The sequence below is a fragment of the Mya arenaria genome, chromosome 6, assembly GCF_026914265.1.
Source record: "Mya arenaria isolate MELC-2E11 chromosome 6, ASM2691426v1".
Taxonomy (NCBI): domain Eukaryota; kingdom Metazoa; phylum Mollusca; class Bivalvia; order Myida; family Myidae; genus Mya; species Mya arenaria.
In genome coordinates this window covers 79,747,528-79,891,706 of record NC_069127.1, presented here as the reverse complement: position 1 = coordinate 79,891,706, position 144,179 = coordinate 79,747,528, and the positions used below count along the sequence as shown (strand labels likewise).

General features: G+C 35.7%; 3 protein-coding genes across 6 annotated transcripts; 2 read left to right on the top strand and 1 right to left on the bottom strand.

The window, feature by feature from the left end:
- Positions 1 to 64,308: 64,308 nt before the first annotated feature.
- Positions 64,309 to 65,652, bottom strand: LOC128238083 (uncharacterized). The gene has a single exon (XM_052953659.1). It carries the CDS (start codon positions 65,650 to 65,652, stop codon positions 64,309 to 64,311), a length of 1,344 nt encoding a protein of 447 aa, XP_052809619.1.
- Positions 65,653 to 80,013: 14,361 nt separating this feature from the next.
- Positions 80,014 to 101,032, top strand: LOC128237442 (peptidyl-prolyl cis-trans isomerase-like 4). 2 transcript variants are annotated; one of them, XM_052952987.1, is made up of 13 exons: positions 80,014 to 80,122; positions 81,908 to 81,975; positions 82,274 to 82,338; positions 85,473 to 85,590; positions 86,209 to 86,351; positions 87,874 to 87,970; positions 90,038 to 90,154; positions 92,945 to 93,069; positions 93,203 to 93,269; positions 93,987 to 94,098; positions 97,947 to 98,040; positions 99,404 to 99,512; positions 100,697 to 101,032. In XM_052952987.1, exons 1-13 carry the CDS (start codon positions 80,053 to 80,055, stop codon positions 100,901 to 100,903), a joined length of 1,392 nt encoding a protein of 463 aa, XP_052808947.1. In that variant the 5' UTR covers positions 80,014 to 80,052; the 3' UTR covers positions 100,904 to 101,032. The 2 variants fall into 2 exon arrangements, with proteins under 2 accessions (XP_052808947.1, XP_052808948.1); XM_052952988.1 differs by lacking the exon at positions 80,014 to 80,122 and adding an exon at positions 80,211 to 80,273.
- Positions 101,033 to 101,280: 248 nt separating this feature from the next.
- On the top strand, positions 101,281 to 139,459 carry LOC128237443 (transmembrane protein 45B-like). Of its 3 annotated transcripts, none has more exons than XM_052952990.1 (2): positions 101,281 to 102,006; positions 133,965 to 139,459. In XM_052952990.1, exon 2 carries the CDS (start codon positions 134,012 to 134,014, stop codon positions 134,894 to 134,896), a length of 885 nt encoding a protein of 294 aa, XP_052808950.1. In that variant the 5' UTR covers positions 101,281 to 102,006; positions 133,965 to 134,011; the 3' UTR covers positions 134,897 to 139,459. The 3 variants fall into 3 exon arrangements, with proteins under 3 accessions (XP_052808950.1, XP_052808949.1, XP_052808951.1); XM_052952989.1 differs by lacking the exon at positions 101,281 to 102,006 and adding an exon at positions 111,004 to 111,136; XM_052952991.1 differs by lacking the exon at positions 101,281 to 102,006 and adding an exon at positions 124,568 to 124,690.
- Positions 139,460 to 144,179: the final 4,720 nt, after the last annotated feature.

The following is a 144,179-nucleotide window of genomic DNA, read 5'->3' as shown; positions in this document are numbered from 1 at the left end:
AGTACTTAGTCTGATCTGGCCACTTATCGATCTCCATCGAATTAAATAATGCCAGTTAAGATTGATTTCCAGTTTGGTAAAGATAAAATCAGAAATAATTCTAATAAAACCAGACAAACAATTTTAAAACCGCGGAAAACTCCACAGCGCACTCGATCCCTGTTGTTCGAATTATGGTGTTGATATTTAGATTTTTGAGTGCCGTGCTGTGGCCATGATAAGTTGTGCTGTATTTAATATTGTTTAAATTCTCAGCCTAACCGAGATGGAGTAAGGTGTTAAACAATTAATATGTTGACATTAAATTATAATGAGGCTAAATGGCGTGAATAATACACATTACGATATTGTTTTCAATGTGGTACATTTTGAGGTTATATGCATTTGAAATTACTGATACTAGAAACCTCGTATATACATAAATTGACCTTCTGAAAGACGTTGTTTAGAACTGTAAGATAAAATACTTCTTTGCATCTTAATCACTCGCGGTATATTTTCCTGGAACATCCATTAAGTATTTGAGAAACCTCATTATAATGATTATGTTCCCCGTGCTGTACTCATCAGTTGAAATGTTAAACACAAAATTTGATGATGAAAAGTTATGATTGTTAGTCAGTGAAATGTTTACTTTGACATCACACAAATTGACAATCCGGGGAAAACACGCACCAGGTGTAGCATGATTTGCATTGTCATTGTATTATTGAGACTTGAGATATTCCAGGAAAGTAGGAGTGTGCTAGGTTCTGATCTGTTTGCAAATGATGGTTCCCTAAATGGAGAGTTTGTAGTTGATTCTCACAGTATTGCAATCATTGAAGGCCCGACACAAATTCTTAAACAATCTTGCTTTAAGCCAAGCTCATTATATTTTGTTTTTTAATCATTATAATAGTCAAATATTCTCCTTTTAAAGAGTTTTGAGACTGTCAAAGGAAATTATTTAAAACAAAAATGATAATTACAACAAACCGCGTTCTGTTTGGAAAATCAGGTGTACACAAGTAACTTGGCTAAACGAACCTGCTACGCTTAAGTTAGTGTGGGAAATTGATGTCAACCTATCAACAGATTAGTTTTAATGGGTTGAATTTAAGGAAACACTATACAGAAAAACATATTTGATACATTTTTTATTGTTCGTATTTTTTCTCGTCTCGTATTTTGAATTACACCTTAATGGAGCTACTATTATGATATGATATATTACAGGAGGGTTTAATCAAAGTTTTAAATGTTTGAATAGCAACTATTTGATGTGTTTCTTAAATAACATAATGTATATATAAAACAGTACTCGGTGCAAACTTTAAAAATAGTCAAACCTATCCGTATGCAATTTTCAAATGAAGTTTTATCAATAGCATTTTTGCATCAATGGTAGATGGAGGGCGTACCTTAACTGTGTTGTTGTTTATGTGCTATAATATACCTTATTCACATTGCCATATCACGTCAATTCAATTGCAGTGTACTATATCTGCATGTTTGCTGTTTTGTGTAGATGCATTACTCATGTTGCAGCATAAAGTGACATTAAAGATTCAGGGATGTGCATTTGACATGACTTGACTTATTCGACTTGACTTGACATTATATTATTACTTTTATATTTGTATACCATACACATTATTATCATTATTTACATTTAACTTGGTGTTTAAACTTTTGATTATAAGACATGATATCAATCAATTGAAATTTTAACGTCATGATTCGTATTCATGCATGTACATCCGTGACCTAAGCAAACAAATTAATTAAGCCGTGTAATCAGAAATTGCAACACCTTAAGCAATACATGGCTAAAAGAAATATATGTATATCTGGGGTAAATAACTATTGACAATTTTTCCACTGCTCTACAGATCTCGTAGATAGATGTTTGCAAACTTGCGTTCTACATAACACAACATGCCTCCCTGACAACCTCTGTATTATCAGCTTTCTCTTGGATAATCGGTAATTAGGATAAAAACAAACATCAGTGAACTTGTTTTTACCGAGTTCATTATCAATAAAACTGTGAAAAAAACATGATAATCAAACTTAGTTGAACTCATAAAAGGACCAATTAAAGGACCACAAATCAAGAGAACGTAGTGCGATCTGGCTCCTTATCGATCTTCACCGAAACAAGTAATGCCAGTTAAGATTGTTGACCAGTTGGTAAAGATTAAATAAGAAATAATTTGTTAAAACTAGACAAACCATTTTACAAACGCGGACAACGACAGCGATGACGACTACACAGCACAATCGACTCCTGTTTTCAATGTGTAGTACTGATATTCAGACTTTTGAGTGTTGCAATAGTTGACATTGTTAAATTCTCAGCCCAACAGAGACGGAGTAAGGTGTTAATTAATAGCCTAGCCATGGTGGAGGGCTTCTATAAACGAGCGATATTTGTGTAATCTCGGGATTATGTATTGTGTCTTTGTAGGCCCTCTCGAAAATAAGTTAAACTTTGGTCCTATTAAGTTGACGTATCTCTTTACATCTGCAATGGTACGCAGCCGACAATAAACAACATTATATTATTTACAAGATTATCTATACTTTTTTCAATAATAATACAATGAAAATCACAGGGACAAGCCCAGTAGGCAAACACGATCATCATTATGATGAAACATATCTTTAAAACAGTGAAGCATTTCTTAAACCATCTTCCATTGTGTAAGTTTTCATGTATTACTTACTAAGTTTTGTTATGTGGGACAAAGAACAACTATTCAAAATAAAAATTGCTTACATTAAATTAAATTGAGATTGAAGGGCATGGATACTACACAGTAAGATATTGTTTGGTTTGATATGATACATTTGTAGGTTTATTAAGGAATTAATTTCGGGTTTGATTTCATTATCGGGGGTATGAACGCAATTGGGCTGGTCAAAATATGTGGAGTTCAATGAAGAATTCACGCGCACTTTGACCAGCCCAATTGCGTTCATACCCCGATTATGACATTAACCCCGCAATTCATTCCTTATATTTACACCAATAGTTCATTATTTCATTCAAGAATTTTTAAAAAAAAATACTTAATTTCATTTAAGAAAACATTTCATTCATTCATTCATTTATTTCAATATATCCTCCGCAAGGGAGATTAGAACACTATGTAATATATATGAGCATGTTTAAATATGTCAGTAGAAAAAGCTATTTCATGCATAAAGTAGCATGAGAGTAAAACACACATGTTTACAATGAGTTGAGGTGTAAATATATGCAGTTGATATAAGTAACTGATACTAAATCATATATTGTCTTTTTGAAAAGCGTTGTGTAGAATTGTAAACACCAAACACTTCTTTGCATCTTAAGTACTCGCGGAATATGCATGGGAATTAAATGTAAATACATCAAAGACAAAAATAATGGTTTTTCGTAAACGGGGTGGAATACGTCGTAATGAACATTGGACATATAATGGCCATAATATCGATGTTGTTGATAATTTTAATTATTTAGGTACTGTGATAAATTACACTGGAAGTTTACATTGAATCAAGAGCATTTGGTTGGAAAAGCCTTAAGGCTATGAATACTTTATTATATAAATGAAAACAATACGACCTTAAACGTAAAATATTTTTGTCAATTATTTGATTCTTTTGTTGGTTCAATATTGAATCATGCCTGTGAAATTTGGGGTTTTAGTAAGTCAAAAGAAATAGAATGTATGCATTTTAGATTTGGTAAGCGATTGTTACAGGTTAAAATAAACACATGTAATGCTAAAGTGTATGTAGAACTAGGTAGATATCCTCTATACATTAATAGATATGTTAGAATTATAAGATACTGGTTTAAGATTTACAACAGTAATAACATTATAATAAAGTCCGTGTATAAACAGGCCATTGATGACTGTAATAAGGGTTGTATTAACTTGGTTTCTAAGGTTAAAAGACTGTTAAATGATTATGGTTTTGCATATGTATTTAATAACCAACATATTGATCATGTATTTATAATGGTAATATTAGTAACAGTTCTGTTTTGGATATGTAAAGATTTTTTAAAACTTCCATTGATTATGAACTATATTTAGATTTAGTTCAAAAGAATATACGTTTATACTTTAGATAGAGAGTTTCTGCACACCCGTTAAATAAAAACAGGTTGTTATGCACGAAATAATATACCTCGTTACGAACGATATTGTTTATGTTGTAATAGTAGGGACATAGAAGATGAATATCATCACCTCGTGTGTATTTATTATCATTATTTTACTATATGATTGCAGAAAAATAGTATAAAACAGTATGTTGGTAAACATCGTTTCCGCAATACACCCTTCGTCCGAGTTTGGATTAACATGTCCTACACGAGTTGCCATGGTAGATACTTATTATCTTGTGTAATCACTTACAGACCAATTTTCCAGTGCTTTACTGATCTCGTAGATAGATGTTTGCCAACTCGCGTTTCTCGCAACTGAACATGCCTCCCTGACACCTTTGTATCATCATCTTTGTATTGGATAATCGGTAATTAGGATAAAAAACAAACATCGGTGAACTTGTTTTCACCCTGTTCATTATTAATAAAACTGTTAAAACACACATGATAGTCAAACTTAGTTGAACATATATCTTATCTTGCTTGTATATTACAATGCTATACAGAAACAACCTGGGTGTCAACGGATACAACATGAATTTTTTTCTGTCATTTTTGTTTTAGAAAAACGTGACTATTTAAATAATTGTTTCTTTCAAATCAAATAAATTCTTGTAAAACGAAATAAGTCCTTATAGTCATGTGGATTGAGATGTTTTTTAACAAGGCTTAAAACGATGTAACTAGAGGTTCTCTGTACAGAAGCCATATCCCCTAAGCTTGCAGAGGTTGCTGTTTCTTTCTTGTGACACTGTGATTTGTTGATCTTACACAAATAGTCTTACGTTTATCATAAACTTATTGCACCGTTTAAAATGACCCAACAACCCACAACAGATCGAAATTCACAATGTTCAGTTTTCAATGGCTTGCAGGGGTCGCTTGTTCTTCCCAATAGTCGATATGTAACGTTTATCTTAACCTTATTTCACCGTCAAAACATAATTTTAATTTGAACACTTGTCGGGGTCAATCTTTAACATTAAAACTGACCAATGGACGGGGTCATTATTTAATGTTACAGCGGCAATCCAGCGATATGAGTTAGTTCCTGAGTGCGGCGGCTTTTTTTCATGTAATGTCAATGTCAATATTAGTCTGCGCGTTTTTTCTTTATATTAAAGTGTATTATTTGTCATATTTCATGTTTGGATCGCCATAAGGCATCTGGTGGTAATAATGTCAATAATTATAATGATAATAATGATGATGATGATGATGATGATGATGATGATGATGCAGTTTGTTTTGCTTTGAACAAAAAGTTCATTACCTTTTATATGGGATACAACTTTACAATAGTACACTTAACAGGACATTCATATGCTTCGGTCAGTGTCCGACACATTTTATCCTTGGAGCATCTTAATAAGATCCCTTATAATACCTGTTAATTTAGCATGGTTAAACTAGCAGTCATGAAAGAACTTGTTAAATTAAATTGGTCATGATTTCCGTTTATGTATATATATGACGATAGGTGTATGAGCTAAAATATGATACTGGCTATTTGCGAGTAGTCAGACTTATCAGCTCTGTTGTAATGACACTTCACTTGTAACATGCTAAAGAAGTTGCACCACAAGATATTATGTACTTTGGGAAAGTAATAAAAGAGCGTGGGCAAAGGGAATTCGTTTTATATTGCCAATAAAAGGACCACAACTCAAGAGTACTAAGTCTGATCTGGCCTCTTATCGATCTCCATCGAATTAAATTATGCCAGTTAAGATTGTTTTCCAGTTTGGTAAAGATAAAATCAGAAATAATTCTAATAAAACCAGACAAACAATTTTAAAACCGCGGAAAACTCCACAGCGCACTCGATCCCTGTTGTTCGAATTATGGTGTTGATATTTAGATTTTTGAGTGCCGTGCTGTGGCCATGATAAGTTGTGCTGTATTTAATATTGTTTAAATTCTCAGCCTAACAGAGATGGAGTAAGGTGTTAAACAATTAATATGTTGACATGAAATTATAATGAGGCTAAATGGCGTGAATAATACACAGTACGATATTGTTTTCAATGTGGTACATTTTGAGGTTATATGCATTTGAAATTACTGATACTAGAAACCTCGTATATACATAAATTGACCTTCTGAAAGACGTTGTTTAGAACTGTAAGATAAAATACTTCTTTGCATCTTAATTACTCGTGGTATATTTTCCTGGAACATCCATTAAGTATTTGAGAAACCTCATTATAATGATTATGTTCCCCGTGCTGTACTCATCAGTCGAAATGTTAAACACAAAATTTGGTGATGAAAAGTTATGATTGTTAGTCAGTGAAATGTTTACTTTGACATCACATATATTGACAATCCGGGGAAAACATGCACCAGGTGTAGCATAATTTGCATTGTCATTGTATTATTGAGATTTTTATGTAAGATATTCCAGGAAAGAAGGAGTGTGCTAGGTTTTGATCTTATTGCAAACGACGACTTCCTTAATGGACAGTTTGTAGTTGATTCTCACAGTATTGCAATCATTGAAGGCCCGACACAAATTCTTAAACAATCTTGCTTTAAGCCAAGCTCATTATATTTTGTTTTTTAATCATTATAATAGTCAAATATTCTCCTTTTAAAGAGTTTTGAGACTGTCAAAGGAAATTATTTAAAACAAAAATGATAATTACAACAAACCGCGTTCTGTTTGGAAAATCAAGTGTACGCAAGTTACTTGGCTAAACGAACCTGCTACGCTTAAGTTAGTGTGAGAAATTGATGTCAACCTATCAACAGATTAGTTTTAATGGGTTGAATTTAAAGAAACACTATACAGAGAAACATATTTGATACATTTTTTATTGTTCGTATTCTTTCTCGTCTCGTATTTTGAATTACACCTTAATGGAGCTACTATTATGATATGATATATTACAGGAGGGTTTAATCAAAGTTTTAAATGTTTGAATAGCAACTATTTGATGTGTTTCTTAAATAACATAATGTTTATATAAAACAGTACTCGGTGCAAACTTTAAAAATAGTCAAACCTATCCGTATGCAATTTTCATATAAAGTTTTATCAATAGCATTTTTGCATCAATGGTAGATGGAGGGCGTACCTTAACTGTGTTGTTGTTTATGTGCTATAATATACCTTATTCACATTGCCATATCACGTCAATTCAATTGCAGTGTACTATATCTGCATGTTTGCTGTTTTGTGTAGATGCATTACTCATGTTGCAGCATAAAGTGACATTAAAGATTCAGGGATGTGCATTTGACATGACTTGACTTGACTTATTCGACTTGACTTGACATTATATTATTACTTTTATATTTGTATACTTTACACATTATTATCATTATTTACATTTAACTTGGTGTTTAAACTTTTGAGTATAAGACATGATATCAATCAATTGAAATTTTAACGTCATGATTCGTATTCATGCATGTACATCCGTGACCTAAGCAAACAAATTAATTAAGCCGTGTAATTAGAAATTGCAAGACCGTAAGCAATACATGGCTAAAAGAAATATATGTATATCTGGGGTAAATAACTATTGACAATTTTTCCACTGCTCTACAGATCTCGCAGATAGATGTTTGCAAACTTGCGTTCTACATAACACAACATGCCTCCCTGACAACCTCTGTATTATCAGCTTTCTCTTGGATAATCGGTAATTAGGATAAAAACAAACATCAGTGAACTTGTTTTTACCGGGTTCATTATCAATAAAACTGTGAAAAAAACATGATAATCAAACTTAGTTGAACTCATAAATGGACCAATTAAAGGACCACAAATCAAGAGAACGTAGTGCGATCTGGCTCCTTATCGATCTTCACCGAAACAAGTAATGCCAGTTAAGATTGTTGACCAGTTGGTAAAGATTAAATAAGAAATAATTTGTTAAAATTAGACAAACCATTTTACAAACGCGGACAACGACAGCGATGACGACTACACAGCACAATCGACTCCTGTTGTTCAATGTGTAGTACTGATATTCAGACTTTTGAGTGTTGCAATAGTTGACATTGTTAAATTCTCAGCCCAACAGAGACGGAGTAAGGTGTTAATTAATAGCCTAGCCATGGTGGAGGGCTTCTATAAACGAGCGATATTTGTGTAATCTCGGGATTATGTATTGTGTCTTTGTAGGCCCTCTCGAAAATAAGTTAAACTTTGGTCCTATTAAGTTGACGTATCTCTTTACATCTGCAATGGTACGCAGCCGACAATAAACAACATTATATTATTTACAAGATTATCTATACTTTTTTTAATAATAATACAATGAAAATCACAGGGACAAGCCCAGTAGGCAAACACGATCATCATTATGATGAAACATATCTTTAAAACAGTGAAGCATTTCTTAAACCATCTTCCATTGTGTAAGTTTTCATGTATTACTTACTAAGTTTTGTTATGTGGGACAAAGAACAACTATTCAAAATAAAAATTGCTTACATTAAATTAAATTGAGATTGAAGGGCATGGATACTACACAGTAAGATATTGTTTGGTTTGATATGATACATTTGAAGGTTTATTAAGGAATTAATTTCGGGTTTGATTTCATTATCGGGGGTATGAACGCAATTGGGCTGGTCAAAATATGTGGAGTCCAAAGAAGAATTCACGCGCACTTTGACCAGCCCAATTGCGTTCATACCCCGATTATGACATTAACCCCGCAATTCATTCCTTATATTTACACCAATAGTTCATTATTTTATTCAAGAATTTTTAAAAAAATACTTAATTTCATTTAAGAAAACATTTCATTCATTCATTCATTCATTTATTTCAATATATCCTCCGCAAGGGAGATTAGAACGCTATGTAATATATATGAGATGTCAGTAGAAAAAGCTATTTCATGCATAAAGTAGCATGAGAGTAAAACACACATGTTTACCATGAGTCTAAGTCAAACACAATTTTATTGACAAAGTAACAGCAATTGTATGACCATGCAATATAAACATAATCATCTAACGCAATATATGCACAAATGCCACTGTTGCAGTTCATTTAAGGAACAGAAGTTGAGGTGTAAATATATGCAGTTGATATAAGTAACTGATACTAAATCATATATTGTCTTTTTGAAAAGCGTTGTGTAGAATTGTAAACACCAAACACTTCTTTGCATCTTAAGTACTCGCGGAATATAATCATGGAATATACATTCAGCATTCAATAAATTTCATTACAATGGTTATGTCCCCAAAACTGTACTCGTCAGTTAAAACGTTAACCACAAAATTTGGTAATGATAGGTAATGATTGTTATGAAGTGAATGTGTTCGATTGATAGTTTGTAAATGGCCAAAGGCAAACATGCCGATTCGCCAATAAACTCTTGAAACTTGATATTACATATATTGACAATTGGGGAAAACACGCACCAGGTGTAGCAAGATTTGCATTGTCATTGTATTATTGAGACTTGTTATATAAAATAGTCCAGGAAAGAAGGAGTGTGCTAGGATTTGATCTGTTTGCACACGATGATACCCTTAATGGACAGTTTGTAGTTGATCCTCACAGTATTGCAATCATTGGAGGCCAGGCACAAACTTCTGAAGTAATCTTAGGTTCAAGTTAAGCTCGTTGTGTTTGCTTTGGCATAACGCATTTATCGCAATTACAAAATGTTACAAAACCTAAAAATACTTTTAGTATAATCTTAATTTAGCTCGAACAAAGTCATTACTGACTATGCGTGTCACGTGCAGTTCTATATACCTAAATTCCATGTTTCTTTATTTACAAATGATTTGTATGTTTTAACCAAGACGTTTTGCATTTAAATTGTTATACCGTTAATGCATCTGAAAACACTTATTTCATCATTATTTTACTAAATGTTATCGAAATTGCAGAAAAAAGTATAAAAAAAAGTTTGTTGGTTTATGTGGGGGCGAACCCACGCCGGTAAATTAAAAAAAGTAGATAATCAACATGAACCTCTAGACGACCAGGAATTCCTTAACACTATATGACATGTAAACCATACATTGATAATCTCACGTGATCGTGTCAATCAACAACAATGCTGTTCATGCTTATATGCAAACTATTGTCTTCAAAAAACGATATTTGGACAAATATCAACATTTGCTGAAGGGTTCCAGCTGTTGGTATTTAGTTTTAACACTCCTTATGATTTGCCACACTTTATTTTGTCATACACATGATGTTTTAAACAAAGTTTATTATGTATATATATATAGATATATAGCAATTTAATTTTTTGTTGTTTTTTAAATGAATTCATATTAAAGCTCTCGGTGCAAACTATAAACATGTTCAAACTTAACATGTTGTACTTGGAAAATTTTACCACTTTATTTTTTTATTAATGATGGCGGGCGAACCTCAACTGTGCTGTTGTTTATTTGCTATTTATACCTTATTGACATTTCCATATCACGTCAATTTAGTTGTTCAGAGTGTACTGTATATGTGTGTTTGCTGGTTTGTGTATACACATTACTTCTGTGCAGCATAAAGTGGCGTGAGATTCAAAGAAGTGCATTTTACATGAATTGACTTGACTTATTTGACTTGACTTGACATTATTTTATTATTATATCAGTATACAATGTATATTATAATTGGCATTAAACGTTAAGCCTAAAGTCCTAACCAGCCTTTTTTTCAAAACTATTAAACTGTGTTTCCACTTTTGAGTATTAGACATGTTATAAATTATAAATTGCTTTAATTCATGATTCATATTCATGCATCTACACACGTGACCAAAGCCATCAAATAAATTAAGCCGGGTAATCCAGGGCTGTGAGAACGTAAGCAATATATAGGTTATATTAATATATGAATATATTGTGTAATCACTTACAATCTACTTTATCACTGCTCTACTTGTATCGTAGATAGGTGTTTGCCAACACGCGTACAGACATCCCTGACAACCTCTGTATTATCAGCTTTCTCTGGATAATCTGTGGTAAATAGGATAAAAACAAACATCAGTGAACTTGCTTTCACCCGGTTCATTTTCAATAAAACTGTGAGAAAAAACATGATAATCAAACTGACTTGAACTTACAAATCTTAGTGGGTTTTTTCATTAAAATGATATATAGTAAAACCTAGGTGTGAACGGAAGCTTCATAGATTCTATTCACTTTTTCAGTCATTTTACTATCTTGTTCTAAGCACTTTAAGTTCATGATTTTCAAGACCTTCCCCAGGAATATATGTAGACGCTACCAGTAAATGGGGTAAGGTGCGGGAGGGCGGATAGTGGTACTGACTTTGGCAATTTTAATTTTTAGATTTTAAATAGTGGGTTCTGGTACTACCTTAAAATAATTTATTTTATGAATCATTTTTGAGGTTCTTAAGTTTATTTTGAATCAAACCACCAATTGTGTATTAAATGATACTATGGTCGTCTACCTTGCATCTTTGTTCACAACTAAAGCATCAAAGTCTAGAGGTCTGGTATGGCACAATCACCAAAGTTAAGCGGTCTGTAATGGCACAATCACCAAAGTCAAGCGATCTGTAATGGCACAATCACCAAAGTCAAGCGATCTGTAATGGCACAATCACCAAAGTCTAGCGATCTGTAATGGCACAAGAATCAAAGTAAAGCGGTCTGTTATGGCACAAGAATCAAAGTAAAGCGATCTGTAATGGCACAATCACCAAAGTCTAGAGTTCTGTAATGGCACAAGAATCAAAGTAAAGCGGTCTGTAATGGCACAAGAATCAAAGTCAAGCGGTCTGTAATGGCACAAGAATCAAAGTCAAGCGATCTGTAATGGCACAATCACCAAAGTCTAGAGTTCTGTAATGGCACAAGAATCAAAGTAAAGCGGTCTGTTATGGCACAAGAATCAAAGTTAAGCGATCTGTAATGGCACAATCACCAAAGTCTAGCGGTCTGTAATGGCACAAGAATCAAAGTAAAGCGGTCTGTTATGGCACAAGAATCAAAGTAAAGCGGTCTGTAATGGCACAATCACCAAAGTCTAGCGGTCTGTAATGGCACAACCACCAAAGTCAAGCTATCTGTAATGGCAAAATCACCAAAGTCAAGCGGTCTGTAATGGCACAATCACCAAAGTCTAGCGGTCTGTAATGGCACAAGAATCAAAGTAAAGCGGTCTGTAATGGCACAAGAATCGAAGTCAAGCGGTATGTAATGGCACAACCACCAAAGACAAGCGGTCTGTAATGGCACAATCACCAAAGTCAAGCGATCTGTAATGGCACAGTCACCAAAGTAAAGCGGTCTGTAATGGCACAATCACCAAAGTCAAGCGATCTGTAATGGCACAATCACCAAAGTCAAGCGATCTGTAATGGCACAATCACCAAAGTCGAACGATCTGTAATGGCACAAGAATCAAAGTCAATCGATCTGTAATAGCACAAGAATCAAAGTCAAGCGGTCTGTAATGTCACAATAATCAAAGTCAAGCGGTCTGTTATGGCACAATCACCAAAGTGAAGCTGTCTGTAATGCCACAATCACCAAAGTCTAGCGATCTGTAATGGCACAGTCACCAAAGTCAAGCGATCTGTAATGGCACAATCACCAAAGTCAAGCGGTCTGTAATGGCACAACCACCAAAGTCAAGCGATCTGTAATGGCACAATCACCAAAGTCAAGCGATCTGTAATGGCACAATCACCAAAGTCAAGCGGTCTGTAATGGCACAACCACCAAAGTCAAGCGGTCTGCAATGGCACCATTACCAAAGTCAAACGATCTTTAATGGCACAGGAATCAAAGTCAAGCAATCTGTAATGGCACAATTACCAAAGTCAAGCGGTCTATAATGGCACAAGAATCAAAGTCAAGCTATCTGTAATGGCACAAGAATTAAAGTTTAGCTATCTGTAATGGCACAATCACCAAAGTCAAGCGGTCTGTAATGGCACAATCAACAAAGTCAAGCGATCTGTAATGGCACAATTACCAAAGTCAAACGATCTGTAATGGCACAATCACCAAAGTCAAGCGGTCTGTAATGGTACAATCACTAAAGTCAAGCGATCTGTAATGGCACAAAAATCAAAGTGAAGCAATCTGTAATGGCATAAGCATCAAAGTCAAGCGGTCTGTAATGGCACAACCACCAAAGTCAAGCGGTCTGTAATGGTACTATCACCAAAGTCAAGCGATCTTTAATGGCACAAGAATCAAAGTCAAGCAATCTGTAATGGCACAATCACCAAAGTCAAGCGGTCTATAATGGCACAAGAATCAAAGTCAAGCTATCTGTTATGGCACAAGAATTAAAGTTTAGCTATCTGTAATGGCACAATCACCAAAGTCAAGCGGTCTGTAATGGCACAATCACCAAAGTCAAGCGATCTGTAATGGCACAATTACCAAAGTCAAACGATCTGTAATGGCACAATCACCAAAGTCAAGCGGTCTGTAATGGCACAATCACCAAAGTCAAGCGATCTGTAATGGCACAATCACCAAAGTCAAACGATCTGTAATGGCACAATCACTAAAGTCAAGCGATCTGTAATGGCACAATCACCATTGTCAAGCGGTCTGTATTGGCACAATCACTAAAGTCAAGCGATCTGTAATGGCACAAAAATCAAAGTGAAGCAATCTGTAATGGCATAAGCATCAAAGTCAAGCGATCTGTAATGGCACAAGAATCAAAGTCAAGCGATCTGTAATGGCACAATCACCAAAGTCAAGCGGTCTGTAATGGCACAATCACCAAAGTCAAGCGATCTGTAATGGCACAAAAATCAAAGTGAAGAAATCTGTAATGGCATAAGCATTAACGTGAAGCAATCTGTAATGGCATAAGCATCAAAGTCAAGCGGTCTGTAATGGCACAATTACCAAAGTCAAGCGATCTGTAATGGCACAATCACCAAAGTCAAGCGGTCTGTAATGGCACAATCACCAAAGTCAAGCGATCTGTAATGGCACAATCACCAAAGTCAAGCGATCTGTAATGGCACAATCACTAAAGTCAAGCGATCTGTAATGGCACAATCACCAAAGTCAAGCGGTCTGTATTGGCACAATCACTTAAGTCAAGCGATCTGTAATGGCACAAAAATCAAAGTGAAGCAATCTGTAATGGCATAAGCATCAAAGTCAAGCGATCTGTAATGACACAAGAATCAACGTCTAGCTATCTGTAATGGCATAAGCATCAAAGTCAAGCAATCGGTATGGGAGCCCTTCTTCCTGTCGATTGTAGTCATAGTAATTAAAATTTCGAAGCTGTTGTATTACCTGCAAAGGAATTGTCTGGAATAATCATTAAGCTTTCACGCCGCCTTATTATATTGGCTATGTTCAACAGGCTGTATTTGTTAGTTAAAAGTTTAACCGCAAGATTGTGTGATAAGAAGCTATGGTTGTTAGTAATTGAAACGTTTACTTTGAAATCGATTCTCATTACGTTGCCAATTCAGGAAAATATGAACATCGTTGTTTTAAATTAGTACATCACAACTGATTTTACACTATTTTTAAGACTTCAAAAATGCTTGTCTCATTCCTTCATATTTTAATTAAGTTGTGCAATCAATATGTGTTCTATTTCTTACAGTGGTGTTTAATACATCATAAACAACCCATTATAACATTACGTGAACATTGATATATGGCACCCGTCATCCTCGATTCATTGTTTTGCAATTGGAAGATATACAGTTGTAGTATATGGGTCCATACTTTATAGTAACTATATACTCATGGCATCAGCAAACGATATAGTTAGGTTGAACAATTCGCATTTGCTAGAAATGTTAGCAGATTATGAAATTCTTATACAGAGATGTCTAGCTTGTATAATCACTTACAGACCAATTTACCACAGCTCTTCTGATATCGTAGATAGATGTTTGCCAACTCGAAGTTCTCATAAGTCAACATGCCTCCCTGACAACCTCTTTATTATCAGCATTCTATTGGATGAAACAGGTTAAAACAGGCTACATGATAAAAACAAACATCAAGGAATTATTTTCATCCGGCTCATTATTAAAGAATCGAACACAGCCGATAACTCACGATATACAATCGTTTATACTGAATAATAAAATAGAAAATGGAAAAATACATATTTAACAATGTAAAAAAAATGAAAAGAATAACCAATGTAACACTTTTCTTCAATATGTATGTATTGAACTTCTTTCGACAAATACTTATGTCTACTAGACAAAAATATACACCACATTAGAGTACAATTATTTACGATCGTTTGTTCCAAGTTTCATAAAAATGGCCGACATTCATTTTGTCGGAGAACATGTTCATGTACCTTAAGGCATATCTTAATTGATTATAAATCACAAATTACATCAAATTATTGCAAACTTTTTGACAAAATGTTAAAGCGGACTAAAGCGCTATTATGAGTTCAAAACATAACGTGATAATGTATAGTTAAGTTATTCCGGTTGTAAACTGCAGTTTCAATCATCCCAGGTTCTAACAGCAACACGATAAGATATAAGTAATCTACTCAGATCATATCCTGCTGTTTCCACCATCAATATTTTATATGAATATATATGCAAAAAGCTACAGAAACATGCAGCGACGAAACTCGTTAAAAAGCTGTAAGTGCGACAAGCGTAATTTCATCTATTTCAGGATTCTAATTACAGGCATTAAAATCGAATCCAAAAACAATAAATAAAGGAGTACCAAACTACTGTTATCGAAAAGTGCCCCTCATTACCTTAGAAAAGTTAATATAAATTGGTGTTTTTTAATACAATAAGGATATATGAACATTGCTTTTATCTCGCAAGTGTATAACCTATGCAAAGGTAGTTAAATGATGACTCGATATAGGCTGAGGACGTTTTGACTATTTCTATTAGATAATATAAGACAGGGTTTTAAGTCAACACATTTCCATTTTGCGTAATTATCCCCTCGGTTTATCAGCAAGTATAGTTTAAGAGTCTTCGACCTGCTTCCAAATTCACATTAACGTTGTAATTTAATTACGTTGAAAAGCTAGGCGCGACAAGCGTCATTTCATTTATTTTAGGATTCTATTCACAGGCAATACAATTAAATCCAAAATATATTTAAAGGAGCACCAATCTGCTGTAATGGATAAATGCCTCTTATTACTTTTGAAGAGTTTATGTAAATTGGTGTCTATTTAATAAAATTAGGTTGTATAAACATTGCTTTCATCTCGCAAGTGTATTATCTATGTCAAGGCAGTTAAATGAAACCCGATATCGGCTGAGGACGCTTTGACTATTTGTAGTAGGTAATGAGTCTTTAAGTCAGCACATTTCCATTTTGCGTATATATCCCATCGGTTCATCAGCAAGTTTAATTTATGAGTCTTCGATTTGCTTCCAAATTCACAATAACGTTGCAATCTAATGAGCGTATTTAAATATATGCGCCCTTTTATTCACACTATTTTAAATCGCATAACACCATACGTCCCAAACCGAATCCCCGGCGCATAATTAGTTTAACATGTCATGTCATAAAGTAAATCCGGCCATACCTTATTCCGATTTGCGTTAGTCAAATAGGTAGGCCTGCACCCTAACCAGGTTGATTAAAATCCCAAATAAACTCCTGGGTCGCTGACCGTTTCCACGGGGCAGTGGCACCCAACAGTTTTGTGTTGTCTGTCTGTGTTGTGCGTTAAGTGTGTCACTTATTCAGCGTCTGTTACGCCATAGTTATGTGCTTTTAACACCTTTTGTTTCTTTCAAAAACGTTTGGCTACTGTCCACGAAATTTACATTATTGTTTGTTATGTCAGACTGAAGTCCAAACTTGTCGAGAATGCATACCGGTAGTTTTATTTGTGTAGTTGATTTGAACATAAACAAGAAATGCATCCGCCTAAATAAAGTGTATGGTTTTGCTAATTGTCGAAAGGCTTTCTTGAGGCAAGGAAAATCTGTAAGAAAAAAACAGATATGCTTCAATAACTAACGATCAAAGTTGTCTGATTTATACAAATATCATTTAATGAGCAAGTTCAGGTAAACAAAGCAAGAAGGTATCGGCAAAGCCTGATGATTCCAGCCATCCCTGTCGAGTCCTACAATTGGTTGATAATAATCTTCTCGTTAATGTATTTAGTTAATCCATTGTCCCCATTTCTCATTTCATAAAATGTCGGAAATGTTTGTGTGACTTTTATGGGGATGATATCTCGTCCAAAAGCCGTGTAAAATACGGTATTACAACTGGTATTAGTCTAAACGATATAGAATGTTATAAACTATTTTGTGTGTAATACAAACACTTAACATTTTAGATTTTTTTGCATTTACTTTAAAACCAAAACCTCAAAATATGAAAACAAATACCTTGCCGATGTTGGTTTTAAAGCCATTGTATTATATACATGTATAAGATTGTATGCATATTTAACTACAAAATATATTGAATGCATAATGCCTGCGCAAAGTAAAGTTTAAAGGTTTATCAAAGGAAAAAGGAGCAGCTTTTTGCATCATTTTGAACCCGAATATTTCAGGCACATGGTGGCTTCCAAGAACACAACAGGCCATAGAGTCCTTACAATAACATACTTCTCGAAAATGTAACAATCATTCAATGAATAATTGAAAATAAACTATGTTCTGTGACTTTTGCAATTAAGTCTGCTTAGGCTATAACATAATTATACAGCATTTTTATAATTCCTCAAAATAATGTTCTTGTTTTCCCAAGCACAAAAGGAAACAACTACATAAATTCAATGTTGAATGATTTATCTAAAATGTTTTCAAATACGAACTCCCCGTATATCTCATAAAACAATGAATCAATAAATCATAAATAATCTAAAACACGTCAAATAAATACAACGCAGCGTGGTTTTGATTTTCTTATGATAAGCTGTAATTCAGAAATGTGTATTGAACTTACAAATAATAAACAGAATGTGTTGTTTTATATTATCATTTTCATTTTAATTCGGCTGTGGTATTGAGGAATTTTGGCAGGAAAATGATAAAAAGGTAAAATTTAAAGAGCCGTATTTCTGTCAAAATCATGCGGATTTTAAACATATTTCAGTTTGTAGTCATATAACCATTAACATAATGCAAAACATTACTATACCATATGCATCTATTTGTTAACGTTGTTATTGCTAACTGGCAGTTGCCGGGTATCAGGACAACGAAGACATTGTTTTCATTGTACTGCTCAAAAAACAAGGTTACCAAGGTTTCAACTGTTCAGAAACAACACCAAGCTTCAGTAGACTACGTATTACTTTGATGATCCGAATATGCACTAACTTGTTTGTAGCTATGTGAGAGAACATCATTTATATTTTATCAAACCATATAACGATTAAAGACGAAAACAGTTATGTCTGTAAACAAAGTAACGTATACAGGGGCGTACAACTTCACCTTGTTTTATGAAGGCACAGGCACCAACGTCACACGTTAAAACAAATCTGAAACTCCATCGAAGTGGTCTACCCTGCCGCTACATTTGACAAAGTCACGTGGTTGAAAATTAAAGCATCACATGAAGAGTGAACATCAATTTCAATTTATCGATTAGTACTCGAAACTTAGAGACGTATGATAGTTCGTGTATTTGATATAGTTTTTTTATTTTAAAAAAGAGCAATGACCATGGTTATTAACATTAAGGCACTTCCAGCCCCAAACTGTGTTTGGTGTATTGTGGCATTGTATATCAAATTGAGTGAGTGTTAAAATGTTACGTTGCGTTTCTCATTGAGTTTCTGCTGTATTGTTTCGTTGTGTATCTCATTTAGTGTAAGATAAGATAAGTTGTATTTCGAATCATAGGTCATGTTATATGACATGTTATATGACAGTTTACATCACAGTTTACATCACAGTTTATCTAGTTTTTTTTTAATTTTTATTTTATCATCTTTGTAAAGGGTGACGACTTGACCCTGAATGTCCATATGTTTGCCGACATGACCCTGTTTAAGAAGCCATAAATTTATCAAGTCTTAATCAAACTCTACATTTTTGGACTGGAGTTAGTGTCAATATTTAAGAAAATGTACAGTTTAACGAAAACAAATGCAATTTCAAACCCGAATTCCCTAAAACATGTTACTCGACGAACCAACTACCCGATCATTTCACCGAAAGTTTCCAGACCAAAATGCATTATGCCGCTACTGCATTATCAATTCAACACGTGTGCCCAAAAGAAACAATATATCTATCACGATACAGGCGCGGACACGAAATGTTACAGCCAGACGGACGGACAGAGGACGGACAGACGGACGGATAGTCGGACAGACTAACAGACGGACAAAGAGCATTCCTATAATCCCCTCCCCACTCCGTGGCGGGGGATTAAAAATACTTGGCGATACTAATGACAATATCAATAAACAATGGAAAATGGGCTTTTTCACCAACAACTGCAGCATTTCTTGCATTTTTGTGAACACGTAGTATAATATATCTTAAGAACTATAGGTAAAGCTTTTCGCATGGCACTATTATATTTGAAGATATCAAAATCAGTATTTTTTTGCTTTCGAGAAGTTGTATTTATGGAACCCCATATTTCACTGGTATTTAAAACAACAGGTTTGAAAGTATGATAAAAAAAGATGTAGACTTGTTTGAACATCTGGGATAACGATGCCAAAACTTTTATTTATTTTAAATTAGTTTTCAATGCTCTTTTATAAAAGTCACTTTGACAGTATGAAAATGTTCCCGAAGAAGAAACTACAATTCCTAAATATTTCTATGTTGTAACACATTTTATTTCACAATCTTTATAAAAATACTTGGTAAATGAAAGGCGTCTACTTTTGCAAAAAGAAATAATATTAGTTTTATTCAGATAATTATCACTCTCCTGTGATAGTTTGATAAGGCAACTTTGTAACCCTTGTTTATTAGTTGATAACTATACAAGGTCATCTGCATACAGTAAACAGCTAAATTTACAGTTTCTTAGAGTAACTTGGTCACCTGCTTCACCAAAACAGTGTGGTAGGTTGTAAGGATATAATTTAAAAAGATTCACCTTGCCTTAGACCTTTTCTGTTAAAGTATCCGAAAGTCTTACATGCATATAATTGCTGCTATACATATCCTTTATAATCATATAAAAAGGTCCGGTTATCCCTATATCACAAAGTTGATTTAAGAGTATTGAATGTATAACTGTGTCGAATGCCTTGGCAAAATCAACAAAACAGGCAAATATATTTTTTCCATTATTGAAATAGTTTTACCATAAGCATGTGATCACTTGTTCTTGCTTTTGGCTGAAATCCGATCTGGGCGTTATCAATGGTTATTAAGTGTATGTTGTATATTTTCCCTGTGTATTTCATTGAGTGAATGTTGTGTTGTGACGTTGTGTGTCTCATCGAGTGTCTATTGTATTGTTGAGTGTCACATTGAGTGTCTGTTGTAGTGTGATGGTGTGTGTTTCGCCGATTGTGTGCTGTATTGTTGCGTTGTCTGTCTCATTGAGTGTGCTGATAAATTGTTACGTTTTGTGTCTCATTGAGTGCCTGTTGTATTATTACGCTGTGTGTCTCATTGAGTGTATCGTATAGTTGTGTTGTGTGTATCATTTAGTGTATAGTGTATTGTTGCGTTGTGTGTCTTATTGGGTGTATTTTGTATTGTTGCGTTGTGTGTATCAAAGAGTGTGTGATGTATTGTTGCGTTGTGTGTCTCAAAGAGTGTGATGTATTGTTGAGTTGTGTGTCTCACTGAGTGTCTGTTGTATTGTTGCCTTGTGTGTCTCATTAAGTGTATGTTGTATTGTTGAGTTGTGTGTCTCATTGGGTGCGTGTTGTATTGTTGCCTTGTGTGTCTCATTAAGTGTCCGCTGAATTTTGGCCTTGTCTGTATCAATGCGTGCATGTTGAATTGTTTCTTTGTAAGTCTCAATGAATGTTTGTTGCATTCTTGCGTTGTCCGTCTCATTCATGTTTGTTTTATCGTGTGACTTAATGAGTGAGTGTTGTATTGTTGCCTTGTGTGTCTCAATGCGTTTGTGTTGTATTGTTACGTTGTGTTTCTCACTGAGTGTGTGTTGTATTGTTACGTTTTGTTTCTCAATGAGTGTTTGTTGTATTGCGACGTTGTGTTTATTTAGTTTAGTGTCTGTTGATTTGTTTCGTTGTGTGTGTCATTGAGTGTATGTTGTATTGTTACGTCGTGTGTCCTATTGAGTGTGTTTTGTATTGTTACGTTGTGTGTCTTCATGAGTGTTTGCTGTATTGTTGCGATGAGTGTTTCGTTAAGTTAAGGTTGTATTGTTACGATCTGTGTCTCATTGAGTGTAGGTTGTATTTTGATGAAGTGTTTTTCATTGTGAATCTGCTGTAGTGTTGCGTTGTGTGACTCATCGATTGTCTGTTGTATTGTTTCGTTGTGTGTCTCATTGAACGTCTGTTGTATTGTTTTGTTGTGTGTCTCATCGCGTGTCTGCTGTATTGTTTCGTTTTGTGTCTCATTGAGCGTTGTTGTATTGTTTCGTTGTGTGTCTCATCGCGTGTCTGCTGTATTGTTTCGTTTTGTGTCTCATTGAGCGTGTGTTGTATTGTTTCGTTGTGTGTCTCATTAAGTGTCTGTTGTATTGTTACGCTGTGTGTCTCATTGAATGTCTGTTGTAATGTTTCGTTGTGTGGCTCATTGGGTGTCTGTTATTTTATTGCCTTTTATGTCGAATTGAGTGTCTGTTGAATTATGGCGTTTCTTGTTTGTATTGAATGCTCGTTGTATTGTAACGCTGTGTGTCCCATTGAATATTTGTTGTTTTTGTCGCAGTTTGATTCATTGAATCTGGATTGTATTGATGCGTGGTGTGTCTTATTGAGTGTCAGTATGGCTTTGTTCATTGTGCCTCAAACAAGCTCAGATATATCTTTAAAATGATGAAGATTTTCACCAAAACAAATGGAAACAATTAATGCACTTCTTCCTTCTGAGTATATTTTTAGTAATTGAATACCCCTTTGAAGCTTTTTTCACCTGCATTCCGGAAACTGTCTGTTATAATCATTAGGTTTTTATACAACCTCATTATAATGGTTATGTTCACCAGTCTACTCATCAGTTGAAATGTTAATCACAAGATTGGATGATGAGGTGTTTTGATTGGTAGTAAGTGAAATGTTTATTTTGAAATCAATCCTCAAAACGGTGCCAATATAGGAAACTGTTTATTTTCTGAAGAACAAATGATTTGACATTAATTATTAAGGCTGTAATACGTGTTTGTTTTATACCTTCAAATTTCAATTTAAGATGCACTCTTACACCCAATTAAGATGTGCCACAATTAATACAATTGTTTTAATTTACCGAAAAGAATGAAAAAATGTCGAAAACAATGGTTCTTATGAAGCATACCGAGTTTGATTTGAAAGAAATGTGCAGTAAACACGGTATTTCTACCTTATGAGGGAATAGTTGATCACTGTAAATCTTTGAGGACCAACCAATCATTTAATATGAGGCGTGTTTTGAGATAAAAGATAAGGTTACAATCGTGTTATCTGTAATTCATATTTTCCATAAATGCATTATTCAGTAAGTAGTTAAAGATTTATCACACACAATGTATGTTTGTTATACATGTGTATGTATTGATTTTAAATAATATATTTATTAATTGTGTGTTATTCCTTAGAGTGGTGTTTTCCTACATCTGAAACTATTATAACAGTATATGAACGTGAACGTATGACACCAGTCATCCTCGATTCATTGTTTTATATTTCTCTATCAATTTGGCTTCATTTTATCAGTAGATTAAGGGTAAGGTTAAGTTGGTCAAGAAACGCTTCAAAGTATATTATTACATGAAATAATATTGAAAATAAAATGAAAGTTACATGGACGAGAATCCCGGATGCCAAACAGTCAACGATGACAATGCTACGTGCATGGTTAAAGGCATTCACTCAACGCCAATACTATAAAGACAAATGTTAATGAAGATATCTCCGACATGAATCTAAAGCAGAACGTTTTGCAAATGGAAAATTTACAATTGCATTTTTCGTGTTCATAATGTAAAGTAAATGTATATCTGTGGCATTAGTCAACGGTTTAATTAAGTTGGATAATCCGTATTTGCGAGAACTGGTATCTAATTATTGAGGTCTAATACAGAGATATCTAGGTGTGTAATCACCTACAGACTAATTTTCTACTGCTCTACTGATATCGTAGATAGATGTTTCTATTCCGTGTTCCTCATAACTCAACACGCCTCCCTGACAACCCCTGTATTATCAGTTTTCTATCGGATAAAACGGGTAACAGGCTAAAAAACAAAAGTCAATGATTTCTCCAATCTGGGTTATTATTAACGTAACAAACGTGAGCGATAACACATAGTATTATAGCTTTTATACTAAATAATTAAAAAATAAAATAAATCATATACTAAGCTGTTAGAAATGAAAGGAAAGTTTGGCTACTGTGTTGGTCTTCGCAATTTACATTATAGATTGTTATGTCAGACTGAATTTCAACACTTTTCCAGAGTGCATACAGGTATTTTTATTTGTTTATTGATTTGTCCATAAACAAACAAAATAAAATGCATCTTCCTAAACAAAAAGTAGGCTTTTGTTAATTGTAGGAACGCTCTTCTGAGACAAAGAAAAACTGTAAGAGAAAACAAAAATACTTCAAGAACTAACCATCAAAGTTGTCTAGCGAACAACCTTAGATTTCTTGAAATATCTAGTAATGAGCAAGATCAGGTAAACGAAACCAGTAGGTATCGGGACAGACTAATGATGATTCTAAGCCATCCTTGACGAGTCCAAGAATTGGTTCCTAACAATCTTCTCGAAGATGTATTTAGTTAATGCACTGCCTCCATATCTCATTTCACGAGAATTCAGAAAAGTTTCTATGACTGAAATGGGCATGATAACCCATCAAAAAGCCGTGTAAATTACGGTATGAAAACTGGTATTAGTCTAAACTTTATTAAATATTATAAGCTATTTTGTATCTGAGACAAATACATTTTGATAACATTTTAGAGTTTTTCATGGACAAGATTGTGAGCACATTTAGCTACGAAATAAATTGAATCAAATGCATAATGCGCAAAGTAAAGTGCTTAGGTTTTCCGTCTGTTATGACCGATCCTAAAGGAGCAGATATTTTGCACCAGCTTTGAACCTGTTATATTTTCAGGCTTATTGTGTATTCCCAAAATATAACAGGCCATTGAGTCCTAACAAGAATGCACTTCTCAAAAATGCAACTATCAATTAGTAAATAATTGTTATTTGAATTTTAACATTAAGCTTGCTCATACTATAACATATACAGCATTTTATAATTTCTCAGAATTATCTTCTTGTTTTTCCCAGCTCAAAATCATTATAAACGAAAACAAATGCTCAAAACAAATAATAATTTATTTAAAATATTTTCAAATACGAACGTCCAGGATACCTCGTAAAACAATGAATCAATAAATCATAAATTATCTAAAACACGTCAAATTAAAACAACGAAGCGTGGATTCAATTTTCTAATAATAAGCTCAGAAATATGTGCTGAAATTATAAATAATAAACAAAATGTGTTGTTTTATATTACTCTTTTTCATTTTAATATCAGGTTGTGGCTTTGAAGAATTCCGGCCGCAAAAATATAAAAATGAAAATATGAAAGAGCCATATCTCTGTCAAAATAAGGCGTGTAATCATGTATCTATTAAAAAAATAAACAACATGACTATACCATATGCAACTAATTGTTAACGTTGTTATTGCTAACTGTAGGCAGTTGACGTATATCAGGAAAACTAAGATATTGTTTTCATTGTATTGGTCGAAAGCAAGTTTACCAAGGTTTCACCTGTTCAGAAACAAAAGCAAGATTCAGTAGACTACGAATGACTTCGCTGATCCAAATATTTCGCTTACGTGTGTGTATCTATGCGAGGGTTCGCCATTTGTAGTTCATCAATCACTATAACGTTTGAAGATGAAAACAAATATTACTATAAACGAAGTAAGGCTTCACATACAGGGGCGTACCGTGAGCATCTTGAACTTTACGCCCGTATATTTATTTGTTTGGTTCCGATATGGTGTATGTGATTGAAAAGGGAAGGGTATTTTCGAAAGAAAACAGTGATGAAAAGATTCATTTTTCATGCTTTCTGAGCGATAACATCGAGTTTCATTGAGAGAACTTTTGACAAACTTTTAACCATGACAACAATCCATGTAGTATACTTCTCCTTATCCTGCAATCTGTGTTGCTGATTCTTTTGTTGCAGTTTTAAGCACTTGCCAATAGGGAACGAGGGGGCAAATTGATTTGTACGCCCGTGCGTACTAAAGTATGCCTGGGTTATCAATTGACAAATATGTATTCTTAATTAATACTGTGTGAGAATGCTTCTTGGAAAGAAGCTAAATCTTGATCCCCCTTTTTAAAAATACGTTATAAATAAAATTAGCTTTGATTAGCCTATTTAGATTTGCAACTAGAAGTAAAGGAAGATATATTGAGCATCAATCTTTATGATAAACGTGATGATTTTAATTTTAGAATAATTAATTACCCTTCTTTAGATGGTGATGTTCCTATTTCACCATCGTATGGTGTTTTTATTGCACAGTTAATACGATTTGCTAGAATATGTACAGATGTAAAAAAAATCAGCTCTCGCAGTAAACTTATGACGCAAAAACTTCTAAAACAGGGTTTCCGATATTTTAAATTAAGGAAAACTTTCTCTAAATTTGTTAATGGTCATTATAATCTCATATCAAAGTACAATAGTAGTCTTAAATCGCTCATTGCTGATAGTATTGCTCATCCCGATTTTTATGGTGATGTTTTAAAGAAAATTCGTAAAATTAAAATGTTTCCAGCAGGCAGTTAGGCAGATAGACTTAATGAATTACTTGGATTTTATTTAAACCGTGGATATAAAGGCAATATTTTGAAGAGCACTTGCCTTCTTGTATTTGAAGATGAATACCTGAAACAAAATATTGGGTTGAATATAGCATCCTTTCACAACTAAACTTTCAGTGCTTGATTTTTATGAAGAATTTGCTAATTCATGTTATTTTTAAAACCGTTTTTGGCGGACACGAGGGACTCCGAGTGTTTTGGCTGTGACTTAAATTTGTGCAATATTGTGACCACACATCATGTCCCAAAAATACTGTAAGTTTTGCAAAAAGTGATTGTTTAATATTCGTAGGATGTGTTTTTAGAATATTTCGATTAACTGTCGGACATGTCTTTAATAATAACCGATCAAATAACATAAGTATCTTTGAGCGACAGATACGTAACGCTACACATTTTATTAAATACACCTTTCAATTTGATAAAATACATATGAGTGTGTTGCGTTATTTTAAAGTGCAATGCATATAGTGACAATATAGACATTTACTTTTATGTATGCATGCATAATTTTTTCATAGAAATTAAAATATTATTTCAAAAAAAAAAAAAATTCACTATTTTATTCCTCTAATTAACATTTACATAAAACGATGACTCAGAAGCTTCACTTTTTTGCAAACTGTACATTAACATGAGTGATTAATCAACATTTAACACCTGCACAATAAACATCTTAATATCTTAAAGATTATAACTGTAGTTGATGTGAATATCGTGTAATAGAAATGTAACGTATCTGTTGAATAAATTCAGTTAAGAATTTAATGATATTCTTGGCTTAATTTTATTTCTAAACGATAATGTTTAATGGCAATAGTGTATCGAATAGCTTGGGTATCAAGAAACCTTAATATTCATAACATTCAACATAAAAAATAACTAGTAACGTATCTGTTAAAACAACTACTCTTAATTATTCAATCACGCTTTGTCTCCAATAGTTCAATTTGAACATCGGTTTTATTAACAAAACTATATTAACAAAACATATGAACAGTTAAACACAATTTTATGAGACCATGACTTGTTAAACAAGCAATATGGTTGTATTCAGCACTTTAATTATTAATGACGACTGGATTTTCATGACACCAGGACTTGCAAGGAACTTGAAAGAATCTAGTTAAAGAGATCTTGAATTTTTATCAGGTCTGCAGCTGCGATCATGAAGAATCGTTGAAATCTGTCGACAGGCCTCGGGTCGTCTACTGTCATAAGTATGGCATCGTAGTCCAGCCATAACACATCCTCCTTTGTTGGCCACTTGAATTGAGCTTTTTTCCATGAATTTAATCTCAACCGTTTTGTCCGAGTCATCTACATCGGTAATCTGCCCAATGAACCATTCTTGCTCGTAAATAGCAGCAACATAGTTCCCAATATTCACTGGAGACTCTTTTGACTTCAGTTGTTGTATCAACTGTCATATTTTGCTCTTTGCTTTTCATGGCGTGTAAGAAGCTTTGCTGTCTCAGATATGTTTGCATGTTGGCGTCTACTTATGCCTGTTACATTATTCAAGTAGCTCATACGGATGTAGAGGGTATTGGTGTTTCCGGAGTTCCATTTTGTCCCTCTGTGATATTACAATGTGTGACAACGTGAGTTGGATCATTACTGTTTGCCATTCTACCCGATTGTGTTGCTTTTTTAAGTCTGTAATTACGACAATATATTTTGTTCTTTTCAAGCCTTTATCGCGCTCCTGCTTAGTTAATTGCGCTACTGACTTTCTGTACTTCTTAGCTCGTTTCTTTTCTTCGTGAAGAAAGGTTGAATCGAGCCGTTTCTTCCTCTCTCTGTACTCCTTTTGCCTTTCGGCATTAGTTTTAGCCATCTATAATAAACAAAACACATTTGTAAAGGCATTAATTCAAGTTAATTTCAAAAATAAGCATGTATTCTAAACAAGCATTAATACCTGCACACACCTGTACTTAACTATTTATATTATTGCTATTTATTATTAATTATATAAATTTTAAACATAAACTAGTGTATTTACTTGTAAATGTTACTACAATGAGGAAATTCAATAACTCTTACCCTGTTTTTAACCAAAACACGTCATAAAAGTTTTAAACAGATACGTTACGCTGACTAAACAGATACGTTACAACGACAATTCTGCCAAATCAGTTTAAATGATTTCCCGAAAAGAATTAAAAAAATACAAAAGTAACAAGTATAACAATATTTTAATTGTATGGAATAAGTTTATATCAAAAATACACAAAATAAAGATAAAAAACTTACCTTTCTTAAGGCTAACTAAGCGACTTCAAATTTCTTCATATAAACAAAGCGTCTAAATATTAACAATATGGCGCGGGTGAAAAGGACATTAACGTAGTATATATGACATCATCAATAATGATTCGCAAAAGCCAGTGCCGAAGTTTAAAACGATGTTGTGTTTAATTAAGCTTCTATTAAAGTTGGCGTGTTACGTATCTGTCGTTTGTTACGTATCTGTTTTCTGTATGTTTTTCCTCACATATTTTGAATTTGGTATTTTTCAAAAGAGTTATATGAACATATAAACAACGCTGTACATACTTGCTGTGATAAAGTAAGGTTACATTCCAATTTAACTTTTCCATACTTGAATGAGACGTTAAAATGTGCGTTACGTATTTGTCGATTTTTTTTTAAAAAACGTTCTACTTGTAATTTAAACATTGCATTCGTGAATACTGTGTAATGTTGTGGCAAACAAAGATCACATTTTCTAACATCAATATAATGTGACATACATTCAGACCAAAGAATGATAACACAACACTTAAAACTATCGAATATGCATCGATATTTTGTTCTGTAACGTATCTGTCTCCAAAATCGCCGACATCTTAACAACTCATGTGCGACAAATTAAAAACGATGATCATACAAAAAACTACCGTTTTATAATTTTACTACCAATTTCCTCTTGAATAAACATTAAATAAATGTCATTATAGCTACATGCATTTACAATTACTGGACAAAAATATTTAACCGTCGATCGCCGACAAAGATTTTTGGTAACATTTCATTCTTAAAACGACGTTATTTGAAGAAAATACTTAAAAACATACGACAATTTGAGTTTTATAAACAGCTTGGATACTAAGATGCTCAAATTGTAGTTTAAAAGTGTTTTAATTTGTGTAAATATATAGATATGACAGCGCCAACATGTATTTGTTGGTTTTGGTTCTCTATCTGTAGAATGAACGAATGTCTTCAGATATGTTCCGAAACAGTTTGAATATGAAAATGCAAATACAGTTTTTCATTTATAGGGATCACTTAAGACAGATAACTATATCCAGGATAATATTTTAATGCCGAGCATTCAAGTGTGAGAGATATGACAGCATATCATATGCATATAGATATTGATTATATGCCTACCGATACCCCTTGCCTTATACGTATGTCACAATACAGCTATGTCCTACTCAGAACGTATTATCCAGAAGCATACTGTATCACATAAGGAGCCATTCCGAAAGAATTCAACAATTATTTTGTGTTCATATAAAAGAAAATGAACTTTATCATTAATGCGATTTTTGCATTAAGTCATTTAGTTTTTTCAGTGAATTAAACAGGCTCTATATTAAATAAGCCTATAATAAAGGGGACGCTTTACTGACGACCTGTGTGACGTCTCTCGTTCGAATTTAATTTGTAAACCCGTATGCGCTATCTGTCTCGAAGGATGCATTTTAACACCGATTTCCATGAAACAGGGCGTCAGAAAAGTGTCGAATCATAATATCCTCCATATTGTGTGTAGTCCCTAATATAACAACTTATATACTGCTGGTATCGTCGTGAATATCGCTGACTACCATGCTACACCCACAAAACCTCTATATTGTTACTTCACCTTGTTTAATGAAGGCACAGACAACAAAGTCAAACGATAAAAACAAGTCTGAAACACCATCGAAGTGGTCACCTCTGCCGCAACTTTTTACGCGGTTGAAAATAAAAGCATCACATGCAGAGTAAACACCAATTTTAATTTATCGATAAGTACTAGAAACTTAAAGACATTTGATAGTGTATTTCTTATATCGTTTTTTTTTAAATGGCAATGACCATGGTTATTAACATTAAGGCACTTCTACACCAAAACTGTGTCTGTTGTATTGTAGCATTGTGTGCCTCATTGAGATTCTGTTGTATTGTTACGTTGTAAATTTCATTGCGTGTGTGTTGTATTGTGATAGTCTGCGTCTCATTAAGAATATGTTGTATTTTTACGTTGTGTATTTCATCGAGTATATGTTGCATAGTGTCCTTATGTGTCTCAATGAGTGGCTGTTGTATTGTGATATTGTTTGTCAAAATGAGTGTGTGTTATATTGTTACGTTATGTATTTCATTGAGTGGGTGTTGTATTGTGATATTGTTTGTCAAAATGAGTGTGTGTTATATTGTTACGTTATGTATTTCATTGAGTGGCTGTTGTATTGTGATATTGTTTGTCAAAATGAGTGTGTGTTATATTGTTACGTTATGTATTTCATTGAGTGGCTGTTGTATTGTGATATTGTTTGTCAAAATGAGTGTGTGTTATATTGTTACGTTATGTATTTCATTGAGTGGCTGTTGTATTGTGATATTGTTTGTCAAAATGAGTGTGTGTTATATTGTTACGTTATGTATTTCATTGAGTGGCTGTTGTATTGTGATATTGTTTGTCAAAATGAGTGTGTGTTATATTGTTACGTTATGTATTTCATTGAGTGGCTGTTGTATTGTGATATTGTTTGTCAAAATGAGTGTGTGTTATATTGTTACGTTATGTATTTCATTGAGTGGGTGTTGTATTGTGATATTGTGTGTCTCATTGAGTGTATATTGTATTGTTGTGTGTCTCATTGAGTGTATGTTGTATTGATGTGTGTCACATTGAGTGTATGTTGTATTGATGTGTGTCTCATTGAGTGTATATTGTATTGCTGTGTGTCTCATTGAGTGTATGTTGTATTGATGTGTGTCACATTGAGTGTATGTTGTATTGATGTGTGTCTCATTGAGTGTATGTTGTATTGATGTGTGTCTCATTGAGTGTATGTTGTATTGATGTGTGTCTCATTGAGTGTATGTTGTATTGATGTGTGTCTCATTGAGTGTATGTTGTATTGTTGTGTGTCTCATTGAGTGTATGTTGTATTAATGTGTGTCTCATTGAGTGTATGTTGTATTGATGTGTGTCTCATTGAGTGTATGTTGTATTGATGTGTGTCTCATTGAGTGTATATTGTATTGTTGTGTGTCTCATTGAGTGTATGTTGTATTGATGTGTGTCTCATTGAGTGTATGTTGTATTGATGTGTGTCTCATTGAGTGTATGTTGTATTGATGTGTGTCTCATTGAGTGTATGTTGTATTGATGTGTGTCACATTGAGTGTATGTTGTATTGATGTGTGTCTCATTGAGTGTATGTTGTATTGTTGTGTGTCTCATTGAGTGTATGTTGTATTGATGTGTGTCTCATTGAGTGTATGTTGTATTGATGTGTGTCTCATTGAGTGTATGTTGTATTGATGTGTGTCTCATTGAGTGTATGTTGTATTGATGTGTGTCTCATTGAGTGTATGTTGTATTGATGTGTGTCTCATTGAGTGTATGTTGTATTGATGTGTGTCTCATTGAGTGTATGTTGTATTGATGTGTGTCTCATTGAGTGTATGTTGTATTGATGTGTGTCACATTGAGTGTATGTTGTATTGATGTGTGTCTCATTGAGTGTATGTTGTATTGTTGTGTGTCTCATTGAGTGTATGTTGTATTGATGTGTGTCTCATTGAGTGTATGTTGTATTGATGTGTGTCTCATTGAGTGTATGTTGTATTGATGTGTGTCTCATTGAGTGTATGTTGTATTGATGTGTGTCTCATTGAGTGTATGTTGTATTGATGTGTGTCTCATTGAGTGTATGTTGTATTGATGTGTGTCTCATTGAGTGTATGTTGTATTGATGTGTGTCTCATTGAGTGTATGTTGTATTGATGTGTGTCTCATTGAGTGTATGTTGTATTGTTTTGTGTCTCATTGAGTGTATGTTGTATTGATGTGTGTCTCATTGAGTGTATGTTGTATTGATGTGTGTCTCATTGAGTGTATATTGTATTGTTGTGTGTCTCATTGAGTGTATGTTGTATTGGTGTGTGTCACATTGAGTGTATGTTGTATTGATGTGTGTCTCATTGAGTGTATGTTGTATTGGTGTGTGTCACATTGAGTGTATGTTGTATTGATGTGTGTCACATTGAGTGTATGTTGTATTGATGTGTGTCTCATTGAGTGTATGTTGTATTGATGTGTGTCTCATTGAGTGTATGTTGTATTGGTGTGTGTCTCATTGAGTGTATGTTGTATTGATGTGTGTCTCATTGAGTGTATGTTGTATTGGTGTGTGTCACATTGAGTGTATGTTGTATTGATGTGTGTCTCATTGAGTGTATGTTGTATTGTTGTGTGTCTCATTGAGTGTATGGTGTATTGATGTGTGTCTCATTGAGTGTATGTTGTATTGATGTGTGTCTCATTGAGTGTATGTTGTATTGATGTGTGTCACATTGAGTGTATGTTGTATTGATGTGTGTCTCATTGAGTGTATGTTGTATTGTTGTGTGTCTCATTGAGTGTATGTTGTATTGGTGTGTGTCTCATTGAGTGTATGTTGTATTGATGTGTGTCTCATTGAGTGTATGTTGTATTGATGTGTGTCTCATTGAGTGTATGTTGTATTGATGTGTGTCTCATTGAGTGTATGTTGTATTGATGTGTGTCTCATTGAGTGTATGTTGTATTGATGTGTGTCTCATTGAGTGTATGTTGTATTGATGTGTGTCACATTGAGTGTATGTTGTATTGATGTGTGTCTCATTGAGTGTATGTTGTATTGATGTGTGTCTCATTGAGTGTATGTTGTATTGATGTGTGTCACATTGAGTGTATGTTGTATTGATGTGTGTCTCATTGAGTGTATGTTGTATTGATGTGTGTCTCATTGAGTGTATGTTGTATTGATGTGTGTCACATTGAGTGTATGTTGTATTGATGTGTGTCTCATTGAGTGTATGTTGTATTGCTGTGTGTCTCATTGAGTGTATGTTGTATTGATGTGTGTCTCATTGAGTGTATGTTGTATTGATGTGTGTCTCATTGAGTGTATGTTGTATTGATGTGTGTCACATTGAGTGTATGTTGTATTGATGTGTGTCTCATTGAGTGTATGTTGTATTGATGTGTGTCTCATTGAGTGTATGTTGTATTGTTGTGTGTCTCATTGAGTGTATGTTGTATTGATGTGTGTCACATTGAGTGTATGTTGTATTGATGTGTGTCACATTGAGTGTATGTTGTATTGATGTGTGTCTCATTGAGTGTATGTTGTATTGATGTGTGTCACATTGAGTGTATGTTGTATTGTTGTGTGTCTCATTGAGTGTATGTTGTATTGATGTGTGTCACATTGAGTGTATGTTGTATTGATGTGTGTCTCATTGAGTGTATGTTGTATTGATGTGTGTCTCATTGAGTGTATGTTGTATTGATGTGTGTCTCATTGAGTGTATGTTGTTTTGTCTCGTTTTGTGTCTCATTGATAGTATGTTGTACTGTTGTGTTGTGCACTTCTTCCTTCCAAGTACAATTATAGTAATTGAATACTCATCTGCATCTTTTTCATAAGCAAAGGAATTTTCTAGAATAGTCATTAAGCTTTGATGAAACCTCATTAAAATGCTTACAAGGCTGTACTCGTCAGTAAAAATGTTAAACACAAGATTGGGTGATGAGAAGTTATGATTGATAGTAAGTGAAATCTTTACTTTGTCATTGATGCTTATAATAATGCCAATTCAGGAATATGGAAAGTTTGTGAATCACAAATTGTTTCACACTGTTTATTAAGAATTCAACAAATGTTTGTTTTATTCCTTTAAATTCCAATTATGTCATGCTTAAAATATGTGCTATTCCCTAGAGTGGTGTGTTCTTACATCTTAAACATTCCATTATAAGAATATATGAACGTGAATGTATGACACCAGTCATCCTAGATTCATTGTATATATTTCTCTAGCGATTTGGGTTCATTTTAAGTGTAGACTAAAGGATTGGGCTTATGTTAAGTTGGTCAAGAATCGCTAAAAAGTAAAATTCTACATGAAAGTATTTTTAATATAAAGTGAAAGTTAGTTGGATAAGAATCCCGGTAGCCGAACGGTCAACGATGACTCTGTTGAGAGGCACATGATGGAAGGCCTTCACTCAACGCCAAAATTATTATACAATATTTATGCGAAAAAACTACAGAAACAAGCTCAGTAGCAAAAGTGTAAACATAAACCCGGTTTAATGGCACTGGGCAAACGCCAAAGACATAGAACATAAAAACAAAAAAAAATCACAAACAAGAAACATGAAAGAACGGCACAAAACTCCACAAACAGCACAGTGCATACATACTACATATATAAAACTAGGTATGTTTATCAAAGATTGTCAGGTACCGCCTTGGAACGGTAAGTAAAACGTAAATTTACTGGGGGTTTAAACCAGTTTAAGTGCACAAACCTCACTCTTATACCAACAATCCTAAATAAAGAAAAAACGCAAAAGGTAAATCTTATCAAAGAATGCATTAACTTGAGGAAACTTAACAATTAAACAAATAATAATAAACTTATAAGTAAACCCCAAGTACTTCTATGATGAGAGATCCAAACTTTATCTGCAGACGGAGGAATACAATTCAGAGCACCCAATGCAAAAAAGATACGATTCAGTCATTGTTTTAAACTATTAGCATCGAGCACAGTCTGCCTTATAAAAAAGAAGGTTTAAAACTGTGTGACCATACGAGTAGAGTTTCATAATAAAAAGCATCGTTGCACTAAAACTGGGAAAAAATAAAGAAAAAATTATTAAAAATAAAAGCGACATATATTAGCTAATCTTTTCTTCCAAATGATTACCCATGTAAAATATTTGAAAAAAGTGACGTCACATGACAAAACACTCCGAGTCAGCTAAAAAAGGTTTTAAAGATAACACGAATTAGCAAAATGTTCATAAAATCAAAGGACTGAAAGCTTAGTTATGTAAAGATGCTATATTCAAACCTATAATTTGTTTCAGGAATTCATCTTCAAAAACTAGAAGGCAAGTACTCTTCAAAATATTGCCTTTATATCCATGGTTTAACTAAAATCCAAGTAATTTATTGAGTCTATCTGCTGGAAACATTTTAATTTTACGATTTTTTTTTAAAACATCTTCATAAAAATCGCATAATGACCATTTACAAATGTTGAGAAAGTTATCCTTAATTTATAATATCTGAAACCCTGTTTTAGAAGATTTTCCGTCTGAGTTTACTACAAGAACTGGAATTTTTGACATCTCGCAAATCGTATAAACTGTGTAATAAAAAAGCCATATGATGGTGAACTATGAACATCTCCATCTAAAGAAGGCCAAGTCAAGTTTATTTTGTAAATAAAGGCCTCCGGTCCAAAATACATTTCAAAATGGTAAACACCATACGTATTACTTATAGTTGTGGCATGGTACATTTATACATGAGATGAAAAAGTGTACACAAAGTATAATTATTCTTATTTCTTGATACATTCATAAAATCAATGTACACTGCTAGTTTTTTTTATTGTGTTAAAGTCATTTGTGGATAGTAGGGCATAAAAGCTATTCAGATCATCACCAGATTCATACCAATTGAACAAATATCGATTCCTTATTGTAGTGTGGGTGTACAAAGACGAAACCACTCAACTTCGGAGTTCGAATATATTTATTTACGTTGTCGAATGAAACCTAAAACATATAATAAAACATATAAAAGTATATGCTAATCATATTATTAATAACACAAAATACAAAGACAATGGACAGTGATCGGTAAATATATCAAGGGAGACTTCGCGGTTAAATACATAAAACATTTTAAGAACTATGGATAATAAACTTACCAGGCACGTCTAAATAATAAATCATATGAAAGAATATTTCAGCTCAAAGATAAGAGCGAATATTAAATAAATAAGTTTAATATTTCAGCTCAAAGATAAGAGCGAATATAGTAACAACTGTTACAATTGCAATCTTGACTTGCGTAGATGACGATTCAGAACGGAATGATATATGTGTATATGTAAATAAGGGCGTGTGCAATGAAGCGGGAAAAAGGGGAAAAGGCATTATGGACCAATCAGTCACTCTTATAAATTTAGACAAACTCGCATAACCAGTATTCACGCTCTGACGCACTCGGACATAGACGGACATTGACGGACATAGACGGACAGTAACGCAAAGAGGACAATAGCCACGTAGAACAACACTAAACACAACGATACACAAACAATACAAAACAATATACGATATAGAACCATACCAAACACACAAACTGATAAAATACTGAAATATGCACCTTGCTACATTATATATGTGTATATTTTTACAAAGATAAAAAGGCATGATATTCACAATCAATTTCAGATATATTATAGTTCAGTAGACAGAAATTACATGATCGATCATGCAGTGCAATGCTTAAAGGCCTTCCAAGTTCAATATACAAAGCATGATCAGAACATCGAAATTTAGCATATGCAATTTTATGTTTTCGTGGCATCTCTATCAACAAATAGCGTTCGATGTTAAGTAAACTCTTAAAGTGGCTGTAGTGGTAACTTTTACATTATGTAACATTGCCTTGGATTCCTTTCAGATGGCATAGATAATAATTTACACCAATACCTTATACAATTGGTAAAATATGTTATACATAATGGTAATCTTCAACTGTGTTCTAAAACCATACAAGTATTGTTAGTTTTTCTGACATGTAACAATAATCATAGTGTCAAAATCTTGAAAAGATCTTTATCTGGGCAATAACCCAACGGTTTATGATATGTTTTAAAAGCAAAAATAGCCTTTTGTGCTTGACAAGCAAGTTAAACGTGAGCTGAACTCGCAAGACAACTGATGAGTTAACAACAATCCCACATATTTGTATACAGAAGTAGTTTTAATTGACTTCCAGGATATAACCATTTTTCATATGCTCGTAGAAGACCACCATTACGGAATACAATGATTTCAGTTTTATCAAGATTTATTTACATTCCAGTATTAAAACATAATTGATCGACTGCGTTTACCTGTTGTTGTAACTTAATTGCAGTTTCAGCGCAATTGTCAACATCATCGGCAAACATTAAACATAGCATATCTGGAATATCACTAGTTATAAAAATGCCTGAACCACAATTAGCCTTAAAATAGACGATAACTTGTCTATAAATAGAGCGAATATTGTTGAACTTGACTTATCCCCTTATCTAGTACCAATATTGCAGACAAAGGACTCCGTGGCTCTATTTGAGACTTTGACAGAAGAGGTTAGACAAGAATACATTGATTTCAGAACTCTTAAGAATTTTCCAAACACACCTTTCTTTTCTTAGGATGAAATTAGTTTAACATGGTTCACTTTATCAAATGCCTTACAGAAATCAACATACAACCAATATAAACGGCCACCTTTCTAGAAAGATATTTTTGAGTTATCGCCAGTAGACAAAAAAACATAATCAACCGCTGAATAGCACGATACAAGTACTTATGAAGATATCTCAGACATAAATCTAAAGCAAAGCGTATTGCGCGTGGAAGATGAACACTTGCAGTATACATGCTCATTATTTATAGTAAATATATAACTGTGGCATTTGTCAACGGTTTAATTAAGTTGGATAATCCGTATTTGCGAGAACTGGTATCTAATTATGGAGGTCTACTACAGAGATATCTAGCTTGCAGACCAATTCTCCACTGCTCCACCGATACCGATGATATATGTTTGCCATTTCGTGTTCCTCATAACTCATCGCCTTCCTGACAACTTCTGTGTTATCAGTTTTCTCTTCGATTAAACTGGTAACACGATAAAACCAAACATCAAGGAATTATTTCCATCCGGCTCATAATTAGCGTAACAACCGTGAGCGATAACACACGACGTTCTGACCTTTATACTTAACACTTAAAATAAAAAAAATAATACATCTATTAAAGCTGCACTCTCACAGATTGAACGTTTTGATAACTTTTTTTTATTTTTTGTCTTGGAATGAGCCAAATCGCAGATTTTTATATTTAAGTTCAAAAATTGATGTTTTATGCAATTTTCTTAAACCGTTAGTAACGATTTAAGCCATAAAACATTTATTTTCGAACGGAACTATGATTTCTGCGATCTGATTTTTTGACATCAGTCTTGTATTACTAGTTTGCAGATATTTACGCTAAATTTTGCTCTTTCCAAGACAAAAAATAAAAAGTTGTAAAAACAGTATATCTGTGAGAGTGCAGCTTTAAGCTGTTAGAAGTAAAAGTAAAGTTTGGCTACTGTGTTTGTCCTTTTAGTTTACATTATATATTCTTATATCAGACTGAAGTCCGCACTTTGCAAGAACGCATGCCAGTATTTCAATGTTGAAGTTAATTTGTCCTTACACAAACAATATTAAATGCATCTACATAAATCAAGTGTACGATTTAGCTAAATGTCGGAAGGCTTTTGTAAAACACATCAAAACTGTAATAGATAACCGAAATGCTTAAAGTGACACTTTTATTCAAAATCAATACATATTCATGTATAAAAAACATAATATTTGACTGATAAACTTTAAACTACTAACTAAATGATGCATTTATGGAAAATATTAATTACTAATAACAATATTGTAACCATGAATTTAATAGCAGAGAGCGCAAAAATATTAAATGATTAGTGAATACTTAAAGATTTACTGTGATCTACTAAAGTATCATAAGGTAAATATACTGTGCTTTATGCTTATTTTTTTCAAATTAAACTCGATATCTGTCATAAGAACCCTTGTTTTTGACATGTATTTATCCTTTTTGCAATATTTTATAACAATATTTTTAATTGTGGTAAATCTTATTTGGGAGTAAGGTTAAAGAAAAAGTATGTGATTGTTTTCGTATACTGAAACCTAAAGTCATTTCTCAGTGCTGGAAGTGCACTGAAAGGTATCCTATGTATACTGTTGAGGCCACACCAAATTGGTGTTTCGTTTCTCGAAAACGTAAAATAAAATATTTTTTGTGCGCCCGCTCCTATGTTTTTATCACCAACCGTGGTGTTTTATACTGTATTTCGATCGGTTTAGCATTTTGGTTTCAATAAATTCAATGAAAATGGAGGCTTCCGGTATAAACAAATACCGGCTCAAATTTTGGAAATTTAATCTTATCTTTAACAGTTAATGTATTTTGACCATGCTTGAAGTCATTGTTCATCATCTCATGTACTAAAGGGTCATTAATTGAATTCATCAGTATGCACATGTGTATCTGATACTGGTAGCGTTACTAGTGTAGCGACAATAATAAGCGATCAGGGATAAAAAAAAATTGACATTTCTAATGTATCCCTGTAACGACGTCTCGAGTCTGTCATAGTAAATAAATCGCCAACATACTCTTTCACGGCCATTTAGGTGGACTAGTTATTAGTGATTCTTTTTGGATGGAAATCAGAATGATGAACAATGACTAATTAAGTAGTATTTGATTTAAGGCATAATACAAGTGACCAAAATTTTACCTTATGACGTCGATGCTAAAGTAAACAGCTTCACTTAACAGAAACATGGTTCATTGTTTAGACCAAATTGATGTACCAAAGTCATTTTTACCAAATTCTGACAAAACAATAGTTTTCGAACAAATATCTTTTCACTAATAGCGATATTAACACTAGGTCGGATAGACCAAACAATAGGTAAGCCTAAGCTAGGTTTATCACCTGCATTTCAGCTTTATTTTACAGCATAATCGGGGATTATAAAAACATCTCACTGATCATAAAAGTACTCTGAACATATTCTTGTTCTTTTAAGTTCGATAAGCACATCCCATTGCATTTACTGTGATAATCAAAACAAAATTAAGTCAAGAAATTTAAATGTATATGGAATATGATGTTTGAAGATGCCAGTGTAAAGTATCATTTTTTAAACATCCAAAATCAATCCTAGAGAATGTTTAATTACAGTTGCAAATTATGTTAAAGTGATTCAAACGGATGAATAAATAGTATGTATTCGGACATTTTCCCAATGTCCATTAGAGGCTCATTTCTAGATTGCATTCCAATGGGTTTAAGGGCAATTTTATTGAACACTATTTCTTATTTTTATTGATCATAAGAAAAAAAATATTAAATATTTGTTCGCGCTTGGCTCGCTTCGGGTTTAATGAAAACAAAATTGTATTTTTTTCGCTCGCTCGCTCCAATTTTTTTGGCAAAAGTCCGAGGAACGAAACATTAATTAAGTGTGGCCTGAGGGATATTTCTATAAGCATGTTTCTGTTTTCAGTGTACCTGTACCTGTAAGTGTCTTTGCGAACTTCTAAGGTTTTTAACTGACATAGATTGATTAAAATTTATAAAATATGCGCGTATAATGAGCACAATTGTAAAAATGACTTGTTAAACGAAAACATTTCACCTAAATGAACTTACCATTGTTATCCAGAAAATAAGAAAGGAGATTCACGTAGATGATCTTATGCAACACTAATTCTTATGCTATTCCTTACGTTAAGTTTATTTCATCGTTAATTATTTTTTAGTATTCGTGTTATTGTTTCTTAACAAAAAATGGTTTATGTACTGGTATAAAACAAGTTTCTTTTATCTTAATACAAGGTCCTGCTGTCTTTAGCTATAAAATACCTTCGACACTCGCAGCTGAAAATATTATTTTGAGGTAAAAGATACACAAACATTTGAAATTTGAGAACATGCTATCATTTTTAAAGGTTAAAGTGCAGAAAAAAAAACATTTTAGATAAGACAAAAATGAGATACCAAACATTATTTTCCCCTTGAAAAATTGCACAATACGTCACAACCGATTTCATTTGAAGAAGAAGAGCAACACTATAAACTACAATATCTTATGTATAATGTGTTTTCAGTCATTTATTCTACACATAAGTAATCAGCAAGTAATATCCTTTCAAATGATTCCAAAATGACATGGGCTTATCAGGCATTCATATCTTACATTATAATAATCGGAGCTATCAGACAGCAGGCTTAAGTGTAGGTCGGCTTCCTTATGATATGACATGGTATAGGTCGCTTCTATAACAGCGTATACCATTCATATAACATATTTATCGATGGCATTTGAGTATAGGGGTCTGGGTACACACATTATGTGAGACCATGGCGGTGAAGACGCATTTAATAAAATACCTTAGTCGTAAACATTTCGCTGCAAAAGAGTTTTCAGATACACCAGTAAAGTTAAGTGCAAACTCTATGCGATAAATATCCTTACGATGTCTTTTTGAAACACAGCTTACCTCAAAAACGAGGTTAAGCTTATAATTTTACGATTTTAAGCCTTGCGACCTTAATTGAAACGAGGCCACGAAAATGTAGAAAACACCATGTTTATGGCAATATTTTCACTTTGAAAGTTTATATTAATTAGTCCAATGAATGATGAAGATCTTTCGGCTGTATATATACTGTCTTTGCTGATTAAAGTTAAGTACTGTATGTAGCTGAACACAAATGTAATGGAAGGAAACCTTTCGACGAAGCTAATGTTTACGGATGAACATAGCGATAATATGAAACCCCTGAATTATTTTCAGTTTCAAGTTTGATAAATGCTGTCTTTGCCTTCATAAACAATAAGTATCTTGGTCATTGAGTGCCTGTTGTATTGTTTCGTTGTGTGTCTCATTGAGTGTGTGTTGTATTGTTTCGTTGTGTGTTTCATTGAGTGTTTGTTGTGTTGTCTCGTTGTGTGTCTCATTGAGTGTATGTTGTATTGTTTCGTTGTGTGTCTCATTGAGTGTGTGTTGTATTGTTGCGTTGTGTGTCTCCTTGAGTGTGTGTTGTATTGTTTCCTTGTATGTTGAAGTGAGTGTATGTTGTATTATTGCGATGTATGTCGAATTGAGTGTCTGTGTCCCATTGAATTATTGTTGTATCGTTGCGTTGTGTGTCTCATTGAGTGTCTGTTGTATTGTTGCGTTGTGTGTCTTATTGAGTGTATGTTGTATTGTTGCGTTGTGTGTCTCATTGAGTGTCTGTTGTGTCTCATTGAGTGTATGTTGTATTGTTGCGTTGTGTGTCTCATTGAGTGTGTGTTGTATTGTTGCGTTGTGTGTCTCATTGAGTGTATGTTGTATTGTTGCATTGTGTGTCTCATTGAGTGTGTGTTGTATTGTTGCGTTGTGTGTCTCATTGAGTGTCTGTTGTATTGTTGCGTTGTGTGTCTCATTGAGTGTCTGTTGTATTGTTGCGTTGTGTGTCTCATTGAGTGTATGTTGTATTATTGCGTTGTGTGTCTCATTGAGTGTATGTTGTATTGTTGCGTTGTGTGTCTCATTGAGTGTATGTTGTATTGTTGCGTTGTGTGTCTCATTGAGTGTCTGTTGTATTGTTGCGTTGTGTGTCTCATTGAGTGTATGTTGTATTGTTGCGTTGTGTGTCTCATTGAGTGTATGTTGTATTGTTGCGTTGTGTGTCTCATTGAGTGTATGTTGTATTGTTGCGTTGTGTGTCTCATTGAGTGTGTGTTGTATTGTTGCGTTGTGTGTCTCATTGAGTGTATGTTGTATTGTTGCGTTGTGTGTCTCATTGAGTGTCTGTTGTATTGTTGCGTTGTGTGTCTCATTGAGTGTCTGTTGTATTGTTGCGTTGTGTGTCTCATTGAGTGTCTGTTGTATTGTTGCGTTGTGTGTCTCATTGAGTGTATGTTGTATTGTTGCGTTGTGTGTCTCATTGAGTGTATGTTGTATTGTTGCGTTGTGTGTCTCATTGAGTGTCTGTTGTATTGTTGCGTTGTGTGTCTCATTGAGTGTCTGTTGTATTGTTGCGTTGTGTGTCTCATTGAGTGTCTGTTGTATTGTTGCGTTGTGTGTCTCATTGAGTGTCTGTTGTATTGTTGCGTTGTGTGTCTCATTGAGTGTGTGTTGTATTGTTGCGTTGTGTGTCTCATTGAGTGTGTGTTGTATTGTTGCGTTGTGGGTCTCATTGAGTGTATGTTGTATTGTTGCGTTGTGGGTCTCATTGAGTGTATGTTGTATTGTTGCGTTGTGGGTCTCATTGAGTGTCTGTTGTATTGTTGCGTTGTGGGTCTCATTGAGTGTCTGTTGTATTGATGCGTTGTGTGTCTCATTGAGTGTCTGTTGTATTGTTGCGTTGTGGGTCTCATTGAGTGTATGTTGTATTGTTGCGTTGTGGGTCTCATTGAGTGTATGTTGTATTGTTGCGTTGTGGGTCTCATTGAGTGTATGTTGTATTGTTGCGTTGTGGGTCTCATTGAGTGTTTGTTGTATTGTTGCGTTGTGGGTCTCATTGAGTGTTTGTTGTATTGTTGCGTTGTGGGTCTCATTGAGTGTATGTTGTATTGTTGCGTTGCGTGTCTCATTGAGTGTGTGTTGTATTGTTGCGTTGTGTGTCTCATTGAGTGTCTGTTGTATTGTTGCGTTGCGTGTCTCATTGAGTGTGTGTTGTATTGTTGCGTTGCGTGTCTCATTGAGTGTGTGTTGTATTGTTGCGTTGCGTGTCTCATTGAGTGTCTGTTGTATTGTTGCGTTGTGTTTCTTATTGAGTGTATGTTGTATTGTTGCGTTGTGTGTCTCATTGAGTGTCTGTTGTGTCTCATTGAGTGTATGTTGTATTGTTGCGTTGCGTGTCTCATTGAGTGTGTGTTGTATTGTTGCGTTGTGTGTCTCATTGAGTGTGTGTTGTATTGTTGCGTTGCGTGTCTCATTGAGTGTCTGTTGTATTGTTGCGTTGCGTGTCTCATTGAGTGTCTGTTGTATTGTTGCGTTGTGTGTCTCATTGAGTGTCTGTTGTATTGTTGCGTTGTGTGTCTCATTGAGTGTGTGTTGTATTGTTGCGTTGTGTGTCTCATTGAGTGTTTGTTGTATTGTTGCTTTGTGTGTCTCATTGAGTGTATGTTGTATTGTTGCGTTGTGTGTCTCTCTGAGTGTTTGTTGTATTGTTGCGTTGTGTGTCTCATTGAGTGTTTGTTGTATTGATGCGTTGTGGGTCTCATTGAGTGTGTGTTGTATTGTTGCGTTGTGGGTCTCATTGAGTGTGTGTTGTATTGATGCGTTGTGTGTCTCATTGAGTGTATGTTGTATTGATGCGTTGTGTGTCTCATTGAGTGTCTGTTGTATTGTTGCGTTGTGTGTCTCATTGAGTGTCTGTTGTATTGTTGCGTTGTGTGTCTCATTGAGTGTCTGTTGTATTGTTGCGTTGTGTGTCTCATTGAGTGTCTGTTGTATTGTTGCGTTGTGTGTCTCATTGAGTGTATGTTGTATTATTGCGTTGTGTGTCTCATTGAGTGTATGTTGTATTGTTGCGTTGTGTGTCTCATTGAGTGTATGTTGTATTGTTGCGTTGTGTGTCTCATTGAGTGTTTGTTGTATTGTTGCGTTGTGTGTCTCAATGAGTGTCTGTTGTATTGTTGCGTTGTGGGTCTCATTGAGTGTAGGTTGTATTGTTGCGTTGTGGGTCTCATTGAGTGTATGTTGTATTGTTGCGTTGTGGGTCTCATTGAGTGTATGTTGTATTGTTGCGTTGTGTGTCTCATTGAGTGTATGTTGTATTGTTGCGTTGTGTGTCTCATTGAGTGTCTGTTGTATTGTTGCGTTGTGTGTCTCATTGAGTGTATGTTGTATTGTTGCGTTGTGTGTCTCATTGAGTGTATGTTGTATTGTTGCGTTGTGGGTCTCATTGCGTGTTGTTGTATTGTTGCGTTGTGTATCTCATTGCGTGTTTGTTGTATTGTTGCGTTGTGGGTCTCATTGAGTGTATGTATTATTGTTGCGTTGTGGGTCTCATTGAGTGTATGTTGTATTGTTGCGTTGTGGGTCTCATTGAGTGTGTGTTGTATTGTTGCGTTGTGTGTCTCATTGAGTGTCTGTTGTATTGTTGCGTTGTGTGTCTTATTGAGTGTATGTTGTATTGTTGCGTTGTGTGTCTCATTGAGTGTCTGTTGTGTCTCATTGAGTGTATGTTGTATTGTTGCGTTGTGTGTCTCATTGAGTGTGTGTTGTATTGTTGCGTTGTGTGTCTCATTGAGTGTATGTTGTATTGTTGCGTTGTGTGTCTCATTGAGTGTGTGTTGTATTGTTGCGTTGTGTGTCTCATTGAGTGTCTGTTGTATTGTTGCGTTGTGTGTCTCATTGAGTGTCTGTTGTATTGTTGCGTTGTGTGTCTCATTGAGTGTCTGTTGTATTATTGCGTTGTGTGTCTCATTGAGTGTATGTTGTATTATTGCGTTGTGTGTCTCATTGAGTGTATGTTGTATTGTTGCGTTGTGTGTCTCATTGAGTATATGTTGTATTGTTGCGTTGTGTGTCTCATTGAGTGTCTGTTGTATTGTTGCGTTGTGTGTCTCATTGAGTGTCTGTTGTATTATTGCGTTGTGTGTCTCATTGAGTGTATGTTGTATTGTTGCGTTGTGTATCTCATTGAGTGTATGTTGTATTGTTGCGTTGTGTGTCTCATTGAGTGTATGTTGTATTGTTGCGTTGTGTGTCTCATTGAGTGTATGTTGTATTGTTGCGTTGTGGGTCTCATTGAGTGTGTGTTGTATTGTTGCGTTGTGTGTCTCATTGAGTGTCTGTTGTATTGTTGCGTTGTGTGTCTCATTGAGTGTCTGTTGTATTGTTGCGTTGTGTGTCTCATTGAGTGTATGTTGTATTGTTGCGTTGTGGGTCTCATTGAGTGTGTGTTGTATTGATGCGTTGTGTGTTTCATTGAGTGTATGTTGTATTGATGCGTTGTGTGTCTCATTGAGTGTCTGTTGTATTGTTGCGTTGTGTGTCTCCTTGAGTGTCTGTTGTATTGTTGCGTTGTGTGTCTCATTGAGTGTCTGTTGTATTGTTGCGTTGTGTGTCTCATTGAGTGTATGTTGTATTGTTGCGTTGTGTGTCTCATTGAGTGTATGTTGTATTATTGCGTTGTGTGTCTCATTGAGTGTATGTTGTATTGTTGCGTTGTGTGTCTCATTGAGTGTATGTTGTATTGTTGCGTTGTGTGTCTCATTGAGTGTTTGTTGTATTGTTGCGTTGTGTGTCTCAATGAGTGTCTGTTGTATTGTTGCGTTGTGGGTCTCATTGAGTGTATGTTGTATTGTTGCGTTGTGGGTCTCATTGAGTGTATGTTGTATTGTTGCGTTGTGGGTCTCATTGAGTGTATGTTTTATTGTTGCGTTGTGTGTCTCATTGAGTGTATGTTGTATTGTTGCGTTGTGTGTCTCATTGAGTGTATGTTGTATTGTTGCGTTGTGTGTCTCATTGAGTGTATGTTGTATTGTTGCGTTGTGTGTCTCATTGAGTGTGTGTTGTATTGTTGCGTTGTGTGTCTCATTGAGTGTGTGTTGTATTGTTGCGTTGTGTGTCTCATTGAGTGTCTGTTGTATTGTTGCGTTGTGTGTCTCATTGAGTGTCTGTTGTATTGTTGCGTTGTGTGTCTCATTGAGTGTATGTTGTATTATTGCATTGTGTGTCTCATTGAGTGTATGTTGTATTGTTGCGTTGTGTGTCTCATTGAGTATATGTTGTTTTGTTGCGTTGTGTGTCTCATTGAGTGTCTGTTGTATTGTTGCGTTGTGTGTCTCATTGAGTGTCTGTTGTATTATTGCGTTGTGTGTCTCATTGAGTGTATGTTGTATTGTTGCGTTGTGTGTCTCATTGAGTGTATGTTGTATTGTTGCGTTGTGTGTCTCATTGAGTGTATGTTGTATTGTTGCGTTGTGGGTCTCATTGAGTGTATGTTGTATTGTTGCGTTGTGGGTCTCATTGAGTGTCTGTTGTATTGTTGCGTTGTGTGTCTCATTGAGTGTATGTTGTATTGTTGCGTTGTGTGTTTCATTGAGTGTCTGTTGTATTGTTGCGTTGTGTGTCTCATTGAGTGTATGTTGTATTGTTGCGTTGTGTGTCTCATTGAGTGTGTGTTGTATTGATGCGTTGTGTGTTTCATTGAGTGTATGTTGTATTGATGCGTTGTGTGTCTCATTGAGTGTCTGTTGTATTGTTGCGTTGTGTGTCTCCTTGAGTGTCTGTTGTATTGTTGCGTTGTGTGTCTCATTGAGTGTATGTTGTATTGTTGCGTTGTGTGTCTCATTGAGTGTATGTTGTATTGTTGCGTTGTGTGTCTCATTGAGTGTATGTTGTATTATTGCGTTGTGTGTCTCATTGAGTGTATGTTGTATTGTTGCGTTGTGTGTCTCATTGAGTGTATGTTGTATTGTTGCGTTGTGTGTCTCATTGAGTGTTTGTTGTATTGTTGCGTTGTGTGTCTCAATGAGTGTCTGTTGTATTGTTGCGTTGTGGGTCTCATTGAGTGTATGTTGTATTGTTGCGTTGTGGGTCTCATTGAGTGTATGTTGTATTGTTGCGTTGTGGGTCTCATTGAGTGTATGTTGTATTGTTGCGTTGTGTGTCTCATTGAGTGTATGTTGTATTGTTGCGTTGTGTGTCTCATTGAGTGTCTGTTGTATTGTTGCGTTGTGTGTCTCATTGAGTGTATGTTGTATTGTTGCGTTGTGTGTCTCATTGAGTGTATGTTGTATTGTTGCGTTGTGGGTCTCATTGCGTGTTGTTGTATTGTTGCGTTGTGTATCTCATTGCGTGTTTGTTGTATTGTTGCGTTTTGGGTCTCATTGAGTGTATGTATTATTGTTGCGTTGTGGGTCTCATTGAGTGTATGTTGTATTGTTGCGTTGTGGGTCTCATTGAGTGTGTGTTGTATTGTTGCGTTGCGTGTCTCATTGAGTGTCTGTTGTATTGTTGCGTTGTGTGTCTCATTGAGTGTCTGTTGTATTGTTGCGGTGCGTGTCTCATTGAGTGTCTGTTGTATTGTTGCGTTGTGTGTCTCATTGAGTGTCTGTTGTATTGTTGCGTTGTGTGTCTCATTGAGTGTGTGTTGTATTGTTGCGTTGTGTGTCTCATTGAGTGTGTGTTGTATTGTTGCTTTGTGTGTCTCATTGAGTGTATGTTGTATTGTTGCGTTGTGTGTCTTACTGAGTGTATGTTGTATTGTTGCGTTGTGTGTCTCATTGAGTGTTTGTTGTATTGATGCGTTGTGTGTCTCATTGAGTGTGTGTTGTATTGTTGCGTTGTGGGTCTCATTGAGTGTCTGTTGTATTGATGCGTTTTGTGTCTCATTGAGTGTCTGTTGTATTGTTGCGTTGTGTGTCTCATTGAGTGTGTGTTGTATTGTTGCGTTGTGGGTCTCATTGAGTGTATGTTGTATTGTTGCGTTGTGTGTCTCATTGAGTGTGTGTTGTATTGTTGCGTTGTGTGTCTCATTGAGTGTATGTTGTATTGTTGCGTTGTGTGTCTCATTGAGTGTATGTTGTATTGTTGCGTTGTGGGTCTCATTGAGTGTTTGTTGTATTGTTGCGTTGTGGGTCTCATTGAGTGTGTGTTGTATTGTTGCGTTGTGGGTCTCATTGAGTGTATGTTGTATTGTTGCGTTGTGTGTCTCATTGAGTGTATGTTGTATTGATGCGTTTTGTGTCTCATTGAGTGTCTGTTGTATTGTTGCGTTGTGTGTCTCATTGAGTGTGTGTTGTATTGTTGCGTTGTGTGTCTCATTGAGTGTGTGTTGTATTGTTGCGTTGTGTGTCTCATTGAGTGTCTGTTGTATTGTTGCGTTGTGTGTCTCATTGAGTGTATGTTATATTATTGCGTTGTGTGTCTCATTGAGTGTATGTTGTATTGTTGCGTTGTGTGTCTCATTGAGTGTCTGTTGTATTATTGCGTTTTGTGTCTCATTGAGTGTCTGTTTTATTGTGTGTCTCATTGAGTGTCTGTTGTATTATTGCGTTGTGTGTCTCATTGAGTGTCTGTTGTATTGTTGCGTTGTGTGTCTCATTAAGTGTGTGTTGTATTGTTGCGTTGTGTGTCTCATTAAGTGTGTGTTGTATTGTTGCGTTGTGTGTCTCATTAAGTGTGTGTTGTATTGTTGCGTTGTGTGTCTCCTTGAGTGTCTGTTGTATTGTTGCGTTGTGTGTCTCATTGAGTGCCTGTTGTATTGTTGCGTTGTGTGTCTCATTGAGTGTATGTTGTATTGTTGCGTTGTGTGTCTCATTGAGTGTATGTTGTATTGTTGCGTTGTGGGTCTCATTGAGTGTTTGTTGTATTGTTGCGTTGTGGGTCTCATTGAGTGTGTGTTGTATTGTTGCGTTGTGGGTCTCATTGAGTGTATGTTGTATTGTTGCGTTGTGTGTCTCATTGAGTGTATGTTGTATTGATGCGTTTTGTGTCTCATTGAGTGTCTGTTGTATTGTTGCGTTGTGTGTCTCATTGAGTGTGTGTTGTATTGTTGCGTTGTGTGTCTAATTGAGTGTGTGTTGTATTGTTGCGTTGTGTGTCTCATTGAGTGTCTGTTGTATTGTTGCGTTGTGTGTCTCATTGAGTGTATGTTGTATTGTTGCGTTGTGTGTCTCATTGAGTGTATGTTGTATTGTTGCGTTGTGTGTCTCATTGAGTGTCTGTTGTATTATTGCGTTGTGTGTCTCATTGAGTGTCTGTTTTATTGTGTGTCTCATTGAGTGTCTGTTGTATTATTGCGTTGTGTGTCTCATTGAGTGTCTGTTGTATTGTTGCGTTGTGTGTCTCATTAAGTGTGTGTTGTATTGTTGCGTTGTGTGTCTCATTAAGTGTGTGTTGTATTGTTGCGTTGTGTGTCTCATTAAGTGTGTGTTGTGTTGTTGCGTTGTGTGTCTCCTTGAGTGTCTGTTGTATTGTTGCGTTGTGGGTCTCATTGAGTGTGTTTTGTATTTTTGCGTTGTGTGTCTCAATGAGTGTGTGTTGTATTGTTGCCCTGTGTGTCTCATTGAGTGTGTGTTGTGTTATTATGTTGTGCGTCTCATTGAGTGTTTGCTGTGTGTTGACGTTGTGTGTCTCATGGAGTGTGTGGCTGGCTTTGATTATTGTGCCTCAAACAAGTTCAGATTTAAATTTAAATGAAGAGCATTTTCACGAAACAAAAAATGAAACAAAAATCGTGCACTTCTTCCTTCCAAGTATTATTGTAGTAATTGAATACTCGTCTGCATCTTTTTCCCATGCAACGGAATTTTCTGGAATAATCATTAAGCGTTCATGAAAGCTCATTATAATGCTAACTTGGCTGTACTCATCAGTTTAAATGTCAAACACAAGATTTGGTAATGAAAACTTATGATTGATAGTAATGGATATGTTTACTTTGTCGTTGATTCTGATAACAATGACATTCAAGAAAATTCGTATTTTGCGATATTTAAACATTATTGATAAATACATCAACAAATGTTTGTTTTGTTCCATTAAATTTCAATTATGATATGCGTTCAATATGTGCTATTCCTTATAGTGGAGTATTCCTACATCATTAACAACCCATTATAACAATAGATGGACGGGAATGTATGACACTCGTCATCCTCGATTCATTGTTTATATTTCTTTAGCAATTTGGGTTCGTTTTTACAGCAGATTAAAGGATTAGGGTTAAGTTGGTCAAGAAACGCTTAAAAGTATAATTTTACTTAAAGTAATCTTGAGAATAAAATGAAAGTTACATGGACGAAAATCCAGATAGCCGAACAGTCAACGATGACTCTGTTTAGATACCAGGTGAAAGGCCTTAACGCCAATACTATTAAGAAGACTGTTTATGAAGATTGCTCGGATATATATCTAAGTAGAACATTTTGCAAGGGCAAAGTATACACTTGTAGTATACGTGTTCATAATTTGTACCCGCGGCATCAGCCAACAGTTTGATAAGTTGGATAATCCGTATTTGCAAGACTTGGTATCTTATTATGCAGGTCCAATACAGAGATATCTAGCTTGTGTTATCACCTATAGACCAATTCTCCACCGCTCTACTGATATCGTAGATAGATGTTTGCTATTCCGTGTTCCTCATAACTGAACATGCCTCCCTGACAACCTCTTTATAATCAGTTTTCTGTCGGATAAGCGGGTAACAGGATAAAAAAACAAAAGTCAATGATTTTGTTTCCATCCGGCTCATTATTAACACAACAAACGTGAACGATAACACATGACATTCTAGCTTTTATACTAAATAAATAAAATAAAAATAAATCATATATTAAGCTGTTAGAAGTGAAAGGAAAGTTTGGCTACTGTGGTTGTCTTTGCAGTTTTTTTTTATGTCAGACTGAACTCCACACTTTGCGTGAATGCATGCCGGTATGTTAAATTTGAAGTTACTTTATCCATACACAACGAAATAAAATGAATCCCCCTAAATCAATTCATGGTACGGTTTCGTTAATTTGCGTCAGACCTTTTTTGAGACACGGCTAAACTGTTAGTGAAAACGGAAAAGCTTAAATAACTAACGATCAAAATTGTCTTCGCGATCTTCTAAGTAATGACATAGATGGATTTAAACTTGTAAATGTTGAATACAGTTCTAAAAATGACTTGCTAAACGAAAAACATTCACCTAATTGAACTTGAAGTAGTTATTATATATCCAGAAAATACGAAAAGTAGTCCATGCAGATGATCTTATGCAACACCTATTTGTATGCTATTTATTACATCAAGTGTAATATATCGTGAATTATTTTTAAGTATTCGAGTAATTGTTTCTAAGCGAATAATTGGTTTATGTGCTGGTATAAAACAAGCTCCTTTTATCTTAATACAAGGTCCTGCTGTCTTTAGCTATAAAATACCTTCGACACTCGCAGCTGAAAATATTATTTTGAGGTAAAAGATACATAACCATTTGAAATTTGAAAGCATGTTATCATTTTTAAAGGTTTAAGTGCAGAAAACAAACATTTTAAATAAGACAAAAATGAGATACCAAACATTATTTTCTTCTTAAAAAAATGCACAATACGTCATTTCACGACCGATTTCATTTGAAAACGAAGAGCAATACTATTAACTACAATACTTATGTATAATGTATTTTCGGTCATTTAATCTATACATAAGTAATCAGCAAGCACTACCCTTTCAAATGATTCCAAATTGACATGGGCTTACCAGGCATTCATATCTTACATTATGATTATCGGAGCTATCAGAGAACAGGCTTTAGTGTTGGTCGGTGTCCTTATGATATGACATCGTATAGGTCGCTATTGTACAAGCTAGCATGTTAATCAATGACAACAATTGATGATGAATGTCTGGGTGCACGTAATGTTTGTCCATTGCGGTGTAGTCTGCGGCGCGTTTAAATATCTTAGTCGTAAACCTTAAGCTGCTAAAGAGTTCTAAGGGACACCAGTAAAGAATCTATGCGATAAATATCCTTACGTTTTTTTATTCAAACGCAGCTCACGCCAAAACGGAGCTACAGCCTGTCTATTGACATTGTAAGCCTTATTGTCTTTATTGAAACTGGGGTACGAAAATGTAGAAAACGCCATTTTTATACAATAATTCTACTTTGAAAGTAGCGTTTATTAGTCCAATGAATGATGGCGATATTTCGGCTCTACTGTCTATGTTGTTTTAGTTCAAGTCAATGGGTAGCGGAACATAAAGGTTATGGAAGGAAAGCCTTCGACAAAGCTAATGATTAGGAATGTACATAGCAATAATATGAAACTTCTTTAATTAATTTTTATTTTCAAGTTTTATAAACGCTGTCTTTGCATTCACTCTAAAACTATTGGTTAATTAATTTTACTTTTGAAAGAACCACCCAGCACTGTGTTGTCGCAATTTTTGATATTTCTGGTGAAAAAGCTTTCTTTAACGCTTCGAATTCTTTCATTAAATGGCATGAAAGCTTATTTCTCTTAGTCGAAGTATGATTGCTGTTTAGGTATATGCATAATTAAACGACCTCTAGCATATGTCACTGATGTTCGATACACCATTGTTATATGTTTTCAAGTCGTTCACTCAAAGTGTGATTTCGTGACTCAATTATGTACATTGTATATTGACTATACATAGAAACCTTACACTGCCTGCATATTGCATAATTGTTATAGAGTGTTTTCTTTCTATTGAAAACATAATTTATCATGTGTTCATTCCAAATTCCTTCTGTTTAGTTTCGTTAAAGTATTTATTACATTGGACACCTTGTTTATTTTTTTCATATTTAATATTTCTGTGGAGGCAATAAAGTATTGAATTAAGTTCAGTTCATCAAAGACACGATACATGTCGGGTAATATCTTCATTGAGATATTGTATGAATTGTTAATGGTCTGAACTCGATGTTCCTGGCACAGCTCAGACAAATGTTATAACACTGTCAGTATATATGACACATATTTTTCATGTCGCCATTTACGGCCTCCATACCCATGGCCTCGGTCAATTAGCTGGTATTACGGTCTCCATACCCATGGCCTCGGTCAATTAGCTGGTATTTACGGCCTCCATACGCATGGTCTCGGTCAATTAGCTGGTATTTACGGCCTCCATACCCATGGCCTCGGTCAATTAGCTGGTATTTACGGCCTCCATACCCATGGCCTCGGTCAATTAGCTGGTATTTACGGCCTCTATACCCATGGCCTCGGTCAATTAGCTGGTATTTACGGCCTCCATACCCATGGCCTCGGTCAATTAGCTGGTATTTACGGCCTCCATACCCATGGCCTCGGTCATTTAAACGATTTGGTATTATGGTGATACTTTTAGCCATGTTAAATAACATAGACAAATTACTTACACATCAGTATACCTAAATAGGCGATAAATAACGCGTCCGTTGCCGTTGTTGTTTTTGCATTATATCATCATTTTCTACTAAGTTTTTTCTTACGCAATGTTCGCAGTTAGTGTGGTAATTACTTAGTCATCCATCAATTGCATCATATTGACGTCATTGACTTGTCAACTCAATATAAACTCGAATTAAAGGGCGCTGGTTACATAAAATCATTGAATGTTATTTCTAGGTCCTGTTTTAAAATACTTAGATTAAGGAATATCAACTGGCCTGAGATTAACAATCATGGGACCAGCTTGCGTGAGGTTAACAATCATGTGACCAGCTGACCTGATATTAACAATCATGTGACCAGCTGACCTGAGATTAACAATCATGCGACCAGCTGACCTGAGATTAACAATCATGTGACCAGCTGACCTGAGATTAACGATCAGGTGACCAGCTGACCTGAGATTAACAATCATGTGACCAGCTGACCTGAGATTAACAATCATGTGACCAGCTGACCTGAGATTAACGATCATGTGACCAGCTGACCTGAGATTAACGATCATGTGACCAGCTGACCTGAGATTAACGATCAGGTGACCAGCTGACCTGAGATTAACGATCATGTGACCAGCTGACCTGAGATTAACGATCAGGTGACCAGCTGGCGTGAGGTTAACACTCATGTGACCAGCTAGTCTGAGATTAACAATCATGTGACCAGCTGACCTGAGGTTAACAATCATGTGACCAGCTGGCGAGAGATTTATAATTATGTGACCAGCTGACCTGAGATTAACAATCATGTGACCAGCTGACCTGAGATTAACAATCATGTGACCAGCTGACCTGAGGTTAACAATCATGTGACCAGCTGGCGAGAGATTTATAATTATGTGACCAGCTGACCTGAGGTTAACAATCATGTGACCAGCTGACCTGATATTAACAATCATGTGACCAGCTGACCTGAGGTTAACAATCATGTGACCAGCTGACCTGAGGTTAACAATAATTTGACCAGCTTACCTGAGGTTAACCATATTGTGTTCAACTTGCCTGATCAAGCAAACATTGTCAGGCACCTTGTTATCAGATCGATTTCTATACAAATGACAGGATAAATTTGATAACGTAAATTATGCAATCCTTAACATATTATATTAAATCTCAAAAAGATTATCTTTGGCAAATTGCTCCTAATTATTGAACATGCCTCCCTCACAACCTCTGTAGTATCAGTTTTTCTCGGATTAAACGGGAAACAGTATAGAAAAAAACACATCAGTGAACTTGTTTTCACCTTTCATCATCAGACAGTCTGTAACCGCCGTACCTTACGTTTCAACTTGGTAGAACATGTTCACCGTGGCAATGTATGGATGTATTGCAACATTATCATACACGGTGTGCGTGGCAACAGTTGTTTTTTTTCTTGGCACATTTTTTTCTTTAAATGACAAGGTTCCCCCCCCCCCATGAGGAAAATGTTATTTAGCATTTTTAAGTCTTACCGGAAAGGCCGTCGCGAAGTTTTTAGGTTTCTTACATGACATGTTTTAGAATTCTGAGTTATTGCTTGTAGTTGCTGTCATCTTAAATCACCTCCTTAATGTAGTTCAAGTACATGAACAATGTAAATGGAAAGATATGATGCTTATACTGACTAAAATTATAACTTAGCAGTATTTGCGGAATGGCCGTCGCCAACTTCTTAGGTTTCATACTTGACATAAATGGATTATGATTCTCTTGAAAGAACGCTTCAAAAAGGGCTATGCATTGTTGTTAATTACTGGCTGTAGTTGTAAATAGAACTTGTTTGTTTTTTCGGATAACCATTATTGAAAAAAATATGAAAATATCAACAGAAGAACCTCTTTTTATTTTTCCTCGGTTCAAATAAACAGTTACAGATATATCACTAAATAAATAGTCAAAACGAATATCTTGTATTCGTGGTAAATATAATTATTAAATAAGACAACACATTATTTAAAAAAAAAACTACATGCAAGTTATTATTGCCTTTTGCATTTTCGTTTTCTTGTTCATTTACACTTCTAAGCTAATATGAGCGCCTGAAATATGAGCGCCTGAAATGTTTGTTATTTATTTACTGAGTGTTATTTTTTCAGCCGGGTGAACATTAAAATAATGTATGTTTGCAGTGGCTAGAATCAGACAGTAAGCAATGAGTTGATCGGTAGAGAGTTGTCTCGGTTATTTTTAGAAATTGAGTTTATAATGAAACAGATAACAGAACAGCTATAGCGACGACCATCGTTGCTTATGTCATTGCTATTCTCACCTATGCTCCCGTCGGCGTTTCTCATATCATTGCCATGTCCGTCGACGCTCAAGTCGGAATAGTTAATGGCGTTGCTGTGTCAGTCAATGCAATCGTATCCATCGATACTAAAGACGGCGCATTGCCTAGCAGTGTCGTGTCCATCGATACTAAAGACGGCGCATTGCCTAGCAGTGTCGTGTCCATCGATACTAAAGACGGCGCATTGCCTAGCAGTGTCGTGACGGCGCATTGCCTAGCAGTGTCGTGTCCATCAACTAAAGACGTCGCATTGCCTAGCAGTGTCGTGTCCATCGATACTAAAGACGGCGCACTGCCTAGCAGTGTCGTGACGGCGCATTGGCTAGCAGTGTCGTGTCCATCGATACTAAAGACAGCGCATTGCCTAGCAGTGTTGTGTCCATCAACTAAAGATAGCGCATTGCCTAGCAGTGTCGTGACGGCGCATTGCCTAGCAGTGTCGTGACGGTGCATTGCCGAGCAGTGTCGTGACGGCGCATTGCCTAGCAGTGTCGTGACGGCGCATTGCCTAGCAGTGTCGTGACGGCACATTGCCTAGCAGTGTCGTGTCCCTCGTTTCTAAAGATGGTGTATAACATGCTCAATGTCGTGTCCATCGATACTGAAGACGTTCCCCTCGTCACATTGCAGTCTCTCATCACCCGCAGGCATTTTTCTGATCTTGCTGTGTTAGTCGACGCTCCCATCTTCGTCGTCATTCTTGAACACTTGTGTATTATTTTATATTACCGTTACACCTCTTTTATTTTAGAAAACAAAATGTTAATAGTAAACTCGATATGTTTTATTCATCTGTTTTGTCCTCATCACTATTTCGTGTTTGAGGTTCATGATTTCCGATTTCGTACTTTCAAAAATATTGATTGATTTCAATTTCAATTGTTCAACTTTCCCTTTTTTAAATTACATGTAATTTTAAACCAACCCTTAGAGCACATGTTTTAACAAACGTGTCATAAGCTTATTTATTGATTCGCTTTCGTTAATATCTTATTATATGTTTGTGAGCACTTTGTTCCACACATTTATTGATAATGATCGGTTTTGTGAAAATAAAAGTGCTTTTTACTGAGGAATAAATCAACCATGCAGAACGCTGTTAACGCGAGAGAAGAAAGCCACGCAGACCAATCCACTCACAGTGGGCAATCATTGGAGCCACAACATGTTGTAATAGGAGGGATTTCTTACGAAAGTCGCAGGACTGATATCGTGGCATCACGGCTGACAATTACTTATACGTTGAAAATTATCTAGCGCGTCATCCATTGTGGTGGCAATGAGTGACAAATGAACGTAAGCGATGAGTATGGTCTCTTATTTTTTCTTCTAGAGTTTCTTTCGATAACAATTTAAAACAAAAATCGGGGACGGTAGTTCCACATAGGATGCAATATAAGTTGTGTTAAAGGTAAAGGTTTTGTTGATCATCTAGAACTTGCATACCTTGCTAGAGCTTAATAAAGTAAAGGTCCGGAATTTCATGAAAAGTGGTATTGTTCCGTATGGTCTAGCAATCCCCTCACTTGTTGCAGCTGTTTATTTACAAAAGGTTGCCTCGTTACAAACTGTATCGGCTATACTCGGTGCAATAGGTTTGATTTTGTGGACGTTGTTGTGCCAATGAATAGGTTATTAAGACTCGTTTTAATATAAGATCGATTAATTAGCTAACGCCTCGGTCCATAGACACATTCGGGGGCTGACTAGCCGATCCTTATAATGTCATATGACCCTGGAGTGGTGTGTTATATTTCTTAAATATTTGATGTTTGAAATGGTACTCCCTTGACTGGCGTTCGGAATAAGAGGGCAGAAATGGCCCATTTGGTGATCTCATTGATGGTTAAATGCACAAGACGGTTGTCTCTCTGTGTATATTAAAGTATGTGTCTTACACTGTTCAGACCAGTGAGCCAATGGCTCCATTCAAAAAGAGTTAGGATAACGTGCCCGGATCTGCTTGTATCTCATTTCGTTTATTCAATAGCTTTAATATGGATGTGACTGAAAATTGCGGTCGATTTCAGCGGTTGTGGCTATTGTAAATATTTGCATTTAAGTCGTTATGGCACACGGGACATAATGCAACCAGACCGTTCATGGTAAACTCTAAAAATAAAACCACAAAACACTGTATAGTTCCTTTCCGCCATTAAAAATAGTATATTTTGAGATGGATCGGGACAGGACGGCAACCGAACCAGAATAAATGAAAAACATACATCATTTTAAGCACAATGTCATTACTATATGATACTAAGGTGGAGGTGTGGGGAGGGGGGGGGGGGGGGTAAACTGATGGTATGTTACCCACTATCATTACTTATAAAAATATTTATCTATTTTTCATTTTGCGAGACTGCCACACAAAACAAAATACACAGGACACCAAAAAGGAACTAGGTAACATATCATTCATGTATTCATATGTTGTTTTTTTGTTTTAATTTGTTTGATTGACAATACAATGAAACTCTCTTGTTTGTCCACAATAAAATATAAACTTTACAATAAAGTATATATTTGTACTCAGCCCATTATTAATTTTTACTCTTACAGTTCTTTTGAATTGGAACACATGGGAGGGAGATCTATAACAAACAATGCCGAAGTCCGACATTTAGGTGTTTTCCAAATGGGGCTTTCTATTTTCTATAAAACGTTGCCTTAAAATACCTGTAAATACAGAATAACGACGATCATTTGCAATAAAGCATTAACCTACGAACCTATGAAGCAGCAAGAGAGCTTTACAACTCGTCAGGCACTGTCAGTGCGTGTATACCACGTGACAAATTGCGTCATAAATGCTACGTCGGAAGGCAATATTTTGCTTCTAATGAAGACTTTAAACAAAGATAACTTCACTATTTCTTCACTATTTTAAATGAAACTTAGCGCAGTCTACGCCGCTTAAAGAGCCCCACCTTCGGTCTTTTACCAGAGCTGGATTAAGAGTTTAGTTTTTTAAAACACTTCGACAAACCTTTTTACAATACGGCCGTCTGACAGAGCGCTGTCAAAATATTATTTTGTAAACAAGTTTTTCGAAGTTTTTGATGAAACTAATCACCTTATCAAACTTCGGTAATACAACGAAGGTGTGGCTCTTTAAGTGGCATAGACTGCCCTTTGTTTTATTTAATATGGTAAAGTAAAGGAAAAGTTATCTTTGATTTAAGTCTTTATTTTAAGCCTTCCGACGTAGCATATATGACGTAATTTATCACGTGGTGTACACACACTGAGTGTGGTAGTTCGTTATGATGTAAAAATTAGGGTCGACAATGTTATTAATTAAGGTAAGTTTTTTGTTTCGTTAAAATACGTCAGTGCTTTCACTAATTATTTCCTACTAAACTGCAATTACAGTTCTAAAATCTGTAAAGAGGCAACGTTTTGTCAATAAAAAACTACAACGGTGTACGGAAATTTCTAAAACAGATGGAACTATAATACCTTTTATGAAAATTCCAGATCTTTTCGTTGTCAGTATTAATCTTTAGCTTCTAGGCGATCAGATTTTGATTTGTTTGCAGAAAGTTTACCTTAAACTAGTAATATATCCATTGGGCAGTACATACGCCGATTTGTAAATTTTGCTACAATAGAACTCTAAAAAGGAAAAATAAAAGACCAAATTCGCTGTTGTCATCCATGTTCCACTTACTGGCGCTACAATGGAAGACGCGTTGGAGCATTTTCAACGCATAAGTTCTTGCCCGCTTAATGCCGCGATGTAAGTCCTGCGACTTTCGTACTTATTACACAATTCATGAATCGAATACAAATACGTATTGTACAGATGATCGTAGGTAATAATTTTGAAATTGTTTTATTTTTACTTCGAATTAGAATTTAACAATGAATTATAATTGAGAAAAAAATACGCTTATCGGCAAAGTATTTGAAACGCCGCGGTGTTGAGAATATTGCCGCACCTGAATATCCTGCTGCTGCTGCTGCTGCTGCTGCTGCTGCTGCTGCTGCTGCTGCTGCTGATGATGATGATGATTATGATGGTGGTGGTGGTGGTGGTGGTGGTGGTGTTGGTGATTATTGAACGGACTTTTGTTGTGTACATCGTCATAGGTTTTTGGATTATTTAACAGTTTTAAGCAACTTAATGCTTCTCAATTATAATGTCAACAATATAATAATTTGAATGTCTAAAAAAATATACGTGTATAATAACCAACAAAAAACATCATACGATTATTCCAACATTACTCATGTAAATAACGTCATTACTTGCTCTTTGCCAGCCAATTATTTTTCAATTAACTATCTCCCTGGTGCTTGTTTTGCTATGTTGCTATACTTGTATGTCTGGGTATTTACTTTTTTCAGATTCAGTTATTAATATAACGAGGTGAAGAAGTCATTAAAAAGAACCTGTTTTTTGTTGCCAAATATGAAACCATCATACAAGAATACCGATTATATTAACTAGATAAACAACCACTTTCACCTACTACACACACTTCGTTACAATCTTCATCTTGATTAAAAAATACCGATTGACCCTGATAAACAAATTAAGATAATGTTGAACAATAAAATAGTTTACAAGTTTTATTGGTGCACTTAAAACAGTTTGTAATTTTAAGACGATAAAATCTCGCAATGCTTGTATTTGTATTAGCAACATTTTGTCTTATGCCCGGAAGGTATAAGTACTCCATATCGGCCACTCAAGATAGAAAATGGGTGTCTGTACGATAAAAAATGATAGACGGCTGCTTTATGCTGCCGCATACATATATTCGATGTTAGTCATTACTGATGAAAAGCATTACTAGATTACAAATTAATAGCTCCCTATGATATTGGGTAATAATTTTCTCATAAGATTTCATAAATGGGTATTTGATGTTCATTGCGTAATAATATGCTTGCTTAATCAAATTTGTGTTGAACACACATGGAAGAATTGTTCCACGTCACTCACATCAACCCAAAGCCCATTTATATACCCAATTTATTCCATTTGCAATAAAATGAATGCTTGGCCCACATCCCATAAACAAAACCATTCATTTCTCTTTTTATTACTATAATAAATTCATCTTATTTTTATGAGTTAACCCAATGAGATAGTTATTGATTTTATAGAATTGACCATTTTTTTTTTGGGGGGGGGGGGATTTTTTCGGTCAACCTTTCTTTTATTCTCATATCCCGCATATCCCCGGTACTCGGTAGCTCTCTTCTTCATAATGTACATATCCCCGATATTCGGTAACGCCATTCTTCATAATGTGCATATCCCCGGTACTCGGTTACGCTCTTCTTCATAATGTGCATATTCCCGGTACTCGGTAACTCTCTTCTTCATAATGTGCATATCCCCGGTACTCGGTAACTCTCTTCTTTATAATGTGCATATCCCCGGTACTCGGTAACTCTCTTCTTTATAATGTACATATCCCCGGTACTCGGTAACTCTCTTCTTCATAATGTACATATCCCCGGCACTCGGTAACGCTCTTCTTCATAATGTACATATCCCCGGCACTCGGTAACGCTCTTCTTCATAATGTACAATCCCCGGTACTCGGTTACGCTCTTCTTCATAATGTATATAACCCCGGTACTCGGTTACGCTCTTCTTCATAATGTACATATCCCCGGTACTCGGTTACGCTCTTCTTCATAATGTACATATCCCCGGTACTCGGTAACGCTCTTCTTCATAATGTGCATATCCCCGGTACTCGGTAACTCTCTTCTTCATAATGTGCATATCCCCGGTACTCGGTAACTCTCTTCTTCATAATGTGCATATCCCCTTAACTTGGTAACTCTCTTCTTCATAATGTACATATCCCCGGCACTCGGTAACGCTCTTCTTCATAATGTACGTATCTGCCCTGACAAACGAGAAATTCGGTTCAAACATGTAATAGAAATCAAAACTAGAATCTTGCCATATAAAATCAATCAATCGATGATGTATTTTTTTAGAAATCCTATAGTATATGTGTAAATTTATTATATTTTCAAAACAAAAAGATAAAGATATCTTAATGCTTTTAACGATGTTGTATTCCTTGTATTAAAAATGTTGAACGATAAAAGTGTTTTTGTTATTCAATATATGTTTAAAACATTTAAAAATATGAATAAAACGTATGTTTATGCATCTTGTGTTTAGAATTTTTGATATTTAAGTATGACTTATTCCAAAGTGTGTTTTCTCGTAACTTAAGTAATCAGTGTTTTAGAAATAAAAAATAGTCATAGGGCCGGAGTACGTCGATTCGTGTTTTGCAAATTTATGTAGTTGAACAGAGTAAAAGGTCGTTAAATACATTTTAGTATCCACGGCATTTCGTGCGATAACCCTGGTGAAATGTTCATCAAAGGCGCGTTAGGTGTTCAATTTTCTGAGAAATAACGCCGCCATAAAATGATTTATTGTTAAGGTATAGATACCGCCTTTGTTAGAAATAAATGTAAAAAAAACAGCGGGAGATCAAAGCGCAACTTCTCACGCTACAGCTTACGAAACATTCCTTATTTCATTTTATTATTAGTGGCGATATTTATCATAAACTGTTAAAGAAAAAATAATTCAGAATGTTTAAGTCTTCTCTCTGCATTATACTACATACCCCATGCAGATAGGTTGCGTAATAGTCTTCAACATAACTTATAGTTATCTTTTTCAGTTTTGAGAATTATCTATTTCTGATAGAACATTTATTTTACCATATGTCTTCTTAGACGACTTGAGCTCATTCAAGTACAAGATTAATTTTCATTTTGAAATGTATTAGATAGTCCGGTACATTTCTGACGGTCGTAAGATTTCTTTGTGCCGCAGATACAGCCATGTATTAGATAGTCATGTACACTTCTGACGGTCGTAAGATTTCTTTGTGCCGCAGATACAGCCATGTATTAGATAGTCATGTACATTTCTGACGGTCGTAAGATTTCTTTGTGCCGCAGATACAGCCATGTATATTATTGAAACTCTAGGGACAAGCAGTGAAGACTTATTGTGGTATTTTAGTACAAGGATTAAAGGACAAATCGAAATAACCATTCAATAACATACACTTAACAGAACACACCCAGTCTATACAAGTGCATCGTTTATCAGGGCCGTAGTTAGATTGACCCAGATGTGTAGGTGGTGTTTGCTTGGGCTTTTAAGGGGGTCCGTCGGAATTTATTCCCTTGAAATTTCGTTCTCTTATGCCCGTGTGAGCGTTCCTAAGCATATCTAAGACTCACAAAATTATAAATGGTGGGGTAGTCGCCTTCTTACAGTCAATGAAAATAGAAGAGCTTAATACGAGTGCTCAACAACACGTACATCTCCAAAATTGATTAATTAGACAAACAGTCGAACCCCGTTGGTTCGAAGTCTTAGGGACCGGCTAAATAACGTCGAGCCTCGGGAATGTCGAGCCAAGCGGGAATGTTTACATTCAGTTAATAGAAATCGGTCCATTACATTCAGTTCGAGGGAACGAGGTATTCGAGCCAAGCGAGTTCGAGCCAACGGGGTTCGAATGTACTGTAATTCAACAGATAAACAGGATATTTATTTTTTTTAGAAAAGAAACTATCATAAAGAAATGTTTTATTCATTTAATTTTATTATCAACACAATGCACAATGAAAGCAAACAAAACATAAATGTTACAAAAATAATACTTTGATTTTATTACAAAATAACAATGCTGAGTGTAAAATAGCACATAATCAGTGGAAATGTATAGTTTATAAAGATTATTTATGCCCGAAGCTGTGCTCTGAGCAACATTCTCATTTACGGAATCACTTTTTTTAAAGATATTTTTTACTTATAATAAATGATTTCGTATGAGATATTACTTATACTTTAATGACATGAAATACAAAGGAAACGCTTTGCTTGTAAAATACAGTATGATCATACTAATTATAGAATACTTTGCATAGCGCAAGGCGAAACTGTTCAAGATCGTTACAGTTTGTTTGTTTTTCAACTCAAATATTTAACAACTTTTTGCAACATAATATTTAAGTACATCCTGCGTAATAAGTCTGAATATTCAGATAATCACAACAAATAATTCTCATAACGAAGATAACTTCAGAGTTAATTCATAATTCGTTAACACTTTGACTCCTCCTTAGCCGCAACACGTTCAACCATTTGAATGTTGTGTGCTGCGGATCGTTTTCTAGGAATCATATGGCGAACATAGTGACGAAACTTATGATCACGAATACCGTAGATAATTGGAAACAGGGCACAAATGATGGACACACTACCTCTATGGAATATAACGAATATGTTGAGAATGACTGACGGGATGCTGAGCACGTTATTATTGACATCTTCGGCCACAATGTGTAGGCTGAATGTGATTAATAACCCCAAAATGCAGGTCACTGTTATTATGAGCATAATGAGGGTCTTTCTAAGGAGTTTGTCCCTTATAGCACGCTTTGAGTTTGTTTTCCGGAAGCTCTGTGCGGTCTCTGACCTTTCGCTGTAGACACTATCCCCGCGATTGGGGAAAAGTGCGTTAAACACTTTGTTGAATTGTTTGTGTCTCTTGAGGCTTTGCGAAGGCGAATCAGGAATATCGGACAGCTCAGATTTCGATAACGTGTGTTTTATTGTTGTCTGTGCTGTACTTATACTGCTGGTCACATTTTGATTTGTAATCTGAATGTTGTTTTGTTCGTCTTTTTGATTGTCAATGATTTCCAGGTTCAATTTAGACGGAGATTGGTTATACAGGCTCTTGAGTATAACCGCTGACCCGTGGGTATGGAACTGTTTAAGTATCATACCGTACAGCGTGCATGTGACGACGATGATGACCGATACAGGAACGCCACCGAACAGAAGCAAGAAATACACAGCCCAGTCGCGTTTATTGAAGATATCGTCGGTGCCACAGACTGTGACCGTTATATTGGCGTCGTTGTACGTCGTAACAAACTTGTGGTGACCGCTTACTATGCCCGGAGGGGCTGCGAAGAACAGAGAGGCAAAGGAGACGATAATACAGAGGTTTCGGGCGGTGGCCGGCTGTATCTGCCAGTCGTAGGGACGGCATACCTTCCGGAAGCGGTCGACGGCGATCAGGAGGAGGATTGAGTAGCAGTGTATCACGGTGTAGCCAAACACATAGGCGGACACGCGACAGAGCCATGAGGTGGGGAAGTTGAACCAGTAGTGCATCTCCGCCATCTGTGTTGGTAACATGACGGTGCACTGGCCCAGCCCTATCAGACCAAGCACAAGCAGGAAGTACTTGAAGTTGCATCGTTTGTACTTGATGCCATATATGTAAATCACCAAAATGTTGGCAAAAAATCCAAAGCACGCGCTAAGTCCAAACACAATGCTGACCGGAAAAACTTTGTCACTAAATTCTGTGTTAAACTCATCCCTCAGTGTAGTATTGAATAAAGAATAATCATTAGTCTTATTTTCCAACATGTTTATCCGTTTGTCTTCACTGTCAATAATTGCAATATTTATGTCCATATTAATGAAGACAATGTACACAGTCTGTCACTATGTTATTATATGTTCAAAATACCGATGTAAAGTATTTTCTTATTAAAATATTATAACGAACAGTTCCGTTCAAAAATATGAATGTTTCAGCAATATTTCATACGATATTTGTTAACATGCCACAGCTTAACATTATTGAGAAATGCAATTCAAAGTCGAACACGTCACACTGATAAGTAAAATTCATCCCACAAGCACTTGAACATCTCTCCATTATATATACCAGATGATCGACCTTCTATGTTAACAGATAGGAGCGTTCTCTCTCTATCGCTCCAGTATAGTTTCTGGCCGTGCTGCAGCATTTTCCATGGGTATCTCCGATATCAGCCTGCCAGTTGTTCAGGCTTCCACGCTTGGTAGATCTCATGAGGTGTTCATTTCATGGTTAGCTTGCTGCACTATTGCCATGCTTGAGATAGGACCGCAATCAGATAATGGGAACCATGTTTACCACAATTTTCTGCATTTGATTTAAAGGTATTACACATGCAATAAAATATCTTAAGGATCGTGGTAAAATGAAAAATAGACAAAATCATCATATTAGTCATGTTAATTATTCCTATTACATAATTATTAATCATTGATTCGTTCAGGTCCAGATCGATGTACGATAAAAAAAAGTAACAGAAGAAGGGAAAAGGGCAACAATATCCGGAAATGATATTAACAGTATTTCAAATTGAAAAAAGTTACATGTTTGAAGTCTGTAACTTGATTATGTATTATTATACCAATATAACAAAAAGTTCTCATAGAATCCTTATATCTAAAAGACATTATTAAATTCACTTCAGAACACACCGAATTTATTACAAAATTTTATCATTTTCATTACAAGATCTCCATAAACAAAGGGATGAGTCTTGTTATTAAAGTGGCACTCTTATTCCAAATCAATACATACACATGTATAACAACCATAAATTTTGACTGATAAACCTTTAAGTACTTATTTAAAAATATTAATTACTTATAACATATTTGACACGCGTATTTAATAGCTAAAAACGCAAAAAAAAAAATGACTGGTGAATGCTAAAAGATTTACTGTGATCTTCTATAGTCTCATAGCTTAGAAATACCAGGTTTTATGCACACTTCTTTCAAATTAAACTCGGTATCCTTCAGAAGAACCACTGTTTTCGACATTCGTTCATCCTTATTGGAAGATTACAACAATAGTATTAATTTGGGTAAATCTTATGTGGGAGTAAGAGTGCATCTTTAAAGCAACTTTTAGATTTGAAGTCAAATGTGCTGTTTAAGTCGTTTCTTGTTTTCCTTTCTAGTTGTTATTGTTACTGTCGTATGTATTGATGATTTTGTTTGTTGTTGCTGTTTTACAACATTCCAAGGCATGCGTGAGAAAATATCTCGATTATTGATACAATTTATCGTATATTTGAAAAGTATGTAACACACAATTCCTTCATTGTTAACCGACATTTTCCCAGCGCTCCTCGATCGGCTGATTTTGATCACAAGGACATTGTGGTTTACTGACAATCCCTATTAACTTTCCCAGCTGTATTAAATGCAACACTTTCTTATATACATAATTGAGTTATGGTACAATAAAAATGGAAATATTCTGGGTTCTGCAGATTTGCACTTTTAAAATAAGAGGGCCTCGATGGCCCTTAGCTCACATAAACAAGCAAGGGGATTGGTTGTGTGAATCACTTAAGTTCACAAATAACTAAAGCGCCACCACTACTCCACAGCGCCACCACTAGGCAAACAGCGCCATTTATTTTTTTATGAATATGTGCAAATTTCCTTTTTAAGAAGTGCTTATTAGTTTTGCTGTGTTCCGCCGTAAAAACTATACATAACAATTATATGTGCATGCGCCAAAATGCTCTTACGGTGTGTGTAAGTTACGATGTGAACTTGAAATGCAAACAGATCTCAAAATATGCACGAGTCCGTTTCGGGAGAAAAGCTCCTGGCACCACAGTTCGCACAATATTGAAACGAAATCGTAGCCAGCCTGCAGCAAAAATGTTCTTAAACGGTACCACATTCTCCGATTTTTGAAATATGTCCGTTTAATAAAATTATCAAACAAAATATAAATCGAACTCACGCATGTATATAAGCATAGGGCACAGCTGCACCACGGAAGTGTCGACAGCTCATTTTCTTTGCATCACCGTTATGCCTCAGTCAGATTTCCCGACCGGTGGCCAAAGTCCGGTGGTAATCGGTGGTAATCGGTGGTGTGAGCGATGCCCCAACATCGGTCCTCATCGGTTAAATAATCCTTAACGCATCTGTCACAGCAACAGGCATCGTACTGAGGCCGTGCATACCCCCGCCACGCATGGGGCCACGCATCGCCAAGAAGACAACGTAAGTTTTGCTGAAATTGTGGTGAATATTTACTTCAAATTTTGCAAACATATATGTTCCAAATATATTTTATACTGCAAGATTGTAATGGTATGTTTTCTCCTTTTTGTGTTTCAGGCAGAGGGCTCCCTTGGAGCTTGGTCTAAAGTTGGCGATCACGCTCCGCTTCCTGGCCACTGGCGCCAGTTACCACGACCTGGCCTTCGCGTTTCGAGTCCCCCACAACACCATCTCGCTGTTTGTGCCGGAGGTCTGCCACGCCATCTTCGAAGAGTACCAGGCTGAGGTGTGGGAGACTCCGTCGACCGAAGACGCCTGGTGGGAAGTGGCACAACAGTTACAGGACAAGTGGAACTTCCCTTATTGCTGCGGGGCATTGGACGGCAAGCACATCGCTATTCAGAAACCGCCAAAGAGTGGCACGCTGTACTACAACTTCAAGGGTTTCTTCTCCACGGTGATGCTTGCGCTTGTGGACGCTTACTACAAGTTCCTCTGGGTCGATGTGGGAGCCAAAGGTGCATCATCAGACGCGGGCATCTTCAACCCCTCGCAGCTGGAGCCCGCGCTACGCCAGGGCACTCTCGGTCTCCCCCCGCCGGACCCGCTGCCCAACGACGACCAAGACACTCCATACTTCATTGTTGGGGATGACGCTTTCCCTCTTCGCACGTACCGGCGAAGGTTAGGCGTGTGGCCAAGGCGTGCCTGACCCTCCACAACATTATGATGATACGCTACCCACGGCTCCAGAATGCGGACCTCGACCGCGAGGACGACCAGGGTCAACTCCTCCCAGGGGCTTGGAGAGACAACACTGTCATGCAAAACGTGCAGGCAGCAGGCCGCGGACCAAGAACCACTGCGGCTGGCAAGGAGCAAAGGGCTTATCTCAAGAATTACTTTAATAGTCCTGCAGGAAGTGTCCCCTGGCAGGATTTTGCCATAGACAATTGACTTTTGTATAACATTCATGCTTGTGATAGACAATTGACTCATTCATACCTTTGCCTTCTACATGTGTATAAATATGTTGTTTGTAAGATTTGATGAAGATGTTTTTACATTGAAATAAAAGAGATGTTTAATAAATATAAATCATTTCCTTTGTATTTTTTGTGTAGAAACACTAATAAAATATATAGATCAAAAAAAAAAAGAATTGGGTTGAAATAACACCTGTGGACTTAAAACTAGTAAAAAACCACAGAGTGTTTGTTATTTCCAGTCTTTGACCTTTTAACAAGAAGAGGCATTGTAAAAATATCAAGAACAGTCTATTTTTACTATAGTTTTTACTTTTGGTAGATTTTTCTTTAGTTATTTAATCTTTAAATCATGTGACCTTTCAATAATATTTTTACAATTCAATTATTTGACCTGTACCATTTGACCTTGCAATAATTTGATCTTTAATTTCTTTCAAGTGACCTTACTTTTATCAACTTTAAGTGTTTTTGGGTTTTTTCCTTGACCTTCAAATCATTCAAATTTATAAAGATTATAGTCAAGACAGACACACAAATTTCTTTCAGATTATGGATGCTTTATTACAGCCTAAGACATGTAGTGTGACTGAGGCATAAATAAAACACATGTTACAAGAAATAAATAAGTCCAGCGTAACATACATCCATAGAACAGTTAAAGTCCTTCAGTCTCTGATGCAGCTGACCCTGATGTCGCATTGCTTCTCTGTGACTGACGTAGACCAGGGGATTCTTCTGTTTCCGATGTGGTAACCGTTTCTCCGGATGTCGGATCCTCGCTGCAGAGTGTCCCACGGGCCTCTCGTAGAGTCTGTGACACCGTCTCCGAAGACGGCCGAGGCGCGGGGGCGTGTCGATAGAGGTGTTGAATCCAAGGGATGTACGTTGATGTGGGGTGCACAGCGGTGAAGCAAGTTGATCAGACAAAGTCCATGATTGGTTGATCATGGAGGTGCTACTGCCGGGTGAGACTCCCAACTCCCAACGCAAAGGTGGTGCGGGGGCAGACAAACATTAATGTAGTGCAAAAGAAGAATATAAGTTTTATGCATAAAATGTTCATGTTGCAAAATAACTGCTATGATATGTACTATACAATGTCACAAGCAAAGAAAAACATACCTGTAGTTGTGCAAACTGCTGCTGCTGCCGCTGCTGCTGCGGCTGCTGATGCTGCAGCTGCTGCTGCTGCTGCTGCTCACGTTCAGGGTGGGCGTTGAAGGGCAGGAACTGCGGCGCCGGCAGGAAGGCCTGGAGTTGTTGCTGTTGTGGCTGTGGCTGTAACTGCGGCTGCCGCTGCGTCGCGTCCATGATGTACCGCATGGCCAGGTTGAACGAATCGGTCTGGTAGTCCCGGTAACGCGCCTCGGGTAGCTTGCTCTTCACCGACACCAGCCACTCTGCCCAGGCCGTTCGCTCCACCTTCTGTGCTGCAATTGTGGTCTGCCAAGCCTGCACCTGTGAACAGAACATGTAACATAGCATTTAATTGTAAATACAAACAAATACAAGTTTGCATGTTGTAATGTAATGTAAGTATAAGACAATGCTCAAGGTGCACCAAGACTTCCGACAACCCCTTCTTTGACGACTTGGACGCGGATGGCTTCTTCGTCTCTGCTGTCGCCACTGTGTTGGGACTCTGCTCATCTGCCACTGACATGTTGTCGCCCGACTCCGACTCGTCACCACCATCATCGCCTCCGACCTGAAGCATAAGCAAGCAAAAAATGTCATTTGAGTTGTGTGCAAGAATGGATAAGGTAAGAATGCATAAGTTAAGAATGGGTAACAAATGCAGTTATACGATACTTCGCAATTGTTGTACAAGAGATATTGTAATGGTAAGAATGGATAATAATGCATAAGGAGAATGGATAAGAATTGCACTAAGACAAACATTACTGTAGTGCAAAAGAAGAATATTTCTCCCACCTCAGATAAGTAGATCCAATAATTTAACCATGCAAGATATTCTTATCTTGCCCACGGGCGAAGATAAAATGCCCGTATGGAACTCCTTTTTAACGGTCACCACATTATAATTACCTCCATTGTTGAAGACTGTCGTCAGTAGCATCAAGGAAATCTTTCTTATGGTAATATTTAGAACGCTAATTAATTATTTCTCGCTTCAAATGCTTACCTTTCCGCATGTATCTGACTGTGTCCGAGGCTTGTGGCAGGGGTCTAGGAATGCGTAAGCTGCCAACTTGAAACTCTGGAGAGGGGTCATCCTCTTCCCGCCACCAGATCCGCTTTTCTTCTTGGTATCTTTCATCAGCTTGTGGTGGTCGGTCCTCATGGAAACAAAATGGCGCTTGAGGGCCGCAGCTGAAACACACGAAAAAGGAAAAAGAACATTAGGACATTTAAAAGAAACATTTGTAATTGAAAACTTATCCAATTTTTTTACAATGGAGAGTTACCAAATACCATACATCGATGAATGGAGAGTAATCAAATACCATACATCGATGAATGGAAAGTAACTACATACCCTACATCGATAATTGGAGAGGAACTACATACCATACATCGATGAATGGAGAGTTACTATATACCATACATCGATGAATGGAGAGTAACTACATACTATACATCGATGAATGGAGAGTAACTATATACCATACATCGATGAATGGAGAGTAACTATATACCATACATCGATGAATGGAGAGTAACTACATACTATACATCGATGAATGGAGAGTAACTACATACCCTACATCGATGAATGGAGAGTAACTACATACCCTACATCGATAATTGGAGAGTAACTATATACCCTACATCGATGAATGGAGAGTAACTACATACCCTACATCGATGAATGGAGAGTAACTACACACCCTACATCGATGAATGGAGAGTAACTACATACCCTACATCGATGAATGGAGAGTAACTACATACTATACATCGATGAATGGAGAGTAACTACATACCCTACATCGATAATTGGAGAGTAACTACATACCATACATCGATGAATGGAGAGTAACTACATACCATACATCGATGAATGGAGAGTAACTACATACTATACATCGATGAATGGAGAGTAACTACATACCATACATCGATGAATGGAGAGTAACTATATACCATACATCGATGAATGGAGAGTAACTACATACCATACATCGATGAATGGAGAGTAACTACATACCATACATCGATGAATGGAGAGTAACTTCATACCATACATCGATGAATGGAGAGTAACTATATACCATACATCGATGAATGGAGAGTAACTACATACTATACATCGATGAATGGAGAGTTACTACATACCATAAATCGATGAATGGAGAGTAACTACATACCATACATCGATGAATGGAGAGTAACTACATACCATACATCGATGAATGGAGAGTAACTACATACTATACATCGATGAATGGAGAGTAACTACATACCATACATCGATGAATGGAGAGTAACTATATACCATACATCGATGAATGGAGAGTAACTACATACTATACATCGATGAATGGAGAGTAACTACATACCCTACATCGATGAATGGAGAGTAACTACATACCCTACATCGATGAATGGAGGCTAACATCATACTATACAATTTTTAATGATGCTTTTGAGGGTCGTTTGTATGGGGGTTTTCCTTCAAAGATGTTTCGATTTCGCTAGAATGTATCTTTTCATTACACTTGTCTTTAATATGTTTTGAAAGCTTTATTCTTGTATTTCTTTGGTAATTACAAGCCTTCAATCAATCAATGAAATCTTTCTGTCCTTCTATATAGTAGATATGCAAAATAATGTTATACAAGGCATTGTTACATAAATCATGTTTTTCTTCATAAACGTGCCAAACCTGCTCCTGCTGTAACGTGCGGAACACTTTGACGGCTCCTCACATTACGTGTTCTTGTTTGTTTGAGATGTTACAAACAAATACTTGCACCTGAACTTCCATTCCTTAAATGAACTGCCTTTCGGCAATTGCGTTTATCAATCGATGAACGTAACATCTTCGGATATGCTCGGATCGCGATTCATCGCATAACAATATACATGAAAACTATTGTATGTATGTATGTACTTCTTTAGACCTTGCGGTCAAGGATAACCCGTGAAAGTGCAAGGACTTATTTCCAACGGGGTCCAGTTTGATTTTTTTTGCTGAAGGGACAGCACGCTGAAGAGGGAGTTTATGGATACAAGGAAGTCCGGGTGCGATACCCTAGCTCTTTTCGAAGAGACCCCTTGGTTCTTTTACGTGCTCGGTGTAAAGCACCGATACACGGGGTACAACTTTCCTGGGTTACACCAGTACTGAGTACACCATTTTTCCAAGTACTACCCTTTAAATGCCGAGCGCCTGGCAAGGGAGCTACTTGTACCAATTTTTAACGTCTTTCGGTATGACGTGGCCCGGATGAAAGATAAAATGCCCGGATGGAACTTCTTTTAATGGTCACCACAGTGTAATTACCTCCCTTGTTGAAGACTCTCGTCTGTGGCACATCTTTGAAACCTTGTCTTGTGGCAATATTTAGAACGCTAGTTAATTATTTCTCGCTTCAAATGTCACCAGATAACAGTTTTCACGCACCTTTCAAGAAATAATGCTTCACTATTCTTAGAACTATTTAAAGACCGATCGGACCATTTGGATACTCTGAATCACTGCGCGAATATCCATGACAACCACGATTTACTGCATATCCGTACGCAATTATTTTCACTAAGCACAAAAGAGTTCCAGCAAAAAATACATTTTTACTCAATTTTGTTTAACTGAGATGGGAGAAAAAGCATCTACCATAGCCGCTCGTGTAAGATAGGTTCATCACGACCCTCGCGCAGGGTGTTTTGCGGAAACTCGGTAAAATGTTGAAGTATTTTATTTAAATCGTATAACCATCACGTGTTTTATGATAACCATATACACGTTGACGACAACATGTATATGATTGCAATAGATTACGTCAATCTGTATATGTTTACAATCAAAAACGTCAACGTGTATATGATTGAAAAACAAAACGTCAACTTGTATGTGATTACGATACAATACGTCAACGTGTATATGATTACAATACAATACGTCAACATGTATATGATTGCAATACAATATGTCAACATGTATATGATTGCAATTCAATGCGTCAACATGTATATGATTACAATACAATACGTCAACATGTATATGATTGCAATACAATACGTCAACGTGAATATGATTGCAATACAATACGTCAACATGTATATGATTGCAATACAATACGTCAACGTGAATATGATTAAAATACAATACGTCAACTTGTGTGTGGTAACAATACAATACGTCAACGTGTATATGATTGCAACACAATACGTCAACGTGTAATGATTGCAACACAATACGTCAACGTATATATGATTGCAACACAATACGTCAACTTGTATGTGTTTACAATAAAATTTGTCAACGTATATATGATTGGAATACAATACGTCAACGTCAATAAGATTGCAATACAATACATCACTTGTATTTGTTTACAATAAAATATGTCAACATATATATGATTGCCATAAAATACGTCAACTTGTATGTCTTTACAATAAAATATGTCAACGTATATATGATTGGAATACAATACGTCAACGTGAATAAGATTGCAATACAATACATCACTTGTATTTGTTTACAATAAAATATGTCAACGTGTTTATGATTGCAACACAATACGTCAACTTGTATGTGTTTACGATACAATACGTCAACGTATATATGATTGCAATACAATACGTCAACTTGTGTGTGGTTACAATACAATACGTCAACGTATATATGATTGCAATACAATACGTCAACTTGTGTGTGGTTACAAAACAATACGTCAACGTGTATATGATTGCAATACAATACGTCAACTTGTGTGTGGTTACAATACAATACGTCAACGTGTATATGATTGCAACACAATACGTCAACTTGTATGTGTTTACGATACAATACGTCAACGTGTATATGATAGTAACACGATACGTCAACTTGTATGTGTTTACGATACAATACGCCAATGTGTATATGATAATAACACAATACGTCAACTTGTATGTGTTTATATGTGTTTACGATACAATACGTCAACGTGTATATGATTGCAATACAATACGTCAACGTATATATGATTGCCATACAATACGTCAACTTGTGTGTGGTTACAATACAATACGTCAACGTATATATGATTGCAAAACAATACGTCAACTTGTGTGTGGTTACAATACAATACGTCAACGTGTATATGATTGCAACACAATACGTCAACTTATATGTGTTTACGATACAATACGTCAACTTGTATATGATAGTAACACAATACGTCAACTTGTATGTGTTTACGATACAATACGCCAACGTGTATATGATAGTATCACAATACGTCAACTTGTATGTGTTTATATTTGTTTACGATACAATACGTCAACGTGTATATGATTGCAATACAATACGTCAACGTATATATGATTGCAATACAATACGTCAACGTGTATATGATTACAATACAATACTTCAACGTATATATGAGTCTAATACTATACGTCAACGTGTATGTATTTATGAAACAATACGTCAACGCGGATATGATTATAATACAATACGTCAACTTATACACAAACATGTATATGTTTACAATAAAATATGCCAACATGTTTCTGTTTATGATACAAAACATCGACGTGGATATGATTACAATACAAACCGTCAATTTGTTTTTAACAATACAATACCTCAACGTGTATATGAAAACAATAAAATACGTCAATGTAAATATGATTGCAATACAATACGTCAACGTGAATATGATTGCACTACAATACGTCAACTTGTATTTGTTTAACATACAATATGTCAACGTGAATATGATTGCAATATAATACGTCAACGTGAATATGATTACAATAAAATATATCAACGTGTATATGACTGCAATACAACACGTCAACATGTATGTGCTTACAATACAAAACGTCAACGTGTATATGATTGCAATACAAAACGTCAACGTGTATATGATTGCAATACAATACGTCAACGTATATATGAGTCCAATACTATACGTAAACATGAATATGATTGCAATACAATACGTCAACGTGAATATGATTGCACTACAATACTTCAACGTATATATGATTGCAATACAATACGACAACGTGAATTGTCCGAAAAATGATAGAAAACATTCGATTCCAAAGTAGACAGATATTAAGCTTATTGTACAATTGGTGAAAAGTATACATGTACTCACCCGTTTACTCTTGTTTATTAGACTGTTAGATTGTAAAAACAATTACGTAGTATTAGAAATATTGTATGATAACAATATATCCTAAGATATATACTATTCATTGACTTATTTTACCATGATAAATATCACCATGTGTTGTACAAATCACATATTTGGAGTTTTCAATATATACAATATTATGTCCGCTCATATCAAAGTATTTGATTGGATGTTTTGTATGTATTAAAATGTATTAAAATGTTTGATCCAGGGGTTATGTTGACATAATTTGAACAAATAATGTGTATGATATCGTTTCTGTATAAGACTTCTAAAACACATAGTATGTGTTTCACCTTCGTTTTTCTGAACTGTTCTGTGGTCAATTGTGCAATAAATCCTTCTGCACAAGTTTTATAAGTTGCACCTATTTACTTATAATTAATTAAAAAATAACTGTCTCTACGAAAGTGTGGAAAAGGTAGATCGACAGGCTATAGATGTTGCAATTTATTTGAAATTCATGTGATGTATAATGGCGGACTTGGAGCCATGATCTTTCAATGCTTCAGAAGTTTGAAATATTAAGTTCATCGGCAAACAATAATACGAAAAAGGCAGCTAATGCAGAACGAAAGAAGCAGCTAATGCAGAACGAAAGAAGCTGTTAATAAAGATTAACCATTATTAGAATATTTCTAATACAATGTTTAATATAGATTAAAAATACCTGTTTCAGGTACAAGACTAGAGCCCAGGAGACACCGGCCGAGAGACTCAAAACGTACATTCAACACTGACCGACACCACATCCACCAAAACAGATTTACCAGTTTATCTTTCAGTTTGGCATTATCAGCAAAAACATGCTTTTGGCCAAAATCAACATAAAATTTCACAATGATGGCCACAAAAAAGAAAAGAGGAAATCATCAACGTACAAACATATAAGTATTTGATAACTATAATTCTAAGCTACACATTATTAAACACACATGTTCTCATTCACGCATATAAAATACAAACATAAATTAATACAATCAAAATATTACTGCATGTAACATAAAATAAATCACACCGGCAGCAAGTACATCGTTTTGTTTGGACATTGCAAAAAATACAAATTTTACTATGTCTGTGATAGTCCTACAATTATTGCTAGATAAGGTAGATACAGTGTGTCCAATAGTGTTAAACGATCTGTTTATGGTATATATGTTTCTAAGGTCCATATATGTAAAGGACAAATACATGAAAAGTGATATTCTGATTCAACCATATTGAAAGTACATATAGTTTATATTTTCCATCTTCTCTTATAATGTTACTGTGTCTTCCAGTTACAATCTCTAAGGAATGGACACTCAGTCTGAATCTTGGTGAAGCCATTCGATGATTTCCTTTGTTGATGGTATTGATATATTTTTCAAATTAAATTTTTATTTGCTCTGTGAATTCACAATATCGGACATTGTTTGAACATACTGGTCACGGAGCCTTTGTTTATGTAATGGGAAATAATTTATATCGTAGTTAAAATTTAAAAAAATATAATTTAACCCGAGTTTGGGGAATTCATAACCTTACACCAGAATTTAAGGGCTCTCAATTTAAATAAAACAGATAGTGGGAAACGACCAAGCTCACGCAGAAGAGCCGAGTTAGAAGTCTGTTGTCAGACATCCAAAATGTGTTTACAGAACTTTAGGTGTAGCTTGTCAACCTTAGTAAAACTATAGATTCCCCAAACTTCACAACCATACGCGAAAATAGGCACAACTAAAGAATCAAACAGTAATAATTTCGTCTTAACATCTAGCTTAACTCTGCTAAATATAGATAAATATAGGATCTGACACGAGTTGTCATTTAATACAAGATCTTATTAACGAGTTCATGCAATTTGTTAGTAAGCGAGCCTCTGGCGAGCTTACTGACAACTTTCATGGACGAGTTTAATAAATATCTTGTATAAAATGACAACGAGTGTCAGATCTTTTTTATCACATGCTTAAAACGGTGTTTTATTACCAATTTAGTTCCACGTTCCACTTTCTAAACCCATTGTTTGACACCCAAAGTACACTGAGTGGAATGTCAACGATGCGCCATATAAATAGTTCCAAATGAAAATGACAAAAACAGCTAGCAGTTATCAAGTTTTAATTCTGATAAAGCGCTGAACAAGTCACAAGTATAAACATGTGTAGTAAAATATCGAACAACATGAATAACGAACAATTTTAACCATTAAAACACAATAAGTACACAACTTGATGACGTCAACTGAGAGTACATGCTTTTACGCGGTTTATGTGACCTACATCGTCTGTCAAGTTTTACTGTGTGCACGGATTTAAAAGTTATTCGCTGTCGCTTTCTACGATGACTTTAAAGCGTTTTCTTAGTGGACATGGATTTTCACAACATGCAGATGATTACGACGAAGCCTTACTCTGCACTGCATGGATGTTGATGTTGAAAAAGTTCCATCAAGAATGTTTCCAGAGAACAAGCTGTTCTTACCGTCTTGGGACGTACGTGTGATGAGAAACCTGTGCTGCGGAATTCGTATTTGTGTTTTGGTAACCGACAGCTGATTAAACTGGCAAGCAACTTTTATGGCATTGGTCGCATATTGCCTGTTAAGATGGAGATGTTTGAAATGTTCTCGTGTTGTTTGTCACTAATGTGGCTGTATTTGTTGACTGACTGGATATTTCTGTGACTAGTAATTTGCATTATCTGGTTGGCGGAACATTGTTATCAGAAAGTTTTCGAACAAGATGCTTTCTGGCACTATGATTCGTAAGCCATTTGTCTCCCGGAAGTCCTACCGCTTCATTATTGAGGTTAGTATTTGTTGGCGTTAAAACCATTTTGTTTACAAACGATGCGGAGGGATATCTAGGCCGCGTGTGATTAGTACAGCCAATAGAAATCTTTGATATGTTATCTTACACAGGTGTAAGATAAAAATATTTGTAATGGGTATATTACACGGAAAACAAGGGTAAGCATGTGATAAACTTTTATTTTGGAACCATATAGTGTAACGTGCGCTGCGATACGCTGAAGAAATATAGTATCATTTTGCGATATGCTGTAGAGATATAGTACTATTTCGCGAAAGGCTGTTGAAATATCGTAATGTTTCGCGATAGTCGATACGCTGTTGAAATATCGTAATGTTTCGCGATAGTCGTTACGCTGTTGAAGTATCGTACAGTATTTATTATATGCTGTCCGGCGGTTTATAGAGATTTATCCGTGAAATAAAAATGTTTTTTTAACGTTTCAAAAGAGTTAAATATTTACTTTTGGTGTTCATGAAGTGAAATATTTTGCGATCGTATACTAAAATACGCGATACGCTTTTGAAATATCGTGATTTATCGCGATACGCTGTTGAAATATCGAGGTTTACTAGTAGTCATTCTAAAATGCCATTCAGGCTTTTTTAATGATAGTTAGCCTGGACTAACCATCATTAAAAAAAGCCTGGACGGCATTTTAGAATGACTAGGTATACTAGTATATGTATATTGATACGCTATTGGCACATCCACAATTGTGACAAAAATGTGTAGCCATAAACATGTGGCCGCTGCGTGGAGTTTGTAGAGGTGCAACACATCCAAGTGTTGTCTGCAACTCTTCAGGAAACTATTGACTGCAATGAAAGGGAAATAATAAACGCACTTAAAATGTCGGTTCTTGTTGAAACTTCGCTCGGAAATATTACAATTGATTTATGGACTGATGAACGACCAAAATGTACTAAATTTCTAAATGTCGTATTACTTTATTTTTCACTAAAGTTCATCTAATTTAAACCTGCAATACTACTGTTACGATTTCCATTTGAAGTGTACATACTTTTGGATATTATATTAGTTTCGGATGCTTTCTGACTGTATTATTTTGTGTAAGTTTAGAGACAACCAAGTAAATTCCCCATTAATTATAATGATTGACCGAAATAAACACAGATTTCTAGATTTTCACGACCCGTACTATTATCGGCATACATGATACTAGCCACAATAATGCGCGTATACTGTATAGGGACCTTTTTTAGCATTTGGATATTCATTTTGTTCCCTCAACGCCGCAAGTCAACTGAGCAGTACCAATGTAAAATATATTCTTCAACTATTACTCCACAATACTTGACACTTCACTGTTAAATTAAAACACAAAAGTTACACTTTAATTATTTTAGCCAATACCTTTTACTTATTACACTTCAGTGTTTTATGAAAAATAGAAATAATTAGTTTAATTTAGATCGACTTCTGTCAATAAAGCATCCCCATTTTGAAACCATCTAGCAGGTGCCCATTATCTTTCCGCTGGGATCTGTCATTCTTAGCTAGGAAAACAACTAGTCTAAAATAATAGACGTGTTATACGGGATTCTTCCAATCCCTAACGTCTAAACGGGAATGTGCAAAAAACGGGGGTGTTTTAAAAATATTGAAATTGTTTTAAGTGAAGTATTTTATGGTTGAAATTGATCATAAAGAGTTATATTCATATTTTACCATGTAAGTGAAATGTTATTTTGCACTAAATAAGCATTTAGTGCATTAAAACAAGTTGTTTACCTTTCCAATAAAACAAAAGTTGACTGACACAGACAACAATTATGCGAAGGGGAACAACTCGATACAATCGTAATAGCTCGGCCTCCTCCGACAAAGCTTCGAGATAGACCTCGTTATACAATCGTAACAACTCGGCCATGGCCAAAATGTCCCGAGCAATTTAAAACTGTGCCCTAAAGCCTTGCAGGTGCCCTTCATGTATATATCGTTATGTTTTGACAGAATGAAATGAAAAAAAGCTGTCAAACTCATAATTATAAGTTGGATATTTATTTTTTTGTGTACGAAACTAATATAAAGTAACATTATCTGGTAATATTTCTTGTTTTTATGATATTTTATTGACGCTATATGCTTTAACCCGGAATCCTGATCGGAACAACTTCCCACTTTTGATACTAAACAATTTGTACGTGAAGGATTTGCCATATCAAAAATCTAAAAAAAATCCGTCAACGTACAATTATTTGGACTAGGAAAACAACAAGTGGGTTATGGACGCGTAGAGTCGCCAAATCAAAAATCGTCAAAGACTCTTAAGTGTCTGTTTATTTGGACTAACATGATACATGGTCACTCTAAAATCCCTGGACTAAACATCATTAAAAAAGAGCCTGCACGGCATGCTTCATTTTAGAATGTCCAACATGATACAGTATATGTGAAGAAACTCCACTTGTGTAAGTGGAATTTTCTCCCTATGTACTGTATCATGTATGCCGATAATTATTGTATATACTAAACTTTTAGCACCTGTTTCTTTATAACATGTTCGTCCCAGATCCCACCTTAAGTATCCACAATTTGAGAAAGTACAACTAATATTTTGCCAGTTCATCTCAAAGAACTAAAAGTATGAAAAATGAGTTTTCAGTCTGGTTAAGCTCTTAGCAAAGTCTGTCAATGTGTATTTGAATGTTGCCTACAAATTTGTTTCTTTCATGCATTGCAGGTTGCAAAAATTTCCTGAAGTTGTGCAAGATAAAATACTACAACTTCTGCCTCTTCCATTCAGTTCAGGTGTGGTGCTTATTATATGATACAGGTGTATTTTCTATTTACTTGCTTACTAGAAACCATTGTGATTCATTTTGATGCTCATCATCAATGTATATAGTCTTATACTCATTGTTTTTTTCTCTGAGGACAAATTTTCCCTTAATATGTGCATCATTTTTAAGTAATTTACATGTAAATTTTACAAATGTATACCTCTACTTCCTTGTTTTTTTAGCCTAAAGTAACTATTTCGAGGTTTGAAAATGAGAAAGTTCTAACTGTTATTTATACATATAAAGTCATTATTTGCATATTTTAGCGGAACCTGGTAGCTCAGACAGGCGATCCCACTGGCACTGGAAAGGGTGGGGAGTCCATATACGGGTAAGTCACATCTTTGTATTGCATGGTTTATCTCAGACAGGCGATCCCACTGGTAGAGAAAGGGTGGGGAGTCTATATACGGGTAAGTCACATCTTTGTATTGCATGGTTTATCTCAGACAGGCGATCCCACTGGTAGAGAAAGGGTGGGGAGTCTATATACGGGTAAGTCACATCTTTGTATTGCATGGTTTATATCCGACAGGCGATCCCACTGGTAGAGAAAGGGTGGGGAGTCCATATACGGGTAAGTCACATCTTTGTATTGCATGGTTTATATCCGACAGGCGATCCCACTGGTAGAGAAAGGGTGGGGAGTCTATATACGGGTAAGAAGCATCTTTGTATTGCATGGTTTATCTCCGACAGGCGATCCCACTGGTAGAGAAAGGGTGGGGAGTCTATATACGGGTAAGTCATATCTTTGTATTGCATGGTTTATCTCCGACAGGCGATCCCACTGGTAGAGAAAGGGTGGGGAGTCTATATACGGGTAAGAAGCATCTTTGTATTGCATGGTTTATCTCAGACAGGCGATCCCACTGGTAGAGAAAGGGTGGGGAGTCTATATACGGGTAAGTCACATCTTTGTATTGCATGGTTTATATCCGACAGGCGATCCCACTGGTAGAGAAAGGGTGGGGAGTCCATATACGGGTAAGTCACATCTTTGTATTGCATGGTTTATATCCGACAGGCGATCCCACTGGTAGAGAAAGGGTGGGGAGTCTATATACGGGTAAGAAGCATCTTTGTATTGCATGGTTTATCTCCGACAGGCGATCCCACTGGTAGAGAAAGGGTGGGGAGTCTATATACGGGTAAGAAGCATCTTTGTATTGCATGGTTTATCTCCGACAGGCGAACCCACTGGTAGAGAAAGGGTGGGGAGTCTATATACGGGTAAGAAGCATCTTTGTATTGCATGGTTTATCTCAGACAGGCGATCCCACTGGTAGAGAAAGGGTGGGGAGTCTATATACGGGTAAGAAGCATCTTTGTACAGTGATTTTTTTTTCGTGAAATTTACCGCCGAATAACGGCTGTTTCCCCTCGCCGAAAATCGTCCAATTTTCCCAAAAAATAGTCATATTTTCCCCAAAAAAGGTAATCAATTCCCCTCAGAAATGAAAAAAAAATACAAATATTAGTTGAGCTTTTTGTTTTTATTTCGTAAAACAATGCAATTTAAACACGATGAGAACGCGCAATAATAGCAGGAACCGGTTCGATCCGGGATAGGTCCCGGGAAATAAACCTTTTCTGATCATCATCACCGAGATGCAGGTAATTCGTCTAATAACACTGATCAATTTGTTAACGATTTTCGACGTTTTGACTACAACTTTCCGGCAAACAATTACCATACGTGAAAGCATTACCCTATAGCAAAATTTAACATTCAACTTAAAAGTTTCATCATAAAGATGAGTAGCTCATGGTTTTATGGTAGTGACTGCAATTTAAGAGATTGTAAAAGTACAATGGTTTTTTGTTACTTATGTATGATTTCAGTGTAACTTTGTTTATTGTGTTTTTTTAAGAACTTGCATTTAATAAACATAAGACCAGGAATAGACTAATAGACCAGAGAGCTGAAATTGCAATTTGTTTGGTGAGAAAGTGATAATGCTTAGGGATCATTTGGCACAAAAATCATGTTTTACATGTTTTGATGATAGTAACTGTCAATAAAGAGAGTTGAAACAGTTTTAATAGGTGTCTTTGTTACTGGTTATTTGAAATGACCATTTTAATGTTCATTGTATTTTCCCAATTTGGGGAATTAACGCGCTTATTTTCCCAATAATAAAGCCACAGGTGGTTTTGAAAATTTATATAAAAATCACTGTTGTATTGCATGGTTTATCTCAGACAGGCCATCCCACTGGTAGAGAAAGGGTGGGGAGTCTATATACGGGTAAGTCACATCTTTGTATTGCATGGTTTATCTCCGACAGGCGATCCCACTGGTAGAGAAAGGGTGGGGAGTCTATATACGGGTAAGAAGCATCTTTGTATTGCATGGTTTATATCCGACAGGCGATCCCACTGGTAGAGAAAGGGTGGGGAGTCTATATACGGGTAAGTCACATCTTTGTATTGCATGGTTTATCTCCGAGAGGCGATCCCACTGGTAGAGAAAGGGTGGGGAGTCTATATACGGGTAAGTCACATCTTTGTATTGCATGGTTTATCTCCGACAGGCGATCCCACTGGTAGAGAAAGGGTGGGGAGTCTATATACGGGTAAGTCACATCTTTGTATTGCATGGTTTATCTCAGACAGGCGATCCCACTGGTAGAGAAAGGGTGGGGAGTCTATATACGGGTAAGTCACATCTTTGTATTGCATGGTTTATCTCCGAGAGGCGATCCCACTGGTAGAGAAAGGGTGGGGAGTCTATATACGGGTAAGTCACATCTTTGTATTGCATGGTTTATCTCCGACAGGCGATCCCACTGGTAGAGAAAGGGTGGGGAGTCTATATACGGGTAAGAAGCATCTTTGTATTGCATGGTTTATCTCCGACAGGCGATCCCACTGGTAGAGAAAGGGTGGGGAGTCTATATACGGGTAAGTCACATCTTTGTATTGCATGGTTTATCTCAGACAGGCGATCCCACTGGTAGAGAAAGGGTGGGGAGTCTATATACGGGTAAGTCACATCTTTGTATTGCATGGTTTATCTCAGACAGGCGATCCCACTGGTAGAGAAAGGGTGGGGAGTCTATATACGGGTAAGAAGCATCTTTGTATTGCATGGTTTATCTCAGACAGGCGATCCCACTGGCACTGGAAAGTGTTGGGAGTCCATATATGGGTAAGACACATTTTTTTATTGCTTGGTTTATCTTTGACAGGAAATCCCACTATGTGTCAGTTGCTGTAGTCATGGATGCTGTAGTTAAATAATTATGGATGCTGAAGTTATGTAATCATGGTTACTGTAGTTATATAATCATGGATGCTATAGTTATGTTATCATGGTTGCTGTAGTTTTTTAATAGTGGTTGCTGTAGTTATATGATCATGGATGCAGTAATTATTTTATCATGGTTGCTGTAGTTATATAATCATGGTTGATGTTGTTATATAATCCTGTTTGATGTTGTTATATAATCCTGGTTGCAGTCTTCTGTATGGAGAGCAGGCCAAGTATTTTGACATGGAGAATGTCCCCAGGATGAAACACAAGACCATCGGAACTGTTTCCATGGTAAATAATGGTGGACACATGCATGGATCTCAGGTTAGCATTGTTTTTATTCAGTCTTTCACTTAGATCTATTCTACCTTTAAACATTGCCATGTAACCAAAGAATGACTGAGTTTTGTTTTGTTTTTAAAAGTGTATTTTCTTATTTGGCTCATTACATGTTGTTGTTGGTGTTGTTTTGTTGATATTAAGTCAAGTATTATGGTAATACTTCATAGCTAACAATAATCATAAATAATCCAACTCACAATTGACAAAGGAGTTAAGATTTAGAGTTTGTAGTAACAATACAGAAACCAGTTTAAAATTAAAAAAATATGGCATTATTGAATCAAAAATTGTAAACATTATTGATTCCACAACCTTAACAGTTGAATCCATGACTGTAATAGTGTTGAATCCACAACTGTTACAGTATTTAATCCACAACTGTTACAGTATTAAATCCACAACTGTAACAGTATTAAATCCACAACTGTAACAGTATTAAATCCACAACTGTAACTGTATTGAATCCACAACTGTAACTTTATTGAATCCACAACTGTAACTGTATTGAATCCCACACCTGGAACACAAATCAAATAAAAATCAATGACTGTAATAATATCGGTATCGAAAGAAATAATTATAATTGCATTTGCCTGCTAGTTTTTCATCACACTTGGTGCCGGTCTGGACTACCTGGATGGAAAGCACACAGTTTTTGGTGAGGTTGCTGAGGGAGACGATGTCCTCGCCAAGGTCAACGAGTCATTCTGTGATAAGGACCACAGGCCGTACAAAGATATCAGGTAGTAACAGTTTATACTTGATTTTGTTAGGTTGATCACAAAGACAGCTGTAGACTGATATGAATCCCGTTTGAGTCTGTTTCTTGGGTAGAAACTAGTCTTCATGGTGCCTGTTTTGAGAGTTTAGGAGTGCCTGTGATAGAGATTGAGCCTTGGGCCTTTTGGGTGACAGACTGACTCATATACAGGTAGACTCATATACAGGCAGACTCATTTACAGGCAGACTCATATACAGGCAGACTCATATACATAAACAGGCAGACTCATATACAGGCAGACTCATATACAGGCAGACTCATATACAGACAGACTCATATACATAAACAGGCAGACTCATATACAGGCAGACTCATATACATAAACAGGCAGACTCATATACAGGCAGACTCATATACAGGCAGACTCATATACAGACTGACTCATATACAGGCAGACTCATATACAGGCAGACTCATATACAGACAGACTCATATACATAAACAGGCAGACTCATATACATAAACAGGCAGACTCATATACAGGCAGACTCATATACATAAACAGGCAGACTCATATACAGGCAGACTCATATACAGGCAGACTCATATACAGGCAGACTCATATACAGGCAGACTCATATACAGGCAGACTCATATACAGGCAGACTCATATACAGGCAGACTCATATAGAGGCAGACTCATATACATAAACAGGCAGACTCATATACAGGCAGACTCATATACAGGCAGACTCATATACAGGCAGACTCATATACATAAACAGGCAGACTCATATACATAAACAGGCAGACTCATATACAGGCAGACTCATATACATAAACAGGCAGACTCATATACAGGCAGACTCATATACAGGCAGACTCATATACAGGCAGACTCATATACATAAACAGGCAGACTCATATACATAAACAGGCAGACTCATATACAGGCAGACTCATATACAGGCAGACTCATATACAGGCAGACTCATATACATGCAGACTCATATACATAAACAGGCAGACTCATATACATAAACAGGCAGACTCATATATAGGCAGACTCATATACATAAACAGGCAGACTCATATACAGGCAGACTCATATACAGGCAGACTCATATACAGGCTGACTCATATACAGGCAGACTCATATACCTCTTGGCCAACTCATCCTCACAAGCATTATCAGGTGTTTTTAGTCTGAAGTAAATACATGTAAATACATGAACACATGAAAAAGACATAAATTCAATCATAATTGTAATGGTATATCTCTTTGATATTTGATGGTGAAAATACAAGCTACATGTAATATCCTCATATCATTGTTGTTTGTCATCATGGTTCAAAGGAAAAAAATCTTATATGCTATTATAGTATGTTACAGTAGGAGAGAAGAAATATTTATTACTTCTATGTTTTGTTTATTTCTTGTATGAGGGAGCTGTTTTGATTCTGTCCAGCAAGCATTGCCGTGCAGTGTCCATGCACTGAGTTGTTGTTTAATAAGTTTACAATGCAATGTTCAATCTTTCAGGATCCTGCACACTATAATCCTTGATGACCCGTATGATGACCCACCTGGCTTGGAGATTCCAGACAGATCACCTGAACCAACAAAAGAACAGCTAGATGTAAGATGTCTGCCATTACATCAATCTTTTCACTTACATTATCGGAGCTTTATAAAGTAGTCCAAATTTAGTAAAATGCTAGCTAGGAATTGAAATCTGACAAAAAAACATAGTTGATTGTTGCAAATCATTAGAGAGGTCATTTCGATCAATTTCATAATCAAAACTGACTCATGGAAGAACAAGTGCATTCAAACTTTTACTATATCAGTGTTCTGCCAAGGACGCGCCCTTGCGCCATTGGCGCGGAAAAAATCGGGATGGCGCAACGAAATACCTGTAGACGGGCCGATCGGCGCGCCCGTTTTTCGAAAAGCCGTTTTGACTTAATGGATTTTTTTTTTTAAAAGCCGTTTTGACTTAATCGATTTCTTTTTCAGAACTTTTACAGCATAGCATTCATTCAATAAAACAACGATTTTCATTGGTCCTTATACGTGTAACTATCCAACCGCGAGGGGTAGTATATTTTTTTTACCAAATTCAATGTTATTATCATGGCTGAGAAGAAGAAAACAACTCAAATTAGATGGGGGAGATATAAACAAATTCAATTTCAATGAGGCCCTGGTGCATTAGAGGAATGCAAAACAGAGGAAAATGTTCCTGGCTGGGGAGGGTTATAATTTAGGGATGTGATTTGTCCGCGGATCTAATGGCCCAAAGGACCCCCCCCCCCAAAAAAAAAAAAAAGTAAATAAATAAAAAGGTTTGTTTTTTTAGCTGATTCAAAAAGTTACTAGTGTGCTTTTGGGCCAGTCTTTCTTCTACGGCAGTGTGCTTTTGACCCCAAAAGTGCCCTCCAGCTGCCAGGTCAATCACATCCCTGATAAAGTAACACATTGACATGTAAAACTGTTCTTAACATATATCATTGTGTCTCTTTTGTGCCATGTTTATAGTTTTTTTTTCTAAATGTTAAATCAATCTGTCCAATATTTGAGAATACTGATGTCATGTGGATGTTACACCATGTATATAATGGTTAAATAAAACACTTTCATTTAAAAGTTTTCATTTTTCCCCTGGAAAAGGTCATGGCCCTTCACTTTTGAAAATGGCCCCTAATTTTCATGACTGCTGGGCCATTCGGCCCCATCTTTTTCAATCCTTGGCAGAACACTGCTATATTATAGAAAACATTTGGTTAAATGCATGATCTTGTGATAATTGGTAAGATTAACGCTCAACAAGGTTCAAAAGAGAACCGTTCATTGCAATATTACGGGTTAACAAGTTGATAAGCTGTCTTATACCGAAACCAATAATCCATTATTAAAAATCAGAAATGATTATCCTGTTCTTCTGAGGCAGACAACCAATTTTTGACAAAAATTGTTAAATCTCTAATGCAAGTGATAACAAAATCATTGGGCATAAAAGGTGTATTCCATTTTACCTTTAAAACAGGTGAAAATAAAAATCTCTGACCTTTTTCAAAAAGATTATATTTGAAACCCTACGCACCCTACATTTTATATCTTTTTGCCAGAACATTTTCAATCCTGTGAATAATAGAACAAAACACAATTATCAAATAATTATTCACATTTGTCAATTACTTTTGAACACCTTGATGAAGAGACAACAAACTTGGTAAGCTCATTGGCCATGGTCAAAGGACAAAGTCATCTTTAATAGGTATCTTATGGTCACTTTCATTTCAAATCAATTTGGTGTAGACTCTTCAAACTTGCTATGCAAATTGGAGAAGGTCAATAGATAACCAATGTTATTATGGGGGGTCAAAGATCAAGGTTTCCTTAACTACAAGCACGTTTGTTTGCCAATCAATAACTTTCTAAATATATCTTAAAATTCTTAATGTATAGTCTTCAAACTTCATATGCACACTGATCATTGTCCGTACATGACCCCTTTTTATTGTTGTGTAACAAAATGCAGTCATTTTCACTTTAACATGGGCTCTTGACAGGCGAAAGGGTACAATCTTATTTTCAAATATCAAATGTTCTTTTTTATAATTAGTGTGTACCGTACATATTTGCTGTTCTGATCAAATATGTTTATTATTGTAATTATATTTTTGAAAATTTCCTGATTCAGAGTGGCCGTATTGGTATGGATGAGGACATAGATGAGTTTGAAGGTAAAACAGAGGTTGAGGTTCAGGAGATCATGGAGGAACGGGAGGCCCGTGCCAACGCACAGATTCTCACCATGGTAATAAATAGTTTAAGCATATTTCTGTAGTTTGTGCAGTTCTCTCAGATATGTTTTATGATTGTGACATTGGCTGGCGTGATATTGTTGTATGTCATACTTGGGTTGTGGTCTTTGGCATTACCAAATAATGGCCACATATGGCATAGCTTCTGGTTATGTCATGTATCGGTATCATTAACCAATAAGTTCTTTGAAAATTCAATGCCTTGTGAGGATATTTTAATAGTAGATTTAGGTGATCCTGAGCAAAATTTGAGTAGTTTATGTTTTTAGCTCTACTGGCCAAAGGCCAGAAGAGCTTATGCGATGGTAATGTGTACGTAGTATGTGCATCCGTGCGTCCGTGCGTCTGTAAACAATTGCTTGTGAACACGATACAGTCTTCAGTTTTGATTGTATCTCGATGAAACTTGTACAGTATCTAGATATCCATTAGAGCTCGGTTCCTTTCGAAAACCAGCCAGATCCGCCCATGCATGCCTAGATTATGGCCCTTGATAGTATAAAAAATGCTATTGTGTAAACAATTGGTTGTGAACACGATACAGTCTTCAGTTTTGATTATATCTCGATGAAACTTGTACAGTATCTAGATATCCATTAAAGCTTGGTTCCTTTCGAAAACCAGCAAGATCCGCCCATGAATGCCTAGATTATGGGCCATGAAAGTTTTAAAGAAATGCTTTCTATTTTTAGCCAGGTCTGCATGAGCGAATTCTATTTTTAGCCAAGTTTACTTGTATATGTTAATTCAAGTCTAGAGTTAAGGGAGACAATTTGCAAGTCTAGGATTTTGAGAGAAAATTTGCTTTTTGCTTCTGCAGTTGATTTTGTGAATTACTCTGCCTTGTTCTTGTTGAAAGCCCAAAGGCCATTTTTTAGCTTTAAGTTCTGTAGTTTGCGCATTCATCTTAACAAAATTGGTTGTGAATGTTTAAGTTATGCACCTGGTGTCATTACTGGCCACACCCAGGGTTCACAGGTTTGGTAAACATAAATCTGGAAAGGTTTGAAAATCTTTTTGTGTGTTTGTGCATCCATCTCAGCACAATTGATTGTGAATGTTTGTTCAAATTGATCAATGTTGTCCTAGGATGCCCTTGACTTTGACCTTTTGACCAACTTTTTTTAACTTTTAAAACTACAGAAAATTTTACTATGAGTACAGTTTTGAAAGCATTTTTTTTTGTCAGATGACTTTTACTTGGCACATATTAAAATAGTTCATGCAACTAATCTGCTTACAATACTTTCTGGGCTCAGATGTTGAACGTGCTACATTTTCAGGTAACCCAAACACAAAACATAAACTATATGTCTGTTGCCTTTTACCCATACATACATGCTCTGGATTGATATGACCACAAAAGCCATGCCAGTAGAGCATAGGCCCTTTTGGGCCTCTTGTTTGATTTACGTTCTTCATAGTTAAGTATCTTGTGTAACTGCATACAGTATATATGTTTGTTGCTATACCATGTCCTTTATATCTTATGTATCTTGTGTAATTGCATACAGTATGTATGTTTGTTGCTATACAATGTCCTTCATATCTTGTGTAATTGCATACAGTATGTATGTTTGTTGCTATACAATGTCCTTCATATCTTATGTATCTTGTGTAATTGCATACAGTATGTATGTTTGTTGCTATACAATGTCCTTCATATCTTATGTATCTTGTGTAACTGCATACAGTATGTATGTTTGTTGCTATACAATGTCCTTCATATATTATGTATCTTGTGTAATTGCATACAGTATGTATGTTTGTTGCTATACAATGTCCTTCATATCTTATGTATCTTGTGTAATTGCATACAGTATGTATGTTTGTTGCTATACAATGTCCTTCAAATCTTATGTATCTTGTGTAATTGCATACAGTATGTATGTTTGTTGCTATACAATGTCCTTCATATCTTATGTATCTTGTGTAATTGCATACAGTATGTATGTTTGTTGCTATACAATGTCCTTCATATCTTATGTATCTTGTGTAATTGCATACAGTATGTATGTTTGTTGCTATACAATGTCCTTCAAATCTTATGTATCTTGTGTAATTGCATACAGTATGTATGTTTGTTGCTATACAATGTCCTTCATATCTTATGTATCTTGTGTAATTGCATACAGTATGTATGTTTGTTGCTATACAATGTCCTTCATATCTTGTGTAATTGCATACAGTATGTATGTTTGTTGCTATACAATGTCCTTCATATCTTATGTATCTTGTGTAACTGCATACAGTATGTATGTTTGTTGCTATACAATGTCCTTCATATATTATGTATCTTGTGTAATTGCATACAGTATGTATGTTTGTTGCTATACAATGTCCTTCATATCTTATGTATCTTGTGTAATTGCATACAGTATGTATGTTTGTTGCTATACAATGTCCTTCAAATCTTATGTATCTTGTGTAATTGCATACAGTATGTATGTTTGTTGCTATACAATGTCCTTCATATCTTATGTATCTTGTGTAATTGCATACAGTATGTATGTTTGTTGCTATACAATGTCCTTCATATCTTATGTATCTTGTGTAATTGCATACAGTATGTATGTTTGTTGCTATACAATGTCCTTCATATCTTATGTATCTTGTGTAATTGCATACAGTATGTATGTTTGTTGCTATACAATGTCCTTCATAGCTTAGTACTGTTCATAACTGATTACAGTGTATATGTTTGTTGCTTTAAAGACCCCTTTAGAGCTTGTGTTAATTCATAATCAGTTTGGCGTAACTTGAATCTTGCGTTTATTTCCCAGGTTGGAGATCTACCAGAGGAAGATTGTGCGCCGCCTGAGAATGTGTTGTTTGTGTGTAAGCTGAATCCTGTCACCACCGATGAGGACCTGGAGATCATCTTCTCAAGATTCGGAGCCATAAAGAGGTGCGTCTTGTGGTGTTATACATATAAACGGTCTTTGATAAATGATAAGTATATCTAATTTGTAACATCATAGCCTTAAGTTTATACTTAACAATGTTGCCTAGGGATTCATGGTCAAATATCCTTGTTTCAGTTGTGAGGTTATTCGTGACCATAAAACAAAGGAATCCCTGCAGTATGCCTTCATAGAGTTTGAAGATGTAAGTTTGTTTACCTAGAGGAAGAACTCCACCAGAAACCATAGGCACTTAATAGACATCTCGCATTGTAATGGCAATACATGACAAGTATTGTGAAGTTCATAAAAGGGGAATGAATTTGTGTCATTGAACTATGATTAATAATGGTAGTGTAACAGGTCTTCATTGTTTGCTCTGGTGTCTGGGCAAGATGTATTACTGGTGTCAAGTGAAATAAAGCTAGGAATTTTAAGAAATACTTTGTAATTTTATCCCTGCACTGGTAAAATGCTCTCCTGGCTTACTCAAATTCTTGAAGTCATTTAGCTGGGCTTGTTGAAAGATTTTGATGCCAACACTAGTTTAAGAACTCAAGCTTGTTCTTCTGAATGACTTATTTCAATGACTATTACATGCAGTTTATCATAACTAATATTACAGTACCTTTTTGTATCTATCGTCGCAACTTCCTTCCTTAATCATTTGTGTTGACTTAAATTAAAAGTGTGCATTGCATGATTGTGTTATCATATGTCAGATTGACTCCCACGTTAAAAACTTATGCATGCTATTTAAATTCAACTGCATACCAATAATGATCCTGGAACTGATTCTACATCTTTATGTATATGTAAAATAAACTCTTCTTGTTTTATATATATATATAAAAACAAAGATAATGAATTCTTAAATATTGCAAAGAAATACATGTATAATGAGTTGTCAGTGCATTTGCAGGAGAAGTCGTGTGAGAATGCCTACTTCAAGATGGACAATGTACTGATAGATGACCGACGTATCCATGTCGACTTCAGCCAATCGGTCTCCAAGATCACATGGAAAGGAAAAGGTGAGGGGGGATTTTATTAGCATAACAGTGTTGATCCTAAGTTTCCTACCTGTCTGAGATTGCTGCGGCGTGTAAGTATGCTCAACTCTGTCCATCCTTCAGTCAACAAGTTTCTGTCTGCTCTGTAACTCTGTAGTTTAAGTAACGCAGTAGGCCAGAATTGTCACTTCTGGCTTTTCTTAATGTAATTACATCTTATTTTTTTCATTTATTTTTGGCATTTCATCAGTTGGTGATCTTTCAAAACATTAATCTACCTGATTGAATAAAACATGACATACTTTTTCAGTGCAGGAAGATACAGGTTTCTATCTTAGAAAATACCCAATATTCCATATATTTTGTTGAAATATCCCTTTAATACATGCATGATGCACTTGGTATAGAAATACATATTATGTGTCATTTTGCCTTTTCTTAAAGTTCATGTTAGATTTTTTCGAGAGAATCTATTTCAAACTTGTTTGGCGCATGGAAAAGCTTGTCAAGATACATACATGTAATGTAAACCTTTATATGTAATTTGTACAATGAGATATTGCAGGTGTCAAAGTCATGCTGTCTAAAATCAAGTATCAGGCATTTTTAGATGACATTTTTCAGGCAATACAGACATGTAAGTTGTTGTTTTTAGCTCACCTGTCACGTAGTGACAAGGTGAGCTTTTGTGATCACTCTTCGTCCGTCGTCCGTCCGTCCGTCCGTCCGTCCGTCCGTCCGTTCACAATTGCTTGTGAACACAATAGAGGTCACAATTTTGACCTAATCTTTATGAAACTTGGTCAGACTGATCATCTCTATAAAATCTAGGTCAAGTTCGATATTGGGTCATCTGGGGTCAAAAACTAGGTCACTAGGTCAATTAGTAGAAAAACCTTGTGAACACAATAGAGGTCACAATTTTAGCCTAATCTCAATGCAACTTGGTCAGAATGGTCATCTCTATAAAATCTAGGTCAAGTTCGATATTGGGTCATCCGCGGTCAATAATTAGGTCACTAGGTCAATTAGTAGAAAAACCTTGTGAACACAATAGAGGTCACAATTTTAGCCTAATCTCAATGCAACTTGGTCAGAATGATCATCTCTATAAAATCTAGGTCAAGTTCGATATTGGGTCATCCGCGGTCAACAACTAGGTCACTAGGTCAATTAGTACAAAAACCTTGTGAACACAATAGAGGTCACAATTTTAGGCTAATCTTAATGCAACTTGGTAGAATGATCATCTCTATAAAATCTGGGTCAAGTTCGATATTGGGTCATACGCAGTCAATAACTAGGTCACTAGGTCAATTATTAGAAAAACCTTGTGAACAAAATAGAGGTCACAATTTTAGCCTTATCTTAATGAAACTTGGTCAGAATGATCATCTTAACATAAGCTAGGTCAAGTTCCATATTGGGTCAACCCAGGTCAAAAACTAGGTCACTAGGTCAATTAGTAGAAAAACCTTGTGAACACAATAGAGGTCACAATTTTAGCCTAATCTCAATGCAACTTGGTCAGAATGATCATCTGTATAAACTGTAGGTCAAGTTCGATATTGGGTCATCCGCGGTCAACAACTAGGTCACTAGGTCAATTAGTACAAAAACCTTGTGAACACAATAGAGGTCACAATTTTAGCCTAATCTCAATGCAAGTTGGTCAGAATAATCATCTCTATAAAATCTAGGTCAAGTTCGATATTGGGTCATCCGCAGTCAATAACTAGGTCACTAGGTCAATTATTAGAAAAACCTTGTGAACACAACAGAGGTCACAATTTTGACCTAATCTTTATGAAACTTGGTCAGACTGATCATCTCTATGAAATCTAGGTTAAGTTCGATATTGGGTCATCTGGGGTCAAAAACTAGGTCAGTAGGTCAATTAGTAGAAATACCTTGTGAACACATTAGAGGTCACAATTTTAGCCTAATCTCAATGCAACTTGGTCAGAATGATCATCTCTATAAAATTTAGGTCAAGTTCGATATTGGGTCATCCGCGGTCAATAACTAGGTCACTAGGTCAGATAGTAGAAAAACCTTGTGAACACAATAGAGGTCACAATTTTAGCCTAATCTCAATGCAACTTGGTCAGAATGATCATCGCTATAAAATGTAGGTCAAGTTTGATATTGGGTCATTCACGGTCAATAACTAGGTCACTAGGTCAATTAGTACAAAAACCTTGTGAACACAATAGAGGTCACAATTTTAGCCTAATCTCAATGCAACTTGGTCAGAATGATCATCTCTATAAAATCTAGGTCAAGTTCGATATTGGGTCATCTGCGGTCAATAACTAGGTCACTAGGTCAATTAGTACAAAAACCTTGTGAACACAATAGAGGTCACAATTTTAGGCTAATCTTAATGCAACTTGGTCAGAATGATCATCTCTATAAAATCTGGGTCAAGTTCGATATTGGGTCATACGCAGTCAATAACTAGGTCACTAGGTCAATTATTAGAAAAACCTTGTGAACAAAATAGAGGTCACAATTTTAGCCTTATCTTAATGAAACTTGGTCAGAATGATCATCTTAACATAAGCTAGGTCAAGTTCCATATTGGGTCAACCCAGGTCAAAAACTAGGTCACTAGGTCAATTAGTAGAAAAACCTTGTGAACACAATAGAGGTCACAATTTTAGGCTTAACTCAATTCAACTTGGTCAGAATGATCATATCTAGAAAAATATATGTCAAGTTCGATATTGGGTCATTCGCGGTCAATAACTAGGTCACTAGGTCAATTAGTATAAAAACCTTGTGAACACAATAGAGGTCACAACTTAAGCCTAATCTAAATGTAACTTGGTCAGAATGATCATCTCTATAAAATCTAGGTCAAGTTCGATATTGGGTCATTTACCGTCAATAACTAGGTCACTAGGTCAGATATTAGAAAAACCTTATGAACACAATAGAGGTCACAATTTTAGCCTAATCTTTATGAAACTTGGTCAGACTGATCATCTTTATAAAATCTAGGTCAAGTTCCACATTGGGTCATCCGCGGTCAATAACTAGGTCACTAGGTCAGATAGTAAAAAAACCTTGTGAACACAATAGAGGTCACAATTTTAGGCTTATCTCAATTCAACTTGGTTAGAATGATCATCTCTAGAACAATATAGGTCAAGTTCGATATTGGGTCATTCGCGGTCAATAACTAGGTCACTAGGTCAATTAGTAGAAAAACCTTGTGAACACAACAGAGGTCACAACTTAAGCCTAATCTTAATGTTACTTGGTCAGAATGATCATCTCTATAAAATCTAGGTCAAGTTCGATATTGGGTCAATTACCGTCAATAACTAGGTCACTAGGTCAATTAGTAGAAAAACCTTGTGAACACAATAGAGGTCACAATTTTAGCCTAATGTTAATGCAACTTGGTCAGAATGATCATCTCTATAAAATCTGGGTCATGTTCGATATTGGGTCATCCGCGGTCAATAACTAGGTCACTAGGTCACTAGGTCAGATATTAGAAAAACCTTATGAACACAATAGAGGTCACAATTTTAGCCTAATCTTAATGCAACTTGGTCAGAATGATCATTTCTATAACATCTAGGTCAAGTTCGACATTGGTCCATCCGCGGTCAATAACTAGGTCACTAGGTCAATTAGTAAAAAAACCTTGTGAACACAATAGAGATCACAATTTTAGCCTAATCTTAATGAAACTTGGACTTTATTTAGCAAAGCTACAGGTGAGCGATACAGGGCCATCATGGCCCTCTTGTTTCAGCTGTTGAACAGATTAATCATTCTTAAACAATTGGTTTTTATTTGCATCAAATGCAAACTGCTTGTTTACAGAATAACAATAAATTATTTATCTCCAGGAAGGATAGAATATGCCAAGGGTTTTAATCCAAAGGGGGATGATGGGGACTTCTACTCCAACTACAAAATCAAGGACAACTCCAGGAAGGACTCGTATCCTTGATTATTTGATGAGTTCATTTAAGGATTTATCACATTTGTTCTTGTGTTTATGCTGTATGAACTCAGGAGGGCACATGAGCATATTCCATTAGTGTAATGATACGTACCGTACATTTTAAGTAATTATTCATCAGTTAAAAATTAGAAAACCTTCTGCAACTGATGATATAATTACCCTTTGCATGTCATGAAATATGAATGTCAAGTTCTCTCTTCACAGAAGTCGAGACTAGGCAACTGTAAATATTACTTGATTCTTTTCATTTTCCAGTAATTTTCCAGTGCATCACATTAAAGTCAATTCTTAGGATGACTAGAGGTTACAGGATATCTAGGAAACACACAGGAAATGTCACTATTGTTGAGTCAGAGCTTTGTCACCAGTGGAATAAGTAAACGAGCCAACCTTCAGGTAGCATTTTGAAGGATCTCGCAATAATATCACAATATTACGTATACATTCTCTTGAAATTGGTCCTATGTGAAGACAAGCCGTGTTTTAGACACAGCTTACTTTGGCAGCAAACTAAAGTATTTCTGTGGAGTTTAGGGCTCTATTTCAGTAATACAGGTTATCTAGAGCTGAAGGAATCCAGGAGAACCACCAGATATTTTGATATATCAAACACTTGTAATATATTCAGATGGATTATGGTGTTGGGTTCCAATGATTAGGATGGTAATGATGCAATGCACTTTATACAAGTGGAATAAGTATTGTAGAGAAATGATGGAAGAAGGCGACTGGTGTAATTAAACACAATCAAGACAAAATGTAAATGAATGTACATGACATTGCACTGGGTAAAGGGAAGTAACCTCCCCATATTTATTTTGGACATTTTACAAGTTGATAATTATAAAACTTAGAATATCTTTTCTTTAAATTCCATTTAGCACATCTACCAAGGGTTAAGATATGTTTTGTAAACAGGTACATGTATATACCACTAGAACCTGTCACATGTGGCAACATGTTTGTTATCGTGTGTTTCGTAAGCCTGGTTTTAACTTTTAGCATTTTCTCGTGTTTTGTTATAAAAGGAGAATAGTACCTATTATGAGATTGTAATTTTGGTCGAAAAAAACAAATTCCAGTGATAGTTCTCTCAGCAATTTAAATAGATCTCTTCAAATAAATCAAGCTGTCATTGTTGGCATCACTAGAACATGGCGCCACCATAGCAACCAGACCACAGAATTGCACCGTGAGAACATTGAATCAATTCTCACAACATAAGTAGTTGATAAAGCAGAGCTCAGCAGAGTAGCGAGGTACCAGACAGCGCAATGTCAATGCTAAACTAGGTATTTTTGATATATTTTTCAATGTGTTTCCTTAACCAATGTGTAGGCGATATGACCTTGTGTTTGACGAGGGGGAGACAGTACAACAGAGCAAGAAGAAGAAGAAAAAGAAGGCCAAACTCCGTGAGTCTTCCAGTGAGGAGGAGCAACACAAGGTAATGAGTCTTATACAAGAGACATCCAATAGGTTATTTAACTGAAGATTAGTCTTTCTTAAGTTATAGCAAAAATGCAATTGGTAGAAACCAATTATAATTTTATCCAGGCAGATTACTTTTGACTTCCTTAAATATATATGCCTCAATATTGGGAGAACAATTGTCAATTTCCCTTGACCGATTTTATGCAGCTTTAAGAACACCTTGTAGATTATTGTGTAATGTCTTTCAATAAAAGGGGACCATTGTCTGCTTTGTCTACATGCGTTTCCCTTTTCTTGTACTAATATTCAGTCAGTTTAAAATAGTTGGTAATGAAGGATCATAACATTTCACTGAAAGAATTTAATAAAATGGAAAATTAAACTTTATTTTGCTTTTATAAAATTGGTAAAGGCTCTGCTATTAACGTCTACCAGTACCATGTTGATCCGCTTCAGGGTACTTGGACCACCTTTCATCTTTATGACACTTAAAGCTGCACTCTCACAGATATACCATTTTTTTTTTTTTTGTCTTTGAAAGAGCAAATTTTTGCGTAAATATCTGCAAACCAATGATATATGATTGCTGACAAAAAATCAGATCGTAGATTTTCATATTTCTGTTCAAAAATAAATGTTTTATGGTTACTAACGGTTTAAGAAAAATGCATAAAATATCACTTTTTGAACTTATATATAAAAATCTGTGATCTAATTTTTTGTCAGCAGTCTTAAATAACTTGTTTCCATAGATTTTCGCAAAAATTGGCTCGTTCCAAGACAAAAAAATAAATAAAATAAAAACGTTCAATCTGTGAGAGTGCAGCTTTTAATGCCTTTCCAATCTCAATAATATTATAACATATCATGACTTATGTTTCATTACATTATGATGTTTATGTAGCTTAATATCACAAAGTGACTTGTGAGATTGTTATTATAATAAGATTCAATTTCCAAACCTTCCATTTTGATATTCTGAGTTTTGTTTTGCCACACAAGAGTAATAATTGTTCTGTTTTTTTTTCAAACAAAACTATGGTTTATTGAAGGTCTTAGAAGTATAAACTATCATTATGGTATTCATTTTTTAACTGGTGTCTTTTGTTAAATAAGTTTAAAATACCATAGTACAAAACAATGTAGCTATTACCCTTCACAAAATTAGGAGAGAGGATTTGTTCTCATTTTCAACAGGCTTCCAAACCTAAGAAGCACAAAAAACGGGTTTCACGCAGTCCAGAGAGACCATTAAGCAAGAAGAAACACAGAGATGTCTCCAGCTCACCAGAGAGAAAGTCAAAGGTCAAACATCGAAAGCAGAGGTCAAGGTCACATTCAAGGTCACCAGTTAGAAGGAGGAGGTCAGGGGAAAAGGTGTCAAAAGACAAGCATCGTCGATGATGCGATCAAGCAATTCTTGTCATACATTGTATCCATATTTCATAAGTTATGTAAGACACTCATAAATATTCATGTAACAATCACGTTTTGTAAAACATATGTACATATGGCATCTGTATATAAAAAAAATAAAATATCTTACTGCCTCCATTCCATTTACCCTAGACATGATGTATCTCATCTGCCATCATTGAAATGCCTCAAAAAATAGATGTTATAGTCTTTATAGATGTAATCCATCCATCATAATATTGTAATATCAAACATTGCTGTATAGTTTGAGTTTATCAAGGTCTGCCCACGCCTATTGTCAGCTTTATGGATTGACCCGGTGTTTAAATTTTGAATTGTGTCTAAATGCCATTAGGGCTGTTCCAGGAAAAAAGGCCTGGGGGGGTCGGAACGAAACCGAATTAAAATTCAGTGGGTGGGGGGTGCAACTAGTGTTGAAATTGTCTTGTAGGTGGGTAAATTTCAAATTCCAATTCCGTTGTTTGGGGGGCAAATTCGTATTATAATTGTGTTGTTGGTGGGTCTTTTCTTCGTAAGAGCCCAAAAATGAGGTATAAATTTGTTTTAAAATGACATTTTATGCGTACTTTGCGCGATCGAAAACGGCATTTTGGTACGAAATAAACGAGTCCGAATGGGGTCGGTGGAATTACCGAAAATCCGAAAATCCCCGTAAATACCGAAAATCCCTTCCATTCTCTGAGGTATATAGCGTTTTCTTTAATACGCCCGGATTTACTACTTTATTGTGTTCGAATGTTGTATGTAGGCTATGAGTGTTTCAGACGTGCGCCAGTTTTTGATGGAGCGTAACCTAAGCTCGCTAACCACGACCTTTGAAGGTATACAGATACAATCATGTCACTTTGCCGCAAAAGTAAATGGCAAATATATATATCACCGCATTTTCTGTACAAATGTTGACCAAGTTATGATTATGGCTATTTTTAGACAATCATTACGTCATCAAAAGGGAAGATGGCCGCATACGTATAGGCGGGGAAAATGTAAACAAACGGGACAGCAAAAACAAAGTCACTAATTACGCTTCAAAAACATGATTTTTTCATATCAGTTTCATTTTAACATGGGTAAGACGCGTTACTTTGTATATTTATCGAGCTTTTGTGATAAATTACAGTTAGTGAATCGGTTCCGGCACTGAATCTATTCCGGGACACTTAATCACAAATATAAACAAACAAGTGAAAAATGATGCATAACAACATAAATACTTTATTTTCAATAAATCATAACCCAAAAATCTTCAAGTTAAACAATTTTCGTTTGTACAATAAATAATGTGATTAAGTGTATAAAAGCTTTATACAGAACTTTGGAGAATTTGGCAGCAATTCACAGAAAGTTTTCTAATCTGCTTAAAGGTAGCTAGTGTGATTTAAAGCACACAAAGTTGCAAATTTTATCAAATTGATTTATTTCATATTCAGTGTATGATAACAAATACAAAGCAAAATTCAAAAAGTTTTCAGCAAATTATTATCACAATAACCAGTTTTACTTGTATCTGCAAACCGAAAGTAGATTCACAAATGGAATTCTCAATTTATTCATATATTTGTATTTTGAGATGCACACTAGTATTATTGGTAAAACTTAAACAGACATTGACTTTCAAGTCATAAGTTCAATTGTATCTTCAGAAAATTGGCGTACATTAGTCAAAAAGTTAATATTTTACAAAAAGTACGAAATTATAAAGCTAACTTGACCCACGGGGTCAGGTTAGAAATTATCGATTTTGAACAAGTTATTTGGTGATCTATGAAAAAACTAACTTCGTAGACTTAAAGAACAAGTCTTTATGAAGGCATAGTTGCAGGAAATTATGCGGAATAATTTTGAAGAAGAATCACACTAGCTACCACATACTGCACAAAGCGGAGTTCTTTTTAAATAGTTTAACAAGCTGGTAATATTGCTTGGTGGGGGCTTTAAGTTCCCTAGAAATTTGATACTTGAATGTATACAGTGCTCAACAAAATGTAAAAAAAATGTTGACTGAATACAATGAGAATGTTATCAAAAATTTGGGAAAATATAATTATTTTCCACATACATGCAATTTAAGCATCATTTTTATAGTTATTTTGAAAGTTCTTGGGTATTTACAAAATGATAATGTCACAATGTGAAAAAACTTGTCTCTGACAATGGAGATCTAGTGCTATGTAATGCATAGAAGTTGTAAGGATTTCTGCTTTATATTAACATACATGTACATTTATCAAACAAAATCCTAGATGCATTTTAAAAAATTCTTACTTTTATGCTATTGCTATGTAAATCTTAACTGTTAAGAGAAGTTGCATTAAATTTTGATTATTTGGTCTCCAGTTTACATCAGGTATAAAACAAAAGAGATTTGTGTTTGCTATATACAGTCCACTCTTGGTATGACAAACTCACTTACATCAAATTTCTGGTTATGTCTATTATTAAAATTATTTTTCAGATCCCGACATTTCCCCTTTGTTATGTAGGTAATTTGATTACTGTTAAGCCAAATTCGACATCTGCGTACTCTGGCAGTCAAACTAATTTTTTGGTCCCTCCAAAATATTTTCTGTTTCATTATCACTCGGTAAGATGAAGTGTGAAATCTCAAAAATTGTTTTGAAATGCAAGCTTAGGACATGTCTAACTCTGGCTATGTCGAAGTATTTTAGAAGGCGCACCTGAATTTGAGATACATGTACTGAGGGTGGACTGTATTTTAAACCTACTGTTAAAGCTTTAGATGCAGCTGCATGAAATTTTATAAGAAAATGAATTTTGTATTGAAGGCCAGTTGAGCTACAGGTACTGTATGTTACCAGTTTACATATTGAATAAAAATATGCCGTCAGTCGTGGACAATGAATGTAGTTGAGATTCAGTTTCAGTTTTTTAGTTTTTAAATGATTTGTTGTTATAAAGTTTAACTGTTAACTTGAAATTAAACTTTGACTGTTGACTTGGAATTAAATTTTGACAGTAAACTTGGAATTAAATTTTATATATTCATATTCAGTATCTGGGATGGAAAACAGCTGTGAATGCTGCTGAGGCCATCCTTAAAAAATTGTTTGTTTGCAGTAACATGACCCATCTTTTTTTAGTGGGTAGGCAGGTAGGGATTTGTTTTGGAAACTGTTGTCACAGCAGAGCTAGTGTTTTCATATATATGTACTCTTTGTATGAGAGCCTATATATTGCTTCTGTTATATACATTCAGGTCTATCTCTGCAAGAACAGCCTTCAGATGTTATGCCAATAAATTGAAATTGTATTTTCAAAGTATATAATAACATACAAATATGCATGTAATGTATTCAGAGACAAAAATTAAAAAAATTCCTTCCAGATTGTCAATAAAATTATTTGAGTCGAAGCCATTTTTGTGAGTCTGTCGAGTTACTGCGAACAAACATTTTTTAAGGTTGGTCTGATTGCAAAACAAATCTAAAGGCCAGGGTCCAGTTGCTTAAAAATTTGACCTATGATTAAACTGTATGGCTACATTGTCCTGCTTTGTATTCAATCAGCTCCAACATTTTAAAGTTAGTTTTCATCTTAAAATTCCTTGACAACATCTTTCACCATTAGGTTGGCACAAACAAAATCCTGCACTGTTTTTGCAGTTTTAATACAAACAAATCAATGCTTGTTTTTTTTTTTTTAATTGTAGTTTAAAGTTTTGAGCAACACACCCTTGATTCCATTTGCTATTAACCCTTTCAGTGCTCAAACTGATCTCAAGTCTGACAGTAGGTCTAGAAGGTCACAATGGGATCTTGCTTTAACCTGCTCACTATACATCAGTTAACATGGACCATGTCATTAAGGTATTCCATCCATAATTAAAACTTAGTACTTTTCCCTGTGACTTCGACGTTTTTAAAAGCGCATAATCGTTTGAGTTCAGATGTTTTCGTTAAACACAAGCAATACCGACTGCACCCGAACTCAACCGATGATGCACTTTGAAAAATGTCGAAGTTGCACAGAAAAGTACGAAGTTAATGATGGATGGAATATCTTAATTCAGAAATTATACTTTCAAGAACATCAGTGTAAGACGCTCATATTCACTGTTCAATAGTACTTGGTTGCAAATGGCACTTTCTCCCTTAAACAACCGAGTGCAAACTAAAAGACAAAAATTGGTTTTCATTATAAATAAAAAGAAAACCATTCTCAATAGCAAAGGTTTATTTACTTAAGAAACAAAACATATTTCAAACAATAGCCAAAGCCACCATTTTTGATACATTTTACAATAGTTGTAATAGCCAATATTGTATTCTATCATCAGCTTCTTAAATTATAATAATACATGAACAGGGTTACTGGTACATCTGAATACTGAAAACCCCATCGCCACTTGTGAATAAAGCAGCTATTAATATTCTCATATGAAGTTTGTCTCTGCATTTCAAATAAGAAGGTAAACCAGTGCACTGTAACAAGTAAAATAAAAAAGAAGACTTGAGAGTTTTACTGAATGACATGAACAAATACTAATTTCAATTGTGTTGTAGGGTGGTGTTGAGTTTAATCTAAATGTGGTGCTGGTGGGTCTATTACCTATTTTAATTCTGTTGGTGGGGGGTGTAAAAGCAGTTAAAATTGTGTTGGTGGTGCCCCATTTTTGGACTGTCGTTCTTGCCCCCCCAGGCCTTTTTTCCTGGAACAGCCCTTAGTGACATGAGATAGAAGTGACTTCAATCTCCGGTCTAGGTGAAGAAACATAGTGAGAAACAAGATATTCGAAAGCGCTTTGTGAGAGAACTCTTGGTTCTTGAACGTGATTGGTGAAAAGCACTGATACACATGATACAACTTTCCAGGGATTTACCAGTACTGAGTAAGCCATTTTCCCAGTTCTTTGACCCCCAGAAAAAAACTCTTGCACAGAGCTTTCATTGCGGTTAAGTTTCAATTTTGAAGTTACAAAATATCAAGATTATTGGTCTTGCCAGCTCGTAATGTAGGTCACAATGTCAGCATTCGAGAAAGAATACATTGAGACGATTTGCAGTGACCTTGACCCGGGTCCATATCTCTAAGGTCAAGGTCACACGAGACATTTAAAGGTCAGAAAACACATGCTCATGTCCGCACTATTACTTATGCATTGATGGATTACCATATTACTTGGTACAGATGTTGTCCTCATTGAGACGATGTGCAGTGACCTTGACCCGGGTCCATACCTCAAAGGTCAAGGTCACACGAGACTTAAAGATCAGTGTACACATGCTTGTGTCCGGGCTTTAACTTACATATGCATTGATGGATTTCCATATTACTTGGTACAAATGTTGTCCTCATTTAGACGATGTGCAGTGACCTTGACCCGGCTCCATACCTCAAAGGTCAAGGTCACACAAGACATTTAAAGGTCGGAGTACACATGCTCGTGTCCGCGCTATAACTTACTTATGCAGTCCGCGCTATAACTTACTTATGCATTGATGGATTACTATATTACTTGGTAGAAATGTTGTCCTCATTGAGACGATGTGCAGTGACCTTGACTCGGGTCCATACCTCAAAGGTCAAGGTCACACGAGACATTTAAAGGCCAGAGTACACATGCTGTTTTAGCCAAAATAACATTGACATTGATCTTACCTACCCAACACAAAATATGAACAAGAGATGTTTGTCAAACATTATGCCCCCCCTGAGCGCCATGTTTTCAGGATTATATGGACAATTGAATGAAATATGCATGGACCAAAATGACAGCTGATTTGTTGCCATTAAGGCAGTTTTAAGATTATGACCATTAAAGTGTGAGGATAGATTGTGTTATGACCATGACCTTTGACTCTATGAACTCAAAATCCAGAGTCATCAGCTGGTCACCAGAAACCTAAATGTCAAGTTCGAGGGCCATGGGTGCAGGCATTGTCAAGTTATCACACAGACACGTTTTTTTCGTTCAAGGTCACTGTGACCTTGACCTTTGACCCAATGACCCCTTAAATCATAAGAGGTCATCTACAAGTCAGATGCAACTCCAAGTCAAGTTAAAAGGCCATGGGTTATGGCATTGTTGAGTTAACACTCGGACAACCTTTTACCATTCAAGATCACTGTGACCTTGACCTTTGGCTCTATGAATCCTAAAATCAATAAGGGTGATCTACTGGTCAGGCTTAACATCCATGTCAAGTTTAATGATCATAGGTTCAGGCATTGTTGAGTTATCAGTGGGAGAAGATTTGTTAACTTTTTTGCGTTAAAGGTTATTGTGACATTGACCTTGACCTGATGACCCCCAAAGTCGATAGGGGTCATCTACCGGGCAGGCCCAACCTTCATGTCAAGTTTGATGACCATAGGTCCAGGAATTGTCGAGTTCGCTTTCAAGGTCACTGTGACCTTGACTTTTGACCCCTAAAATCAATAGTGGTAATCTACTGGTCAGGCCCAATCTCCATGTCAAGTTTGAGGGCCATAGGTGCAGGCATTGTTGAGTTATCACTCGGACAACCTTTTATCATTCAAGGTTACTGTGACCTTGACCTTTGGCCCAATGACCCCTAAAATCAATAGGGACCATCTTCTGGCCAGGCCCAACCTCTAAGTCAAGTTTGAGGGCCATGGGTGCAGGCATTGTCGAGTTATCACTCGGATAACCTTTTACCATTCCAGGTCACTGTGACCTTGACCTTTAGCCCAATGACCCCTAAAAACCATAGGGGTCATCTCCTGGTCAGGCCAATTCTCCAGGTCAAGTTTGAGGGCCATGGGTGCAGGCATTGTCGAGTTATCACTCGGACAACCTTTTACCATTCAAGGTGACTGTGACCTTGACCTTTGGCCAGATGACCCCCAAAAACAAAAGGGGTCATGTACTGGTCAGGCCCAATTCCAAGTCAAGTTTGGGGGCCATGGGTGCAGGCATTGTCAAGTTATCACACAGAAAACCTTTAACCATTCAAGGTGACTGTTACCTTGACCTTTGGCCCGATGACCCCCAAAAACAATAGGGGTCTTCTACTGGTCAGGCCCAACCTCTCAAAGTCAATTATGAGGGCCATGGGTGCGGGCATTGTGGAATTATCACTCGGACAACCTTTTACCATTCAAGGTCACTGTGAACTTGACCTTTGACCCGATGAGCCCCAAAAACAATAGGGGTCAGCTACTGGTCAGGCCCAACCTCCAAGTCAAGTTTGAGGGCCATGGGTGCAGGCATTGTCAAGTTATCACTCGGACGACCTTTTACCATTCAAGGTAACTGTGACCTTGACCTTTGGCCTGATGACCCCCAAAAACAATAGGGGTCATCTACTGGTCAGGCCCAACCTCCATGTCAAGTTTGAGGGCCATGGGTGCAGGCATTGTTGAGTTATCACTCGGACAAGCTTTAAAATTATTTTACCATTAAAGGTCACTGTGACTTTGACCTTTGACCCGATGACCCCCAAAATCAATAGGGGTCGTCTACTGGTCAGGCCAAACCTTCATGTGAAGTTTGATGACCATACGTCCAGGAATTGTTGAGTTATCACTCGGACAAGCTTTGGTCTACCGACGGACCGACCCACCGACCGACCGACATACCGACATGCCTGTGCAAAGCAATATACCCCTCTTCTTCGAAGGGGGGCATAATAATTTTAACAAATATCCTTTTATAATATGTTCATATATCCATATATATTTAGGCTAGCAATCAAACAATTTGTACAATTTTGGTCAGATTCTCCGTACCAGTCAGGTTGCGAGAAAAACAAAATGTACTAAAAAACAACGGCGGGGGATATAGCCGTCCTTTGGACTGCCCTGTAATACTTTGACACGACAAAGGCTACATTTTTTTCTGCCAAGTTTCATGTGACTGCCAAAAGCCCAAAACCCGTGTACCCACTCTCCAAAACCCTTTAAATCCGTTCGACGCCATTTGCCACGTTTTCTGTTCAAACCCTTGTGAATCCTCTCGACGCTATTTGCTACGTTTTCTGCCTAAACCCTTGTGAATCCTCTCGACGCTAATTTACATGTTTTCTGTCCAAACCCTTGTGAATCCTCTCGACGCCATTTGCCACGTTTTCTACTTAAACCCTTGTGAATCCTCTCAACGCTATTTGCCACGTTTTCTGCCCAAACCCTTGTGAATCCTCTCGACGCCATTTGCCACGTTTTCTGTCCAAACCCTTGTGAATCCTCTCGACGCTATTTGACACTATTGACGAATTATGTTACTTATTAAGTGGAATTCGAAAACCATAACTACATAACCAGTAACTGATAGAAGTCAAAAATGTATTTATAGATACATGTAAGTGGTAACACGAATCTTATCTAGTTAACCAGTTATTAACGTATTATGTTATTTATTAAGTGGAATTCGCTAACCATAACTAGTTAACCTGTGTAAAGGTAATAGGTGGCAGTTCTGAGCACTTTCAAGCCTTTTTTTGTCTTATGATATTTATTTTACCAAAAAAGAATTGAGAATGTTAACTAGATAGCTAGATAAATAATCGCTAAAATTTAGTGGTTAACAGGAAACAATTCGCAACGCCACCAGGTCATCTTACGGCAGTAATACGCCACCATATAAACTTCATACCGCTTGCATACTGCACTTAAGCTAACTACATGTACGTCTATACGACACAAAGCACTGTTTTGAAAGAATGAGCAGGAACATTTAGCGCTGGGATAAAAAGAAATGATCGTCATAAATGACTGTATTATGACGTAATTGTATGTCGCGTGACTACTATAAAAATCAAAGCACATATCACAGCAGAAGACGCGGACTGTTGAAACGTGCATTTACCGTACGTGTTCACGGAAAAAACTCATGCACGAAGCAGACCGGAAGCAAGCATCCGCGCACCTGGCCGTGGCCACTGTCGGCACCGGCTCCCCTGAGTCCACGCTCTTGGAGTATTGGTTGAAATTGAGTGAAATTCCGACCACTGAACAAGTGCAGTGCACCAGTATGTTTAAAAATGATGCTGTCACCGTCATCATTGCATGCCAAAACTGTGGGAAATACCATTTAAACATTAAAAGACAGGTGTACTGGCAATACTACGCGGATCTCCTCATATGTTGAGGAAAGAATTAACTGCCTTTGGGTTGTTTTGCGATGCAATGCATCTCAGTACCTTTCAGTTTAAAAGAGTTGAGTGTGTTCTTCCATAAAAAGAAAATACCGTAAATTATTTTCATTTCAGTGTTTACTAATGCTATTAGGTATACCAGGTTGTTCAAATATACAGTCAGGTTATATTTTGTTTTCACAATGTGAGCTTTTTAACCCATTGGTGTTGCATTGTAATGCGTTAAAATTTAAACCCTTTTTATACGTCAGTTTGAACATGACAACTCATCGTTGCAATTAGCGTGCTGTGATTTATTATTGCATATAACATTGATTATGAATGACCAAACCTACCTACCAGCCAGGAAAGAAATACACCATGGTAATTTCCTTGATTCAATGTATTTGAGGTCTTCACAGCATAAGCTTCCCGGCAATGTTAACCTAATGACAAAAGTTCATTTTATACACTTGCAATAGATTATTGATAAATTAGAAGTAGCAGTAGAAGTAGCAGTAGCAATAGCAGTAAAAGTAGCAGTAGAAGTAGCAGTAGTAGTAGTAGTAGTAGTAGAAGTAGAGGTAATATAGTACTTAGTAGTAGTAGCAGCAGCAGCAGCAGCAGCAGTTATTGAAAAAGTGGCAACAACAGCAATAGAACCAGCAGCGACATTAGTAACAGGTGTAGCAACATCATCATATACATTATCATAGTTGTAGAAATAAGAGTAGTATTATCAACAGCAATCACTTTTGTAGTATTGAGTTGCAAAGATCGTGGGAAACCATTATTTCACAGAAAAAGAGTCACATCTTTCAAAGAATAATGACCGAGGTCGTGAATCTATGGAGGTCAAATTACTTCCTTATATTGGAACACAAGCACTCTGCTCTATCCATCTGAGCTATCTTAAAATTACCTGTAGACTTGTCCACACGACATGTCCGTAATTGGTCCGTTTTTTTCGTTACGTATTTTAGATACATACCTTGTACAATTCGGTGCAATATTTTGAAGTGTAAACAAATTGTTTGGTCAACTACCTAACGTTGGATGTTTTCTACGGCTTTTTTGTTTAATCTATTTATTGTCACGACAAATGATATATCATGGCGTTCAAAAAACATCCTGCTAATAAAAGGTATTGTATTCATTGATGTAGATCTCTGTACTGTACAATACACTAGAAACCGTAAACGCATTCCACAGTGCAAAAGAGGGTGGGAAAGGCCAAAAATTACAACGTTTCACAAGATCATGTTTTATCTAGTTTTGAGGAACAATCGTTTTAGGGAGAAAAACATACATCCTTTGTGGCATATTTTGGGTAATAAGGAAGTGACCACATATTGTGAAAGAAGATTTAATTAGATTACCGTAATTCACCTAAGAGTTCGGACACCTTAAATTAATTATTTTTTCGCTGTCCGAATACATAGAAAATTACCATTTTTACATTTTATTTACATGTTTGTTTAACCTGCCTTTTTTCTTCATGTTTGCATTTTACCACTTATTAATTTATCCGTAGTAATCAATGGTCATAAACTTATTTATTACGCCCATAAGTGTAAATCCTTCGTCAAGTTAATAAAAACACCATTTTATACATGCATTGAACTGAATAAACACATTCTATCGGCTTCAGATCAAAGAGTCACACTGTGTGACGTCACACAACTTACAGTTATACCCACGAGGATCTCGTGGAGAGCATGGACATTGCCATGCAGGATTAATGTATAACTGTACGATTATTGCTTCATACAGTCTATAAGTGTGGTACAAGTTTGAAAGTTTATTGGCAGATCGTTTTACAAACATGTCATGTCTATGTTTTCTTAATCCCTTGATTGCCCTTGTTATTTCTTTAATCCTCCAATAAATATATCACACTTCCTTTTCAACAGGCAATAAATCGTTTAGGATGGGTAACTGTAAGTAACTATTTAACTTGTCACAGTGGTGTATACAGTTAGGTAATCTAGCCAGGCATTGTAAAGATAAAAATCAATAATCTTCTCCTGTGAAACTTAGAAACTGTGAAAGTTATGATTGATGTTCTTTGGGTGTCCGAAAATTAGGTACGCAAAATAAATTATTTTGGAAAATAATTATGGGTGTCCGAATATTTAGAGTGTCCGAACTCTTAGGTGAATTACGGTATGAACGACTTATGCACCAATCAATCGTAACCACGCCCAACCCCCCAGGTGGCCCAGCAGTGCCGAGTGAATGCGGTAGTTTTGTCTTCGCACTAAAATATAGCAGGGAATGGGCCTTATCTAGGGTCCCTGTGGTATGGGTGTTTGGCTGGGATTTTATCATCAGTGCATCCTCGCAGTGCAGAGATTTTACCTGGGCTTGGCTGGACCGAAAGTCAACGTCCCAGCTATTCCATGGACCGGGGAGGCAGGGGGGATGGTGCATTATGGGTATGAGTGACTGGTGCATTATGGGTATGAGTGACTGGTGCATTATGGGTATGAGTGACTGGTGCATTATGGGTATGAGTGACTGGTGCATTATGGGTATGAGTGACTGGTGCATTATGGGTATAAGTGACTGGTGCATTATGGGTATGAGTGACTGGTGCATTATGCTCTGAAGAAGACCATTAAACTAAGTTAAAGAGATTTTTTACAAATATCATATATTGTTGACAAATTATAATCGGACACTGATTAGTGATATTGAAATTGTGCATTGATAGATTTCGGCATGTTTATATTTTTATGTATTTTGTGGGATTTACTCATTAAAAAAAAACATAAAATTGATTCATCATTTCACTACTTTCAAATAATGCTCTTAATAAGGGTGAATTGTGATAAGAAGTCAACGCTAGATAGAGTTTGGATTGAAAGACCATATAGCCTAAATTGGAGAACCATTTGTAATAGGGCCAAAATCTGTGGATCTGAAAATGACAAATGGGTGGGCAACCTACATGTACAGCAGAGATTGGTGAACCAAAAGACTGTACAATCTTTTAATCTGGGGTGTACCATCCATAAATCTTATCTAGGCCGTATGGCCACATTGTTTTTTTAGCTCTATTGGCCAAAGGCCAGAAGAGCTTATGCGTCTGTAAACAATTCCTTGTTAACGCGATACAGTCTTCAGCCATATCCGCCCATGCATGCCTAGATTATGGGCCTTGAAAGTTTTAAAGAAATGCTATTTTTAGCTAACCTAGTTTTAGCCAGGTCTGCATGAGCGAATTCTATTTTTAGCCAAGTTTACATAATTTTATACAAGTTAGTCAAGTCTAGGATTAAGGGAGACAATTTGCTTTTTGGTTCTACACAGAAATGTCTTAAGTTGATCACAAATAATGTTTTTATTAACATAAAAGTGAATATAAATGTATATTATATTTGCTTTCAATATGTGTCTCCTGTGCACCGAAAAATAGTTCAATTTTGAAATGAAACATTTGGCAATTGTAAATTACAATACATTCTTGAAATTTGTTATGTGGTCTATAAAGATGCATAAGGTGAAGTAAATGTAGATTTTTCCCTTATTTGATTCTTGTTTTAATTACAGCAAAAACTTTGTGAGGTAACAATTCATTTTTGGTTTCAAATTTAGACAAAATGTGTTTATTTTTTTTCGTTTTTCTAAAACAACTGAATTATTATGCACATGACTACACACAGGTAACAATTACTGATTATAAAATTCAGAAAAAACATCTGATTTATGCTAGGTTCTTGTCATAAGACACTTTTATAGATCACCCATATTGTTAGAAATGTTTGCAATATTTGGATTTAAGGTCACAATATTTTTTTATTTGTATTTCCTGATACTTTCCCAAACTTATTTCCATGTAATTTGAAGTATTTACTTTCATGTAAAATAGGTGACAATCATGAAAACTGGCGACAATCGATAGTGAACAGTCGATTAGAAACAAGGGGCATGACCACTACCGACTAATTTCCCTTTTCTGGTTAATGCTAGTTAATGTTGAAATGTTAAGGTGTTACTATGTTAAATTATCTAGTAATATTATTATTAAGTCAGTAAGTCACTACAGTACCTTATTACAAATTTTCTTTGTAAATTTAACTGCTAAAGGATTGGTTCTCAATTTCTCATGCTTGTGGTTTAAAAGTGATTTTTAAAACATGTACCTGTTTACTTCTTACCATGTAATAATTTAGTTTTCTCAGTTTTCTGAAAAAAAAGTTCTTGTTAAACATAAAGAATATTCAACTGCTAAGAAATGGATATCTTTCTTTGTGGTTATTTTACACATGTTAACAATACTAAATATAAGACAAAAATTAGAGTCTGTGGTCTCATGTTCTGTAATAGTAACTTGTAAACACTAAAAGATAGTTGCGTTCTGAATAAATAATGTTATTTATACAAAATAATGTACAAACAATATTGGAAAGGAACATCGGTTCTTAAAACTGGTGCATGTACTATATCTGTATGCCTTAAATATGATGACCAAAGCTATTTAAATAATTATTAAATCGATTAATAATGCATCACTGATCGGTTTCATAAACCGATTATCGATAGTATTTTTTCTGTCCAATTCCCAACACTTGGATTTTTTAATTAATAGTTGTGAAGAAACGATTATCGAGTACAATCGATAAATCGTCGCTGACAATGCTATGTCGGCGACAATCGATAGTGGTTGTCCAAAATTGATGTCGCTAATGTTACTTCCGGTAACTACGTATGTTTTTGTGGTAAATCATCGAGTAAATGTAGTTTTTTCTTTCAGGTAAATTCTCGTTGAGTTCATTTTAATAAGAAATGTCATTCTCTTACACAAAATATTAAGATAACTGGCCTGTTCCAGTGTGCATCATTTTGCAGTATAATGTGCAATTATTAAGTACGGTACAATTATTATTATTATTATTATTTACCAAACTTATATAGCGCCCTTTTCATATACACGTTCAAAGGTGCTTTACAACGATATAATCTGATAGCTAACTACAAGCAATATCATTAAAATACTAAGACAGCTTTTGAACAATATTGTACAACATACTAAAAAATATGAAACACAATAAAATGAAATGTGGTATTTAGCTGGTCGACTGAATTAAAAACAATAAATATCAATATCATACAATAAAAAAAATTGTCTAGTGAAACTTTGAAAAAAATTAAAAATGATATTAATATAATTTACGCCCGACATCTAAATTGCATTTATATATTGTATCAATAGTCTAAAACAGTTTACATAGGATATGTAACTGTACTATAACAATGTATGTTATTTGTTGTAATGTTTTTTTTCGTTTAGTTGTTAAACGACAGAAAGGGGTTAATGAAATTTACTTTCTGTTGCAAAAAGCATGTCTATAGCATTACACGTACTGAATCCAGGTTTAACCATTTAAATGCTCGTGATACTATGTATGAATAATCTATTCCTTACTGATATTATGAACTTTCGATTTTTGTTCGATAGTAAATCGAAATGCTTGGTCCGATTCGATTCGATTATCGATAGCAAATGGAGTCAAATTTTCAACCACTAATTAATAGCCACAAATCCCCAGATAAAAAAGTGTGTACATATTGCCTATATTTTTTATCTGTACACAAGGCCTTTTTTTATAAATTGGTTAACAAATTATTTTTTTTAAATGTTGGATGGGTCGTGCGAAAAAAAAGGGTGTACAGTCCCTTTAAAGTCAATATTATTACAAACTTTCAGTTTTAGTGTCACTTTTTATCCTGACAGCAAGAGTGTTCCTATTTGCAACACTATTTCCACATATCGGCCTTACAATGAATATGCCTGTGTCTTCTAATTGCTGGGCACTACTTCTTCTCAAAAGCACACTGTAGCAAATTTCACTGACTCATGCAATTATTTTTTAAATGGAATAAGGAAATGTAAATAATGAAAATGATTTTATATTCAGTAATGCATTCTTTGAAGTTAAGATATTTCTCTGCAGCTTTAACAAAATTTAAGTTACCCAGATTTTGATTACTTGAATAGTAGTCTCCATATAATTTGTTTTACAATTAATGCCCCCTGGGACAAACACAGGACAATATATTTTATAAATAACTCTGGTTTATATGTGATGTGTTACCATTGATACAGGTATCAGCCTTAATGTCAGTTATTACCCCAAAAAATTGTTTAAATGCAGATGGTATGTATGATCTCAGCTCATTGAGGCCGCCATTTTGAAAACAATTTTTAATACTGCATCCCTATAGTGCAAAGGAACAGGCAACAGGTTTTACATCATTTCATGTGCGCAGAAAAAAAAATGATTTACTTTTTTCAATATTTAAAAAAAAAAAAAAAATTACCAAATTTTTTTTATTCTTTTTCCAATTTTTTTTTTGGGGTGTTTTCGAAATAATTTGACGGCGGATCCGTTAACCAATTTATTAAAAAAAAAGGCCCAAATGCTTTATTTTGTTTTGATCAGTAAAACAGTTAAAACGAAATAATGCATAAAAGGCTTATTTTGTTTATTTTTTCACGGTAATGCATGTGAAAACACCTATATTATAACTAGTTTACTCTTCAATATCGAAATTGCAGAGAAAAATACATTTTCAGCATAACTTATATTCTGGTTTTAGTGGGGTGCAAACCAACAGTTAAGGAAAAATTAGACCCACAATGACTCATATACAAACAGAAGGACTAAACCTGCCTTTTGTTAAATCATGCTACTAACGCTATTTAAAATCATGGACAATATTTGAGCATATATATCAACATTTAATGAAGGGTTCCGGTCATCAGTATCTTAGATTTAACACTCCTAGGCCACACTTTACTTCATCATACAAAAAAGTGCATTTTACAAAAGCATGAGCGTTGATTACTAGAAACCATAAAGTTACATTCCCTGTCCTTACTCTTATTTCATCCCCGCCCAACAATTTTTTGGCTAGACCCCCCTCCCCCTTTTCTCTATATCATGCACAACTTTTCTCGCCATTTTCAAAGTATATTTACCATATATATTGTATAAGTTGTACCGTAGTTCATTTTAATATATTTACATTCACACTTCATTCCTTAACACTGGTTGTTGTTTATCAATTGCACTTTATTTCTGTATAAAGTGCAATGACATTTCCCATCGATATCACGTGTGTTTGTTCGATACTTCTGTCCTGTCATTGGGCGCAGTAATACCAAGGGGCGGGGCATATTTACTACGGAACTATTTTTTTTAATGAAATCGTAGTAAAATTATTGGCAACATGCAAAACTGTAATCTGCAGTAAAGCAGTTAAAACAAAATAAGCAACGATAATTTGATTGATTTTAATGTAAATAATTTCATGATGGATGGAACAGTTGAAGAAACGTTTGTGTTTAAAAATGCTGTTAAATGTCACGAAAATGCAAAAACAGTTAGTTCAAAATAACCTCTAGAACGGGTGCTTGTATGACGTCATGAATGACTCCACCCATTTTGAACAGCCCCATTGCATACCATACGGTACTCCAATAAAATGCAACATGTCGAATTTTAATCCTTAAACATTTTTTGTACATTTGTGGTGAGGGCAAAGTCAGAGTTACATCCCTTCACTAAATTTGCCACCAACTTCCACCAAATGCCATGAATTTGGTGACATTTGGTGAAAAATGGGTGGCACTTAGTCGAATATCAAGAATTTCACCTAAATTAAGTACATCCAACTTTTACTGAGTTCAATTATAGCAGTTTGGTGATAAAATTGAACTTAGTTAATTTTTTGGGTGGCGTTTGGTGAAAAAGACTTAGAACTCAGCAAAATTCATCATTAATTATCATCATGGAATTAGAATAGCATTCAGTTGCTGTTCATGCTGCTGCTGCTTTAGCATCCTTACATATGCTACTACTTAAAACTGACTGGTAATACTACTTTTGGGGATTTTTTCCACTACTACTATCACTACATGTCCTACTACTCTTCATCATGTTGCTGGTTCTGTAGATGATGATTATGGTTTTGGTGGTTCTGTTGATGATGATTATGACAGTGGTTGTAGTGGTGATGATTATGATGATTGTGGTGATGGTGGTGGTTGATTTTGATAATAATTGTGGTGTTGTTAAGTGGTTGATTCTGGTGTTGGTGAATATGATGATTGTGGTGGTGGTGGTGCTGCTGATGATGATTATGATGATGATGATGATGATGATGATGATGATGATGATGATGATGATGATGATGATGATGATGATGATGACAACAACAGACAACAACAACAATGTAATGATCATTATCATGATCTAAGTTTTCTGTGTACATGCTTTTTTGATATTTTCCCAAAGGTAAAAGGATCCCATTAATGTTTGTTTTAAGACCTCTGCTGGAAAATTTCCTCAAAATATCTTCTGACAGTTAGTAGCATTTGTGAAACTTGAATAGTGGGAAATTTCTGAGCAGTTTTGTTAAATAAAATGGATTGATTAAAAGGTAACTGTTTTTTTATCATATTAACAACCAAAAAGAGATAACGACTTATCATATTTTTATTTTATTTTACACATATTAGTCTCTTTGTATTTGATAAAAAATTGACTTAAGAGATAAGCTTTATGCATGTGCTGTCAAGTATGATTCAGTTTTATCCAAAAGAATTGACAAATCAGTTTAGAGTTGTACTTTTAAAAGCTTAAACAGTATCATTCAATTTTTACAATGAAGTTGAAAATGTAAAGAGAAATGTTATACACAATTTTTTTTCAGACACAACCTCCCATAAAGATTACAATGAACCTAAGAAAATCCACCAACTGCCACATGGCACTTGGTGGAAAATGTTCCAATACTCCACCAACTGCCACGTTTGGGTGGCATTTTTGTAAAAAAATTGCCACATGGCATTTGATAGAAAAGGTTCCAATACTCCACCAACTGCCATGTTAGGGTGGCATTTGGTGAAAAAAGGTAGAAAATGGTGAAAATTATATCAAAGTCCCATTTTCTGTTTTTCATCATTATACAGCAAGTGCCACCTGTTCCAAAACTCAATCAATAGCCACCCGTTTTCCACGTCCAATTCGTGGCAAATTTAGGAAAGGGATGAACCTTACCGGTATTACCTTACAAGGAAAACTGTGATGCTTCTTATATTGTAGCTTGAATTTATTTAATTCAGAGTTTAGGAGAAACATTTATATACAAGTACATGCATATCAGAAAACTTTTCTGATTGTCAAGTTTTATTCTTCCTGGAATATCATAGTTCCAAGTGTTTGCACAGGTTTCAGGGAAAATGATGTTCCCACCCCTGTCAGAAGAGTGAGCACATATTTAAAGTCAATATTTAATGAAGAATCAGAAGGCTAAAAAGCAGGATGGATATCAGGCTCCATTAATCAATACTCTGTAATTGTGAGGTGATTGGAAATGTCCTCTGGTCCAACCTATATTCATTAAACCAGGGACTCATTGTAACATGATTGATCCATGAAAAGCTGCACTTCCACTCTTGTTTAGTGTGAGGCATAAGTTGTTGATTGTGATGATAATGTTGCTTTCCCATATTTACAATAGCTGGTAGTTTTAGGGCAAGTGGGCTTTTTTTCACTTATAACATCAATTCTTTTCATTAAACTTCATACTTCACCCATGTTCAGAACAACCACATAATTAAGAGACATGAACAATAACATCCTCAATACAGGGTCAATTCTATGTCAGATTTTCAGGGACCCACAGTATAGGGGAGTTTAAAGAGATATGATCGACCCACAGTATAGGGGAGTTTAAAGGGATCCACAGTATAGGGGAGTTTAAAGGGATGCACAATATAGGGGAGTTTAAAGGGACCCACAGTATAGGGTAGTTAACAGGGACCCACAGTATAGGGGAGTTTAAAGGGACGCACAATTTAGGGGACCCACAATATAGGGGAGTTTCAATGTACTCACAGTATTGGGGAGTTTAAAGGGACCCACTGTATAGAGGAGTTTAAAGGGACCCACAATATAGGGGAATTTAAAGGGACCCACAATATAGGGGAGTTTAAAGGGACGAACACTATAGGGGAGTTTAAAGGGACCCACAATTATAATAGGGGAGTTTAAAGGGACCCACACTATAGGGGAGTTTAAAGGGACGCACACATACTATAGGGGAGTTTAAAGGGACCCACAATTATAATAGGGGAGTTTAAAGGGACCCACAGTGTAGGGGAGTTTAAAGGGATATACAGTATAGTGAAGTTTAAAGGGACGCTCAATATAGGGGAGTTTAAAGGGACCCACAATTATAATAGGGGAGTTTAAAGGGACCCACACTATAGGGGAGTTTAAAGGGACCCACAGTATAGGGGAGTTTAAAGGGACCCACAGTATAGGGGAGTTTAAAGAGACCCACAGTATAGGGGAGTTTAAAGGGACCCACAGTATTGGGGAGTTTTAAGGGACCCACAATATAGGGGAGTTTAAAGGGACCCACAGTATTGGGGAGTTTAAAGGAACCCACAGTTTTGGGGAGATTAAGGGGACCAACTGTATAGGGGAATTTAAAGGACCAACAGTATTGGGGAGTTTAAAGGGACCAACTGTATAGGGGAATTTAAAGGGACCCACAGTATTGGGGAGTTTTAAGGGACCCATAATATAGGGGAGTTTAAAGGGACCCACAATATAGGGAAGTTTAAATGTACTCACAGTATTGGGGAGTTTAAAGGGACCCACAGTATAGGGGAGTTTAAAGAGACCATCAGTATTGGGGAGTTTAAAGGGTCCCACAATATAGGGGAGTTTAAAGGGACGCTCAATATAGGGGAGTTTAAAGGGACCCACAATTATAATAAGGGAGTTTAAAGGGACCTACACTATAGGGGAGTTTAAAGGGACCCACAATATAGGGGAGTTTAAAGGGACCCACAATATAGGGGAGTTTAAATGTACTCACAGTATTTGGGAGTTGTAAGGGACCCACAGTATTGGGGAGTTTAAAGGGACCCGAAGTATTGGGCGGTTTAAAGGGACCAACTGTATAGGGGAATTGAAAGGGACCACAGTATTGGGGAGTTTAAAGGGACCCACAATATAGGGGAGTTTAAAGGGACCAACTGTATAGGGGAGTTTTAAGGGACCAACTGTATAGGGGAGTTTAAAGGGACCAACTGTATAGGGGAGTTTAAAGGGACCAACTGTATAGAGGAGTTTAAAGGGACCAACTGTATAGGGGAGTTTAAAGGGACCAACTGTATAGGGGAATTGAAAGGGACCAACAGTATTGGGGAGTTTAAAGGGACCAACTGTATAGGGGAGTTTAATGTACCAACTGTATAGGGGAGTTTAAAGGGACCAACTGTATAGGGGAATTGAAAGGGACCAACTGTATAGGGGAGTTTAAAGGGACCAACAGTATAGGGGAGTTTAAAGGGACCAACTGTATAGTGGAATTGAAAGGGACCAACTGTATAGGGGAGTTTAAAGGGACCAACTGTATAGGGGAGTTTAAAGGGACCAACTGTATAGAGGAGTTTAAAGGGACCAACAGTATTGGGGAGTTTAAAGGGACCAACTGTATAGGGGAGTTTAAAGGGACCAACTGTATAGGGGAATTGAAAGGGACAAACTGTATAGGGGAGTTTAAAGGGACCAACTGTATAGGGGAGTTTAAAGGGACCAACTGTATAGGGGAGTTTAAAGGGACCAACTGTAGAGGGGAATTGAAAGGGACCCACAGTATAGGAGAATTGAAAGGGACCCACAGTATAGGGGAATTGAAAGGGACCCACAGTATAGGGGAGTTAAAAGGGACCCACAGTATTGGGGAGTTTTAAGGGACCCACAATATAGGGGAGTTTAAAGGGACCCACAATATAGGGGAGTTTAAATGTACTCATAGTATTTGGGAGTTTTAAGGGACCCACAGTATTGGGGAGTTTAAAGGGACCCGAAGTATTGGGCGGTTTAAAGGGACCAACTGTAAAGGGAAATTGAAAGGGACCACAGTATTGGGGAGTTTAAAGGGACCCACAATATAGGGGAGTTTAAAGGGACCAACTGTATAGGGGAGTTTAAAGGGACCAACTGTATAGGGGAGTTTAAAGGGACCAACAGTATAGGGGAGTTTAAAGGGACCAACTGTATAGGGGAGTTTAAAGGGACCAACTGTATAGGGGAGTTTAAAGGGACCAACTGTATAGGGGAATTGAAAGGGACCCACAGTATTGGGGAGTTTAAAGGGACCAACTGTATAGGGGAATTTAAAGGACCCACAGTATTGGGGAGTTTAAAGGGACCAACAGTATTGGGGAGTTTAAAGGGACCCACAGTATTGGGGAGTTTAAAGGGACCAACAGTATTGGGGAGTTTAAAGGGACCAACAGTATTGGGCAGTTTAAAGGGACCAACAGTATTGGGGAGTTTAAAGGGACCAACTGTATAGGGGAGTTTAAAGGGTCCCACAATATAGGGGAGTTTAAAGGGACCAACTGTATAGGGGAATTTAAATGACCAACAGTATTGGGGAGTTTAAAGGGACCAACTGTATAGGGGAATTTAAAGGACCCACAGTATTGGGGAGTTTAAATGGACCAACAGTATTGGGGAGGTTAGAGGAACCAGCAGTATTAGGTTGTTTAAAGGAATTCACAATTTAGGGGAGTTTAAGGGATTTGCTTAGAATTAAAAGTACATTCAGTATTATATTTGGACTGAATACATGCATTGTAAATTGTTAGTAGTAGTATAACAAGTCACTGGTAACCCAAACCATGCTTGAAATGTCTGTAAACCATCAGTGTTTATCTTTAAATTCTAAGTTGAGTACATTAATTCCATCACTATTATTACACAATAAAATTGCAGGCTCTTCTGCTAATTTTAAAAAAAATGTTTTCCTGTTTTGATTAGGTTTGCAACAACTGTAATATGAATTTTAAGTGTGTTATTATCAATTCAATGGATAATGCATTTGATACCAATCTCTATACAGATCAATTTCTAAGAGGCCCCATGATGTTAGTTAACATTGATTTCTGAGAGCCCCCATGATATTTGTTAACATTGATTTCCGAGAGGCCCCATGATAATAGTTAACATTGATTTCTGAGAGCCCCATGATATTAGTTGACATTGATTTCCGAGAGGCCCCATGATAATAGTTAACATTGATTTCCGAGAGGCCCCATGATAATAGTTAACATTGATTTCCGAGAGGCCCCATGATAATAGTTAACATTGATTTCTGAGAGGCCCCATGATAATAGTTAACATTGATTTCCGAGAAGCCCCATGATATGAGTTAACATTGATTTCCGAGAGGCCCCATGATATTAGTTAACATTGATTTCTGAGAGGCCCCATGATATTAGTTAACATTGATTTCCGAGAGGCCCCATGATATTAGTTAAAATTGATTTCCAAGAGGCCCCATGATAATAGTTTACATTGATTTCCAAAAGGCCCCATTATATTAGTTAACATTGATTTCCGAAAGGCCACATGATATTAGTTCACATTGATTTCCGAGAGGCCGCATGATATTAGGTGACATTGATTTCCGAGAGATCCCATTATATTAGTTGACATTGATTTCTGAGAGGCCCTCATGACATTAGTTAGCATTGATTTTTCCAGCCGCCGTGATACACGTACTAGTTAATTCTGATTTTTGGGAGGCCCCCATGATATTAGTTTACATTGATTTCAGAAAGGCCTTCAAGATATTAATTAACTTTGATTTCCAAGAGGCTCCCTTGATATTAGTTTGCATTGATTCTTAAAAGTCCCTAAAGGTATTAGTTAACAGAGATTTCTGGAAGGCCTCAATGATTTAAGTTAACTTTGAATTCTGAGAGGCCCCATGATAGTAGTTAAGAATGATTTCAAAGAGGCACCCATGATAATGGTTAACTTCGATTTCTAAGCCAGGCCCCCATACGATATTAATTAACATTGATTTCAGAGTGGACCCTGTGATATTAGTTTACATTGATTTCTGAGAGCCACATCTGATAATATTTAATGTTGCTTTCCAAGAGGCCCCTTTGAGTTTACATTGATTTTGGAGAAGCCTCTGGGATGTTTGTTAGTTAGCATTGATTTCAGAGACAATAATTTCCTCAAGCCCCCCCCCCCCCCATTCCTGAGAGGCCCCATTGATATGAGTTATGTTAACATTGATACAAGTTATGTTAACATTGATACAAGTTATGTTAACATTGATACTAGTTATGTTAACATTGATACAAGTTATGTTAACATTGATACTACTAGTTATGTTGACATTGATATTAGTTATGTTTACATTGATTTTAGTCAATGTTAACATTGATATTAGTTTTGGTAAAATTTATATAAGTTATGTTAAAATTGATTGAAGTTATATTTAAAACTAATATATAATTTTTTTATATATACATCTTTTTTTATTGAATGGAGACACTAGTATCTAGTTATATTTATTTAAACAGTACATTGACAAACTTAATGAATGTATTGAATTCTCTGAGCTACAGACAGCCATTAGGATATAATTAATTTAAATAAGAGCATAATTATTTTTCATCAGATTTAAGTGATGATTACAGCCAATGTTATGAAGCTGCCACTCTGATAGACAAGCTCTCCTAACAGTCAATACAATGGTAGTTGGCAACTGATGAAAGCATCATCAAACACTCGCATGCTGTTAGAGGCTGATATAATAACCGGTGGTAAAATTGAGAACACTACAGGTGGATTTACTTCAGGTATTATGTATTGTCTCATTTAAGTTCAAATTTGAATTCATGTCTTTTCTTTAACATTTATCAAATTTATGTAACATATTGTTATAATATTTTGTGTGTTTTATAGAATTGTTTTGTAAAAAGTACGATAAGTTTATGTTGTACTTGGAAGCTTTGTATTAAGGTTTTCAGATGTGTAGATAGGAATCATTTTTCTACTGTATAAATAAAGAGTTTGTTATTTTTATCTATTGAGGTCACTCTATAAGGGGTTATACAGATCTATACAAATTATACTGTGCAAGTGTTATTTCAGTGTTTGGACAAAATGATTTTGAAAAACTATCTTTTGTTTTATCTTGCATGAGTTGCCATTTGATAAAATGTTTCGGTAAAGACAATATTTTAAGACATTTTTAAATTTCAAGTGACAAGTGATATATGCACATTAAACAGACAAGTGATATATGCACAAAACAGACATGTGATATATGCACATTAAACAGACAAGTGATATATGCACATTTAACAGACATGTGATATATGCACAAAACAGACAAGTGATATATGCACTAAACAGACAAGTGATATATGCACATTAAACAGACAAGTGATATATGCACTAAACAGACAAGTGATATATGCACATTAAACAGACAAGTGATGTATGCACTAAACAGACAAGTAATATATGCACAAAACAGACAAGTGATATATGCACTAAACAGACAAGTGATATATGCACAAAACAGACAAGTGATATATGCACTAAACAGACATGTGATATATGCACAAAACAGACAAGTGATATATGCACTAAACAGACAAGTGATATATGCACATTAAACAGACAAGTGATATATGTACTAAACAGACAAGTGATATATGCACATTAAATAGACAAGTGATATATGCACTAAACAGACAAGTGATTTATGCACAAAACAGACAAGTGATATATGCACATTAAACAGACATGTGATATATGCACAAAACAGACAAGTGATATATGCACATTAAACAGACATGTGATATATGCACATTAAACAGACAAGTGATATATGCACATTAAACAGACATGTGATATATGCACAAAACAGACAAGTGATATATGCACTAAACAGACAAGTGATATATGCACAAAACAGACAAGTGATATATGCACTAAACAGACAAGTGATATATGCACAAAACAGACAAGTGATATATGCACAAAACAGACGAGTGATATATGCACAAAACAGACGAGTGATATATGCACAAAACAGACAAGTGATATATGCACAAAACAGACGAGTGATATATATGCACAAAACAGACGAGTGATATATATGCACAAAACAGACGAGTGATATATGCACATTAAACAGACAAGTGATATATGCACAAAACAGACAAGTGATATATGCACAAAACAGACAAGTGATATATGCACATTAAACAGACAAGTGATATATGCACATTAAACAGACAAGTGATATATGCACAAAACAGACAAGTGATATATGCACAAAACAGACAAGTGATATACGCACATTAAACAGACAAGTGATATATGCACAAAACAGACATGTGATATATGCACATTAAACAGACGAGTGATATATGCACAAAACAGACAAGTGATATATATGCACATTAAACAGACAAGTGATATATGCACAAAACAGACGAGTGATATATGCACAAAACAGACAAGTGATATATGCACAAAACAGACGAGGGATATATGCACATTAAACAGACAAGTGATAAATGCACATTAAACAGACAAGTGATATATGCACATTAAACAGACAAGTGATATATGCACAAAACAGACAAGTGATATATGCACATTACACAGACAAGTGATATATGCACATTAAACAGACGAGTGATATATGCACATTAAACAGACAAGTGATATATGCACATTAAACAGACAAGTGATATTTGCACAAAACAGACAAGTGATATATGCACAAAACAGACAAGTGATATATGCACAAAGCAGACAAGTGATATATGCACATTAAACAGACAAGTGATATATGCACAAAACAGACATGTGATATATGCACAAAACAGACAAGTGATATATGCACAAAACAGACAAGTGATATATGCACATTAAACAGACAAGTGATATATGCACATTAAACAGACAAGTGATATATGCACAAAACAGACAAGTGATATATGAGGAAGAATTCACTGTCCAGCTTGTTTTGTTACATCACAAATTGCTTGGTGTCCACATAAAAAAAAATATCAATAGTTTAGTAAGTTCTTTTACATGCTACTGCATTTGTTTATGTCAATTCTAAAATACCTTAGAAGATTTAAATAAAGCACTTCACACAAAAAAAGTAATGAGCCTTCAATTTATTTAAAAAATTGGTGATGTAACGATGACATTCCACTATAAATGGAACCCTTTCTTGTTGTAAACATTTGCTTTATTATAATTTGTAATGCTTTGTCACATAAAAAGTTGTTTTTTTATGCAGAAAAACCAAGCAAACCATGCCGAGTTTTGAAGCATACAATAGGTTTTAGGACTTTACATCCGGATGTAACTGGACACAAAGGCGCACATCAAAGGGTGAAGTTATATACTTTTGTGGCAGTAATATGAGCTATTTGATGCTTATTTCGCGTATATGTCTCTTGATTATTGCGTAACACAGGTACATAACATGTTTATACATTCTTTTTTACTAGCACTAGAGACTTAAAATGCTTTTCAAAATTATTTGGACGTAACTTGGGACTCTTTTACCCAAATGTCAAAATCGGTAATGAATGGTGTCGTATGGTGTCGCCGTTACGTATTCGTGTAATAAGAGCTGTGTGACAACAGGCATTTTTTAAGAAATTCCCAATTATCTGGTTAAAATTTACTCAGTTTATATGCAAAATTGCGAATTATGACTGCTTAAAGTACAGCGTGTACCGATGTAAACACAATGACTTCGTAGACGTAACATAAGACACCGTAGACGTAACATAAGACACCAAAATACCAGCTTTGGATCGATCTTTAAAACAAATTTGAACTGAACGCGCGTGAAATCAAATGTTTTAAACCTCAAGACAATTGAGACAAATTATAAGTTTGTGCACCCGTACAGGCGAAATATACAAGCTGCATCAATTAATGTCATGAAACTGAATGAAATAAGCCCACCGCGAATCTGTTAGGACGTAACTTCCATGACAACACTTACCCATGCTTTGCTTGTTCCGCCATCTTGGATATACTACACAGTATCAATGCGCGCGTTTGGTGCTACTTTTCTGTCACGGTATTAGCTATATGCCACACAGTTAAAGTTTGTCGAAAGGCTGTGTACATGAACAAAATCTGAATAATTTGTGACGTAACATTTGAGACACGACTTTAGGGGAAATATTTCGGTCGATCAATACACGTTTTGTACGTATTTATGGGAACTATTGTTTTCATCAAATGAACACCTGACCTCGGTTAAATTAAAAACAGGTCACTAAAGTGAATTATACATGTCTGTTGTTGTCAAAAAACCAAGCGATTCGATACGTAACATATTTGACACGAAATGTTGCGTCATGTTTTCTTCAGATTAAATCGGGATTTATATGTTTTCAACTCTTCCAAATGCTTATTTGGCAAATGGACGTTGGGAAATGTACCTTTCTATAAAGATAAATCATCTGAAGCGACCAAAAGTCCAAAGTGCTAAAGGAGGCAATATCAGTTTTCTGAACCCACGGTAAAAATGTTCATCAAATGTCCAACAAAACTGACCAAATTTTATATAAAATAACTAGTTCCTGTATTTTTAAAAATTATTATTATACACATATAAAATTCCATCAATGTTGTCTTTCTAATGATTACAACACTGGAAGCATAGAAAAAACGCAAACTACAACTAAATCCAATTATTTGAGATGTAACTGAAAATGCAGGACAAGTGATATATGCACAAAACAGACGAGTGATATATGCACAAAACAGACAAGTGATATATGCACAAAACAGACGAGTGATATATGCACAAAACAGACGAGTGATATATATGCACAAAACAGACGAGTGATATATGCACAAAACAGACAAGTGATATATGCACAAAACAGACGAGTGATATATCTGCACAAAACAGACGAGTGATATATGCACAAAACAGACAAGTGATATATGCACAAAACAGACGAGTGATATATGCACAAAACAGACAAGTGATATATGCACAAAACAAACATGTGATATATGCACAAAACAGACAAGTGATATATGCACAAAACAGACAAGTGATATATGCACAAAACAGACGAGTGATATATATGCACAATAAACAGACAAGTGATATATGCACATTAAACAGACGAGTGATATATATTCACAAAACAGACAAGTGATATATGCACAAAACAGACGAGTGATATATGCACAAAACAGACGAGTGATATATATGCACAAAACAGACAAGTGATATATGCACAAAACAGACGAGTGATATATGCACAAAGCAGACGAGTGATATATGCACAAAACAGACGAGTGATATATGCACAAAACAGACGAGTGATATATGCACAAAACAGACGAGTGATATATATTCACAAAACAGACAAGTGATATATATTCACAAAACAGACAAGTGCTATATAAACAAAACAGACGAGTGATATATGCACAAAACAGACGAGTGATATATGCACAAAACAGACGAGTGATATATGCACAAAACAGACAAGTGATATATGCACAAAACAGACGAGTGATATATGCACAAAACAGACAAGTGATATATATTCACAAAACAGACAAGTGCTATATATTCACAAAACAGACAAGTGCTATATAAACAAAACAGACGAGTGATATATGCACAAAACAGACGAGTGATATATGCACAAAACAGACGAGTGATATATGCACAAAACAGACGAGTGATATATATTCACAAAACAGACAAGTGCTATATATTCACAAAACAGACGAGTGATATATATTCACAAAACAGACGAGTGATATATATTCACAAAACAGACAAGTGATATATATTCACAAAACAGACGAGTGATATATATTCACAAAACAGACAAGTGATATATATTCACAAAACAGACAAGTGATATATATTCACAAAACAGACGAGTGATATATTTTCACAAAACAGACGAGTGATATATCTGCACAAAACAGACGAGTGATATATATGCACAAAACAGACGAGTTATATATATGCACAAAACAGATGAGTGAATTATAATATGCACTTAACAAAATAATCACGATAGAATTGGTAGGGAAGCTTTGATACTAAAATTTAATTGTCTTTCTACCAACATTAATGAAACAAGTTTAAGAAAAATTTTAAAGCGGGCCTTTGGCGTGTTTCATACTTTTTCCATTAAGAGTTGAATTATATTTTGATAAGAAAGGTTTGTCTCTGTATTGTGTATTGTTTTAGGTATGGGCACTCAGCCGCGCTCTATTCTCACTTCTTAAGATTTTAATTAATTTATCAAATGTTAATTATTTGTTATAAGTTATATGTATATTTGTAATGTCAGAGAAGCAACAATTAAGTCCCATAATTTAGTTTAAAATATTTGTCAACTTATGCACCTTGATTGCCTTGGCAACACATTACAAGATAACTGAGCATAAAATATCTGCATTGACTTCCTCTTGTGTGGGTCTTGTTTCTCAATACTCCTGGGTCACAAGGAATTCCACCCCAGATTCTAAACTATAAACATTGCCATTAGCGTTGAAGATAACCGAAGAAGGAGAAGGAAGCCTTCATACTGTAATTATATACATGTATGTCTCCTAATAGGATATAGTTGTCATGATGAGATTGTCTTCCTCCTGACAATATAAATGCTTGTTATGGGTAATTAAACAATGTTGACATAAAATGATGGCATCTATAACAGCTAATTTACTGGAAAATGTTGATGTTCCCAAGAACGTATTGATTGATTTTCTAAATAAAGAATGTATTTCTTTATGAAGTTAATCAGGACTAGGGGATCGTTTAGCTATTACTGTACTCTTGTTATATATTTCAAAGCATAGATTTCATTTATAGTCAATAAATAGCTTGTACTGAAATAATTACATCATGACATGTATGAGCTATTATATTTCTTTATAAATATATGTAGGAAAAATATGTGAATACATGTACATTGATTGAAAGTGCCCATGGCAACAGATGTGCGGTACATGCATTCATTCTGGCACGTTACACTCCATCATTCTGACAGAATGCACTTGGGATAATTTTTGTTAAGCCTAACTCACATTAGGTCTTTACAATGAGGTAGCACAAGACAGTAGCACAAGACAAGGGTGAAATGATACTGCACCAGTCAATTGTAACCACGCCCACCCCCACCCCCCAAGTCGGGGGTGTACCGGGGATAGCCGAGGAAATCGGACGTGTTTTTACCTTCCAGTGAATGTGGTGGTTTTGTCTTCATGCCCAAATTAGTAGACAAAGCAAAACTTATCTTCTGCTTGTTTCTGACAGATTAACTTGTCATTGCAAAACCATAATAATGGCTTTGCTTTTTGAGTGAACTTACATTTAATCAAGCATGAGTTCAAGCCCCATGGCTGACATTCTCTTCAGTTATCTTATTATAGTATCTTAAGTAAATGTAGCTTTTGTTTTCAATATTGATAACTACCTTTTATGACTCAGTTCAATGATATTATATTTTTGTCATTGGTTGTTTCAGTCTTGAAACTATGTTGCTGTTGTTTTTTATCGGCCTCGAAATTGCAAATAATGTTTTTATAATATAAACATGAAAAAAAAAAAGTTGGTTTTGAAACTTAATAGATGAAAATGTCAACTTGTGCAGAGTGCATGATTTATATCTCATGCTCACGGCTCTGCTGAGATATTTGCCTATGTAAGAATTGATTGAAACTTTGAACATTGATAGATTATAAGATTGCAATGTGAAGCTGTGCTTAGGGAATCATAAATGTTTTAATTAAAAACAAATATTTTCCTGTTGGAGGGTGGAACCAGTATCTACACTACAACTAGCCGGTGGGTTAGCTATCTCGCCTTTACATCAATTTGGTTGAAAATGTTTTAAATCTGCTTTAGATCACACCTGAATTGTGTTTTTTTTATATCAAATTATACAAACAGTGTACAAAATAGTTTCAATGTCAGTTGCACCAGCTCATTGATCATCATTGAAGCCCAAATTAAAACAACAAATGATACACTAATTTTAAAATCAAACTATTGATTACATTTTTTCATTAAAGAAATAGAAGAAATCTGGATAAAACAACCCACAGGGCCTATGGCAGCACCTTTAATAAGAAAGTTGGTGGATTATTGGAAAAATTGCAGCTTATCCTAATTTCTTGTAACAACATTGCGATTAGCCTTTAAATGATAATTTAGTTATAGTACAAATCAACCATGGCTTAAACAAATTTATACCAAGTTTATAAGTGCAGTCATGTCTCATTTCCCGCTGTCAGACTTTACCATACTATATTTCCTATGACTTTGTAACATTTTAAGGAAGTCAAGGTAAGACTCAGATTTTTGCCCATATTAACCTTGTACCTGCATGTTGCATAAACAGGAAACCTTAGTTAATTATAACTGAGGTTTGAAGCAGTTATATATTCGAGTCATCGTGGGGTCGGTGGTCCAATGATAGCTCTACTTGAAGGCCAATTTCAGATAATTTTTGGGGGGTTCTTTATTCGATGTTAATTTGGGTTCTAAATTTGAGAGTTATTCCCTAGCTTGTGATAACACTGCCATTCTTCTGCCTCTTATTTTTGCCATAAAATCACTTGACATTACTTCATTCATATTAGTACATACTATTATTTTACTCTGGCTTCACAAAGTGAAGTGGGGGCTACATGTATTAATAGGAATCACGCATGACATCAATTCCATCCGTCCCTTTTTTGTTCGGTCTATATCTTTCTCATTTATGGTCAGATTTTAAAATTATTTGGTAGAAGTGACGACCAAACCATAAGAATCTCACACAAGACCTGTGTCCTTACCTTCAAAGTCAAGGTCACAGCAACCTTCTGAACTTACAATGTTTTGCTATATAAGTCTTACTGATAAAAGTTTGTGTTCAGTCCATAACTTTGTCAGATTTCAAAATTATTTGGTGGAAGTGACCACCAAAATTGAGGATGTATTGCGCACAAGACCAGTGTCCCTTCTTTTGAGGTTAAGGTCACAGAAACCTTCTGAACATAAATGTTTTGCTTTACAAACCTAACTGATGATAGTTTGTGTCATATAACAGTACTAATATTTTTCAATCTTCCTCATGTCCCTATATTATTGACAATTCTGTGGCACATTTACCTTCAGTGAAACATGTTCCAGTCTTTATTTGGTTTATCCAGGCCGTATTGGACACTTGGGTGTATGGGGGTATTAATCACATTCTGTGATAGCTCAAGTTGGTTTGGGATTAGGACACCATTACTTTTTTTCATGTCTTATACTTTATATGATAGTTTTTTTTTCTATAAATAAGGTTAATAAAATTCACATACATATCTTTAAAATTTAAAAAAATGTGTGTGTGTGTGTGTGGGGGGGGGGGGGTCCACAATTTCTTGGTTTCTATTTACCGGTAATCATAAATAAGGGCCTTTCCCATATTTAGACAAATTGCCATGTGTTTGGAAATCTCAAAGAAATATCATCCGTTTGTGGCCCATCATAAAACTATTCTGGTGGCATCCAACAGTTACTGCCTAGTGTGGATTGGGCTTCATTAAGTACTTCTTTATCAGTAGATGAAAGTGGATTAAAAGCTGGGACTATTTTCCTTCTTGTTAGGCCACACATTTAGCTTTAAAGATTGTAAACAATGTTGATGATTCAGTTACATGATTTTTCTCTTGTACCTTTGAAGTGTAATATCTGATAAGTCAACAAAGCATATTTCCTTATACACATGTATTGGGGTATGTACTCGGGTATAATGTACAGCATTTCATCTGAACTTCAGGCCATTATTTCCCTGATTTATGTTTTCCAATACTTGGGGAAAGGTTTATAATTGTAGGAAATATTAAAATGTTTTATAAATGAAGGTTTTTGCTGTCATTAACAATTATTATAGCATGTTTTTGTAAATTTCATGTGAGATACACAATTGATCGATGATAACAGAAATGTAATCATTTGAATTACGTGACTTTCACCACTCATTAGTTTGATATCAGATCTACATAACGCTCTGCACTTACAGTATTAAGATGTACTTATATTAATTTCTATAATTTCAGACTGTCGTGTTGGAATACAGTGCAGTGAAAGCTAGTGTTAGGTAGTGATGGGTAATTTTCCTGGCCACGCCCTCCCGGGCTCGTTCTTCATTTTCTTTGGACTATGGTGGACCTTCCACATGTTCTATCGCTACTACATCGCCCTAAACAAGAACACCAAGTTCACGTCATCTGTCATTTTCAACTGCCCGTGCCTGTGCGGACGATTCAAGGACTGGCCTATTGAAGCTTACTTCAAACTCATGTGTATATGCATTGGATTCTTCCTTGAAATATACACTGGATTCTCTAAGGATTGGCGGTTTGTGAATATCGGCAACGGGCAGCATGCCACGATGTTTTTCTTTTTTGGATTGTCTAGTGTTGTAGATATACTTCTTCATTATAAATGGCCTTTGCCTCCCTCGATGGACTATGTCTCCTTGTTTCTAGCCATTACAGTGGAATTTATTCTCTTCAAGTTTCACTTACATGGCCGAACTGACTTGGACGTGCTACTTCACACGTTGCTTCTCTATGCGATAGCCGCAAGTATTATATCAGTAATATTAGAAATGAAGTACAAAAATAATATAATGTGCGCCTTAAGTCGTGCTTACTGTACCTTACTTCAAGGGACGTGGTTTTGGCAGATAGGATGGATTTTGTACCCGCCGTTTAAAAGTTCCTTTCGTTGGGATGAAGACGACCATGAACAGATGATGATAGCCACTATGATCTTTGCCTGGCATGCAGGGGTCAACCTGCTGATTGTGCTCGCAATAGGGGGTGTAGTGGCGGCAGCACATCGCAGGTTTTATACGTACAGCCAAGAAGATAGTTACGCCATGAAGAGACTGATAAACTCCTCAAGTAACGGCGACTCTATGGTAAAGATAAACGAAGATAGTGAAAATGAAGTAGAATTTGAGAATACTTCCATGTTGTCTTGATGATGTTCATGATACTTTTAATAATAATAATGATGATTTATACTCATGATACTTTTACTTTTTTTCATGATTTAATTATGTTTAATTGAACCCCGCAAACAAAGTTTGAAGGTGGGTATATTGGAGTCACAATATGGTCAGTTGGTCAGGCTGTTGGCAATGGTTTGTGTAGCCAACAACTTTCACAGTTTCAAAACTATCAATCTTATACTTGGTACATTTTACAACTATCATAGTTAGTTGTGCCTGTTATATTTTTCATGAGCTACGGCCATTTATTTTTCAATCTATGTGCCTTGATGTGATTGTCACACTTGACTGTTTGGAATTTGCTGATTGAAGTGTCCGCACAGTTTAACAGGTATCACTCAGATACTTGGTAAATATTATAACCATGGTGGTTAGTAATGCCTGGCATTTTTCGATGACTTATATCTATAATGTGTTATGAGTTGTTTGCCCCTTAAAAATATGATTTTTACAGTTCTGGGTATATTGAAGTTTGTGGAGCAACCTTCTGCCCCAGTTTCAGAAATATCACTTTGTTACTAGGTTCACATTACCTTGGTGGGTAGCTGTGCCTTGCTGTTTTCCTTGCCCCATGGTTAATCTCGTTTCCATTGACCTCTTTTTTGAGTAATGTACCCTTGAACATCCATTTTACACTTTCGCTATATTGAACAACTTAGATTAACCTTGTGGCAGATAAGAGTAACTTCCCTTGATATACATCCATTATGATTTTGACTTCTACTTATTTGCCTGAGTCAATCAGTAACATCCTGCATGACAGGGTATTCATCTCTTCTGTGGTTGCTCTAGTTCATTTCTGATGTATACAAATAAGTGTTTCAACTATCCAGTTCATTATATCATTAGTGTCTGACATTTTTTAATAGTTTTAAGATTTCTGTTGAACAATTTAAGGGACTGTTTTGTGCTAAAATAATACGTGTTCATTTCTTGGCCCCATTTTCACAAAATATCTTAAGCGAATATATTACACATTTTTAATATTATGTATCAAATTTTTAACTTACTTATTTGATTATCTCGATTTAACAAATCACAAAATGTTTCTTTGATTGTCTTTAAAATAATTTCCTTTAAAAGACTTAAAACATAGGTATATGACTTACTATAAGCTTAAACATGTAATAAGGGATGTAAGACGGTTTCAGAAATCGGGGTTTGTCCAGGGCCTGTTTCAATAAGATATCTTAGTCGTAGACATTACTTGCTTAGTAGTGCTCATTTATACCCATGACGAGCAGAATCTTCACAATAAAAGTCCTTACAATATTTCTATCGAAACAAAGTTTACGCCAAAAAGGTGCTTTTGCCTGGATTTTCACAATCTTAAGCCTAATGATCTTTTTAGAAATGGGGCCAAGACTGTTACTTTTACTAGTTTTCAAAAAATGTTGGGTTTTTTGACAAATCTCTTTAACCAATATCTTCCTTGACTGTTAAGCATTATGTATGGTATATTCATTCCATCATCAAATAATATATATTTCTAATGTATTTATTCTGATTCCAATTATATCATGTTTCTTTATAGGTTATTCCAACACCAAATAGTTTTATATTTGTAAATTATTAATTCCAAGACCAAATATGTTATATTTCTTGTAAAGATATTTTTATGGGAATTTATTTTGTCAAAATTTTATCAATATTGATTTGATCTCTATCAAAAACGCTGTTTACTGTTGCTAAAAAGAGAAAACCATTTTGTGACTTTGTATAACAAAATGTGCTTTGTTTTTCATAGATATTTTATTGACTACACATTGTGTTCTGTTCCTTGCTGTTCATAGAAAAGAAATTGTTGCCTCATTATGAAATATTGTTGTTGTAATAATGAACTAATGGTAATTGTTGATCAATTTATTTATATAAGTTTTATTATGCCTTCGACCATATATGGGGAGACATCTTGATTTTGCTCAAGTTGTTTGTCCTTCAGTCTGTCCTTCACAATTTGTTTCCACTTCATATCTCTTGAACCGCTTGAATTAATTTAAGAAAATTCACCACAAATGTTTAACATATTTAGACGATGTGCAGAGCACATGTTGTAACAGCTTGGTTCAAGGTCAAGGTCACACTGGTTGGTCATAGGTTGTATGGTTATAATATGACTATATTTTGTGTTTGCTACATGTCTCTTCAACCGCATGAAGGATTTTAAGGTCAAGGGCACACCTAGAGGTCAAAGGTCATATGACTATATTTTGTGTCTGCTACATATCTCTTGAACCGCATGAAGGATTTTGAGGTCAAGGTCACACCTAGAGGTCAAAGGTCATATGACTACATTTTGTGTCTGCTACATATCTCTTGAACCGCATGAAGGATTTTGAAATAACTTGCCACAATTGTTCACCATATTAAATTGATGTGCAGAGCACATGTTACAACCAGCTCAGTTGAAGGTCAAGATCACACCTAGAAGTCAAAGGTCATAAGACTATATATGTCATACGATATACTATATATGTCATACGATATACTATATACGACATATATATATATATGTATGTCTGCTCCATTTCTCTTGAAGAATTTTGAAATTACTTACCACAGATGTTCACCATATTTAGACGATTATAATGTAGTGCACAAGTTAGAATCAGCTTGGTTTAAAGTCAATGTCACACTTAGAGGTCAAAGGTCATATGATTATATTTTGTGCTCAATTTCTTTTGAACAGCTAATAAAGGATTTTGAAATAACTCGCTACAGATATTCACCATATTGAGATGACTTCACACTTAGAGGTCAAGGTCAAATGATTATATTCAACATATTGTGACGATGTCTTTAGGGGAGACATCAGTTTTTCTGTTTTTGACTACAAAAACAAATGCCTATTTATTGTTTTCTTGTGCCTTTTGTAAAAGTGAGTCTTTTTTGATAATCCAATGAAAAAAACATTCCGATTAAATCATATCACCAACAACTGTGATCATATTTTAGATTTATGATTGTTTAAAGTGATGATATTTTATATATTTGGAAGCAAATTATTTCACTTGACAAGTTCATTTAAATTTACCTTTATAACATTCAATTTAAATGATGACACTTACAATGATATAACTGAATGTATTAATCTTATAGTGTTTCCGCTATGCATTTTGACCACTGCGTCACTCCATGCTGCCCTTCTGACTGCTGAAAATATGCCGTACTGCCCTATCATCTTGCCCTATGTGCATGGTGCATTGTCATTGTAGTTTGTCAGTTGCTGCTTGTAAATGCTGTATTTGTGTAATGAGCAGATTACTGTATTTGTGTGATGAGCAGATTACTGTATTTGTGTAATGAGCAGATTACTGTATTTGTGTAATGAACAATTTACATGTGTTTTCATAATCAGATATTTCCTAATCTGATAATTGGATCCTGTATCATCATTGGTAGGAGGAGCTATTGAACGTCAGCCAATCAGGATGTGGCATAACCATGCATCCTGCCCCTGTGGTCTGTGCCAAAGACAAGCAAAAAAAACACAGCTAAATGTGACATTTGTACCCTATCAAGATCATATCACAATAAGATTTGCCCCTACGCTTGATGGCTTTTTAGACAACTTGTTTCAAAAATAATGTGTTCATTATTATTCATACAGGTGGTCAGACACTTTAATAATCAAAAAATCATTATCGCTGTAAAACTGATACCCAGGAGTTATCATTAAACAAGGGTGCCCTTTTAGGAAAATATAAAAATTGTTGCATTTCTGTTGTGCACTTTTCAGGAATAAATTACCATGCCTTTTATCGATTGAAGAGGAAACACTTTCTTACCATGCTTTGTTTTATGCTTGTTGATAAATGGGTCCCTATACTGGTATCGTTGTAACAGTGACTTAGTATTACTGTAGAATTGTTATATCTTATTAAATATTAGTTTATGGAAATCCAGAATGTGTTGGTATGCAGGTATTGTTTGTTGTTTGTTGTGAAATAAAATGAAGGAGTTGGAATATATTTATCGGCTGTAAAAATTGATTCACTCTGTTGTATAACTTGATCCACTTGGCTGTATAACTAGATTCACACTGTTGTATAGTTTGATGGTTTAGAGATCTCTAATTGTTTAAATTTTTAATAATTTTAATGTTAGCTATTTTATTATTATAATTATTATTATTATTATTATTATATCAGTTATTATATTTATTTTGTTTTTGCCTGCTTCACTTATACATTATAATATGTCATATGATTTTTTTACTGAGATACTTTATGTTTAAAATAAATTTAATAAAAAATAAACTCATTCTACATTTCGTTTTCCATTCATGAAGTGTTTTTTTTCTAAAATGGCATGTTTACAAAATAGTATTTCTCTTTTTATTTGAATTAAATTCTTCACTTACTGTGATGTTTAAGAAATATCTTTGTTTAATACTGTCTAGAAATGATCCATAGTGAAAAAGAATAGTGTTTCTAGGTATCCAAAACAACTTTGTTATCAGTTTTGAACTTATAAGCTATTTTTTTGCTATGTCTCTACATTCCAATGTTATTAATAAATGAACAAATTTTATGATTGTATTATTGTTGACCCAATTTTAATCAGAATGTGAGTCTCAACCAAAAGATCAATTCTGGGTCACATAAGGTAATATGGGTATATATACTCAAACTTAATGAAACTTGGTCAGAAATGTTGTTTTGAATCAAAGGCGAGTTCAATATTGGGTCAACTGAGGTTAAAATCTACATAAGATAGAATAGCAATCATTTTCAAACCTTTTGCTCAGTCTTAATGAAACTTGGTGAGAATGTTTTGCCGGAAACAAACTCTTTTGCAACGCGGTATTCAGGGGCTTTAAAAGAGTCCTTGTGACTCAATGGGCTGATACACTAGCTGTACACAGACTCTCAATATAGTTGAATATTATTTGATATGCATAATTTTGAAAAAAAATGAAGTAGCATTCGGTATGCAAGCGGGGAGTTACATATAAATGTTTGTCTTGATTCTAGGCATATTTTGATAAAAAAAATAGGACACTTGGTCAACTAATTAAAAAAGTCTTATAAGACTGTAGTAGAGGTCATATTTTTTGACCAATATTGATCAATCTAGGTCAGAATGTCGGCCTTAATGAAAGATATCAAGGTCAAGTCATTCTGGAACCAGTTTGATTTTGTGTCTTATGGGGTCTTAAACCCTGTAAAAAGCAATAGATAGTTTCAGCTTTCAGAGTCCTTATTTTTATGTTTGCATTGCTAACATTTCTGTCAATGAAATCTAAAACATGATTGATATTGTTTCATGTTGGATAAAGGTTACTAGGTCAAATCATAGAAAAATTACATTCTCTCTATGGCTAAATGTTTGGCTAAATCTTCAAGGAAGCTGTTTAGAATATTTGTTTCAATAAATGTTACTTGAACATCTATGAGTTTTGACCCAGTCTTAATGGAATTTTGTGAAATGTAAAGGTCAAGGTCACTGTAAATTAAAAAAGAAAAAAGTTGAAATTTAATATCTTAAGTTAGTGTTGACACATTGTGACAAAACTTGTTTATTGGGGGTAATATTTATGAAGATCTTTCATGGGATGCGTTTGAAGACCCTAAGGTCAAGGTCACTGTTACTAAAAAAGAAAAGCGGTTGAAACTGTATCTTTTGTTTGGATTGGCATATTGTGACAAAACTTGGTAGATAGGAAGAGTTTATGGAGACCTTTCATGGGAGAGCATTTGTGGCTCCTATGGTCAAGGTCACTGTTACTAAAAAAAGAAAAAACGGTTGAAACTGAATATCTTTTGGTACGGTTGCCATATTATGGCCAAATTTGGTATATTGATAGAGTGTATGTAGGCCTTTCATGGGATTGGATTCGGAGTCCACAGGGTCAATGTCAAGGTCATTATTACTTAAAACAGTTGAGACTGAATATCTTTAGTTTGAATTGACAGATTGTGACCAAACTTGGTATATAGGAAGCGTTTATTAAGATCTTTCACGTGATTGCGTTTAAGGCCCCCTCAATGTCTAGGGCACTTACTAAAAATAGAATAAATGGTTCAGACTGAATTTCTTAAGTTTGGGTTGACATATTGTGACCAAACTTACTTGATAGGAAGAGTTTATGGAGAACTTTATGGGATTTTGTTAAGGGCCCCTTGGGTTAAGGTCAAGGTCACTGTTTCTAAAAATATAAAAAGTTGAAACTGAATATCTTTAGTTTCGGAAAACATAGAGTGACTAAACGTGGTATACAAGTGGTGATCCAGAATTACGTGGACTTATGACATATTTTCTATACTTTCGTCCAAATCATATAAAAAAAACAAGTATCTTATTCAAAGTGTTTTGCATAGACGGTATGAATTTTAGGTCTGTAGCTTCAATGAGTATTGAAAAATTACGAGTTTTAAAATAACAGGAACGCACGGTCGGCGCATCCTCTAAAATGTATGTTTACCAACGTTTTATTTATCTCTTACAAGATGCTTTTCTTCCACGTTATCTATGAAATTCTGCCAAATTATGTCACATAATATGCTGACTTAATACTAAACTGTTCAATTTTCTGACGTCGTTTCCGCCTTAAAGCCTTTATATTCCAACTTCATTACAAGCACCGTCTTGGATACAACATGGCGTCATCGGAACTTGTAGAAGCGCGAACCATGCTAAAGTTTTGTGTTTGATTTGGGAAAACACAGACTATGACAATGATGACCGAGGTTAAAATGACCTGTGTGCCGTTCATTAGTATTCAACTGGCATTAACGTTTTAGAGAAGGGTGAGATTCCATAAAAGACGATAAGGGAGGAGGACGGAAGAAAACGAATAGGAAGAGCTAATTGAGCTATTTCATTTGATGGCATTTAGGGCATCTTGTGTCAAGGTCAATGTCGTTGTTACTAAAATAAAAAAAAAGTTGAAACTGTATATTTTTAGTTTGGGTTGACATATTGTGACTAAACTGAAGATACTTAATTCCTATGATCTACAGAAAAAGAAACAAGGTATGTAACTCTAACTTGACGGATTTCACGGTAAAGTCCAGTTGTTTTTCAAATTTTTTAATCAGCATAGAAACAATCAATTTCAGTGCCGTGAAAAGAAGAGTTAATTTTCTTTTAAATGGTATGCGATATGTCGGTATAGCTATATTGTTTTAAAACGAACAAGCCAAATTCAATGTTCCATTCTCGTCTTTTTCTGAAGTCGGAAACTGTACAGCAAATTCAAATCTTCAATTGTCTTCAACTTTGTAAACAGCACTACACACAGAAACATTTAAGTGATTTTATGCCTCTGTGTATAGATAATACGATTCCATTCCGAAATATCACAAAAAGACAAACGCATGATTTGAAGAACAACCATATCAGGCTTCAAATTTAAATACACTTCAAAATTTCGTATGAATTCGCCAAATTAATTAAATTCACTAACAAAAATATTTGTATATCATAGGCATGAAGACTCTTCGGATGTTTTGTTTATCTCAGTATATGTACCCAAAATGATATTTATCAACATTTTAGACACAAACAATGAGCCTGCCGCCTATGAAATTAGCCGGTAGCTGGTTCTTGAAAACGTGTGTGGAATAAGCCGGTAGCTGGTTCTTGAAAACGTGGGTGTATAAGCCGGTAGCTGGTTCTGGAAAACGTTGGTGGAATAAGCCTGTAGCTGGTTCTTGAAAACGTGGGTGGAATTAATGGGTAGCTGGTTCTGGAAAACGTGGGTGGAATAAGCCAGTAGCTGGTTCTTGAAAACGTGGGTTGAATAAGCCGGTAGCTGGTTCTTGAAAACGTGGGTGGAATAAGCCGGTAGCTGGTTCTTGAAAACGTGGGTGGAATAAGCCGGTAGCTGGTTCTTGAAAGCGTTGGTGGAATAAGCCGGTAGCTGGTTCTTGAAAACGTGGGTGGAATAAGCTGGTACCTGGTTCTTGAAAACGTGGGTGGAATAAGCCGGTAGCTGGTTCTCTTACAAGTTGGTGGAATAAGCCGGTAGCTGGATTTTGAAAACATGGGTGGAATAAGCGGGAAGCTTGTTCTGGAAAACTTGGGTGTAATTAAGGGATAGCTGGTTCTTGAAAACCTGGGTGAAATTAACGGGTACCTGGTTCTTGAAAACGTGGGTGAAATTAAGGGATAGCAGGTTCTTGAAAACGTGGGTGGAATAAGCAGTTTAGCTGGTTCTGGAAAACTGGGGTCGAATTGGCGGTTAGCTAGTTCTCTTCAAAACGTGGTTGAAATTAAGGGATAGATGGTTCTGGAAAACGTGGGTGACATTAGCGGGTAGGTGGCTCTGGAAAACGTGGATGAAATTAGCGGGTAGCTGGTTCTATGAAACGTGTGTGGAATTAGCGCGTAGCTGGTTCTCGAAAACGTGGCTGGAATATGCAGGTAGCTGGTTCTGTAAAACGTTGGTGGAATTAGCGCGTAGCTGGTTCTGGAAAACGTGGGAGGAATTGGCGGGTAGCTGGTGCTTGAAAACGTGGGTGGAATGAGTTGGTAGCTGGTTCTTGAAAACGTGGTTGGAATAAGCAGGTAGCTGGTTCTTAAAAAAGTGGGTGGAATTAACGGGTAGCTGGTTCTGGAAAACGTAAGTGAAATAAGCGGGTACCTGGATCTGGAAAACGTAATTGAAATTAGCGGATAGGTGGTTCTGGGATACACTGGTGGGATAAGCGAGTAGCTGGTTCTGGAAAAGGTGAGTGAAATTAGCGGGTAGCATGTTCTGGAAAACGTGGGTGATCTTAGCGCGTAGCTGGTTCTCAAAGCCTGAGTGGAATAAGTGGGTAGCTGGTTCTTGAAAACGTTGGTGGAATTAACAGGTAACTGGTTCTTGAAAACGTTGGCGGAATTAGCGGGTACCTGGTTCTTGTAATCGTTGGTGGAATTAGCGGGTAGCTGGTTCTTGAAAACGTAGGTGAAATTAGCGGGTAGCTGGTTCTTGAAAACGTTGGTGGAATTAGCAGGTAACTGGTTCTTGAAAACGTTGGCGGAATTAGCGGGTACCTGGTTCTTGTAATCGTTGGTGGAATTAGCGGGTAGCTGGTTCTTGAAAACGTAGGTGAAATTAGCGGGTAGCTGGTTCTTGAAAACGTGGGTGGAATTAGCGGGTAGCTGGTTCTTGGAAACGTGGGTGAAAATAGTGGGTACCTGGTTCTTGAAAACGTTGGTAGAATTAGCAGGTAGCTGGTTCTTGAAAACGTTGGTGGAATTAGCGGGTAACTGGTTCTTGAAAACGTGAGAGGAATTAGAGGGTAGCTGGCTATTAGAAACG

Bases quoted from the DNA above. Each gene is read 5' to 3' on its own strand.
- LOC128238083 (XM_052953659.1), bottom strand. From the start codon at position 65,652: ATGTTGGAAAATAAGACTAATGATTATTCTTTATTCAATACTACACTG.
- LOC128237442 (XM_052952987.1), top strand. From the start codon at position 80,053: ATGTCGGTTCTTGTTGAAACTTCGCTCGGAAATATTACAATTGATTTA. The intron at 81,976-82,273 runs GTGTGGTGCTTA...TGCATATTTTAG, and splicing joins GCCTCTTCCATTCAGTTCAG to CGGAACCTGGTAGCTCAGAC. The intron at 87,971-90,037 runs GTAAGATGTCTG...TTCCTGATTCAG, and splicing joins CAACAAAAGAACAGCTAGAT to AGTGGCCGTATTGGTATGGA.
- LOC128237443 (XM_052952990.1), top strand. From the start codon at position 134,012: ATGGGTAATTTTCCTGGCCACGCCCTCCCGGGCTCGTTCTTCATTTTC.